The 112,615-nt window shown below is 35.3% G+C and overlaps 11 protein-coding genes, 1 long non-coding RNA gene, 1 other non-coding gene and 4 pseudogenes across 23 annotated transcripts; 6 read left to right on the top strand and 11 right to left on the bottom strand.

Moving 5' to 3' along the window:
• The first annotated feature begins 1,143 nt into the window (after positions 1 to 1,143).
• Positions 1,144 to 5,273, top strand: LOC140963587 (nicastrin-like). Of its 2 annotated transcripts, XM_073422966.1 has the most exons (7): positions 1,144 to 1,516; positions 1,661 to 2,188; positions 2,234 to 2,348; positions 3,063 to 3,145; positions 3,225 to 3,301; positions 3,749 to 4,027; positions 4,807 to 5,273. In XM_073422966.1, the coding sequence occupies exons 2-6, from the start codon at positions 2,119 to 2,121 to the stop codon at positions 3,803 to 3,805; spliced, it is 402 nt and encodes a 133-aa protein (XP_073279067.1). In that variant the 5' UTR covers positions 1,144 to 1,516; positions 1,661 to 2,118; the 3' UTR covers positions 3,806 to 4,027; positions 4,807 to 5,273. The 2 variants fall into 2 exon arrangements, with proteins under 2 accessions (XP_073279067.1, XP_073279068.1); XM_073422967.1 differs by lacking the exons at positions 3,749 to 4,027; positions 4,807 to 5,273 and adding an exon at positions 3,565 to 3,742 and having other exon boundaries at positions 1,148 to 1,516; positions 2,053 to 2,188.
• A 989-nt stretch (positions 5,274 to 6,262) lies between these two features.
• LOC140963403 (uncharacterized) lies at positions 6,263 to 18,608 on the bottom strand. 3 transcript variants are annotated; one of them, XM_073422712.1, is made up of 17 exons: positions 18,351 to 18,606; positions 17,574 to 17,669; positions 13,456 to 13,646; positions 13,240 to 13,344; positions 12,709 to 12,809; positions 12,109 to 12,187; positions 11,650 to 11,715; positions 10,629 to 10,697; positions 10,485 to 10,541; positions 9,649 to 9,726; positions 9,151 to 9,248; positions 9,023 to 9,071; positions 8,565 to 8,692; positions 7,906 to 8,014; positions 7,667 to 7,729; positions 6,940 to 6,999; positions 6,263 to 6,723 (listed from the first exon to the last, which is right to left on the bottom strand). In XM_073422712.1, exons 1-17 carry the CDS (start codon positions 18,442 to 18,444, stop codon positions 6,553 to 6,555), a joined length of 1,614 nt encoding a protein of 537 aa, XP_073278813.1. In that variant the 5' UTR covers positions 18,445 to 18,606; the 3' UTR covers positions 6,263 to 6,552. The 3 variants fall into 3 exon arrangements, with proteins under 3 accessions (XP_073278813.1, XP_073278814.1, XP_073278815.1); XM_073422713.1 differs by having other exon boundaries at positions 9,023 to 9,068; positions 18,351 to 18,586; XM_073422714.1 differs by lacking the exons at positions 10,485 to 10,541; positions 10,629 to 10,697 and having other exon boundaries at positions 18,351 to 18,608.
• Positions 18,609 to 19,489: 881 nt separating this feature from the next.
• On the bottom strand, positions 19,490 to 22,564 carry LOC140963405 (ADP-ribosylation factor-like protein 8c). Of its 3 annotated transcripts, none has more exons than XM_073422715.1 (6): positions 22,368 to 22,564; positions 20,821 to 20,902; positions 20,643 to 20,675; positions 20,420 to 20,541; positions 19,888 to 20,049; positions 19,490 to 19,813 (listed from the first exon to the last, which is right to left on the bottom strand). In XM_073422715.1, the coding sequence occupies exons 1-6, from the start codon at positions 22,403 to 22,405 to the stop codon at positions 19,696 to 19,698; spliced, it is 555 nt and encodes a 184-aa protein (XP_073278816.1). In that variant the 5' UTR covers positions 22,406 to 22,564; the 3' UTR covers positions 19,490 to 19,695. The 3 variants fall into 3 exon arrangements, with proteins under 3 accessions (XP_073278816.1, XP_073278817.1, XP_073278818.1); XM_073422716.1 differs by having other exon boundaries at positions 20,821 to 20,886; positions 22,368 to 22,547; XM_073422717.1 differs by lacking the exon at positions 22,368 to 22,564 and having other exon boundaries at positions 20,643 to 20,671.
• A 2,177-nt stretch (positions 22,565 to 24,741) lies between these two features.
• LOC140963132 (THO complex subunit 4C-like) lies at positions 24,742 to 28,406 on the bottom strand. 3 transcript variants are annotated; one of them, XM_073422378.1, is made up of 7 exons: positions 28,237 to 28,403; positions 27,423 to 27,766; positions 26,429 to 26,572; positions 26,277 to 26,345; positions 25,785 to 25,969; positions 25,201 to 25,260; positions 24,742 to 25,109 (listed from the first exon to the last, which is right to left on the bottom strand). In XM_073422378.1, exons 2-7 carry the CDS (start codon positions 27,627 to 27,629, stop codon positions 24,941 to 24,943), a joined length of 834 nt encoding a protein of 277 aa, XP_073278479.1. In that variant the 5' UTR covers positions 27,630 to 27,766; positions 28,237 to 28,403; the 3' UTR covers positions 24,742 to 24,940. The 3 variants fall into 3 exon arrangements, with proteins under 3 accessions (XP_073278479.1, XP_073278480.1, XP_073278478.1); XM_073422377.1 differs by having other exon boundaries at positions 24,744 to 25,109; positions 27,423 to 27,651; positions 28,237 to 28,406; XM_073422379.1 differs by lacking the exon at positions 25,201 to 25,260 and having other exon boundaries at positions 27,423 to 27,651; positions 28,237 to 28,406.
• A 1,885-nt stretch (positions 28,407 to 30,291) lies between these two features.
• Positions 30,292 to 34,766, bottom strand: LOC140962570 (AP2-like ethylene-responsive transcription factor AIL7). Of its 2 annotated transcripts, none has more exons than XM_073421523.1 (11): positions 34,617 to 34,766; positions 34,364 to 34,425; positions 33,995 to 34,212; positions 33,135 to 33,630; positions 32,926 to 33,008; positions 31,863 to 31,871; positions 31,675 to 31,763; positions 31,514 to 31,587; positions 31,389 to 31,439; positions 31,226 to 31,302; positions 30,292 to 30,983 (listed from the first exon to the last, which is right to left on the bottom strand). In XM_073421523.1, exons 3-11 carry the CDS (start codon positions 34,116 to 34,118, stop codon positions 30,547 to 30,549), a joined length of 1,440 nt encoding a protein of 479 aa, XP_073277624.1. In that variant the 5' UTR covers positions 34,119 to 34,212; positions 34,364 to 34,425; positions 34,617 to 34,766; the 3' UTR covers positions 30,292 to 30,546. The 2 variants fall into 2 exon arrangements, with proteins under 2 accessions (XP_073277624.1, XP_073277625.1); XM_073421524.1 differs by having other exon boundaries at positions 33,135 to 33,624.
• A 7,204-nt stretch (positions 34,767 to 41,970) lies between these two features.
• On the bottom strand, positions 41,971 to 45,628 carry LOC140962509 (kinase-interacting protein 1-like). Its single transcript, XM_073421456.1, has 2 exons — positions 45,283 to 45,628; positions 41,971 to 44,730 (listed from the first exon to the last, which is right to left on the bottom strand). Exons 1-2 carry the CDS (start codon positions 45,374 to 45,376, stop codon positions 42,104 to 42,106), a joined length of 2,721 nt encoding a protein of 906 aa, XP_073277557.1. The 5' UTR covers positions 45,377 to 45,628; the 3' UTR covers positions 41,971 to 42,103.
• Positions 45,629 to 46,951: 1,323 nt separating this feature from the next.
• LOC140962989 (uncharacterized) lies at positions 46,952 to 49,819 on the bottom strand. 2 transcript variants are annotated; one of them, XM_073422161.1, is made up of 3 exons: positions 49,334 to 49,819; positions 48,480 to 48,994; positions 46,952 to 47,551 (listed from the first exon to the last, which is right to left on the bottom strand). In XM_073422161.1, exons 2-3 carry the CDS (start codon positions 48,982 to 48,984, stop codon positions 47,496 to 47,498), a joined length of 561 nt encoding a protein of 186 aa, XP_073278262.1. In that variant the 5' UTR covers positions 48,985 to 48,994; positions 49,334 to 49,819; the 3' UTR covers positions 46,952 to 47,495. The 2 variants fall into 2 exon arrangements, with proteins under 2 accessions (XP_073278262.1, XP_073278261.1); XM_073422160.1 differs by having other exon boundaries at positions 48,480 to 49,818.
• A 2,543-nt stretch (positions 49,820 to 52,362) lies between these two features.
• On the bottom strand, positions 52,363 to 64,881 carry LOC140963209 (uncharacterized; annotated as a pseudogene).
• Positions 64,882 to 66,144: 1,263 nt separating this feature from the next.
• Positions 66,145 to 68,951, bottom strand: LOC140963669 (uncharacterized). Its single transcript, XM_073423073.1, has 5 exons — positions 68,716 to 68,951; positions 67,977 to 68,311; positions 66,639 to 66,743; positions 66,496 to 66,567; positions 66,145 to 66,399 (listed from the first exon to the last, which is right to left on the bottom strand). Exons 1-5 carry the CDS (start codon positions 68,855 to 68,857, stop codon positions 66,340 to 66,342), a joined length of 714 nt encoding a protein of 237 aa, XP_073279174.1. The 5' UTR covers positions 68,858 to 68,951; the 3' UTR covers positions 66,145 to 66,339.
• Positions 67,332 to 67,424, bottom strand: LOC140963701 (small nucleolar RNA snoR128). The gene has a single exon (XR_012172746.1). It is a non-coding gene; the product is annotated as a small nucleolar RNA snoR128 (small nucleolar RNA).
• Positions 68,952 to 69,816: 865 nt separating the features above from the next.
• LOC140963247 (uncharacterized) lies at positions 69,817 to 73,457 on the bottom strand. 2 transcript variants are annotated; one of them, XM_073422536.1, is made up of 7 exons: positions 73,208 to 73,457; positions 72,938 to 73,024; positions 72,683 to 72,822; positions 72,193 to 72,273; positions 71,731 to 71,795; positions 71,178 to 71,361; positions 69,817 to 70,255 (listed from the first exon to the last, which is right to left on the bottom strand). In XM_073422536.1, the coding sequence occupies exons 1-6, from the start codon at positions 73,208 to 73,210 to the stop codon at positions 71,180 to 71,182; spliced, it is 558 nt and encodes a 185-aa protein (XP_073278637.1). In that variant the 5' UTR covers positions 73,211 to 73,457; the 3' UTR covers positions 69,817 to 70,255; positions 71,178 to 71,179. The 2 variants fall into 2 exon arrangements, with proteins under 2 accessions (XP_073278637.1, XP_073278636.1); XM_073422535.1 differs by having other exon boundaries at positions 72,938 to 73,457.
• Positions 73,458 to 78,159: 4,702 nt separating this feature from the next.
• LOC140962253 (small ribosomal subunit protein eS6) lies at positions 78,160 to 80,946 on the top strand. Its single transcript, XM_073421101.1, has 6 exons — positions 78,160 to 78,321; positions 78,419 to 78,483; positions 79,739 to 79,796; positions 79,900 to 80,008; positions 80,090 to 80,362; positions 80,447 to 80,946. Exons 1-6 carry the CDS (start codon positions 78,316 to 78,318, stop codon positions 80,683 to 80,685), a joined length of 750 nt encoding a protein of 249 aa, XP_073277202.1. The 5' UTR covers positions 78,160 to 78,315; the 3' UTR covers positions 80,686 to 80,946.
• Positions 80,947 to 82,373: 1,427 nt separating this feature from the next.
• Positions 82,374 to 86,664, top strand: LOC140962477 (uncharacterized; annotated as a pseudogene).
• Positions 86,665 to 96,793: 10,129 nt separating this feature from the next.
• On the top strand, positions 96,794 to 99,937 carry LOC140962290 (serine/threonine-protein kinase SAPK1-like). The gene is given in 10 exon segments (XM_073421147.1): positions 96,794 to 97,158; positions 97,248 to 97,322; positions 97,830 to 97,931; positions 98,561 to 98,614; positions 98,702 to 98,794; positions 98,873 to 98,965; positions 99,055 to 99,159; positions 99,256 to 99,354; positions 99,524 to 99,604; positions 99,606 to 99,937. Coding segments are annotated over 10 exon segments (1,014 nt in total). The 5' UTR covers positions 96,794 to 97,038; the 3' UTR covers positions 99,798 to 99,937.
• Positions 99,938 to 102,990: 3,053 nt separating this feature from the next.
• On the top strand, positions 102,991 to 104,997 carry LOC140962373 (uncharacterized). Its single transcript, XR_012172532.1, has 3 exons — positions 102,991 to 103,081; positions 103,173 to 103,230; positions 104,805 to 104,997. It is a non-coding gene; the product is annotated as an uncharacterized lncRNA (long non-coding RNA).
• A 2-nt stretch (positions 104,998 to 104,999) lies between these two features.
• LOC140963208 (cyclin-dependent kinase C-1-like) lies at positions 105,000 to 105,602 on the top strand (annotated as a pseudogene).
• Positions 105,603 to 111,108: 5,506 nt separating this feature from the next.
• LOC140963437 (ras-related protein RABH1e-like) lies at positions 111,109 to 112,478 on the bottom strand (annotated as a pseudogene).
• Positions 112,479 to 112,615: the final 137 nt, after the last annotated feature.

Below are 112,615 nucleotides of genomic sequence, written 5' to 3'. Positions count from 1 at the left end.
TGTTTTTTTGATCATGTTAAGCCTTGAAAAGCTTCTCCATTTTTGTGCAGAGAGCACTTCGATCTTGCTGGGTATAAACCACTCCATAAATTTTTTCAGAACCCTCTTCCAGGTAAGAAGTGGCAATTTAATCAACCCTCTCAATTGAAAGAGCTTAGCTTCATGAATGAATATTCGAGTGCGCATACAAAAATAGGTAATTAAAACGGTCACCAAAGGGTGTCTGAAATCTCATTTCTTATAGAATAACAACTACAAAATATTTATATTATGTAGTGAAAAGAATGATAGGGAGTTCTTTAATATATCATATCGTTTGGTTCAAGCGATGAGATCGATGATTANTGACAACAATTCTCTACTTCCATTATTGAATAGTGGGGTCATTTTGGAGACTTGTCTAACTCTCAAATGGAGTATGAGCATTTCAAAGCTTGTCAACCAAGAAAAGTTGAAAAGCTAAATTAAAAGTCTCTATTTATTGAACATTTTCTGGTCTAAAGCTTGACAAATCTACTCATGAATATTAATCCACATTCAACTTCCCTTGTCAAAATTACTCTCATATCTTTCATCAAGCGAAAAGAATTATTTCTATAACTTTTTCCACTGGCCGTGGTGTGACATCTATCTACGTACGTACGTAAGGCATGGATAGAAAGGAAAAAAAACTTCGGATTTCTTCTATCCCCCTGTTAGGTTGTGTTATGGAAGCTATTTTGGTTATAATTTACGGAGGAAATGATGAAATTATGTTGGAGGACGATTATAATGCTCCAGCAGCTTGTAATGTGGCAGCTCAAAAGCATTTTAGGCAAAGTCGGCAGGTCTGGCGTGGTTGATAATTAATTTGTTTGTTTTCTTGTAAGTCAATAGCTCGGTGCATGCCAATAATTGAAAAATATGTGCTATCGCAAAATAAATTAGTCGAGCTGTGGGATGATTTTGTATTGAAACGATTATCGATAATATGTGTTATGAATTCGTAAGTGATCGTGGTGCCCGACAAAGAGGATAATCGACAGTTTGGTTTGCATGTTTTGAATTTATCCATCAAATATAATAACTACTGGTTCTCAAGATTTAAAAAAAAAATCTATTATTATAAAAACAATGATGATAGTAACTTTTCTAAAAAAATTGAGACGGAACTTGAAGGTTTGGAAAGAACGGAGAGAAGAACCAACCACGGGGGTTTGAAATTGGACCTTACTAAATATCTTTACTATAAACTTTTATCATCCCGGGTCACACAACCAACAGGTTAGAGCTTCAGTGAAGGGCCGATTGCGATTAAACTCAACCGAATAGTTTTGTAGTCTGAGAAGTAGCACAAATGATCAATTCGATACTTGTGAATCTTCAGTTTGGATTCCATGGCCTAGGGATTTCAAGTTTAAATCTCCCAGGCAATTTTCTTACCGTTGACTGAACACTACGCCATGGACTCGAAGCTCCCGTTGTTCCTCCCGTTCCTCGATCTTCTTCGTCGCTCATTTCCACCACTCTTTATCAGGTTAATTTTTTTTCTTTTTTTTTTTTTTTTGTTTTAACTCGACTTTAATTCCTAAATGAGAGGGCCGTTATCAAAATTTGATTTTTATTAAGGGTTTTGGTCATCCGTTGGCTCATTGTACGTTTTGACGGGAATTGTGTGCAGATTGAATGGTTGAGCTTCGATTGGGAAATTATAGAATAAAACTAAGGAGCTGTTATTATTATTATTTTTATCAGCAGCTGTGTGTGGAAGATTAATCTGTTTTCAAATAAGAAAATTTCAATATCACTCCATTTGTAAAACCATTATAATTTAGTTCAAGTAAAATGCTTAGAGCAGCTTCTACATCTGAGCTATATTGATTTTGGACAATTTTGGCATAGCCAACCTCATTCAAGTGGACAGCTTCAGAGAAATCAAATTCATTTGAGTTGTTTTCTGATAATGTAAATGCTCTGTTATTTGAAATCCCCTTCTCGGTTTTATCGCGTTTGCAATTTGTTTTGATTTAATATTAGTTTGATCTGGGTTTGAGCTTTATTGACTTTGAACAGCTTCAGGGAAGACAAATTCTTTTGAGTCAGTTCCTGATCTTCAAAAGTCTATGTACACACAAATTTATGTACACACAAATTGACGGATATCCATGTGTACGACTGCTCAACATTTCTGGGGAAATTGGTTCAGTTAGTCGGACGATGAGTATAATCAGCTAATTATTAATTTGGATTTTAGATCCTGGTCGAGGGAAAATTGTTACTCCAATTGCACAATTCAAGAATGCAGATGTGTTGGTCAGATCAACTGCAATATTGGTTTCTGCGGATGAATTTGAAAGCTTACTTTCAAGGCATGCAGTTTTTGGTTTCTAATATAGCTGCCAAAAATTAACAGTTTCATTCCTCATCGAGTTTTCTTCCTTGCACGTTTTACTATTTTGACAATTTTATTAGGTTTTTCTGATGCTTTATGTCCCATCAATGCATTCAAATTCCATTTCAGTTATTCAGCAATATGTGTCCAGTCGGGTCTTTGATTGTATTTAAGCCTTTATTTGCTTCTTCCCTTTCTTCGTGTCGTACTCCTACTGTACCAGTTTTCTCATGGTGGCCCAAAAATAATGCATTTCAAGAAGTTGGCACCAGTTCATCCCTCTCAGAAGAGTCAGAACCATGATTAATATTCACCAAAATTGAGTATGAACTATTTGAGCTGACACTAATAGCAGCAAACATTGAAGAAATAGTTTAGAACAAAATTTGAATTATAGTTATTCCTATGGTAAATGACTGAGCGCTTGGATGTATTTAATTTTTGAAAATGACAAAAAAGAAACTAGGCGTCATAATATATGTGGGTCCATATAATGTCAGCTTGTAGTTTTCATCACATTTATTATCCTCTATGCTTATTCAATATGGTATGTTCAAATTATTGATTTCTTTAAACATTTATCTTTTGAACTTGTTTTTTTAATTAATTTTGTTCTGTAACTACTGGGGTTTATGCTGTTAACTCCAATCAATTGAGGAATATTCTATTTTATTATTTGTGTGTATCTTAGAGTATCAAAAGATCCAATTTTTTCAAGGAATGTGGCTGGGGTTTTAGTTGAAGCAAGCACTCAGGTCCAAAATGGTTTAAAGGGTGAGTTATATAGTTAATTTTGTTTGTTGAATATTGAGAGAAGAAGAGTTCATTAGCTAACAGTTAGTGGTCATTGCAGGAAATTCCCCAGATGCAAAGTTTCCACAAGCTGAATTTGCTCCATATAAAAGCAACAACTTTGAGTGGAATGCATCGGTGTGTGGTGAAAAATGATTAGCATTTTAAAGCTGTACACTTTTGCTAGTTGCAGTTTCTTGAAACACATTTGGGCTAACCTTATTCATTAATTAAAAGAAATAAATACTTAGATAGCATTCAAGGAAATTGATGTTTTTGTAGTCATCTACGCCATTGAGTTTTTTTTCTTATGAGCCTGTTTTTTCTCCTTATCTTCCCGATGTGGATTATCTTCCTTTTTCAGTTATTCCACTGACTTTCTTATATACAATACTATCCAGGTTTTAATGATGTACCTTAGGGCTTAGAGACATCTAATGGAGACTAAATACATTTCTGGAATTGCATGTATATATCAAGTTCTTGCTGCATCTTTTGTGCATGTATATTCCTGCATCATACTCTCTTTGGAAATCCAGCATATTTCAATTTTTGTGAATATGATCTTGTTGTCAACACCTGCAGGGATCTGTAATTGTTTCCAGTCGTGACAATCAGAATATCTCTGGACATTATCTGTGAAGCTTTTGTTTCTATTCTTATTTTTATAGTTGAAATGAGATATTTGTGTTCATTTTTTAAATCTTGTGGAAAGATTTATTTTAATAAGTTTACCTGCTTAAGCTTGTGTTTGTGGTTCTCACTGGTGAAGCCTGGGGCCACCTTGGTAGCAGAAGATTTCTTCTGGAATCTGATCAGCACTCAGATGCCATTAAGGGCCTTGATATGGCAATGGTTGAAACGGTATTTTCCTTCCGGCCTTTTATATTAATCGATTACATGATATGTGTAGTGTCAAACTCAAATTAATTTTCAAGATTGATAATCCTGTACTCAATTGTGCGAAGCAGGAAGTGATGCGAGGACATAATTTGGTTTTTGTTATCTTGGAGTTGCTTCTCTTTCTTGATCCACTTTTGCAGCACTTTCTATGATTTTTTTGTTCTAAGTTTTGTGAATTTACTTTTAGATAGGTATTTTGCATCAATTTGGTTGCTGATGGCACTTTTGTGACAGGTTGGCACATTGCTATGGCAAATTTGATTTATGACGTCTTGATAGATTTATTATTATTATATGCACACATTTTCTCTGTCTCATCATTTGCCGTTCAATGTTCTGTAGATTAAGATCCGATTATATTAGTCGAAATTTTTTCAAATTTAAGATGTGCATTACTGCATAAGGATGGTGGCTATAGTCACATAATTTGCTTTTTCGGACCAAGAAATTTGGATTTTCATGTTAGAACAATATATATTTTACTTCATGTCTCTGCTTTTATATCAGCTCAAGTTTTTATGAGTTCTATGTGATAGCTTGAACGCTAGAGGGGGGAAATATCCTAGAGAATAAATATTAGATGTTAGGCATCTGTGATAATTTAAGCTTTTATACGAAAGCATATGATTGTACATAGGCCTAACTTTGCTTGGAAGCATATTCGAGAACTCTTATCACCCGTTGCTAGAATGTTAAAGTTTTTTGAAGTTCCATGTTCTAAAGCTTCGTGGTCATCCCAGGTATGTCCCTGCATATTCAACCCGATTGAAATACGAATCAGGTGGCTGGACATTGCTACCCTACAACTCTTCAGATATCATGAGCATGGAGGGGATCCAGTTTGGACTGAAAGTAATTTGGATACAATTGGTATCAGAGTGTATACGGTCCAAGACGCTACTTATGACCGTCTAATTTTGGTGTTGGGCATAGTTATAACTCTCTTGGCTTACCTTTTGATAGCGTTAGTCAGAACTCTAATCCGAAAGGCATTGAAGCAAGACTGAAACGCTGCTTTTTTGCATCATTTTTTGGACCTCTAGTTCAGTTATATTTGTCGCCAGGAAAAGCAACTGGACTTTTGCCGATGTGTGGCGACTGTTGTATGTATCGTTCTAAGTTTTACTTATAACAATTGATTATTCTAGAACGGTACACGACATGTTTAGTATGATTATTTGTTCTATCTTGAGCCTAATTTAAGACTCTAGTCAAATAAGTTACGCATTAATTCATTTCAGGGGTCACAAAAATTTACAAGGAACTCATAAATCTTAAAAGTTTTATCATAAAATAGAATATACTCAGCTCCCTTGGAAGCAACTTTCAATAGAGGGTTACGCTCTACTATTATTGCTTCTTTCTCTGTTTGTTGTTCACTTTGTTTTGAATGTATATTCAATGGATTTATGCTCTATAGCTGGTTTAATTTCCACATAATCACTCAATAAGTAATGTTTTTTTAATTGTTTTTGAATGTTGGAAGGGTTGCCCAGAATCATGATTGAACCGACCTTGTTTAAATTTATAAATAATAAAGAAATATATCTTTAGAACAGCCGTGATTTAAAAGAGCTTTAGGACAGTTTTGTGATTTAACAATAGTGCATATAAGAAAAATATTTCATTAACTTCTCGATTTTGATTTATTAAGATTTCTTTTAAAAAATAATTCCATGTGCAATTAAATTCGAAGGAAAAATTGTAACACTCGCATACAATATGCAAGAACCTGGAGACATAAACGTGTATTGGAATCTCCAGTAGTACTCCCGCAGAGTGTACACAAAATTCAATCTCTTCTTCAAAATTCAAAACTCTCCGCAACTAGTCAGTTTCCGACACAAGAAGAATAGTTTTGGTTGAGTGATGTTATCAACTGAAAACGAGAATTTAATATTTGACATTTCACTTACAGCAATGGCATTGACAAGTGGTGGTTCTCCCGGCATTTTGGAGACCTACAAGCGAAAGTTCCATTTCCTGTTTGAAGAACAAGCTGAAAGGGAATTTTAATAAAATCCTAAGCCTGTAAGGTATGATTCTCGATTTGTCGTCAAGATTTTTCAACTAAATTCTTCGTACAAAAGTTCAAGAGCATAATTTTTCTGAAAATAACTTCAATACATGGGAGCACATATACCTATAGCAACACATGGCAAAAAAACGAACTTCTGTCGGTAAAAAGCCAGTAAATAAATTGCTGTCAAACATATGAAGGTAATATTTTTTGGCTTACATTAAAAATCTGCTCATGGATGCAGATTTTCTATCATCCGAATTCATACTTGCTTTACTGTGAACTGGTTTTATTGCTAGGCATAGCTAAGATTTATGCTGACATTTTTTGGAGCTAAAAGATTAAAAAAATCAGAATATGTCTCAAACATTGGGTAGAATACTTCGTTGACACAAATATTGAGTTCAGAAATAACTCCTAAACAGCTAAGTAATTCATACTAGACATAAAAGGTTCTCGTACTCGATCAACTTCTACAGATTTCATCTTGAACACGCTGAATCTCATTTTCTATTTCTTTCCCCATTGCAATCTCACTTGCCTTGCTTTTGCTGATTAAATCGTTTAGACACTGTAAACAGGAGAGATACTCGGCTTTTACTTCAGAAGAGTCCAACAATGACTTCTCATTGCCAAACTGCACGAAATTAAGAAAGGAAGCATTTGAACAAAAATAACTACGCATAAATAACATAATACACATTTACATCCACTAACTCATCAAATAATATATGCCTATTGCCTATACGAGAAGTTCAGTGTAGAACAAAAATAATAAAACAATTGAACGTCACATTACATACTACCAAACCATGTAGAATACAGAAAAAATTCGAACTAAATTAGCATGTACCTCCTTCAAAATAGACATGCATTGAAGAAGTGAAGCATCAGCCTCAGAGGGAATGCACTCCTGTTTTATCAAGGAAACAATGATTATCTTCTAGTATAGAAAGGTAGACTCACAATGACAGATGGTGAAATTAGACAAGATGAATGCGACACAAGCTACTGGGATAGAAATAAAATCGATGCTTCATAGACTGTCACTAAAAGTCATGAAGTTAAAAAAAGGAAAAAAATCTTGGCAAGCCACTCTAAAGGTAAAGATTGAAACAGATATACTTCACTCTGCATTTTCTCACAAATTTCTCTAAAAGTCATGTTTATCATAGAACTCATTAGGGAGAAGAAACAGAGGAAAATAATGCTGCTCTGAATTTTCCAAATGCAACAACACATCAGCTAAAAGGCATACAAAATTATGGATATGTATAATCAGCAAGCAACAATATGTTTGGAACACGATAATTTCATCATGTAAAACAACTTATGGATGCAAACAAAAGGGTTGCAAAAATATTTCAGTCCACGGGGAATAAATTACTCAGATTTTGAAAATTATTGTGATACATTTCTGAATCATGCAATTTCAAATGGTATGATCCCAGTTCTATCATATATTGTAGACAGAATCAAGGATAGTAGAAGAAAATCCACCTAAAAACATTTCAAGATCAATCATAATTTGACAGAACAAATTCCATACAATTATCTCTATCAGGTTAATGCATACTGACCCTTGAATCCTGAAATTGCAGTTTTCTTATCTCCAATGAACCGAGAGCATTGAGTGATTGTAGCTACCAGAAAATTTACACAAAATGAGCTATCTTGCAACACATAAAGTGGTATCCACAGATAAAATATGAGCGAGTTTGAAAATGCAAATTACATAATCAAGTGAAATACATAATAGGTGAATGTTATATAGTTGGTCCGTTGTGCACTAGATTGCAAATTAACATAGAAAACAAACCAATATCAACATCATGGGATGCCCATCTTTTCCGGTTTTTGGGTACACCACAATGGGCTCTTTGTTCCCTTTCTCTTTCACAAATTGGAGAAGAATCTGTCGAGCTATTCTGTTGAAGATAGCCATTAAAAAATGTAAAACACAATTTACTTCAACAAAGCCAAATTTTGTTCATTTAAATATAAAAAACCAGAAAGAGCATGTTCCAATTGGAAAAACAAAGCCAACAGATAATGGTTAAGAATATCTTCGACTATCCGAGTAGGTAATACCTCCTAAAATTACTGATATAGTAACTCTCGACATTTTAATTGCTAGGGCCTGATCAATGCTGATATAAGAAAACACGAAAAATACTTTTAACTTTTTTCCCGAAATGTGTACCATTTGAAATGAAAATTAACATTTTTTTTTATAAGAAACTAGATATTATTAATAAATAAAGTTTTATAATACTAGCGGATGAGTAATCCGCATGGGGAAAAGTATCACAACTTAGAAAGTACTAGCCTACTAACTTCATGCCCATAAATATTTCCAATCTCTAATCAAATCAGAAATAGACAGGTGTTATTTTAGAATTTTTAAAAAATCAGGAAGCTCAATTGAAACTATCACAGGCAATACGACATTGTCAGTAAATATTCAGCCGCAGTAACCTTATCGATCCCCTTAGTAGTTTTTTGGCCTTATCAAGCTCAGTAATTGCTTGAGAACTATTTCTCTTCATTAGATCGTCGGAGATGAGCATTTTCACTCTAGCAATGTACAGCATGTTGGCCGCATTCTGTTCACCAAGACATATGGTACTAAGTGTGTCACCTTAACGAAGGGACGCGATAAGGGGAAAAACGTCACACAGAAAAAGAGAGCATCAAAGTTTAAATTGTAAGTATCTGAGTAGTGCTTGAAACTTGGCTGCTATCATTTAATCACATTAGCTGATTATAGTGGGACCCAAATGATAGGAAAAGATTTTGTGAAAGAGAAACCAAGAGAAGGGAGCAAGTTATTGTAGTTTCAGTTGACGCATTTTAAACAATAGATCCACATGAGATGGAAAATAAGATGAGGCATAGAATCAATAAGGAGTCTGAAAACAGCAAAAATATTAAACCTGAATATGTTCTGCAGGAAGTAAGTGCGTCTGAGCTTCAAGACATCTGCTACAGAAGAACATCATGTCATTCTCGAGCAGAAACATCTGTGGTTTTGAATTCATGGGGTAGTTAAGTATGAAAGTACCTCTCCAGTAGCTCTTCAGCTTCACTAAGCTGCCCCAATGATTGGAGGGTTAAAGCAAGGCGTTCAGCTGCGACAACAGTGCCCAACGATTTCCACCCCTTTGACATGAAATAAGTATCTCATTTACGCTTACAAATGAAACCATGGAAAATCCAGAAAGATTGAAGGGTAATTAACAAATTAAGTAGGATCTCAAATTCACATTAGTTACAATGTTTTAGGGCCTATAGCAGAGTGTTCAATGGGAGGGTAATTCATAACCAACTAATGAAAACATGTTCATTTGCCTTGATAAGATCAGAGTGGTGGAGCTGGCAACATTAAAGGAAACAATACATGCCTCAGTTACTATTTCAATGCATGGTATATCTGAGGAACGATATCTGATGAATATAATAGCTTTCCTGAGAGAGATGCATTAACAATAATATGAATGACACTTGATAAAAGTAAACGACTCATAAAACAGACAAGAAACAGAAAACAAAGATGATAAACCTTTGATAATTCCAACATATGCAAAATCTTTCTCAATAAGATCTCAGCTTCAGCAAATTGATTGGACTTGACGTACATCTATAGTAATGGCACAGAAAAAATCACGACACTATGATTAGTTTATAAGAATAATTCAAAACAGAAGACATACAAGCCAAAACATGCTCCAAGAAAAATATCACCCAGATAGCGTATATGATGGCTAAAGGACAATATTCATGTGATTAGGTGTACTGATCATGTTCATAATTCTTAAAGTAAATATCCAGCCAACTACAGTTTCTCTCAAGTGATCTGTTCGAGTAAAAATCCATTTTGACCAAAGTTTTTGAAAGCATGGTATGAATTGAACCATTCATGGAAACTAGAAGTTGTGAACAAGAGGGGATATTACGATTTCATTGCACTTATTTTTTCTTCTTCTTTTCCTCCTTGGAGGTGGGACAGCAGAGGGTACCAATCAATGGAAATGGTCAACCACAAACCATCTGAGATAAGGGAGACACAACAAAAAACTTTCATTTGGCAAATGCATTATCTAACAACACCAAGCTTCATGAGATGAGATATGTACAATGTTTTTGAATCCGTAATATGTGTGTGGATAACAGTAGAAACATAGGTAAGAGGCTGCCCATAAGGGGAGATTTGAAGGTCGTCAAAATGTTTTTGCTGTGACATTCTTTTTGGGGAATTTTTTCACTATTAAGGGCATAAAATATTTTATTCAGGTTTTTGTGGGGTGTGTGTGCATAACATTGGAGTGTATGAGAGTGTGTTGGGACTTATTTTATCACATACTGTGGCAGTCTCAAAGTTAGATAAGGAATTACAACCTGAGCAAGATATTGCAATCTCCTAATACATATGATTGTCTCCCCTTGCCCACTTTCCTACAAGGTTAACAGGAAACAGTCGGGAGAAAAACTTTTTATTTCATATAGAAAATCGGCACTCATCATGAAAGAATATTGGCAGACCTCCAGGATTCTAATCGAATTCAAAATTAAGTCTTCAGAATCCTTTACTTTCCCTTCGAGATACAAAACCTGTTCATTGATAATTTTTTTAGAAAAAGGCTCATAATTGATAATACATCTTCATGCCTTCACTGACGATTCCATAGGATCATTTTGTAGCAACCAGTTTAGTAATGACAGCAGAATAAGTAAAGGCAACAAACATCGAGGCATATTTACTTGAAGGTGAAATGGATTTCAATTCAATCCTTACAAGATATATGACATAATTTTCCGTGCACAAAAAACCATTGAAACACAACCACCTTGGCCATAGGCTTACCATGACAACCGGTCACATCAAGTCATAACACTACCACGAAGCACGAGAAGGCTATAGGCACGAGTAGTGAGGAGGGGATAAATAAACAGGGGAATTAGTTATATTTCAAGTTTTTACTGGGAATCTAGAAAGGGAAGAGGGAGAGTTTGCATGTGTGGGGGGAAGGGGATAAAAAACAGGGGAGTTAGTTTTTTTGGTAGAGAATATTTTCTGATTGAATGTTGCTAGGGTGGGAGAGGATTGTATTCTGCTAAGAGCACTATTCCTCTTAAGGACCATATCTATTGGAAATAGTGATTATTATCTTGTAAAAAAACTTACCTGTTCAATGAATTTTTTCTATTGTTATTGAGTTCCAATCCTATCTATATTCTCCCATAAATAGTTGGTTGAATTAGTGGTTGCAACAACTTTCATATATCTTCAACCCCTTCGAAAAAATGAGTTAAACTTGACAGACTTGATTCTCACTTCTAATGTTTTTTTAGGGACACACATAAAGACTAGAGTGACAAATATACCAACATGCAGCTCCTTGCCCATAAAGTGCAATTGTCATGAACATATATTTCAAATGTGTTCCATCAGATAAAAAGCAAAAGGAATTTCAAGGGTTAAAACCACAAAAAAAAAACAAAGAATAATTGATTAGTTTTTCAAATTCCATGTCTGTAAAAATAGACAAAGAGGTGAGCTTACAGTCCCAAGATGATACATGGTATCAGCATAGTCTGTGTTTGTTTCTCCCAGAACACGTCGCTTTTTCTGATCAATAATAAAATGGTAACGAAAGTACATAATATTTAGCTGAGAAAGAAAAAGGTTGGATGCACTGCTTGATATGTACCTTCAAAGCATGCTGCCAAAATTGTAAAAAAAAAAAATTAGAAAACGTTAGAAACAAAGAAAATTATGGCGAGAGTGAAGAATGATACAGCCATATCACATGCAAAAACTCAGTATAGACGAGCAATATTACACCTCTATCAAACATTATCAGCAGTTAATGCTTCACGGAAATTGATGAAAAAATAGTATGGTACTTTTACACATCATCCAACACAAATTACAACTTTCAAAATGCCAAAAAAAAATTAAAAAAATGTTAAAAAAAAAGAATTATTACAACAAATTGACATCTATAGTGTGAACTTTTACCTCATAGCAACCACGAGCCTTTTCCAATTCTCTCTGCACAAGGAAGAATTGGCCTAGATTATGAAAAGCAGCCCCAACTCTACAATATACAATAGGTAAAGGCTATATAAGATGTATTAAGGTGATTTTAAGCAATCAAGCTCCATTATAGATTCCAGAAAAGATGTGAGAAAAAGTAACAATGTCAAAATTTTCTAAGATGTGCCATATCTACAACTGATCATTCATTGTCTAAAACAGTCGTCGATGTCGTTGAGGCCATTAGCCACATGCTTATGATTAAGATGGTAGGGCTAGCCAACCCCCATCTTCTGACGGCACTTTAACAAAAATTTCAAGCCTTCTTGCATACGAAAAAGATTATAACATAAGCAGCACATGTTGATGTACAGTTTTTTATACATTGAAATACATTAAAACATGCAGCTTTTGTACAAATACAGCAAACATGAAGAAAATGTGGCTTTTATAAAGTCATTTTATTTGTTACACTGAGACTCAACTCGAAGAAATTTTACACGAAGCAAAAGAAAACATTCAAAAAGTTGTGATACAAGTACATAAAAGTTAATTGAAAAGGTTCAAATTATACATGCCTACCTTACGTCATCGGGTCCAAAAGATTCTTCCAGTATATGTATGGCCTTCATGTACAATGGTTCTGCTTTGTCGAAGTCCTTTTTGATCCTATAGAGCTCTGCCTGCATATAACATTACTGTTTCATCGACTTCAAAAGAATATCTTGTTGGCAGGAATTTTAGGTACGACAAGTATCTCAAACAGGAAGAAGTTTCCACAATGGGCGTTCCTTAATAAGAGGTTTATGGTGTTCCAAGGAGATATGCCTGATGCTCTGACCCAAAATAAAAACCAGAATGAAAGTAGAAAATGAATCTAGCTCATGCCCTGATTAGAAACCAATTTCTCATTTACCATTTGTGTTACTCCAGATGGGGATTCATCCATCATCGTGTATAGTTTATTTTGTGTTAAGAAACCGGCAGAGGCTCATAGAAGAAATGAGACATAACAAATTTCAATTAAAAAAACTCTAGAGCACAAGTTCATCGTGATACAACCATATTAGGCACAATAATAATTATCTTTACTGTGTTTTAAAGAGGACCCACCAGATTGTTACAAGCAGAGGCAACATGTGGATCACTTTCTCCAAAACCTTCAATAGCTTCTTGTAATGCTGATACAAAAAATTTCTCAGCTTGTTCAAACTTTCCCTAGATGATATTAAATGACAATCAGATGACTTGCTAAATTATGAAGAGAAACTCAAAGATAATAATAGCTTATTTTGGAAAGCCCAAAGAAATGTGATCAAGAACGTTCACCTGCATAAAAAAATCTCTACCACTATCAGTAAAAACTCTCCATTTGGATGTATGCTCGTTCGATATCACAGAGCCATCTTCAACTTTACTCAAGCCAGAAACATCAGCCAAACTTGTACCCTTTTTGGAAGTTGATTCAATAGAAATATCATCCGCCCTTGAAGGCATGGAATTCATCCCCAACATTAATACTAAAGAGAAAATATTGAACAGTTGTCATTTTTGAGACTCGGTTTCACAAAAAAAAAGTAATTGTTGGGAATGCAACCAAAGTCCTACATTGAAAGATCGAGAAGAAGATCATAGGTTAATAAAATAAAATGATATCTCCATTGTTATGATGTCTTTGGGTAAAGTCCAAAAAAAAACCATGAGGGTTGATGTAAGGTCTAGAAAATTCGAGCTACGTAACATGACTGCATGCAATCTATTATTTTACTAAAATATGTGTTTAATTATTTTAATGCATTAAATGCATGGTTATCGCATGAATATGTGTTTTATTTCATTGTTTATTAAGGTTTCATGCATTAAGGCTTTTAGTAGTATTACGCGCTCGAACGAGGAACGGAGACCGGAGATAATGAGGAAAAATATTTTTTTTAGATAATTATTTTTAATTATTTAATATATGGTGTAATTAAAGGTGATTTTCGAAAATGAGCCTTGGTTGGGTATTTTTGCTCGCCGGGTCATATTTTAAACCGGTATGCAAAATTTAGCGAGTCGGGAGACTTTCTGAGGATACAAGCAATATTTTCAAAAACGTACCTAAACGAAATATTTTTCGGGAGTGTTTTTGGGTTTAATGGGGTTATTTTATGCATAATGGCCCAAAACTCTACTTAACCTCATTATTTTTAATTAAGAGCTCATTAGCACTAAATATTATAATTAAGCCCTACACTCAAACCCTAAACTTATTCCTAAACAACTCGGCCGCCCCCTTCTCCCATTCAGCAGCCATTTTCGAAAAAAAAATACAGCAGCAACCTTCGAAATCCTCTCAAGCTTTGCAAAGAACTCCTTCCTCGTCTCTCCGATGAAATTTCTACGCTTATATCTCAAAGGTTTCGAGTGTATATACGCAAAAGCACGCCTATATCCCGTTTTTCTCATCATTCACATCAATATATGTTGGTTTGTATGTTTTTACATGAGAAATCTTAGATGAATCATGTTCTGTAATTTTTATACGATTTTTGACATGAAGTATGCATTTTCTTTGCATGAAACTCACGTCCTTGTTGTGCCTGTGTAAGGGGCGGCTGATTTACGTTTTTTTAAGGGCTGTACATGTTGAGACCGAAGGCGTCTAGGTGCTGGATTTGGGTTTGGAACGTGTCATGGTAGAGGACAGATCGGATTTCTTGGATGTTGGCTCGGTATGGACTAGATCGGGCTTTGGGAAGGGGACCGGCTGTAGGGGAGTCGAACCAAGCCACGGTGCAGACCCTAAGGGGTCTGAGTCTTGGTACAGGATGGCTCAACCACGGCTGGTCACGGCCTAGGAGTAGATCGAGGCGCAAGAGTCGAGTAGGGTAGGGTTTGGGACTGTTTTCGGGTGATTCACCTATGGTTGGGTGCACGGGCAGTAGGCGTGAGTAGGGCTGGTCCAGGAGGGGTTCCACGGCCTGGTCTTGGTCCTAATAAGTGTTGGTTCGGGGCTGGTCCATGTTGGTTAGGCGTAGAGTCGAAGATTTGGCTCGGCGGTGCAACTAGGGTTAGGGTTATACGTACAGAATTTTTCCAGCAGGTTGCAGCCGAGATTAGGAGGTCAAAATAGCCGGAATATGGTTGGTTAGGGGCTGGTAGGGTGTGATTAAGTTGTGGTTTAAGTTGGAAAAAGTTTGGTTGAGTTTCGGGTTGATTCGGGTTAAAACCGAGACCCCGATCCAAGTTTTAAAACGAATTGTAAAAGTTATGGAATGGACTTGAAGTTACGTCTAGGAAATGATTATAAATATGTTTTGAGGTGTTTTAAGTAGTTTGGTTGGCTTTGGGTCGAAATTTTGAGATCCAGGGGTAAAATAGTCAATTAGGGTTTCCAGGAGCAAAATGATCATTTTGAACCCGGGTCGAGGTAGCAGTCCTGGCAGCGCCCTGATCACAAATTGGCGTGTTTTAAATGTACATGTATCACGAACATTACTTTTTATGGAAATACGAAAAATACGTTGCATGCTTGATTTTAAGGAAATTTACGTATATGCATGATTTTTATAAGTGGTGAACATGATAATATGTTTTGAAGGATGGAAGTTAGTTGTGACTAATACGAACACGAACATGAACATGTAAGGCAAAGACTCAGTGGATGTGTAATACTGTCGCTTATGTCACCGCCATCGGGTACCGCGGTTATACGTAGATGGATCCATCGACTAAAGCTGATACGAAAGTCACAACTAATGATCTGAATTCAAATAAAGAAAATAGACACGTATATGTTGATATGATGAGTTATGTGATGGACACGTTATGCTTTGACATGCTATGTTTAAGTTCATGCTTTTAAGATTATGAAATGTATGTTAATTACAGTACTTTTCACTGTTGCATGTTATGTATATGTACTTGTTATAACGATTCAGGTGTGTTGAGTCTTTAGACTCACTAGGTGTGAATGATGCAGGTGAGCATGATGATGTGGAGACTGGAGGCGCTGAAGACTGAGTAGGCGGAGCTGGGTGCGTGCACGTTGACCCGAAAACCTTGCAAATTTCCGCACTTTATGTTTGTGACTCATGGTTGATACATTATGTTTTACGTTTCGCATCGTTTTCATGTGGAGGATTTGACAAGATTTCGAATATTGCATTGAAGTTCTTTTAAAACAGTAGTCTAGGGATTTGTTGATATTTAGATTTTTATTTAACTGCAGTATTTTATTCAGTAGTTGAATGATTCTTTTTAAAAGTGTGTGTTTTAGTAATTTTCAAAAATAGCTTACAAAAAAAAATAGCAGTATTTTAGTAGTAGACGTTTCAGTTGATGCTCAAAGTGGACAATATCATACCAATGTGGAGATATTTGAGTTTCATGGCACTACAAGCCAAAATGTTAGCCGTAGGCCAGGGACTAAACTGTGGTAACATACAAGGAACGATTAACAACATCCACATGAAAGCATTTTACTGATTAAAAATATAACATCTGTACCTGAATATAATCAATTCTTTAGAAGAAAGAAATATAAGTGTAAAAGAGCAATATAAATACGAAAGACTTAAGCTGTGATGAAACACCTAACCGACTCAAGTGTTGTAATCATACGAATACATATATGCTCATTACTTATTATTGCCTTAGAGAGAAACAGTTCCATTCAATCAAGCTCAATGGACACCAACCAGATAAGCCACATAATCTCCTGACACACCTTGAATCCTTGTGAAGAGCTCGAGTTATGAGCCATTATAATATTTGTATGCTTTATTACCTTGCCTGTTTGGCAGTGATCTTTCATACCTTGATTTTCTATTTCTAGCAGAGACGGAGCCAAAAAGGGGATGAGTATGACCGCCTCCCCTCAATTCCTCCCATCCTCTTCCTCTTACTCCTATTTCATTAAGAAACATTAATTTTTCTAAAATAATTTTAGCACTCTTGCCCCCCTTAAATTTAGTCAATACCATTCATAGTCCTACTAATTCTTAAATACAGGTTTCCAAACACAAAATTGTTCAATAAAAATTCTTTTACTATTAATATTTATTTTAATAGTGTTTTGAGAAATAACAATAATGAAATTTCACCCCCCTAATGAAATTTTCTGGCTCCGTCGTTTTCTAGGTTTGATAGGTCATTGAACCACTAACACTATTGTTCACGTTGAGAATCGACATCGGGGAAGCGAAAACATAGGAAGAGGCTATCCTCAATCAGTACTGATAAAATGGTTTATGTTGACATTATAAGATGTATTTACCGCAGCATACACTGAATACAGACAAATGAGTAAATGATAGCCAGAGAGGACCATCGTGAATGAGTTGTATGTGTGGGGCCCTATAGCCTGACGTGGATACTTCCCAGATCTTATCAATTGTTACTACATTGAGATGTAATCAAAACATATATATTTTTGAGATGGTAACCCAAGACATCATGCATACCAGCTGACCCAGGCAAAAAAACCCATCGAAGTGCTTCCGTGTGGTGCCTCCAATGACAATAGCCAAAACCATGTTCCAAAGAAGTTTTCAGCTCTCCTGAAAATGACAACAAAAGTTGCTGATGAATACCAACATGAGATGAAAGGCACAATGAACAATATATAATTCCTGATGACTAAATTAAACATGGCAGTCTAGTCATAAACGAAAAAGCTAGGAGCATTTGTTATTAGTTTAGTTCAACATCAATTTTATTTTCTGAAAAAGGAAAGTAGCTTATCAAAATTGCTTTGGTGCTCCAGACTTCAAATACTCATTTAAAGTTAAAAAAGAAATAGCATCAAACAGCAAATAACTCACAGTCTGACAGAGAATGATGCTGGTATTGTCCAGAAACTTCTTTACCAAATAGAGGAATGCTAAAAGTAATGCCAAGTTAGCGGATAGTATGATGGAAACTATGGTGTATATGTCAGGATTAGATTAAAGCCGTGCAGGGTGGATATTGGTGTCATACATTGCCGTATTGGATAACAAAGCAACCATTCAATCCAATATAATGTGTGTGTCATACATAGGCAGTCAAAGAAGAACGAATAGATAACAGTGATATGTATTTTTACCGAATGAATAATAAATGGCTCCAGTCATATTCATATGTACTACATGCCACTTAACTCCCAACTAATTTATTTACAAAAATCCAGAATAATTTTGCTAGCTGAATTCGAGTTTTGCTAATACAGCCATAAATCTATTTTCTTGGTAAGAAGTTACCTGTATTTTGCAGATAATTAAAGGGTTTTGCCGGTAATGAATGAGAAGACCGGATCCTACCACATAATTTAGCCACCGCATGCCGATAATACATTTCTTCGTGCCTTCAAATTTTAAAACTCCCGAAAATCACCAGCGGAATCGTTCTCCTTTCGACTCAACAAACCGACTTGGATGCCTAGCGGGCCGAATTGGTCGTACGAAAATCACGGGTAAAATAACCCGATCAAGTTGGCAGCTTAATTAGATTGGACCGGATGTGGGAGGGAATTCATTCCTACAACTTGTTAAACAAGTACTCCAATAATTTTGAAAAATAAAATAAGATATTTTAAAAAAAAAATTTATATTATTTTGTTCATAAAGAATAAATAAATAATTTTTAAAACATCAAAACTTTTGTCATTTATTAGTTTAATTTTAACGATCAAAGAATTACGTGAAATTCAAATCCAGCAATACCACTTTTTAAATTTATATAAATAGTAACAAATGATGAATTCGAAAATAGATTGAGGATGCTTTTCATTTCAAATTATTTTTTTAAATCAAACCTCAAAGTGATATAATCTATTTCGAATTAAATTTTTAAATAGTAATTGAAAATATCGATTCTACTTACATCCCATTTATATCGAGGAGATCGGTGCGGGTTTCGAGTCTAATTATGACGCCACACACAATATCGAACGAAACATCACCAAGTAATCTCTGATTATCCGTGGGTAGAATCAGACATACATTTCGGTTATAAATAAAAAAAGATCATACAAAACGTGACATATGTGTCATCTCCATCGAGCATTGTCGTATTTTTCAATTACATATTCAACGGGTTCTCAAATAGTTCAAAGTTTATTTTCCACGTTAATTTTTTATTTATTTATTTCTCAAGCCATAAAAATAATTAAAAGGATTCTTGGATTTTCTTAATAGGCTGATGTTTGTTCGAAAACAATAAAATCAAACAATTAATAGTTAATTTACTAACTTGAATTTATTAAACGCCTTCAATGAATTCTAACACTAGCTAGTCCAAATTCATAAATGCACGAACCATCATAAAGATTAGAGAGCGCCTTGCGCATTATTCTATTTTTTCTATATATATATCAAATATGGTTTTCTATAATAGAGAGCGTAATTTTCTCAACTGATAAAATTTCAACTGCGTGCGAAATCATGGAGGAGTGGATATGAATCTAACGACAAACTGTCAAACAACTTATTACACAGAAAAAAGATAGCTAGGCTGGGAGAGCAGCAAATAAAATGGAAGCCAGCACAACCCATTACCACAGATTTACTTACCACATCATCATTTTCAATATTAAAATCCCATCAATCATTTTGCTGTTCTTGAGTGTTTTATGAGCCAATCGATCACGACGTCTATGTTCACCGACTCCTTGCAAGAGATCATGTAGCAGCAAACTTCCCTATCTGAAATCGAACTCAGACCCCTGTAAACATAACCAACGAGAATGAATATCGAATAGACATTTGGAAAATTCGAGTTTATGGGAGTAACACTTACAACTGATCAACGAGTGCTTGCTTTGATAGAGCTTCAGACTTGTCAATTTTGTTTCCAAGGACAAGCAAAGGAATCCCCCCTAATGAAGGTTTCTTCAAGAGCTCGTCTAATTCACTCCGAGTGATAGGGATGCTGTCTCGATCTGCAGCATCAACCACGTATCTGCCTCAAGAACACAATAATTATTTAGGACAGACAAACGTGGGAGTGAACAACCATTTACCAGACTCAGCAGGGAAGGGAGTAGAATTATAGTCCCTCAAATTAATATTCATTAATTTTCACGGGTAATATTTCTAAAATGGCCAATTTTGCCCCTCCTCAACACACTAAATTAATTTCAGTTTATTGAATTTTCCAAGTCCGTCAGGTACACTACATGAAAAGAGTCAACCAACTCTCTTCGTTTTTTTTCCTTTTCCCCGCTGAACTAGTCAGCCAACTTCCATTTCAGTTATATAACAGAATACACTCACAATTCTTTTCACAACAGAATTAAATTAGCTTTAAGGATTTGAAGCTTGCGAATTACAGGATAGCTGAGACACCACGGCAGTAACGCTCCCACATGGAACGAAATCTCCGTTGTCCCCCCAAGTCCCACAATTTTATGGTCACATTTCCTTTCGTAACTTTACGCATATTAAATCCAACCTGTTTTCAAACACAAGAAGAATAGTTTTGATTGAGTAACGTTATCAATTGAAAACGAGAAGTTGGGGCAATTTGCATTAACAAAAAAACAAAATACGTACGGTTGGAATCATGTCTTCACTATAGCCTCCTGTCTGAAGAAAAACATTATCGATAACGATTATAATATGAGAAATTTCACAGGAATGGAGGTGAAGTTTGTGTTTCAGCATATAAAATGTGCTTTGTATGTGAGCGAGAGAAAGAAAGAAATCTGCAAAAATTTGACATTTCGCTTACAGCAATGGCATTAACAAGTGATGTTTTTCCGGCATTTTGGAGACCTACAAGTGAAAGTTCCATTTCCTGTTTGAAGAACAAGCTGAAAAGGAATATAGTCGGAAACAAAGTAATTTTAGATGTAGATATCAAATATATTCTCATGGTAATATCTCACAAATTTTAATAAAATAAGTCCGTAAGGTACGATACAGGTGATCCTCGATTTGTTATCAAGACTTTTCAACTAAACTCTTCATACAAAAGTTGAATCATGCTAGTTCAAGAGCATCTCAAGACATCATTAATTGGAACAATGATTGTTTCACATTCAATGTTTTTTTTTTGACGATAACTTCAACATATGGGAACACATATACCTATTGCAACATAAGGACCCTGGCAAAAAACTAACTTATATCGATAAAAATCCAGTAAATAAGTTGCTATCAAACAAATGGATGTAATATTTTTTGGTTTACATTAAAAATCTGATCATGGCAAGTATGAATTCGGATGATAGAAAATCTGCTCATGGATGCAGATTTTCTATCATCCGAATTCATACTTGATTTGCTGTGAACTATTTTTATTGCTAGGCATAGCTAAGATTTATGCTGACATTTTTTGGGGATAAAAGATTAAAAAAAAATCAGAATATGAATCAAACATTGGGTAGAATACTTCGTGGACACAAATATTGAGTTCTGAATTGACTCCTAAACAGAAATACAACCTAAGGGGCCAATTTTCCCAAATGATAGTCGTGCAATGGGTAATTGTGGATCATGGACTCAACCGAGAAAACCATAGACGTAAAGTCCATAAAGAGTTTTTGATATAAGATGAAAAGAACTTAATTTTATTTATTTCATTCATTTTCATGATATTCAACACCATTAAAAATTACTCCTTATTTCCTTGAAGGAAAATTAATTGAAAATCTGTTCCATACATTGATTTCGTTGTTTTTTTTTCCATTTCATCAAAATCCTGAATATTATGAGGGTTTCCTCAATTCAGAATCAATGCCAGAATACACAGCTACAGCCTCAGCATTCAATTTCTAAAACCAGGACACGGGTTTCTAACTCATTTATAAACAAAATGTGATCAGATTTGGTCGTGAATCTATTTCCATTAGCACAGCTGGGGCAGGCAGCTAAGTGGAATTACAAACATGGATTTTGCAGGATTGGCAGTGTATTCAAATTTCAATGAAATAACAACACAAAATCCGTATACGTCACATTTAAGTTTCTCATTACTCTCAACGCTAGTAGGCATAAAATGTAATTAACAACAACCTCATACCAATTCCCTCCTTCTTAGTTACATAATAAAAACATTTTAAACAAATATTACGGCCAATCCATACTTTACCTGAACGGAACCAAACTCATAAACCAATATGCAAGATGAAGAATTTTAGAATCTAAACAATAGCAAAAATCAAAACTTCATGCACAATATCTTGATCGAAACATCGAAGCAATCGATAAGGCAAAAAGCCAATAGAAAATATGTGCTGTAAATCCATTTCAAACAAAGAGTTGCATAAAGTTCACCTCCGGAGCCAGTTGAGAAAAGAATCCCACAAGCCCATAGGCACGACTCAAAAGATTATAAAATGAGACTTTTTGGATGAAATCAGTAAAAAGAGAGGTTGTAAAATGAACCCTTGGGATATTTGAGTTCTTGAATTATCCGGGGGGAGCACAAAGGTCACAAAAGAGAGGAAGGAGGTGGGTGGGACAGACAAATGGGAAACTTCACCGACTGAAACAAGAATCCCTTCTTACTAGTAATTTTTTTATAATCAAAATCGCATTTCCACGACATATCATCATTTTCCTTTTCCATGTATTTTAAATACATATTTTTATTATAAACTTTAAAATTAGATCATCATTACAAAATTATGTGAGATTAAAGTTAAATAATTCGTGGGAAAAAAAAAAAAGATAATCCAGAACCAACTATGGGAAATTTATTAAATTTATTATTATTATAGGTTTTGTCATGTTTTTAATTTCTACTTAAAAAAACCAAATTTCATTATTTAAATAATGTTTCATTAAATTGCAGTTCATCTAACACAAAATTTGAAACTATATTTTGAATCTCAATTATATCGATATTCTCATCCCAACTCAAAATAATAATAATAATAATAATAATAATAATAATGAAGACAACAAACTATTAGTATGATGGTAAATATTATCGTTACAAAAATTAAGTTTTCTTTGTCCTCGTTTTTTTTAATTCGATGCATTTTAGGGTTTGAAATAAAATCAAGTAGATTTTTGGAGATTGTATTGGGCTCTCAATAATACGCCACAACATCAGGCTTGTACATCGAGGAATGCTTCTCGCTCTTGGTATCCGAGTTGCTCTTTATTTTGGTTGCAATAGCATCATATCTATTTTTATTTTTTTTAAAAAAAAATATTTTTAACAAATGATTTTTATATATATCTCGCTCCCAACTTTATGACTAATTATTTTGTGGTGTTTAATTATTAATCGTAACCAAGCCAGCTCTCAGTTTGTCGTCTCATTTACATATTAATTAATGCTATTATTTTAATTTTGTCTCTCATCCTAAACCCTAATCTCCTTGGTATAAATAAGGGCAGCATTGAAACTTAAACGGCGACAGTCCCAACTACTGCTTACATTTTTAGTCTCCTTTCATGATACTGCAGCAATCGGTTTGCGTATTCGATTATCTCGTCTGTGTGGAAAAAAATCACAGAGAATAGAAGCGATTGCCATAACAACATATATTTTATGCACTCATGGACACGCAGACTCCTGTTTTTCTCCATAGATTACTGCGTTTTCTCGTGAGTTCTACACTCTTCTTTGTAACTTTGTTTCAGATTTTTACTGCAAAAATGCTCGATGATGATGGATTTGCTTTAACCACACCGAAGAGAAGCTGATGGATCTGGAATCTCGATTAGATTTTACGCCAAAGGAAGATTTCGCCGTCTCGCTTCGGATCTGCTTGATGGTGGTTTTGTGAATCTTTTCTCCACCGAGTTAAGATGAGAACTCTGTTAAGCTCTTTCGAATGGGAATGGTGAATTTCTTCTTTTGCCCTAAATCTTTGAGGGATTTGATCGATGTCAGTTTTCTGATGTGGAAGAATTTGGCCTTTTTTTTATCTGAGAGCTCAAAAATAATTGTTCACCAACTGATTTAAAATTTGCTTGGCGCCGGTGCTGAAATCTCGATATTCAAGTAATTAAGATTAGTTGGAATCTACCGAACTCTATGATCTTGGAAATTATGTTGTATCGATGAATAAATTTCAAATGACGAGCAATATTTTTCTACATTAAACTCCTACTAAGATTTACATTTCTTTTGAATTCATTTAGGTATCTTCTATTTTTTGTATTTCTATTAACACATATAATTTGTGAAATAAAATACCCGGGATTGCACTACATATAATTTGTGAAATAATAATACAGGAGCGGATTTGCAGGGACAACGAAAGATTCCAAATAAAATCCCCTCCTTATTATATTCTATATTTTCTGGTATATAAATTAATAAATACATGCAACGTATGATTATCGTATACATTTGCATAACTTAAGAATAAGACTATAGCCTAAAAAATATTCATTTACTTTTCTGTTTTTCTCACTCAAGTCAGCTGCAAACTTCTAAAATGAAAATGAAAAAAACACTCATCAGTCCCGATGTAAACCAGAGTTCAGTAAAATGCATATTTCATGATTTTTGTGTAATATATATATATATATATATATATATATATTATTTTATTAAAATATGATGTTTATAAATCAGTTATTATATAAAATTTACTACGATAGTTTAATTTTTAGATAAATTAAAAACAATTTGAAGAAAAATACAAATTGTATAAAATTTATTAATAAACTCAAACCAAGATAGAAGAATATAGTTAGCTAACAATTAGTATAAAAAAAAAGATACAAAAAAACAGTTAAGAAGACGATAAATTCCGAACAAGCATCATCATCAATAGAGCCAAAACCAAATCTAGCAGAACGTTAAACCTCGATTTTGTACAGCTAAAGATCTATCGAATATATAGTTTTCATGTCTAAGTTCAGAAAAAGGTTGAAGTAAACCATCAACTCTGCATAGCTTCAGCGTGATAGTGGTAAAGCTCCTTGTCAAGTTCATCTGCAGATTTCTCCCCAATCTTTCTCCCATGAGCTACACCACTGCCTCGGCCGCGCCCACGGCCTGTTCCACCACCACGTCCACCTCCACGACCAAAATTTGAACCACCAAGACCCCTATGAATGTCAACATAATGAAGATAAGCTCCAGCTCCTGTAAAACAAAAAATTAAGAAAGTCCAAAAAATTGGGTTCAGGGGCAACTTACATGGGACCCCGGTTATTTTTATCCACCCTGGAGCCACCCCCGAAACGACCAGTTCCAGGTCTGTGTATAAGTGAAGATGTGGTTGAAATGATTAATCAATCACAAAATATTATGAAAACAACCTTTCCTAAAATTATAGCTACTCACACATCTATAAAACACAACGAAGCAACAAGCCAAGAAGCCCTTCAAAGAAGGATCCAGGTGTAATAAGGCTACTAAATCAATATGCACATACAGCAAGGGAAGATGCTAACATCTGATGTTAACAAGGATCCAACCAGATCTCCCTTAGACAGATCAGTATTATCAGTTTCAGAAAACAGATCAAATGGAGTGGATCATCGATCAGTAAACTGTATATAATCAATCCAACTAAAAAATCTTTGTATTTTCCAGGCTAATCTTGATATTAACTTGGAAAAATTTATAGACAAGTAGAACTTGCATAAAACCAATCAACACGAGAAGGCGAAAAAATACACTTCGATATGTTATTAACCTCAAATGACCATACACTGTAGCAGACAACACCCAAGTAAAGAAAAATACACAATAAAAAGTTTAAAATTAAAGCCACATACCCCATTACAACAGTTCTTTTTCCATTAGCTTTTCCAAAAATGTTCAAACGAGCAGAAACAGGGATCTCAGCATCATCACCAATTATCTCGACCTTCATGGGCTTCCCATCCAATTGGACATTGTTATATTGCTTAAGCGCTTGAAATGCATCACTCCTCCGGACAAAAATCACTTCAGCCGAACCCTGTTTAATAAGTGAAGAAATTATTAAAAGATGAAAACTAAAATAAAGCAATCAAGTATGGCAAGTAGAAAATAACAGAGCATTCTTTTAGTTACATTCCTTCCCGTTCAATCAAAGTAAAAACTATCAAAATCAAAAGCACAAATCTGCAAGCTAGTCAGAATATACAGAGCAATCCTCCTACACAGGGCAACAACATATATAAACAAAAATAATAATACATTTTCCATTTTTTATTTTTACGACCAGCAGCCAATATGTTGAAGAGGATAAAAAATTTAACTCATCATATAACGCTCCAACTTACACTTGGGCATCCATTTTTGTCATAGTGAACTGCATAACGCATGAGCTCTCCAATCTCAGAAAATAGATCCTGTCCCCACGCCCATCTTCAGAAAATATAGAAAAGTTTACCAAAGTCGTAAAATAGCAAAAGACACGGCTCAAAACTGGTACCCTTATATCTTCAATAGTGACTCCAATGTCCAAGTTGGAAACGTACAACTTTGTACCATTTACTAATCCAGATAACCCAGCAGCTTTTAGACTATCCTCGAGAAGACCATTCCGCCACAGCAAATTCTTGGTTCTGCGGAAGGTCTGATGCAAGCAAACCAATTATCGAGATTGCGAAAAGCGTCAGAATTAGGCCACAAAAAAATAATTGAGATTCTTTTATTGAAACATCAGGATATTTCCGGGATAAAGTCACATTGAAACGCTCTAAAAGAGATCCATGGAAAAGAAGGGAATGTAATTAAGTCTACATGGTTGATGGTAGTTGAGATACAATCCACAGCATGCAAACTAGTGCCATGCCAGACGTGGAGCTCCAGTTCTGAAGTTCAGCGAAGGAAGCCACCTTTGCAAAACGCCATGAACTGAGATATGACAGAAAGTCTCACTCCCCAAGTAACTCCAGCATATACGGATGATATAGATCATAATATCATTTTTCATACATCAAACCAATCCATCATTAACTCCCAAATGACAACGGGTGACGACAAACAGAGAGCCAACGATTAATAATTATTATCGATAAATAAGGAAACTCAGTTTCATGCTTTCAGTTCTTAATGGATGTTAATGGCAAAAGCTCTTAGCATCAAGATAATGAAGCTCCTCTATATAGGGTGCAATGTGTCATTAAGGGGCTACGAAATCTTCCACTTTTGACATATAGCTCCATCGCAAGTTACTTGTCAGAAACCACCATTTACTGAAAAACCTCCTCAAGAACAGAAAAACTGTCAGAAAACTCAGGAACTTTTGCTACAACATAACATTTTTCCAGGCTCAAAACGGTGTCTTCCCCCAAATGACGAATAATGCCGCAAATCTTTCAGATTTCGATTTCTAAAGCAAAACAAGAAATCTTCATGTAACGTACTAAGGGCGTAGCAGATTTGTCTATGTAATGCATAAGACATCCACAATTTAATCTTGCCTTGGCAATCATTTGAGCTGACGGTCGAGTATTAAGTCCAAGTGGACCTCTGCGAGGAGGTCCATATGCTCTGCCGCCACCCCGGGATGAAGACCCTCCTGGCCCTCGTCCCCTTCGTGAGCCTCTCGAGCTGGCTTGTCCTCTGTTACGCTCGCTATTTTTGCGGCTTTTAATCATATCATCCAACGACATATCCAAGGAGGCCATTGACACCAAATACTGCAAATTCCTGCAGTAAGACCACCATTCACACTACTAATTCAGTGCCAGCGGCAGAAAAGCGGGAATTCAGTTGCAACTTGAGAGATTAGAGCAGACGGCAAAAATAGAGATTCACATCAAAGCTACAGCATGATCCGAAGGAGAATCAAATCAGTTATTTCTTTCAAAGTAGAAAATTCAAATCAATTCACCATACCTAAAGTATTTAACCGTCAGAGAAAAAAATTCCAAAAAAGGCCCATTATTAGAACATGGTATTTGCACATCTATCAAGAATAACGAAGATAAAAAAAGAAGTAGATAAATATCTAATTAACATCTACCAATCCATCGAACAAGATACGCAAAATCAGATTACAGAACAAAACGCGTCACAGGTCATCATTAAATTAAACGATTACAACGGATCTTGATTCTTGATATATTAAAACGACATCGCAAAAAATCCTACAAAGACAAACATTCGCACAATTATCACAAAAATATCACCAGAAAATTCATTCTACATAATCGCATCATCTTGTTCTTAGAAATAAATGAGAGAACTAACATAGACATCGAAATACGTGCAGATAATAAGAAAAACTCGTACCAGAATCAAATCCCGAACAGAGAAGACGGCGAACAACTGATTTCCGCGCGATCGAAATGAATTATCAGGTAAATACTGAAAAGACGGAGAAGATTCGAGAGATGCGGGAGGCTTGGGGAGAGTCACAATTGAAAAGGCTAGGGTTTCTTGACGTACAAGACTATGGGAGATGCGACGGCCCATATATAATATATTGGGTTTGGATCGAATTTACCCGACCCAACATATGCGTGGTGGATAACCCGAAAATTAATTTAAAATTTTGAAAACCAATTCAAGTTGTTTTTAACGAGAGACCGTGTCAGTTCAACCAGAAGCCATTGGACTGACAAAGTAATTTTTTCCATGTAAATAGCATCAAGTAAGTTTAATTTCTTGTGAATGTAAAATTGCAATAATCCATATTTCGAGTCCGATTCATTTCCGTAAATTTTATTACCAAATTTAAATTAGACTAAAGTAATTAAATGAGAAAACAAATACAAGATAATCCTGAAATGGGCTTACAAGGATTATGTATCTTGTGGTTTGATCTAAACCCTAAAACATGTCTTATGAAATTTATTTATATTTTAAAAAGATTTTTGTAATATCAAAATTTCTTTTAATTATGAAATAATTTTTTTTTTTAGCCTAGTTCAAATATTAAGCAAACCAAAGTTATTTTATCCAATTGGTACGTTCGGAATTTTAATCGAGATTTAGTGTATTGTAGAGGTGGGGATTTATAAGTAAATGACCAAGAAAACTTTCGGCCATTAATTTGTTGCTCTCAGCAATTTTGGAAAATATTCAATTGCATTTTACATGACTTTTGAAAATGGCAAAAATTGAAAATTTACATCAAGAATATTAATAGGGATGGGATTCGTATTGCTTGAAATTCTCTGGGTGCATGGTTCTTACACTATATNTATGCATGTAGGACTACATTCGCTTCAAAATTATCATTAGATCCCCTACACTATATATATTTTTCTTCCTTTCCAACTGTTCAAGAAGTATACAAAAGCGTATCTAGTAATTACGAATATTTAGAAGAGAAGAAAAGTAGAGAATTTCAAAGTTTTCAATGGCTGGAGGTAATTTTCGATTAAACGTCCGCATATTATATATCATGTTTATAAATACGTAGAAACATGATTTTGAAAATAATATCTAAGGAGGAATTAATAGATATTGTTGAGGTCAATGTACTACTTGTCGAATAATTAGCGTTGGTCTTGCTTGTTGCTTAAATAATTCTGGACCGTTATTATTTAAGGATATCTTAGATTAGCTAGCTAGTTTCCAGAACTATATATGTGTCAGAGGTGAGGTAACCAATATCTCAGAATTTAAGGAAGGCTGTAACACTGTATAGTCCACTCTATATATGTATGTAAGCCTGATTCTCAACCCACTTTAATTAATAATTAATTACTACCAATAAAATAAAATAAAAAATTGGAGTGGTTTGTTGCTTATGTGGGGTGAAGGAGAGATACATGTGTGACATGATTAAAGTACTAAGTGGGAGTGTGATATGCAAGAATTTCATGACTCTTCTTCACATCGCTTTTTTTGTTTGTTTGGTTTGCTTCATCTCACGCATTAGTTGGTCACATGCATTGAGCACTCGTCGTTACGTGTGATGAATGCAAAAAATACAAATTGTAGACGACGATGAACCCCATGACTTGGTTGGCTTAAGTTTTACAACTTCACGAAAATTATGATAATATATAAAATTTCCATGGTATTGAGATAATTCTTACATTTGCGGAAACGAGAAAAATGCGTGCATGACATCACTTCAATTTAGCGTTACATGCCCGAGAAGAAAATGCTCATTGTGGTAAAGATGTTGATGTAATTACTGAAAGGGACTCGGTAGCTCACTGAATGTATAACAGTAGAAGATCAAAGGCAGAAATTTAGAGACTGACAAATTCCTCCAGTATCTCGTGTGTAAATTATTAAAAGATTTTGTTCGCTCTTGGTCTTTGAAACTATGCCATAAACGTTGCTGTGATAAAAGTAATGAATTGATTTTCGTATAATGAGCCATGAAAAAGGTAAGAGCTGATTCAGTAATGGAAAACAGGTTGAAAATTAATCCATAACCAGAGTGCCCCTGCTCATCTTTCAGCTTTCATGTTATAGGCAAAGCTTAATGAAAATAAGCTTACTTTATAGCGTTCCAGCTTCTCCCTAAAGATCTAAAGCCTTCTATAGAGTGAAAACTTATCCTACTATTATTGGGTTAGATACCACAAATCCCACAAATAAAAACTACAGTTATTAAACATCAGTAGAAGATCAGTATTGTTAATAGGACTGGTGAGGCCAAATGAAGAACTCCGGTTGGGACGGCATCAGGGTAACCATGGATGAGACTGTGCTAGATGAGTCGGTCCCAACTGAATTGCTTGTTTGGAGGTGTTGAAAGAAGTGGTGGTGATAGAAGGGCACCGAAGTGTCGAATGGGATGCCACAAGGGATGCAGGAAACAGTTGGGGTTGAACCAAAACTGATGCTGCTGCCGTCGTGGCTGCATGATGGAGTTTGAAGGATGTTACTTATAGGTTGTGTTTCTTCGGATGCAAGAGAGAGTTTCAGCCTTTTTGCAGCTCCTCCAATGGGGAGAGAGCTCTTGGAGATGGCATCCACATCATATCGGTTCATCTCAAAATTAGTCACTGCATTTACTCCTCTGAACTTTATTGCAGCTATGTCATATGCCTCAGCTGCTTCCTCCTCAGTTGCTGCCATCATGATAATGAAAATTAGTAAATTATAAATAGTTGGAGCACAATTCCAATCTTCTCTGCAATATAGTCGAGAATGATGCATGAAATGTAGGTTGAATCTAATATTCATAATGGTTCAAGAATGCTCCTATTCTTTAATTCATATTGAAGCAAATATATGTGGTTTTTTCATGGACTCGATCAAAAGTGATCATTTGATTAGGAAGTACAGAAAAAAGTATTATGTCTATGCATACCGAATGTACCGAGGTATAGATCTTTATTCCCTGCAACTCGACCAATCCTTGCTTGCCATCGGCCTTGTTGATGATGCCTAAACAAATTCAACACACATTAATGATGAAGACGACTAAAAGACAACAGGAACACAGGCCTATACTGTACAATAAGACATCAAACCTTGTAACACCCCTATAGATGGATGCTCCTCTCGAGAACCCGCTGCTTTTCCTGTTAACATTCAATAAGTTTTTCATGAGAAATTTGATCAAAAAATTCAAGAACATTTATAAGAATATGCAAACCTTCGAAGAGAGGCAATGAATTCTTGTTTCGTCTCATTCTTCATATCCTCTATTTCTTTACTATAATCGGAGATCTAAAATGCGGATATTTCCATTACATTTAGTTTATGCCTCAAGTCCAAATGACTAATCATTAAAGTTAGAAGAGTACGTAAAGTTACAGGGAAGTTTGTAGTAGCAGTAGAACCCCAATATTTCAAAGCTGCCAAATCATACGCCCGTGCCGCTCTCTCTTCTTTGTCATAACCACCTGCATTCCCAGAGAGTCCATCGTAAATAATGGTGACACGTACAATTATATTGCACAACATATACAGAGCATAAAAAGCTTACAAACAAGGTATCTTACCCAAGTAAACTGCAGAATATAGTCCAGGATATAGCAGCGTCCAGTTTAAAATTCAATCCACGTCCATACAAAGAGTAAAGCTCGTTAAAACATCGCTCATGTAATGGCTTAAATTAGCCAAAAATCACACTTGCTACGGTAAATCATATGCAAACTACATTGCCATGTAAAATGAATCTGCACATGCTGAACTTCCGGCTCACACGTAAGTCCAAGCTAATGTATTAAACAAAATGTCAACGGAGAACAGGAGAAGCATTTGTTTAGGCCATATAGACTATACTTTTCCATATCAATTACAACAATTTTCTAATTAATGTAATAATAAATCAAACACTAATATCTAACAAACATAGCCAAAAGTATTCGTAAGATGAGGTTGTCATATTCGAGGTCAGTTCATTTATGTTTTCGTATTGGGGATGGAAACTTTGGTCAAAACCATCAACGGTCTTTGACAGAAGACAAAAAAAAGAAAAGGTGGAAAAGTAATCTGAAATTATTCAGAATTTCTTTCATTTTTGTTCAGAAAAATAAGTCTAGCTGTGATGTAGAGTTTAACAGTGTAGGCACCAAAAGAAAGGTGTGGGGACCACGAAATTGTTCCGTCTCGACTCAATTTCTTGGTGCTATTTTTCCAGGAACTTGGATTTCTAAGATAAATGATTAGTTTTAATACTGGCCTTTTTCATTCAAATAGTTTGACTAGACTAGATCAATCAAGACCGTGTTCCAAAATTTGGAAGCTAATTTGAGTTAATTCTTGATTCTATTTTTATATATAAACGCATGGACAAATTGAATCTCCACCTATAAACCTAAGGAAGAAACAAAATAACCAGAATGTAGAATGTATTTGTAAAAAGGACAGCCCAGAACATGAATAAAAATGGCGGCACGTCTGATCAAATCAGTGAAAGATTGAAGTACACTTTGTGGATGCATATTCCAGTCAATAAATCATCGAATAAAAAGTTTGATTGAAAGAACAAATTTTGCGACAAACACCCTAATTTTCTCCTCACTATTTCATTTGACACCCAAAATTTTGTAGAATACATACCTTGACGCCCTTTTCTTGCTTGGCCTTCCCTTCGACAGCTGTTATCCCATAGATGCGCTTCATATCTTCCTGTCCATCTATGTCTGCAAGAACCACCACCATAAAATTAAGTTAATCAACTTTTTCTGTTCAGAAAATGAAAAAAGAAGGGTTCTTAACATTAATATCAAGAAATGAAAAACAATGGTTTATCAACTATTATGAAAAACCTGGTAACGCCTCTGTAGATCGAAGTTCTTTGACCAAAAGTATCAGAAATTTTCTTGTAATTATCAGAGTCAACAGAAACAATGGTTTTGCAACTATTATTCTCGGTGCTCAAAGCATTCTTACTATTAACTCCAAAAGATAAAGCATTAGTTGTAGCAGTAAAAGGGAACTGAGAGTAGGCCGCTATTTCGTTTCCCGATTCGGCCGGCGATTGGATTTGCCCTCCGAACGACGTGTCTTCCCCTTCGGAGCCCGAGTTTTCGGAGAATGCCTGAAACCCAGTAATGTTATTGAGTTCTTGCTGCTCTCCATGGCTGAAGAAGTAGCCTGCGGCGGATGCGCCGTCTCCAGTGTTGTGGCTGTGGTCGTATAAGTGAGTCAAACTTGAATCTTGCGTTTCCGTTGAGTCGCCGCCGAAGAAATCTTCCAGCTTCGGCGGCGGTTGCACTTGCGATGAACCCATGTAGCTTACAAGTTGATGATTTTCAACTTCAGCTAGAAAGGGAAGAAGAAAACAGAAAAAAAAACGGAAAAATTAGAGTGATATGAGCTGCGAAGGACTCAAAAAAAAAACGATTTGCAATAAATATTGAGTCGAAAAATGACATATAACCGAACGAAAGCCCAAGATCGTAAAAAGCATGACGATTAGATTGGGAAAAAATGAACGGAAAATGAGATACACGGGTGCATTTTTGTTGTCCTTTCTGCTTTATTCAAACTTGGTCTGCTCAGCAAACAAACCGAAACATGGAGGTATGTGCAAGATTTCCATAATTTACTCAAACATACGTACATACACATTAATGCATATATATAATATAAAATAACATATGATGTAAATTTTATGTTCATTTACCATGGGCATAGAAATTATCAGAAAAGGAGTAGAAATGGTGAGAGTCTGCAGACTGCGAAGAAGGGTTGAGCATTTGATCCACTGATTGCAGAGAGAAAGACAGCCAATTGTTTTCTGGTGCCATTTTCTTGCTTCTACCAAAACCACCTTCAAATTTCTTAACTTCGCCTCAAAAATTGCAATCCGACTTGGGAACAGCACAAATTACTCCCAAAAGACTGCATAAAGCATAAGTACAAACAAAGTTAAAAATAAAGAAACAGTAATAATTTTGGGTACACACGCTTGTATATGTATATATATATGATATATATAATGTAAAGTTTAAGAGGAAGTGACCGTGAAAGGAGACGTGGCTAATTATCATACCTCGTTAATCAAGGATCAACCATCTGCCATAAAGAATCGAACTTTGAAGCCTTCATGAACATCTGAGAAAATGGAGACAGTTTTACATTCTTGGAGTAAAATAAACAAGAAGCATTCATATTTAAACTGAAAGAAAAGGGGTATAGATTAGATTCACTCAGCAAATTAAACTCTTTAAGCAAGAAATAAAAAGATTAAATTGAAGGGATCTAAACCGAGCACATGCAAAAGTTAAAAGATGCTAGAAAATTACTCAAGATACAGCTAGCTAGTTTCCCAGCAGGAGGCATACGCGAGTGAGAAAATGGTTTCCCGTGGCTTCACCCCCACTCACCACCAGGGGACATATACATACGATATGTGTGTGCGTAGTAACGAGACAAACGCGAGCCGATCGAGTGGTAAAAGTAAACGAGTGAAGATAGGCAGAGGGGACAGGTGGAGGAATATAATGGGGAGAAAGAGGCGGTACAATCTGCCATATTCGGCGCAAAACCAGAGGGAGCATTCATATTTTATTATATATATATAACTTATTTTTTTTCTAGTCTCTGTATTTATTATAATTATGTGGAGGAATTACAGGAGTGACTTTTGGAGGTGTTGGCTCTGCGAATGGGGAATTTGTCTGCTTTTTGCTAGCGAAAGATCCGGGGCGACTGCTCGTTTTCTTGGGGCATGATTTGAAATTTTGTTTACTGATGTGTTAGTGGTGTTTCATTGTTTTTGCCAACTGCTTTTGGATTCCTTCAACATTATTTATACCAAATATAAAAGTAAATGCATGCTTCCAAATTAATATATAATGATATTGGATTTTTTAAAAATATATATCGAAATAAGGCTCGTTTCTAATTTAACAAAATTATTTATTTTAAACAAACTGAAACTGTGAGTTGGAGTCGAAGATAAATTGTAATTTCTGTGTTAGTATAATCTGATTGAATTGGAATTACTAATGACATTGTCGTGTCTGTCTCGCTCGTCTCCATGTATATTGTATATATTACGAATGACATTGTCGTGTCTCGCTGGATTTAATTCAGTGATTTGTATGATGTGAAATATGGGTGACTGCTATGACTTTGCCATAAAACTTGGTACCTAATAATACATAATTCTGAATTAATAATTATATATGTAAAACTGTATGTTGCATGCGTCCAAAAGTTGCATTTTTCACTCCAATTAATTAAACACATCAAAACACGATGGTTAATTAATGTAACAAGTTAAATTTATGAAAAACTTTAATTTTAATATAATTTAATATGAAGATAATTGCAAGCGACACACGAGAGAATTCAAGATTTGGATTTGGATGCATGCAACCAACACGTAAACATTGTTGATTTATTACCATCATTTATTTTTTATGTCTATAAATAGAAATTTAAATATATATATATAAATAAATATTATTAGATTTATAGAAGAATATTCCAAATTAATAAGATAATAATTCAATTAATAATTATAATATATACTGCTTCCAATATACTATCTCGAATATTGTTATATGAAATCTTAAAAGAGTGAAGTGAAAATTAGAGAGATTTCAGATGCAACTCAAATTCCATTTTTTTAAATTATTATCAGATCATCGTTATATTCACATGCATGCCACGATTCATATTTGGTCAATACTATCATCATCCTTCTTATTCCCTGTTTTGACCTTTGACTGGGATTTCACGTGCGTGGCATCTTTTGACTCGATAATTACGGAGACACGCACGTGCGCTTTCTGTCTCAATCTGAGCATTATATTCTGGATTCTCCAGATTTCTGCCATGTCAGCCGAGTACTTGTGTTTATGCTAAAAATATTTGGTGTTGTACGTAGAATTTGGAAGTTAAAATAATCAAAAAACATCAGATGATACTGACGATGAATTTAGGAGAAAATCGGACTCATGTTGGGCAAAAAAATTTTGTGAGATGGTCGTATTTTGTGAGACGAGTCTCTTATTTGGGTCATGCATAAAAAAATATTACTTTTTATACTTAGGGGGCGTTTGGTTGATGGGATAAGGTGGGTTTATTTTTTTTAACTCACCTTATCCCTCGTTTGGTACGCGTGATTATTTAACCAAGTCAATCCCTCCTATGAATGATTAAGTTATATTAGGTAGGTTAAAATAATACCTCCTCACCCCCTAGGATTATTTATCCCACTATTAATTCATCCTATTTTTTCAATTTTACCCTTCTCCTAAATTCAAACTCACCACCACTTCCTTCCACCGACCGTCCACCGACAATCCCCGCCGCCGACCACCGCAGCCGCTTCCGGCCGACCACCGCCAGCCGCCGAAAACCTCCGGCCGACTCCGCCGCCGCCGCTGTCTCCGGCCGCCACCGCCGGAGTGGAAGAATAAAAAAAAGAAAGGGCAATTTTGTCATTTCATCAAAAAATTCAAAATTATCCCACACTTAAAAATCATACCAAACATAATACAATTTTACATTATATATTACATTTCTATCACAATCATTTCTTTTATCATTTACATACTAATCATTAGTTTATTTTATCCTTCCAACCAAAAGTAGTCTAAGAGTATTACTTTTTATTGTAAAAATAGGTAGGGTTAACCCGTCTTACAGATAAAAATTCGTGAGATCGTATCACAAGAGACCTACTCCTGATTTAGTTGCCAGTACTACTGTTTGAGGCCTTTGTATTATTACTAATACGGAGGCCCATACTTATGCTTTACTAAAGGATTTGATTTATATTGGAGCGACTATATTTTTTTCAAGTCTCAATTCTAAATTATCCATATATTTTATGAATAACTAGAAAAGTGCACGTGCGTTGCACGTGAGCAACTAAATTGCTGAAAATATAAGTACGAAATTTTGATAATATTTAAATGGATTAAAATATGGCTAATAGCATTTATTAATTGCAACAAACCAAACCACAAAATCAAAAATCATGACCATAGACGGTATATGAATCGGAGAAGTTATCTAATTCACATAACATACTTTTCAATATACTTCTTGGTTGATTTTGATAACTCTACAACTCTTTGTCGTAGTTTGTTATAATATACATATAGTCATTTTGATATACTCAGCAAGTATATGATCGTCTTAAGCATCTATTATGTTATTTAAAATCTTCATCTGGGATCTGACATGCTCGTAGTTTACTTCCCTATCAGGACGTTTTTTCGGTTTTCTACATTGTTTTTATTCAGTAATCTTATTTTCTAAATATTTATTTTATTGTTGAATGATTTTTCAGTTTTTTACAATCATCAACTATAACTCATAAGAATAAATGTTGTTTTTAGTCGTGATTGGTTTTTACTTGTGACTAAAAGTATGTATAACCTATATATTCTTCAACAACATAACCAATGAATGGTGCTGTAATTTCTTCAAACATCGGGATATTTGAAATATCATTTTTATATATTTAGTATAAATATTATCAATATATAGCTATAAGTTTAATAAATTTTTAATGATTATTTCTCAATCAGTGTGAGAAAAAAACTTGAAAATCTTTTCAAATGACTATATCTTAGAACTGTGTCATCGTTTAATTTGACACAATTCAAGAAAGTCATTTCTTTCGTCATTTTTTAGAAGATTTGGAACAATGATTGCGTGCATCATATCATGGAGATGATATAATTTCAATCTCATAAACAAAACAAATTTTATTCTATCGATTTTACATTTTGTTTTTTAATATTTTATATATTGTGGAACGACATACAAAATTAATTATTGTATTTTAAAAATCTTGAGAAGGACACGGATAACGTAATTAAGATATGTATATGAGATATCATTCAAATATATATATCAAAGTATTTGTCTTATTCAATATCTCATCTAATAATACAACTGTTTAGATTTCATGAGCATCTTATAATAGACAAAATTAATTTGATGAAATATTGTATAATTCAATTTGAATTTCACTATTCGGCTAACTAAATTTATTTGGCGAGTAGTTCTCTATGTTACCATCATATATCTCATGAATTAGTTTGTTAGCCACTTTAACTAAAAAAATAGACAAAAACAACCTCTTAGCCACCTCGAAATCTATCGATATAATATTGGAAGAAATAAAGTGCAACCGGCTCAATGTCTCAATTTATTAAAAATGCACAAAATTGATATATTGTGTCCACAAAGCTTTAGAATTGTTCTCAAACCATTAAAAATAGAATGAGAATTATACACAATTTTTTTTCATGTATTTCTTTTTCTGAATGAAGAATTTTTTCTTTTTGTTTATTCTTTGAGAAATATTGATATTTTATATGGCATCAATATGTTGCAAACCATGAAGTAGCAACATAATCACTATATAACCCTTAAAGGTTTACACATACAATTTTTCAATTTCTTCTTCATTGTGCTGCGTTGAAATTTAAATATGAATCATTCTTGATCTTAATATTTTGTTTTAAATACGCCTTCAAATATATATATGTATATGTTTTATGTCACTTAGTTAGACCTAATTTCAAATATCTAAAAAAATATGTTTGAATTATATCATATAGAAATAGGGACATAGTAATATGCAACATTATTTTTTTTAACATGTTTTTTCATCCACTATGTTTGTCATAAATTTTTTGTTCAAAATTTGATTCATTTCTTAACTACATGTCTGAAGAACCAATAAATTATATAATTAACAGAAATCATATATTACCTTCTTCGTAGAACATAAGACCCAAAATATGTGGCTTTGATTGGTGTACTCTCATACATATTTTCATATATACAACAAGACAAATAATAGAATATCAGAAAAATCAATTGCAGCCAACAATACTAAACAAAATGAATTTAAAAAATTCATGACACAAACAACCTCCATAAAAAAATGATAACTCAAAGTTCAAAAATAATTTATTTAGTACAATAACAAAGAAATTGAAGTATATACGAGCAACAAAAAGCATAAATCACTCTCAAATTAAATACTAACTCATATTATTCAAAATTTTTATAAATTTTTCAATATTTTTTTCAAATAAAGAGAAGGCGCCTTACTAACGTCATGGTTTCATAAATATTTTACTTTTTAAAAAAACAAACAAATGAAAAAATGGTGCCTCAAAATCATCATGAAAAATCATTTAATAAAACCTTAAGAAATAAAAATATAATACGAAGTCACATAATTTTCTTTAAATCAAAGAAAAATATTAGACCGTTGACAAAATATATCTGACAACGACAAAACATACGTTAACTTCTGATCAATTAAAATTTAGAATCATGCATAATCATTTAAGTAGAACAAAATCGTATACAAAAAATCTACTTGATATTATCTCTTTTAACAATTTATCCATGTTTGTCGTCCATCAGAGGACTCATAGATCCACTAATTTTTTTAGTCCATCTATTAATGTCACAATAAATAATACTACAAAAATAATATAATCAAGCACATAAAAACTCAAATTCAAATACTTTCAATCAATTTAAATAAAAAAAATTTTGAATAGAGAATATAATAATGCTGTAAAAATTTTGAATACTGATTTATAGACAGAAGTCTGGAAATACATTTGTCCCAATAAATAAAAAAATATTATCTCTTTATATTCTGAGATATAAGCTAAAAACGAATAAACATTTCATCATTTTTAATATTTTGTAAGTCGCTTCAAACTAAGTAATCTAAGCAAACTGAAAACATGCATTATGTGTTTAAGAATTAACAAAATATATCAAGGAAAAAAAATTAAAAACAATCATTTTTGTGGGATATATGATTTTGTTTTATATTTTCATTCGTGTGAACAAACAAATCACATAAGGAATCCAAACACAACATGATCAATACAAACGACATATAACACCAAAACATGTAATGATATGTTAAAATACTCATCTCATTGCAAGAACACAAAATGATCAAATGAAGCATATTATTTAGTAATATTTTTTTAGCAGCATATATAAAACATTGACTAAATAGTTTAAAAACAGTGTTTGAAATAACTTACATACAAACATTTCTCTCAATCATTTATCTCTATTGACACATAAAGAGTTTGAAAATATCTTTATTCTAAATGGGAGAAAGAAGTTTTATATACCTTAATATTTATTAATAATTTATTTTTATTCAACCTGACTCATCTCCTTTCATCTGTCCATTATTACCTATCATCAATATGGTAGATATTTTTCATGAATTTGACGAAAATATATAAATTTCGTAATTAAAATTAAATTTAAAAGTAAATTAAAATAATAATTAGTTTGATTGAGTTAAGTACACTATTAATGATCTTATTAAACTAATATAAAAAATGGCTTAAATAACATCATAAACATGACAAATTGTAAAAAAAAAAAAAAAAGTTAAAATGGCAATGTTACAAATGAAAATCATATATTTAATAGATAATATTTATTTAATATCATATATCGAAAATTGACGAAATAACTTATATGTTAATATTGAAATCACTTACATACAAATATTTTCTCTCAATCACATATATTCGTTGATACATAAGTAGTCTTAAAATACCTCTATTTTAAATGTAAAGAAGATGTTTTATATGACCTTAATATTTTTTAATTATTTAATTTTTTTCAATGTCACTCATCTCCATTCGTCTTCCTATTATTACTTTAATGTTCGTAATATTAATAATTTTTTTAATGTATAACATTATGAGAGTGATTTTCTATTAATTTGATGTCATTGTATAAATTAAATTATTTAAATTTTAATTTTAAAATAAAAGTAAAATTTAAATAATAAATAGCTTGATTGGGTTAAGTGCTCTATTAATAATCCTATTAAACTAACGTAGAAAATAACTTAAAGAACATCATGAACATTACACAAATTATAAAACCAAAAAAAAGTAAAATAGCAAGTTTACAAAGTAAAATAAAAATAATAATTAATTTGATTAAGTTAAATACACAATTAATTATCATATTAAACTAATATGAAAAATGACAATAAACAAAACGATAAAATATGAAGTTTACAAATAAAAGTCACATATTTATAATAGTAATAGAAATAAAATAAAATAGATGTTAGTAATAGTAGCAATTTTTTTAAATGTATAACATTAAGATAAATTTATAAGTAAATCAAAATAATAATTAATTTGATTGAGTTAAGTACACTATTAATTATCATATTAACTAACATGAAAAATTACTTAAAAACCCCATGAACATGAAAAATATAAAACAAATGAAAGGGTAAAAAAGAAAACTCATAAATGAAAGTTAAGTACACTATTAATTAACATATTAAATTAACATAAAAAATTAATTAAATAACCAAATGAAGATGACAAATTATAAAATAAATAAAAGGATAAAAAGGTAAGCTCACAATTCAAACTCATATATTTATAATAATAATAATAGAAATAGGTTGATAATAGATAATAGATAATAGATAAAATAAAATGAAAAACCCAAATTCCGTCTCTTCTATTATCAGGCATGCCTGATTCATTCAATCATATATAGTGAGAGTACTGGAATCAACCAGATATGATTGCTTCCTCTAACAGAAACCAAAGTTTAAACAGAAACAGGCTCAAGATTCCGCCCGTGGTCTGGCCTACTTTGAAATTTAGGAACGTAAAAATGTAATAACAAACATCTGAATTGTACAAGTATATACCAACTTCTTAAAAGAATTGAACAACAATCGAACGTCTCGCAAAAGGAAAGATATATCCAAGTGTTTCAAAGATCTTTAAGTATGTGTACTACCTCTCATGAGAGGGAATCTTCTATTTGGATGCATACAAGCTAAAATAGAATGCTTCTGCTTCTTCGGTTTCGTTCCAAAAATAAATGATCGTAAAGGGATTCGTGACCTGCTCATGGCCTGCTTCAGTTGCTGTTGATCACTGCAGATCCCAAACTCTTCATTCAACTTTCTTAGCCATTTTTCGATATCAAGTTGCAGCGTGCTAACATGATCAAGACCAGCTTGTAGTTCATCCCTTACCTTATTATTCTCTTGTTTCATGTTCAAGATTTCTCCTTGGAATTTTGCTGCTTGATGGCTGCTAAACCTGATTTCTTCTCCTTCAACACCTTCTTTCAGAGCTTTCGTAATCTCCTCTTGAATGCTGCATAATGATGCAAATCTTCGTTTCTGTTCATCTTTTAAAGACGCGCTTTGTTCCAACCAAACAGTTACCTCGGTTTGAATTTCCCTTAGGTGCTTGTAGATTGGCCGGACTTCTGATTTTTGCTCCGTTGTAACACTTCCCACTTGCATTTTCTTCTCTTGAAGTTTCAGTATTTCTTCCTGCAGATCTTGAACTTCAGTTTTGAATTTCTGAATCTGATGAAAAGCAGTGCTGAATCTTAACCAGAAATCCAAATTCTCGTCCAGTATTGCATCGATGTCCGTACGAAGCTTTTCTTCAACTGCTGAGATGGGTGAAGTTCTATCGATAAAAACTAATTTGATGTCGCCTTCCTTGTTTATTAACAGATTTTCTTCAAGATCATCACCTCCAGCCTCAGGTTTAACGCCACGTTCGTCTGGAACAGAATCTACCTTGATGTCCTTGTTTTCTGGAAGAAGGTTTAGTTTTTGGCGTAGATAATGAATTTCTTCGTCTCTTTTTGCTATAGCATCCTTCAGCTCTCTCATTTTCACTATGATATCAAATTGGCTATCCCTCTCTTGCTTCTCCATGTCACCGAGCTTCTTCTTGACATCCTTATAATTTCTTAAAATCGTGGTATACTCTTTCAGCAGAATTTTCTCTCTATCCTCCATTCCTGTCAAGAGCATCTGCTGCCAGTTTAGCTCTTCGTCTTTCTCCTTTTTTTCTTTTGCTTGAGCATTTATAAGATCATCTGAATGATCCACCAGGATTTGTTTCTTCTGTTTCTGATCCAAGAATGTGACGGTTTTTTTGGTTGAACATTTACCTGATGACTTTGTGCCTTCAACCGTCGTATCTATTTCTTTTACGTCCACCGACTCTTCTGTTTTCGAATTACTCAAGAATTTTTCACCGCCACCTGGATTTGGCAAAGCTGGCTCATCTTGAACTGAACTTGTCTCCTCTTGCTCTTCGTCTGGCTTGATACTACTTAATTTCTCAGACAGGTTATCAAGACTATTACGGGCTTCGGCGAAATTTGTTTGTAGATTTCTGTTTTGGTTTTCCAAATTCTTGTTCAGATCCTGAACCTTCCGCAACTTTTCCTCCATTTCTTTCAACCTGGTGGTCAAAATGTGCGTGCTATTAATCAGGGTCACCTTCTCATCTTCCAATCTCTGAATCTCTGAATGGAGATCGTCCGCTTCTGTTCTTAAGGTGCTAATAAGGACCGTTTGAGACGACACCACAGTTTCCAGGCTGATCACCTTGTTCACAAGTTTGTCGACCTTCTCTGCCATTTCTGTCACCGTAAGAGATTCCAATTCTTCTTGAAATTTTACAAATGATGCCTCGACACCCTCCATCTCTTGAATCACTTCAACCACATCTATAGTCGAGCTTTGTGATTCATCCTCACAGTTTGATATTTTATCATTGTCATTCATCTTTTCCTCAGTAGTTCCATCATTCAGAAACTCTTTCTTAAGGGACTCGAGTCTCTCGTGAGCAGCTTCGATCTTTAGCGACTCTTCTCTCGCCTCAATGGCAGACATTTCTTGTTTATCCTGCAACTGAATCAATGTTTCTTGACACGATTTAAGGGCTGCCTCAGCCATCAACGTCCTAGCGTCATCATCCTCAATAACCGTATCCACATTAAATTCATCCTGCAACCTGCAAATGTTTTGTTGCATTTCCATTATCTGGTTTTCAGTCCCCCAATACTTCGAAAGCCCACTTTCGTATGAACTCCTAGCAAACTCTTTAACAGTTTGTAATGCTAGAATATCTTTCTGAAGCTTATCAATCTCTTCAACAGCATCTTCCTTAGTTAAACCAGATTTTTGAACAACTTTTTTAGTTTTTGATAATTTCTTGGCTTGCAATTGCTTCGAAGCTGTGGTTATCAGGCCTTTTAGATCTTTAATGGGCGCCTTTGGAGCGTTTGGAGCATTTCCTATATCTGGTATTTGGGAATTTTTGGTCATTTTTGCCGAGACTGATTCATCATCTTCATCCATGGCAAGCTGAACCTGTTCTGGGAAAACAGTGGCAATTGTATGGTTGGCATTTTGAAGTTCTTTGGATAAGAGGTCGTAACGATCAGCCAATGCTCGGAAAGCCTTGTAAGCTTCTTCTACGGATGTTATAAGCTCTGGCCTCCTCTTGTAGTACATCTCAGCTCTCTTGGCAAAGGAATCTCCATCTTCTTCTATGAGCTTTAGCATATTTTGCACCTTTTCTTCCATATCTACAATGTGATAGAACATTTGAAAGCATGCAAAAAATATCTAAAGCATGTAACTGAGGCGGAACCAGCAGAAACCACAACCTCGAATGAAAGAAGTCAAAATTTTGTGCATTTTACGACTTCCTAGAGAAAAATTTGTTAAGCTTGCATTTGAAATCATCAATTTAGATATATTATTTTGATAGAAGACTAGTCTGGAAGGGGAATAGATTTCTCAGAATTCATGATCATAGCTTGAAAATGGAAGATTTCAAAAGCATCGCAAAATCCTTCAAGAAAAACATAATCTAAGTCGAGGGGGGAAAGAAGATGTCCTATAAATTCAAGAAATGAGACACATCCGATCAAGACGATTCAATCGCACATTTTCTATGATCATATTATTGATACATAATCATATCACATTAAAAATGATAATAGAAACGAGAAGAGAATACGTCACGATGGATCAAATTTCATATTTAATTTTTTTCTGAAAATATAAGCTTAATGTCTAGATCATAAAAGAAAAAGCAAACATCTTGGATGGATAATGAGGGAAGAGAATTTTACCCTGAAGGCTTTGATCCAGCCATTTCGATTGCTTGGTCCGAATGTGACTAGCCCACCACCATGAATACGCGTTGTTCGCGGCCCTCTGCAACATCTTTCGATATTCTGATCCTTAATTCTTCCTTGTAAATCTTAAATTATCATCTTTCGCCCAGGGAATAGGAGGAGTACTTTTTGAAGAAAGCGGAGAAATTAATTAAATTAAAGAACAAAATCCCAGATATTTTGGGACAAGAATGGTGACGATAGATCATGGAAATGTCATGGGATGCATGACTGGTGGAGAGATGGTTTCGCTGCATCAGCACTGATCGGCAGTCACAACATGAACGTGGCGTCCACTGCCCTTGAAAGGAAAACTGTCACCTTTTTGTTTATCCATCCTTCCACACCAAATTTTTACTATTAATTATATCCTATGTTTGGTTTTTGAGTTCCAAGAAAATACAATCCTATATAAACTTACATGACAAAGTGATCATATAATTTTATTTAGTTTGGTATTTATAGAACAATAATAAACACACAAGACCTAAATCAAACTATATTAATTCTAATCAATCCGACCCCAGGAGGATAATTATTTTTTCACTGTCAGATCCTACCCATCAGTAAATCAAACTTCAAAAAAGATTGGGCTTGAAATCTTGCTCGTCTTGTCCATACCCATAATCAATAGTGAGAATTGCAATATCTTTTACATCATATCGAGAACATATGAGATGATTTGAAGCTCACACACCATTGGCAGTCAAATGCTTGTTTGATCAATTACATGATCAGAAATGTGAAAGAAAACCTGCTTTCGGTGTTTAAAAATGTTTTTACAGCAACAAAAAAACTCATATATATGTATCTTTACAATCATGGGGGGTGGGGGGGTATAAATAGCTTCATTTCTCAGCAGCAGGAGGCTTCCCAAATGATTATTCGATCTCGTCCCCAGTACGAGCAGGTAAACTTATCGATCGATCATCACGGTCCACTCGGGTCGATTTGTGTAAGTCCCAACAAACTTTAAACCACAATATGAAATCACAAATTTCGATCTATCTCGGCGAGTGATATTATAAGTTTCTTCATGGCTGAATATGACTTACCCCAAGCCCGATCGATGTCATCGTGGAAGCAAGATGAGATGCCATGCATATTCTGATTTTATATCATAACGTTTGCAAATTTATGATTTCATTTGTTATTTAATTATACCAATTTTATACACACGCTTAAGTTCATCTGATTTATTTTGCTTAAAATTAACATAATATAGTAAAATATAAAACTAAATTCTTATAAATTTGACCAAGAAACTATTTTTTTTGATACTGAGTTTACATAAAACTATTTTATAAAGAGTTTAATTTATATATAATTATTTTTAAAATATATCGTTTTACTTAATGATTTATATTAAAATTAAGTTGATCTAAAAGACTAAAACCAAGTTGATGGACATTGTCTTTGCGAACAAAAATCAAGCATTTTATCATTTGGAATGTTTTTTAGATAGTGACAAGTAGTATAGCAAACTTCAAAATAAGTAAAAATTACAATGGTTTGGAAGTTTTATTTCTTCCCATAGGGATTTCTAGTATTTTCTACTACAATTACAGGGATGGAGATTAAATTAATTTGGGGAACAAAACTTAACATTAAATTCAATGTCATATAAAATTCAACAATATTTGCTTCATTCTCAGACAAGTCGGATATGAAATTTAGAACTTTCTGGTGTAAAAGAGAGACTTCACAAAAAATAAAGATATCAGATATGAAATTTAGAACTTTACAAGCCTCTATTGGATCAAATCCCAGTTATCCATCCTGACTTGCGCAAACAGAAACAAGAAATGAGACAGGTATTGATAGCTTTGTTCCATCATTCGGCATCTTCACAAATATATTTACACCATAAAGTTTAAGGTGTTAGCACTTGGTAAATTCACAATGGTTGTTTAATTACGATAACCAATCAGCAAGACATGGCAAAGTTTCAACCAGCCACAGTTGACATGAGAACCTATAGCCAAGATCCCGAAGAACATATTGGACCACCCAATCCTCTGAAAGTTGGGAGTGACGAATCAAGTTTACCCCACGATGCATCTCTCCGCAAGATCAGCCTTAAAACCGTCTCCTAATTAATTTCAACAAGACTAGAATGAATGACAAATGTGGTAGACGATCAAGTATGGTCAAAAGTTATGGAGGCTTCAAAAATTCTGAAGAGATGAAAGCCACTGCTCCATGTACTTCTTGCCTTCTGAAACTGAAAATAAAAAATCGGTTTCATATTATCAAAATGCAGGAAAAAAGTTGATAATATACGAGAAACAAATGTCTTTTGCCCCAACACCATGGTGGCAAAGTACCAAACACGATATGCTATAAAAATAGATTAGATGCATATGGCTTCAAAACAGATAACATATAAAGCATACACCGATGAACATAAATTATGGTTCCCAAAGAGTAAGAATAACAATATTTGAAACATTAAACAAGGGGCCACTTTAAACTAGTGTTAGATAGATTACAAGCTAGTTGTTCTTTTTTAAGGGTTCTCCCCTTCTGTTGGCTAAGAAAATGATGGCCAAAATCAGTCTTCAGTAGAGATTCAGAAGAACATGAGTTGTATCTCACTCGGAAGCCAGGCATACAAAGTTTGAAGGGAATAAAGCATGCAATCATGCAACCCATTCAACATTGTAATCCTAAAAACCAATTTAAAAAAGAGCACTCAACAGACCATATGACTAATTATTCTGCTCTATGGCTGGCTAATTGTATTCTAACAAGTTTTTTTCTTGGAGCTAACACGGTCAGTAATCTGCACGAAACCACGAGTTTTCTTAAAAAAACAAAAATGCAAATCCTAGTTAGATGGCAGGGAAAAAAATAAATTACTTAACCTTTGATTCTGTACTTTCTCAAAGTAACTATAGAGTATTCGATAAATCCAAAGGTACCCAACAACGATCACACATTGTACAGAAGATGAAATAAACAGGGGTATTTAGTTACTTCGGCACAGCAAGCATACAAATTTTTATTTCCCAAATCCAAACCAAGCCCAAATTGTAAATAGCAAAGGAAAGACAATTCATAAGAAGCAAAACAGGAGAAAAAATTCGAATAAGAGATACATGAAAGCAGCCAAAGATATCCAATTTCTTCATATAATCCCAAGCTCTTACCAGCAGAATAACCATTTGGAACGTTCTTAATGGCACTCAAGAATGGAACACTAGGCTCCTCACTATTCTCCTCTAAAGTCTTGCAATCATGCCTATAGCAAGGAACTAACACAGCAAAGCTATCATCAGCCTCATCATCACTCTGGAAACAAGGGGCGTGTGGCTCTAGCCACCCAATCGACCAATCCGAATCATCTGTCTCCGATCCCGATAAACCAACCCCATCAGACGGCACCAACACCACATCATATTCTTTATCAATGCTCCTGCTCCTCTCCTCCCTACTCTTCCATTTCTTCTTCACTTTCCTACTGGAACTCGAAGACGGCATTCTTTTATCGACCCCCCTCACAGAGTTAAACTTCAAGCTTTCTGGTTCTCCTCTCAATCCTAAACCCCAGTCACTTAATGAATTTAATGAACTAGCAAGTGACCCATTCGATACTTGCTCTTTTTCTTTACCACCCAACCATAGCCACGACAATCTAGTGAAAGAAACAGCCATATCTTGTCCTCTTTTGCTCAAAGAACACAAGAAAAATGATATTACGTGTATATACAAGTAGAATCAATGAAATAGGAAGCTTAAAGGAATCGAAAACTTTGAAGCTTCATACAAAAGAACAGAAGATAGAACTTCCAACCAATCAGATCTAAGCTCCAATATATGCAACGAACAACAATATAATATCTAGAGCAGGAAATAGCCCCAAGTCTTTGGTATGAATACCAGTTTCAAATATCGGGAACTAGTCCTTTTCAAATGCCCGAGTTACAAAATTTTGAAGGGTTGAAAAAGAATTTTCAGCAGTGATTAAATGTAATAATCATGTCGACAGGCATAACATCATTACCATATTTACATATACGATCAAACTCAAATGAGGTAAAATATCCAAAGATAGCCTCGATTGGAACACAGCGGACGTCGTCAACAGTTCAAAGAGTCATCCAACACCAAATAATCAAGGAAATCAAAATTCCAGAGGAAAAAGCAAGGAAATTATTGAAGATGATGGTACCGAAAGACCCTTTTGTCCACCCATAAAGGCCTCAGCTTTAAAAAATTTTGAATTAAAATCAAAAGCTGTGATCACCGGGGAAGCGGAAATAATTGAACAAAATCAAACAATAACATCACCGGAAACCCAACTTCCTGAGGAAAATTGGGATGTAAGTTAAAAGAGAGAAGCAGAAATTAATTTTGAAGCTATCTTTCAAAGAAATCCATTTTTTGACGACCCCTTCTCCGATTTTCTCTCCGTTATCCTTCCCCAAAGTGATCAGAAACAAGAAATCAAATAAAAGTCGTGTGGGGTGCGGCCATCATACACAAGCGATTGTTTTGTCTGTATTTGAGTAATGTCAAAAACCTGTGTGAAACGATTTCACGAATCGTATCTCACAGATTCGTGAAACCGTCTCACATGAATTGAATTTTTATTTATATAAAAACTTGAATAAAACTATGAATTGAATTTTTATTTTTATGTCTTTGATATTTTTTAATTTCCGACAATATCATTGATGATTGGTCTTTTGTCTTTCATTATTTCATATAATTTCAAACTAACACTCATGGTATTCTAGAGGTAAAGATATGTTCATCATTCTTCATAGTATTTATTGTTTGAATTTAATGTTATATTGTATTTTTAATTTGAATTAATGTTATCTTGTATTTATTGTGATGTGTATTTATTGTGATGTATATATCTTTTTTTAGTTATATAATATATATATGGTGTACTGATTATTTGGCAGTAGTCACACCGTGGTCTTCATTTTTGCTGGAAATGTTCATTATTGCTATTTTGTAGAGGCCTTATTGCCGTAAGGGCATATCCTTCGAGTGATGGGGCAGAGTTTGGAGTTTGAAATATGAACCATGCGGAAAACAGTTCAATATTTCTAATGATTATGAAAATATAAGACATGGGTTGCACCGTAAATATCACTGTATATCCATGGGTTGGACATAATTGGAGATCAAGCTGTCGAATTAACCATCGCAACAAAAGAATATACAATAACCAACTCAAAAGAATATTAATAATCTAATGTTCCTATGTCTCTAATGCTTTCTATGACTACATAAATATATTATCCTAAAGAGTCAACTTGACGGAGACCATGAGAGTTGGCCTGCATAACCGTTGTCCCTCCAAGATCAATCATACTCCAAAATCGACCTGTCCATCCAGTTTTTGGTCTCGCAGCATCGAGACCACATCTCTGGACTCGCTGATGCAACCCGAGTGAAATGGATGAGCTGGGTCAGGTGCTCCACCGGGTATACTATCAGAATATAAAAGGAAATATGAGTCGGACGTTAAGACTTAAAAAGAATTTCCGCCGATTAACAGGGAACCCAAGTAGAAAAATTCATACAATCGAATGACAACTGTCCAATGAAATATCAAGGGTAAGATGCATAATAAATGAGAGCATTCAATGTGTGAGTTAATATCTGAATGGAGAATAAATGCAAAGAAAACACTTGATATTTATAGTAGAAATGGCAATGATGACCTCGTTCCTGGTGCGGATCATTAATTATAATAGGGTGGCTGATTATACCCTATATTCTGACAAGTCAAATCGCATACTAGTCACATCCGGCCCACTTAATTTTGTCAACCATTTATGTTATTGTCAGAGGTAGGTCGGCTAGGCATGATCTATCAAGTCGGCGCCATTAAATGCTTTGCTTATATCGAGATGACCGAATAGAAGGCTTCTCGGGCAATTATAGAAGAGCTCGGACATTACACGTCTTGAGGAAACCATGTCCCCGAGTGGCCCAATGACTTGATGTACTGACTAATTGCTCATTTTATGATCTTTCTGAATTATGTTCTCCTCGTCTCGAGCAATCATATGACCCGGTTCATTAACCCGTCTTGCCATGCTATCGACCTGAGAACATCCCATCCTGATCTGGGCACTATTCATGGGTATGCTTTATGGCCCAAGAAATCCCGGGGCCTATTCATGACCCGGAACATCTCGGGGCATCACTCACCATAGCTTATCAGCATCTTTATTGCATCAGCAGGTCAAGCTTCCATCAAGGAGCGGCAGTAAAATGACTCAAGTTATTCAAAGCTCGAGTTGCATCAGTAGTTATATACATGGCATCGCATGAATTCTAATGGTAGTAGTTTTTATCTTTGTGGGTCACGACATCTTTGCAGAGCATCGATCGTACTTCAAGAATAGATCCAAGTCCTTCTCTTGCAGCAGGAACGTAGTCAAGATTTTAAAATAAGTCCAACGTAGTCAAGATTTTAAAATAAGATGGACTGGACATTGAAAATATAAATATTATTTAATTTATTTTTTTAATTTTTTTTGTTAAATTTTATATAATATGAACTAGATAACTTTTAAAAATCATCTTAAGAATTTAATATATCAAGATACATGATAAGTATCATTTATAATAATGAACTTTCAAAATAAATTCATAGTAAAGTAAAAAAATTTATTGTACATATAACAATATTTATTCAAATAATTTAATTATACAATTTTGTACTATAATAATTATCACTTAATTTGATTATTATTTAGTATTTATATATTTTTAGTATATTCAATATATTTATGTAAATACATATTTATAATCAGAACAACACAAATATATATATAAAGTGTAGAATTAAAATGAATAAATATATAAATTAAAATAACCACATAGATATAGAATAACCTCAAATGCTAGATTATTGACTAAAATTCCTCAAATACATAACTACATGTACACATTAATCTCGAGACTAAGGTAGCTTCCCTAATGAAGCTACGCCCCTGTCTTGCAGTGCATTGCCAAGCAATTGCTGCATTTGGGAAGCAAATGTATCGTCTAAAACCTGAAAATTATTACATACCATCTGTCGAATATCATAAAACATACATGAGGACTGATAGGAAAAGTCATCCCCTCTATACAAGCTTCTCTAAATATTTGTGCATAACTTACAATGCTCCCTGTCTCAAGTGAAATTTTCTGGCTTTTCAAATTTAACAATCCAAAAACCCAAATACACTATTTAGTTGGCCTCCCACAGGAATCATAGATAACCAAAAGTAGTTCATCGTTGTTTCCAATCGTGATAGATATTTAGTCAGACTTACAGTTGCAGCAACTCGAGAGGCTTTGTGCCAATATCGGTTTTCTTTCCTGTCTTCTAAAAACTTTAGCACATCCTATTTAGAAGAAAATCAATATGACAATGATAAGTATACGATATTTAAACAGAAAACATATGAGAAGGTGCAAAAACAGCTCACTACCTGGCCCATCCGGTCCCAGAATCCTCGGCAAACTATAACAAAAACTTGAGTTTCAAGTACGTTATGAAGTTGATTGATAGTAGTTGCTAGCATCCCCTTCAAAGACTGCATCTTATGCCGTAAATCGGATTCTATAACATTTCCTCCCTTGGAATTTTGAATAATCTTCTTCAGCTTTGTCACATTATGCAGTTTCGTCTGAATATAAAAAATGCATACAATTGTAATCAGAAATAACTCGTGTTTTGAAGGAAGGGGTCATTTTTAATAATGTTTGGGATGTTACTCGCTCTTTACCGTATGCACAATAACAAACCATCAATCGATAACAACTGATGTCAATTGTTTAGTGAAACTTGAGCTCACATTTCAAGAACTGGCGAAACTTGTAAAATACTTACATTTTTAATAAGTTTATTGCTCTAAATTTGGATCTAATCATCACAGTTACTTCGCTGAGACTTTCCCCAGCAACCATACTCACGTTTTCTTTCAATGGGGATAAAACTAATTGAACAAACAAAAAATTTACGCAATGAAACATATCAAACAATTCAGAACAGTTATGTGCCTTGAAAATACGAAATAAATTGAGGATTTATAAATTTGTTCATACATTTTCCAATGTAAAAGTATATTCTGGCCAGCGACTGATAATGACATCATAGTCTGTCAGCATCTCCTTTAGACGAATATAGATATCATCTACAAAAGTAGCTGTAAAATGCTGCACAGAGAAGCCAGCAGACTTTACCTGGAATTACATTGGCGCAATTAAGAAAGAATTCACATCTAGATTTTCAAGCATACTTCACCAAATTAGACCCACTTCTCCATATTCTTAATATAAACAGAAAAATGGCAGCACATAGCCTCAATTTAGGTGCCTAAATCTACAAATGGGATGTGTAATCCCCCACGAACTGGTCTACGAGTAAGTAAATATCATGGACTTTCCCAAGAAAACATATCGTATAAAACATCCCAAAATAACTGGCATCCAACCACAAGCTTAGTCGCATAAAACTCTTTCAACTGACAAAAGAAAAATGATTTCGAATTATCTATTTCATTACTTAAGGGACGGAGTTTTTTAAGTTACAGCTTCGGCAAATGAATGAGAAGCATACCAAAATACATATAATAATACCTTGTCAAACTTGAACAATTCAAGCAAAGCAAGACGCTTATCTTGGATCCAGAGGGTTATGTACACATGAGACAACTCTTTTGCACCGACCCCACCTTTGATGTAACTGCAAGAACCCCATTTGAGTGAATGTGGAACAATTGTAGCACTAAAAACGTGAAACAACTATTATATATCCACTACCTAATACTCCACAAAGTAAGATCTCTTTGAAAATCAGCAGCAGCAATAACAAGTTCGACCACTGGAGGAGTAGGTCCAGCTGGAGGGCATGCTACAAGGAATGCTCGTAATCTACTGTAGAGCTCTGCACTATATATGGATGATGAAAGGTTTCGAAGGTCTATAAAACTGCACGAAATCCACAAGAAAAGTGTGAGAACGAGAACTGATATCAGATTGATACAACAATTTTGAGGGAGCGACGTGGAGTAGAGTGTCCATAGGTTGGAGAAAAAAAGAATCAGAAAGGATTCCATTAACTCAATCTTTTTGACCTTTGGATACAAAGAATGGGGAATTAACAAGTATAGGTATATCGTCCACGGATAGTAAAAAAAAATTACCAAGGAAAGAGTTCGAACTAACGTTAAATGTGTTAACATGGATTATAGCTTTGTCATGTAGTGAGAAAGAGGTTCAGAATGACACAAAACTATATGGCACATGAAGGAAAAAATTTGCACAAGAACCTCAAGAAAAAGAAATAAAATAAATGGGTATAAAAAATGTAACAGGTCAGCAATATTATAATTAGATAGTCCAACGACAGAACAACGAACAAAAGCTAATTACTGCCAGGGTGCATAATGTCACTATATAAGTAACCAAATTACCTAGGAAGAAGATCCTGCTTATGGATTTCAATATCAGTCAAAATCTCATTCCGTATGTTCAAACAAAGTGATTTCATTTTCTTATATGCAGTCGAAAGAGCCACAGGATCCATCAATATATTTTCATTATTGTTTGGAGACAAACTCTTCTGATTCTGCCAAATGCATTTTTGACCTCTTCTTTGTAGCATTCTGCACAAGAGCTTCTGATATAAAGTATTGAAAGGATCACATAAAGATATCGGTTGAGATTGAAAACCATCCTCACCTGAAAATATCAGCACGATTTTGTCTGCAACTCAGGTGAAAGTATATCAATCAAAAGCTCGTATAGCTTCAAAAGTAGGAACAAGACCAGGCGCTGCCTCTCCTGTCGCAGGCCGGAATACGTCCATAATACCCGACAAAGATGATTCATCCAATGACTTGTAATTCTCAAAAACCAAAGTAAGAACTTGCTCAATTTGATCGGACACCTCTCCTAAGATACGGACCTGATAAAAAATGAGTTAAATTAATAAGAGTTACTAAAACCACAAGAATAAAGCTTCAGAAGTCTTCAGTCTCGAATTTCACTCACTTCTTGGTGACTCAATGTGCTCTTAGGTTTGCCTTTGATTACCACAGGTAGAAGCAAATCATGCACTAAATCAAGACAATCTGCAGTTGGCGTGGCAACATCCATAACATACGACAAATATCTGAAAATGTATGAATTAAAAAACAATAAATAACTACCCATGATAGAAAAGGCGATTGAAAATACTCATTCCTCCAATAAACTGAAGGAGGACAAATTACAATACCTTAATTTTGTGTATGCATCAGAAACTCCAAAATAAGATGCAAATTCGGCCAACCACCACCGCCATGAACCATGCAGTGACAAGTTTCTTTGCTGAAACTGTTGGATTTTCATTGCAATCTCCAAAACACAATCATATGCAATGGTTTCCGCAACAGATCCACACTGTCACATATATATATATACATATACACTGCATAAGCAAAGCAAATGGGGAAAACCAATGTTGTTGGTACTGAAAAGCAGCAAAGATACACATTAGAAAATTCAATATTCATATAAACATTAATTGACTTTTCAAGTAGGTTGTATTATAAAATGACAAGAAAAAATGGCAAACAAATATAATTTATTTTTGAAGAGATCATCATAAATGATTGTGTTTTTCAGAGTTTTATGGAACATATAAATAAGCTAGACCTTTACTGCAAGTTGTTTCACATGATCTTTCACTGACCTTTGATTACATCCATTCTTTTTGCAATAAAAATCTGCAGAGCCATAGGCTCTATATAATTTGCAGATCAACAAATCAAATTCTCAGCATTCTACCTATAACTCAAAGGGGACAAGACTACACAAAATGGCTGCTAAATGTAATTGATCTGTTTAAATCCAGCAAACATGATAGCACTCACTTTGTCCCGACTTAATCGGCCTCTTCAAATTTTTGGTATTTATATGAACCAAAATCTAATGTTTATAATTTCGAATGTTAGGAAAGAATTAACTTGATAGCATGGTTCCATGATGACACCATAAATGTCCAAGGTACTTAAAGCTTGAAATATAAATTTATCGACGCAAATTTTTTATCATAGTCTAGCAACTTAACATGAAAAACCAGACTGTTCGATCATGACAGTTTTAGAACCTCTTATAGTGAGCTTTGGACAGAATGTGAGAAATTACGCCAGTATTACTGTTTCACAATCGGCCTTTATGAAAAGAAAATTAGTGCATGCTTAAAGACTGTTTTCATCAAGAGTAGTTGAATAGTTTATGTATAACTGTATTTTTCCAACTTCTTCATGCACTGGTCCACGATATATGAAACAATGACGAATCTTCTCTCCCTGCATCACAATAATCATAAAAATCAACCAGTGTTATAACACACCAAGTTTCACAAAAAAGAGTTTTGAACACAATCTAGACATCATTACCGATTCATCGGCAATATCGGCCACCTGAAGCACCACATGGCCACAATATTTTCCCTTTGAATCCTGGACTTCAACTATCAAATCATCTCCAAGTTCATTTGGCAAGCTGCACAATCAAGAAAATTTACAACTCTGAGTCTACCAAGTCCAAGTTGAAGAACAAAGAGAAAAGAAAGTAAAAATTGAACGGACAATACTCCAGTTTGCATTTTGACTGCATCCTCTTCAGATGAACTTTTTGATCTCAACAAACAGGTATATGATTCTGCTATCAAAATAAATCTACATTGTAATAATCCAGATGAAAACAGAAAATTGATATTCCCCCAGTTTCTACAATGAAGTACTTTTTTGCTAAATAAACAATTTTCAAACAGTACTATAAGAAGCAAATGTAAGTTGTACCCATGCCATTGATGCCTGCAATTTGCCTGACCGACGTACCTTGTACCATTTGGTACGACGTTGTATTGCTGCGCCAAGCATTCAAACCAATTTTTAAGTGCTTGGGAACCTCTTTTACGTATCGACGTGTTCCAACAAGCACATAAGTCATGATTTGTTGTAATAAAGAGCCTTTAAGATTCATTACCGGGGCTACACATTTTGTCTTCAGTGCTCTCCGTTCAGAAGAGATTATTGATTTTACATTAATCAGCCGAAGCTGAAGAGATTCCAACTTTATGCTCGAGGATGACTTTAAAGACGAAAATGTGCATCCAGTGGGTGGGTCCATTCCCATTTTCACTTTCCGCACTGCAAAAGAATTGGTTTTATGAGAATTTAAAGCACCATGAACATGGGAATGGATGGAACTGATCAACTATAAGAAAAATGTGGAAGGACCTTGAACTTTGATTTTGCCAATGGTTTTCTTAGTCTTTACTGAAGCTCCTTCACTGAAAAGTTCTGAAGAATCCTTTTTCAGTAGCTCTTCTTCAGACTGTAACAATATGTGCTTTAACCTACAATTGGAGAACGGTTTACAGAACACGAATATGAAAGTAGGAAAAAAATCTAGAAATTGGAACTTAAGGGCATAATACTACATGACACGAAGAGGATATTTAGCACCTGATTTCAAGACTCCAGTCAAGGTTCAGATTTTTCATTTGAAATACAATTCGGCAATTGGAAGTTGGAACCATCATTTTTAAAGGATATATGAGGGCAAGAAGCAACAGAACTTAGTAACAAAACCCATTCATGCAATTGTGCAACAAAAAAAAGAGTAAGCAATCAAAAAAAAAGAACTACATAAAATATATTGGCAAATATCTGTGATTTTCTCACCTGAACGCATCCCTTCAGCAGTGCACATTCACTTTCCAAAAATGCAGGAGCTTCCATACACCCTCTGGCCCAGGAATGGAGACATAACCGAAGACATGCATCGTAGGAGAGAACAGAGTACCAATAACCCAGCCCACTGCATCCAATTTTTAATGATCAGCAATAAGATTTGATAAGATTAGAATGCATGAAGCCAAAATGGGGAGTAATAGGCATAAAACCTCGCATGAAATGTAGGAAATCGAGCAGCTGCAGTCCTGTGAATCGTAACAAACTACCTTTAATACCACGGACCTACATACAGGTGGTGAGATTGAAGAAAACTTGATACTGAAAAGATACATACTTTACAGACACTTCAGGATTATTAACTTCTGGTGCACCCAATTTAGTGTTCTTGGACATGTTGGACTCAACGTTGGTCGCAGCACTACCCAACGTTGCGGAGTTAGCATCAGCTCTAGAAGGTGGAAGTTTTTCCTGAACTACATTAACTTGCTGATATGAGCCCACCAATGGAGGTGCAGTAGGGATATCATCCTCACATGACTTGTTCTGCTGCTGTCTATCACGAAATTCCTGGAACCCCTGTTGAAGAGAGAAAGTCCAGTTAGCACATTACTATTTTCTCATTCAAGATCATCGTGAGTAGAAACAAGAAGCAGGTGCACAAGTAGCAGCTCAAACAAAATTTGTTTCGGGTAGAAAACAAAGAATTATTATATTATGATATTTTTTTGTTAAAAACTTATTTACTGACCGGGACCTGGACTTCAATACAAAATATGTTCCAAGGTCACCCATATTTTCTATGTTTACTCCCATCACCCACCCCTCCATCCTCAAACAATTTTATTAACCACGTGAAGTTTTACACTTTAACAGGCTTCACCCCTCTCATCATATTTTTAGCTCCACCCCTGGTGATCACGACTGATTTTTTTAAGCTAAAAACAGCATGATTGCTATTCATCAAACTTCAATTTCTTGCTACTCGCTAGTGAAACCAAGCATATAGGCTCCAATTCCCAAAAGACGCAATGCACATGGTTCTTAATGCTACACTGCAAAAGAAATCTCAGGTTCAAATTCTGACCTGTTCCACAGTCTCCTTATTTGGCTGCATACTGATGCCTGATGCATTAAGCCCTGACTGCGGTCTTTTCTCACCTGAAATCCCATTGTTGCTTTTCGGTGGTGTTGAATTCACTTCTGAGCTCGTGATTGATTCTGATGAATCATCGTAGATAATCCCATGGCGTCCTCCACGTCCATTCAGAAATCCGTAGTACTTTGTACTTCCATTAGGAACCCTGTCATCCTGCGGCGATGATTCAGGAGAATATTGGGCACCATAACATTCTCCTTCAGAATCAGAGCAAGTATCCATTTCAGATTCTGATAAGTTGAAGATGACGCTGGTAACGTTCAGCCCAGAGGGCATATGCCCACTCTGAAATCTGGACACGGAGGGCATCCTGATCTGAGGTCCCGATACATCAACCCAACCATTGCATCAGTATTTATTAGCTTTAACATACAGTTAATTATTAGTTAGCAGAATTTTCCTCTCCACTCTCGCTCAATATGCTATCAGAGCAGACGCTGCTCACTCGTTGATTGAAAATCTCCGATCAAATCAGAATGCTCGCCGCTCGCGTACTCCGACGATTTGGCGAAATTCACATTTATCAACTTCTTCGAGATAGGATCATAATCCGGTTGATTTCGTTGGGGTTCCTCCTGCAATGGCACAATCGATCGCTAATCTCGACGATTCCATGAGTCCTTATTATATACATCACTCAGATAGTCCAGGGCTTGTTCTTGTCTCTCAACTGTTGACCGAAGATAACTTTGCCTCTTGGTATCGAGCTATGGTTATAGCTCTTTCTGTGAAGAATAAGCTCGGGTTTGTGGATGGATCAATTTCAAAGCCTGATAATTCCGATTCAAATTTGTTGGTTTCATGGAAGCGAAACAACAATATTGTGATCTCATGGATACTAAATTCAGTTTCAAAAGAAATATCAGCGAGCATCATCTTTGCCGATTCTGCCGTGGACATTTGGCAAGATCTCAACGATCGATTTCAGCAGAGCAATGGTCCGAGAATATTTCAGCTCAGGCGTGAATTGATCAGCCATCGTCAAGGTCAGATGTCTGTGAGCGTATATTTCACAAAACTTAAAACCATTTGGGAAGAACTCAACAACTTCAGACCTCAATGTGTTTGTGGAAGTTGTTGTGAAGGAATCAAGAAACTTGAAGTGCATCATCAGATGGATTATGTGCTGGCCTTTTTGATGGGGCTCAATGAATCCTTCTCCCAAGTTAGGAGTCAAATTCTGTTAATTGATCCCCTGCCTCAGATCAACAAGGTATTCTTTATGGTCATACAAGAAGAAAGGCAACGACAAATTGGTGCACAAAATATGCCCACATATCCAACTGATGGCATGACATTCGCAATCAAAGGAGAACCAACCAGATTTCCAACTGATAACACGGGGTCTGCATCCAAAGGTAAACCTCGTTTCAACTTTAGAAATTATCCGAAAGAACGCCTTTTCTGTTCAGCTTGCAACATACATGGTCACACTCTGGACACATGTTACAAGATACATGGTTATCCACCGAGGTTTAAGCCAAAGCCTCGTAATCAATTTTCAACTCAAACTCATCTGGTCAATCAAGCTTCAAGCGAACAAAATTCCTCTGAAGCTGAAACTGACGCAAATAAAAATAACAGTGGGCAATTCTTCCAAAGTCTAAACAAGAACCAATATGGCCAACTCATGAGCATGTTTGCCAATCATCTATCTTCTACTGTGCCAAGGTCACATGATGCATCTGACACATCGCATTCTTCAGGTACATGCCTCTCCATATCTGTACCACACTCCTTAATGTCATCCTCCAGTTGGATAATGGATTCGGGAGCCACCCGACACATCTGTTCAAATCCTAAGGCCTTTATCTCCATGAGACCCATACAGAATTCAGTTGTCACACTACCGAACCATACACATGTTAGTGTTGAATCATGTGGTGATGTCAAGATAAATGATAATCTAATTCTTCAGGATGTTCTTTTTGTTCCGGATTTCAAATTCAATTTGTTTTCTGTGGGCTCATTCATTGCACATAATAAGATGGTTATAAGCTTTTTCCATGATCAGTTTGTGATCCAGGATCTCAACCTCAATAAGATGATTGGCAGGGGTAACCGAGTGGACAATCTATATGTTCTTGAAGCAGCTAGACCCGCTGAATTTACTGCAAACATAGTCTCTGTTCAAGCATGGCATAGTCGCCTAGGACACCCTTCTAACAAGATTTTGGAATGCCTGCAAAGTCGCCTTCACTGTAAAAAGGTTTCTTTGGACAATACTAATCCATGATATATTTGCCCTTTAGCTAAACATAAAAGGTTATCCTTTGTTTCGAATCATCATATGTCTCCATCTCCTTTTGACTTGATACATTGTAATATTTGGGGACCTTTTAATGTCTTTACCTTACATGATCAACGATATTTCCTCACTCTTGTGGATGATTGCACACGCTTTACTTGGGTGTTTCTTATTCAAAGCAAGTCTGATGCATCACATTTTTTCTCACGGTTCTATGCTATGGTAGAGACTCAGTTCAACAGTAAAATCAAGGCTATTAGAACTGATAATGCTCGAGAATTGGCGTTCACAGATCTCGTCCACACTAAAGGAATGATACATCAATTCTCTTGTGTGCAACGACCAGAACAAAAATCTGTTGTTGAAAGGAAACATCAGCATCTGTTGAATGTGGCGAGAGCCTTGTTTTTTCAGTCAAGGGTTCCTATCAAATTTTGGGGAGAGTGTGTTTTAACAGCAACCTTTTTAATAAATAGAACTCCTTCCCCCTGGCTTAAATACAAGACTCCTTATGAGCTCTTGTACAAAAACACGTTTGATTACTCAATCCTCAAGGTTTTTGGATGTTTGGGTTTTGCCTCCACACTCCCTGCTTCTCGACACAAGTTTCAACCACGAGCATGGACGTGTGTTTTCCTGGGTTATCCACCTGGAATGAAGGGTTATAAGATGTATGACATTCAAAATCCAGAGATCTTTGTATCACGAGACGTGGTATTCTATGAAGATATCTTTCCCTTCCACTCGAATGATACATCAGAACCTTCAATCGACATTTTTCCCGACTTGGTGTTACCCAAACCAACGCTTGAAGACTTTCCTTCAAATGTTTCGAGTATGAGTATACCCGAGGGTCCACTATCCTCTACTCTTGAGGAACTATCCATCCAATCTGATCCTCAATCCACACAACTTACTGCACCAGTTCGAACTTCTTCTAGAGTTTCTCAGCCACCGTCATACCTTCGGGACTACCATTGCAATCTGTTAAAGCAAAATCCACAATCAGACTCTTCAGTTCAATATCCATTAAGCAATCATCTATCTTATGATCTCTTATCGCAACACCGTAAATCCTTTGCTCTCAATGTTTCTGCCCAGTTCGAACCAAAATTCTATCATGAGGCTGTACAACATTCTCAATGGAGAAATGCTATGAATGATGAACTATCAGCCTTAGAAGACAATTGTACATGGTCTGTCGTGCCATTACCACAGAGCAAACATACCATTGGATGTTGTTGGGTTTTTAAAATCAAATATGCGCCCAATGGCTCTGTTGATCGATACAAAGCTCGTCTAGTGGCTAAGGGATACACTCAACAAAAGGGTGTTGATTTCTTTGAAACATTTTCCCCCGTTGCTAAACTTGCCACTGTCAAAAATCTCCTTGCTCTTGCTGCTGTCAATAATTGGTATTTAGTCCAGTTGGACGTTAACAATGCATTTCTCAATGGTGACTTATTCGAAGAAGTATATATGGATGTGCCACTCGGCTATGCAAAGGCATCATGTTCTTCAAAGTCCACTTCTAATCGATTGGTTTGTAAGCTAAATAGGTCCTTATACGGCCTCAAACAAGCCTCTCGGCAATGGTACTCAAAATTATCTCACTCACTTCTTAGCTTTGGATTCACTCAATCAAAATCAGATTACACTTTATTAACTAAGGGAGCAGATTCTTCCTTCATTGCGTTGCTGGTATATGTAGATGATATCATCATCGTTGGACCATCTCAGTCTATCATTGACTCTCTCAAAACCTTCCTCAAGACGCAATTCAAGTTGAAGGATCTATGGCCTTTGAAGTACTTTCTAGGGCTGGAAATTGCCCGTTCTAAGGATGTCATTTCTCTATGCCAACGACAGTACGCCTTGCAACTCTTGGAAGATACCGGATTTCTTGCTGGGAAGCCAACTAACACTCCCATGGATCCACCACTTCATCTATCTGCTGATCAAGGAAACTTACTTGCAGACGCCTCCATGTATAGACGTCTTATTGGCCGCCTTCTGTACCTCACAATCTCACGCCCTGATATCACATATGTTGTCCACAAGTTGAGTCAATTTGTTGCTCAACCTCGTTCCGCACATTTGACAGCCGTTCATCACCTACTCAGGTACCTTAAGTCAACACCTGGCAAAGGCATTTATTTTCCTGCTACATCATCACTACAGATTAAAGCATTCTCAGACACTGATTGGGCATCTTGTCCTGACACTCGCCGTTCTGTCACGGGTTTCTGCGTTGTTCTTGGGGAATCTCTTATATCTTGGAAAGCCAAGAAACAAACAACCACTTCTCGATCTTCCGCCGAAGCAGAATATCGAGCACTGACGGGAACCACCAGTGAATTGGTTTGGATCATGCAGCTGTTAAAAGACTTTCATATCACTTTGTCCTCCCCAGCCACCATTTTCTGTGACAATCGTGCCGCCATCCATATTGCAACTAACCCGATCTTTCATGAACGTACCAAACACATCGAGATCGACTGTCACTTTGTCCGAGAAAAGATCCTTGCTGGGATAATCAAACTCCTCCCTATACGTTCACAATTGCAACTCGCCGATATGTTCACCAAACCACTCTCATTTCCCTCCTTGTCAACACTCATGTCCAAGATGGCCATCAAAGACATATATCGTCCATCTTGAGGGGGCGTATTAGCTTTAACATACAGTTAATTATTAGTTAGCATAGCAGTTTACGGTTAATTGTTCTGTTAATTAGTTGGTTAACAAAGCGTAAATAGCTGATGTATATATATGTACAGAACTCTGGTTCACTTGTTTTTCGAGTAAGAAAGAAGAGAGAATTTTCCTCTCCACTCTCGCTCAATAGTATTCGACATTAGAAATCAAATTACTTCTCCTCCTGTACACAACACTACAAATGGAAAATCAGTAACCCAATCACAAATCACAAAATACTTGATAGCAATCCAAACCAAAAGCTCTATGCTTCACATTTGTATCCACACAAACACAAATTCTCACAGCTAGGAACCGAGATAAAGAGTTTAAAACCAGGGCAATGAAGAACTCTGCAAAGATTTCTAAAATTTTAACCTCTTGAAACGGTTAAGCTAACACAAAACACAAGAAAACAAACACTCTTTACGCATATAAAACAGCGCGAATCGACATCAAAGATATAAATTTTTTAGGATCACTAAGATGAAACAACACAAAAACGTACCAAAACTGAAGGGAAAAGGGGGAAAGAAGAGAAGAATTTGATTTGTGATGAGATTGAAGAACCCAGTTCTTATTTTTCTTGTATTTACCAGTGTTTTAGAGCAGCAAATCATCAGAGAACAACATATCACGAAACCCACTCACAATCTTTGCATGTGAAGTTGAATCTTAAAAAAGTTAACAAATTTTGAGACACTGTAGCAAAAAAATCATCATAAATACCCAAAACACAAAAAACCCACAACATAAAACAAGGAGAAGTGGTGAAAAATTCCTAATCAAAATATTTTTTTGGGTTCACTCTCTGCCCACAAAATTGTGGTACTATGTCATACAAATTGTGGTACACTTCATGTGGAAATGTGGTACAATTCATATGGAAATGTGGTACTAAAAAAGTACCCAAGGACTTAACACAAAAAAAACGACGGCTGGAGACTGAAGGCCAATTTTTCGATAAAACAACCCACAAAATAAACTACAACCACACAAGTTAAGTTACCGAGTGTAAATAGTGTGATACACACTTCACTTACTACGTGAACAGAAATTCGAAGAGTCCGACTGCTCTTTGTAATTTGAAAATTTTAATAATATTCTTTGGCTTTTTCCCAAGTTTCAAGAACCCATTTTTCTGTCTTATTTTTTACAAAATTCAAATTCTTAAAATTTAATTAAAATAAAAAATCCATATATGTACTAGTAGCAACTCTTTTTGTTCCATTCATCAAACTAAAAATAAAAAAAATCAGGAAAGAAGAAACGTTGTTTATGAGTGGGAGCCTGCTGTCATAGACTTGTTTATTTTCATGAATTATTATTTATCACTATTAATTAAGTTAAAAATACATCACATGAATTCAAATAATACATTTTTTATGGTCCAATAAAAAAAATTAGATGTATAAAACTATATCCATTGACATTAATTATTGATGAACATTGAATAAGTGAACGTTGAGATCGGACTTGTAATTCAGCAAGTCTCACGCACCGTTATTTTTTGCACAAAAAAAAAACCTTGATGTGGTTATTAATAAATTGGAAAATTTGTTTCATGTACATATACTTATTAAACAACTAAAAGTGTGGGGGTAAATGTGTGAAAACTTCTGAAATTAAACTATTTGTGCATCTATTGAGATTTCTACAACAACCGCAGATGAAATGAAACGGTGGGAGTCAAAGTCACACGAGAAGTAATTATTAATTAATAATTAAATTTAAGACAATTTACTGTGTACAATTATTTTTGGTCGGTGAATTAATCTTCATTATGAATTATGTATGAGAGCCATCAGATAAAAATTAATATAATCCATAAATCAAACACTTATGTTTAAGGAATTCGAGGAAATATCATGCTATATTTTGAAATTTACATACTAATATTGTACAAGGTTTGTTCGGTTGGAGTGTTTTGAAAATACAGCAGGCAGATATATATTTATTAGTAAGGATACAAAAATAATTATTGAGAAGAGAAAATAACGAAATAACCCCGATTAAACCTTCTCTCCTATTCAAAAAAAAAACTAAAGAAAAGGAAAATAATACTCATCCACAACTTCTTCCTTTTTACACGATATATTAAACTTGCCTGCCTACCGCAAATTAAAATATTTAACAAGACTTTATATTTGAAAACTAAAATTTGCAACGCCTAACCAAGTTCGACTAAAATCATTCATTTAACCGATAACCTCCTCCTTGAGCTGCTTAACTCTAGCAACAAACTCCTCCCTATTTTGCTGGAAAATAGAGAATCAATAGTCAGTGGAAGAGAAAAGGATCTAAATGGACAGAGGGAACATGGATTGAACAATATCTAATTGTTGAATCCTAACCTCGAAAATGAGATATCTAGTGGTGAACCAAATCGTGTAGCCCAGACCCACAAGTTCCAACACTTTTGGGAGCTAAAATTTAAACCATCTTACAAGTTAGTAAAAAGGTATAGTCCAAGGGAATAGAATCGATGCGCACTCACCAAGGGAATAGAATCGATGGCACCTATGACAGCAACTGATATCCTAAGGGCAATTAAGCCGCCAACGCCAAATGCAACGATTGAATATTTATCTTCATAGTCGAACTGATGGGAAAAAAAACAATCAGATATAGAAAATAAATCAATCAGATATGGATACCCCTTTGCAGAGACCAAAAAAATAAACCATATGTATGCCAACACCCTAAATGGGTTCGATGCAAAACCCCACACTCTAATTGTACTAAAAATAAATAAACCATCTGCATTACTCCTTTGCTATTTTTAAAGGATGCATATTCACTGTGGCAACCCTGGGATTTTCATGTACAGTAAGGGTACACGTAAGTGCCTTTTGGAGGAGCCGAAACTCACAATTTCTAAAGACTACAAAAAAGACTTGAGGTATTTCAACAATTGCAAATTATAAGTGATATCAAAATTCAAACATCTTTCAGTCGGTAACATACACTCAAGTTCCAAGTACTGAGCACTTCTTTATGCGATAATATTAAAAAGTCAATACACCAAAAGGCATTAAAGTTTATTAGAGAACCGCCAAATCTAAAGAGAAATTATACAAAGAAAAAATGTAATATTCAGAGCATAACAATAATAGATGAGGGCTATACTGGGAAATTATTCGAATCAGTGAAAGAATATTGAAACAACAAAATAAGTATAGCATAAAGGTTGCTCAGGTAACCGCTCAGAGTCGACATCATAGTCGATGTTTCATTAAGCGTTCAAAAGCTTCCATCATATTGAAAATGCTCCTCACAGCAACCCAGTTCATATTATCAACCAGCCACTTTCCAGTGAGAAAATGTTAAAAAGCAAAACAGGTAGAATCAGAAGGTACATGCAAGTGTGTTGGAGTGGGCACGCCAACAGCAACTTGCGTTGTACACTGAAAATTTGAAACAATATGATTTCAAAACACAGCCAAAGAACAAGGAATAAAATAGAGTGCGGTCTTCAAGCTAGGAGACAACTACTAGACTCAATAATGATGGGAGATTTGGAAAAATTCGCTCTTGTGAAATGAAAGTTACGATTAGAATGTCAGTTTTTCTCTTATGCATTCTCTTTTTGTGGAATTTATAGGACTATATAGGGAAAAAAAATGAAAAATGCCATAGACAACAATCAAACTGAACAGACAAGTAGAAGTTTCAGCCAAGGAAAGAGTGTGTGGATGGTTAAAACAACGAAATGTTTGAGACATAAGAATGCAGAAACAACGACACGCTGACCAAAAGAACAAATATTATGGAAAGCACAACCATTAGGACATACTATACACATGGACAACAAAATAAAAAACATGCGAAAAACCTTTATATTAAGGTCCTCCAAGAACTTAAGTAGTTGCAATGAATCATCTTCTTGGGGTACCACATCAGGCTGATTAATGTAATCTTCCTTCTTTTCAACAGGTTGAGACTCTACCACTTCGACTGTTATCACACTGTCAGATTCTGGCTCATCTTTGATATCAGAGGTTGCTTCAGTCACGGCTATCACAGGCACGGTTTCCTCGGGAGCAGATGCCTCAGACAATGTATCCTCAGTCGAGGTTGTCACAGTTGTCGTATCATCGGGCGAGGCTGCCTCATAAGTGGTTGCCTCAGTCGTGGAGCTGAGACATGACATAATTGTGTATCGTTGCCCTGTTCAAATGATTACAGGACATAAGTATCTTCATTGTCTAAGTTAACGAAAATGGATCGCACCACCAGCAATAGAAAAAATCATCATAATAAAAGACCATTTAAATTAAATACAGAAAGATAAGTCCGAATCCCGTCACTCACTTAAAGTTACTATAGCACGTTTCAAGCAAACAAAATATTTAAAACATCAACTGCAGAAATATTGCTCCCGAGTCATCATTTCTCACCAGTGTCCAAATAAAGTCTTATAACATCTCAACAACTAAGCAAAGCTTCGAAGATCTATAGCAAAAACTACAAAAATGAGAAAACAAAACAAAAAAAATAGCAGGCCAGCCAATTTTTTTTCTAATATCCGACATATAAGTGGAAAAAGAAACCTAATTGAGGCTAAACATTACCAGAAGTAGAGCGGGTTTGCTTCAGATGGCCAGGAAAAGGAGCTCTGCATTGGATTAGGCATCCAAAATGGTTAGGAACAATGTGGGGAGGCGGCTTGTGAAAAAGGAGATTGGATATGCCTCGAGCTGTGCACAGCTCCATGTTTTTTGAATGGACGGTATTATAGGAAAGAGATGATCAATGCTAGGGTTTTTATTTGGGGAGAGAGGAGATCGGATTGGGTTTCGATGCTGTGTTTGGTTTAACAAGGTAACACGTGGAAAAACAAAGCGATTTTTATTCCACCAAACCAAAATAATATATTTTTATAAAAGAATAAGTCAAAATTAGCTTAAATGATTAACAGCCAGCCGCTGCGTACTTTATTATTTGTATGTCAAGAAAACAGCGAAAAATGACTGACATGCAGAAAAAGGTCCCCTAAAAACCCATTCTTGGCGAGATTGCGATAACTTCCATTAGCAACAAAAGCACATTCATCGAGGGGCCAGTTCCCAATGGCCGATTGCAACAGCTTTGACTGTTCAGAGCCACACTTGCTCTGTGACGAAGAAAATAGTGGCTTTTGCTCTAAAGGTGACGATGATTATGATTATCTTTTTAATGAAAAAATTGGGTCAAATGGCGGATCAGAATCAGGGCCGTTGATTCCTTTGCCACGCCCGAGTGCAGAACACATTGGTTGGATGGTTGAAAGAGAGAGGGAATTCCTGCTCGGAGATGCGTATCTTTAAAGATTGAGGAGTGGGGAGCTTGTTTTGGGTTTCAGGAAAGAAGCTTTGGATTGGATGTATTAGGTCAATTAACTTTTTATTTCAAAATATATAGTTTGAAGGTAATATTGAGTGGTCTTGATGATGATATTCGTGAATTAAAAATGTGATATTTAAATTAATATAAATAATACCTCTTTTGAGTCATGAAATAATTGATTGTACCTTTTAAATACTCAAATTTGATTATTTGATAATGTTCAAAAAATATAGTTTGGAGTTAATATTTTCTATGGTGTTATTCGTGAAGTAAAAATGTGATACTTGAATTGGTATAAGGATAACCTAATTCAAATTACAAATAGTTGATTTTACTGAGATCAAGGAAAATAATGCAAAACAAAACATATCTAGCATGCAAAAAAGACAAATAAAATGAAGCAGCAACAGTTACTTCACAGAAAAATGCTAACTCAGAATAAAGGGTCATAAGGTACAATCTAGATGGGTAAAAATAAAACAAATGCTTACACAATGAAAACACGTGTTAGGGAGCATAGCAGAAGCTAAAGACTAAGACCTACAAAGGAGAATCATAATCCGACAGGAAAATCAGATAGCCATAATTATCACAAAGCACCTCTTAAGGAACAATCTCTGATGAGTCTAATTTCATCAATTTTTCCCACACTGGCTACTTCTCGCAAAATCCTTGGTTATTACTTCTCTACGGACAGCTTTGCAAGAAAAGGTGTTCCACATGTAGTCCCACATCACATACACCATGTGTCTATGGCTCTTTACAAGAATTTTTTTCACATCTTTTCTTTTTCCACTTTGGGTCGAGCCAGCGTCATTCATTCCATAGAAAGATAAAAATTGATCATCAAATGAACTGTCTGATGCTAGCACAATATAGAAAGGGTAAATGCAGAAATTAAAATGACAAATATTTTTCAAATCATAAAATTTAAGGCACTGTCAAAATGGTATCCAGATGTTCATAATCTGTATTCAGCAGAGACCAAGAAAACTTTGCAAAATGAAAAGTTCCAAAATTTCAACAAATACTGTTAAGAGACTCTTTACTGAGATCACAACCCAATTGTCAAGATAACTTTGTTAAAGATGTCATGATCCATACAGCCATACCTGCACCCATAGTTGTCAAGGGCGCAAGGTGCACCGAGGCGCACAAGGGCGCTGGAGCCTGAGGCGCAAGGCGAGGCGCGCGCCTTACCGAAGAAAGGCGCACATTTTTAATTTTTAAAAAAAATATATTTATCTTAGAATAATATATTAAAATATGAAATAATTAAGTCACAATGTTACACAAAACAACAAATAATTAATAAGTTCATAATAATAAGTAACACGATTAAAATTCTTCAATCATCTAAATCAAGTTCACCTTCTTCCACCAAATTATCAGAGTCCCTAGAACTTTCTGTTGCAGTTTGCACACTTCTGCTCTTGTCGCCTTCTGTAATTCTGTTATTTAATTTGTGAACTGGGCTGCTAGTGTTTGGGTTTGGGGTTTGGGGTTGGGCTAGGCCTTTTACATTTTAAGTTACTATTAAAAAAAACAGAGAAGTTGCATTTTTAAAATGTAATTTCTCTGTTACTGAATTTTTTTTAAAAAAAACAATCTCAGGCGCGCCCGAGAGCCTTTCCAAGGCGAGCCCAGGTTGCGCCTGGGGCCGCCCCAGGCGCAACGCCCACGCCTGGTTGCGCCTCTCGCCTTTGACAACTATGCCTGCACCAGGACCTCTTCATTTCGTACGGATTTTATGAGGACCGAAAATAAAGATAAATCAACTCCATTAGTCAACATAGTGGCCTCAGCCAGGAGTATAGCAGCTGACATGCAACCAAGAATAATAGCAAAAACCTTTTTCAGATGCTTCCGCAAGATACACCGCCATACAAACTCTGAGGAGAAAGACAAAGACAATCATCAACTATGTGGAGCCTATGATTAGGCTGGATAATGCTGGTAGACAAGAGGATTCGATGTTCTTTAAATATATTCGATATGTTCTGAACAATAAATTAGCAAAAAAAATCCAAGAAAAGGAATTATATGTTTACAAGTTCACCAAGTACATTAAAATTGAAGTTTAAATAAAGTACAGTTTAATGCTTTCCCTCATATTCAGATTAAATCTTAGAGTCAGTGTGAGGTCAAAACTTGCTGACTATGAACCATAGATTTTTTTTTCTGGCCAAATGGATGAAGCATTTTAAAATCATCAGTATTCTTATTCAAATATATGTGGTATATCGGAGCAATGTATATACCTGTCATATCGAAGAAAGAGCCTAATTTACCACTTCTTTCAGATCTAAAGCTTGAAACAAATTTCCTGTATCATAAATAAGAGCTCAGATTTTCCTCTTAAGTCACCAATAGTGCCTTAAAATGTGATTATCTGGCCAATATTATAGACTGAATATGAGCTTTAAATACAATCAAGTCAGATATAATGACTGGTAAGCATGAAATACAATTAAATTATGTATATTATCAAATCAAGCACTCCATCTTTATGACACTTAGTTACTATTTTCTACCTTTCACGAATTATTATAAAATTAGATAGTTTAGACTCTTCTTTGAAATATCACTAGCAAAATTGGAAACCTTAAACTTCAGGTACAAATAAAGGAAAATTCATATACACTGTATTGTAATTCAAACGCAAATTGTGGTTGATGAGTTGAATTCTGGTAGATCTAAGAGTAGAAAGGTAAGGTGCAAACCATCCAGTAATGTTGCACCGTTCATAATTCTTAATTGTATCCTCTAAGTCAAGCGCCTCCACGACATACGTCAGGTACTCACTACAAAACAAGAAAGTAAAAAAACCCTAGATAAGTTAGCAAGTTATTAGTTAAATGCTAAAGCCTCAAGGAATATAATCCAAATTACAATTATGAAAGAGTCACCGTATGCATCACAATGACCCATGAGGCATTGATGCAGGTGAAAGGAAAGCCATGTAGAAAGCTAAGGTATGCAGACAAGATCAACAAAGTTAAGAGGACTACAAACCAGTAAAAACCGAGCCAAAGGTTTTGAAATATTAACACCACTACAAGAAATGGTACGTAGATATCATAATGGCAATTAAAGGGGATTTGAGCGTACGAAAACAGACAGATGATATGACACTAGCAGAGAAACATAGAATTATAGGATGCAATGAATTCACTGAAGACCTTCAAATATTTTTTCACACAATAAATATACCTTTTGCATCGATAATACTCCTCTCGAGCTCCCCGCAGGTGACGCCTTAGAGTTGCCATTGATTTCTCATCAGTGTCATAATCCATATCATTTTCTCCCAAATGACCACTTTGTGGCTTAAAGGAAGGATCTTCTTTGAACTGGGACATAGATAAAAAAAATTGAAACTTCATGGAATATATAAATTATAATCAACTTCATACAATATACAAATTATAATCATGTGGAATAATTACACCGCAAGAAACAAAGTACCATTTTCACTAACATGTCGTCAATGACATCCATATGAGGTCTCAATGGATCACGCTTAGACATTTGTTTTGATGTTGCCTGAGCGGCCTGCGAAAATCCAATAGAGAAGGAATTTAAGAAAGACTGAAAAGTTAATAAAATTAGCAAAAAAAATACAAAATGAGCTAAATGCATAGGGAAATGTCTTTAACTTTCTTTATACATAGTCGAAACAAGGAGTATATTTTAAAAGATAAAGAGATCAAATAACATAATTTTGAGATAACCGACCATACGCTATTTAACATGTAAGATAACAGCCACGCGAGGGCGACAGTACAAACTCTCAGATACACTTTATTTGACCAAACTGATCACGAGGCAAATATTTGGGTAAACATATCATGTTCCTTAATTCAAGCAAACAATGAACTGTTTACATCAAGCATAAGCATTCTAGATAATGAAATTTTGAATTATGTTGGTCGCAAGAAAAAATTATCTCAACTTCCACGAAACAGTTTTTTAACTTCCAACACAACAAAAAGGTGATTCATGGCTGTGGGAGGGTAAACTGGCTATCAAGTAAATATTATCCCTATGATTCATAAACATTAATCATTCTTCGGTTAGTTGTCTATGATTCATAAGAATTAACTAGGGATGGCAAAAAACCCGAAAATCCCGCCCCAACTTGAATCCTGCCCCATTCCCGTTCCGAAAATTCCCGATCCGCTTTTTCCCGACCCGATTGTTTGGGATTTTTCCCGTCCCGATTAATTTCGGGATAAGGGTCGGGCATATGATCTCCTCCCGACAGGATTCCCATCCCGACCCGAAATAATATTATTAAAATGTTATATTATTATTAATATTATAAATATATAATTGACATTTTCAATTTCTAACTGTTTTTTTGAAATATTTTGGCCCTACATACAGAAGATGTCTCTTGATAAGGCGTGATCACGTCTTATAAGAAAACATCTTCTAATTGCGTTTAATTTTATTTTAAAAAAATTATTTTTTTAAAAACAAATTTACGTTTCTTTTATCTAACTCTATTTGTTTCCCCTTACCTTCACATCTCTTCTCTGCCGCCTCCATCCTCAACAAACACATTCAATCTTCTCGGCATCACCATCTCCCCCCCGTCTAACTTCCTGCACAACCAGTCACGTCCACGCCACCACAGTGCACGGAACGCCGACCTCCATCTCTCCAACCTCTGTTCTGCGAACCTGTCCACGGTGCCATCAAGGTATAAAAAGAATAAAAGAAAGGATAGAGAGAACGGGGTTCTGACCATAAGCCCATGATGCTAAGTAATAATTAATGAGCACAAAATCCTAAACAACATCATACCATGTGAGCAAAAATGTACTCCAGTATGACCAACTCCAAAAGAAAGAGATGCCGCCATTTTGATGACCAATTATTGTCTGCATAGCAAGAAAGACATTAAGTTTATTCAAACTCACAGATTTATATTGCAAAAAATTTCCAGCAGACTATAAATCGGAGGAACCATAAATTAGGTATAATATTTAACAGAAAAGACTATGAAGTGAGCATGAGCAAAAATATGCAATGAGGAAATATGGGGCACATATGTATCAAAGCTTTGTCATAGGGCTAGAAGCATGGAGAACTTATGTGAGGACTTGAGCTCACCCTTCACTTGACTCTCGCACCGATTCTAGTAGCTTCTGGATATTTAGATTCTGGTGTGACCGATCATATGACCAGTTCTTCATGATTTTTCTCAACATATTCTCAATGTGAAGGCCGATCATGACCGGTACTCAGTTTGGTTTGTATCTTGCAGTTCTTCATGTATCAAAGCTTTGATAAACATCACCGTGTTGTCTTCCCATCCCGACCTTACAAACCGTCCCAACCCTTCACTTTAATTCATAGCGATTTCTGGGGTCCTACGAGAGCACCCGCTATCTCTAACAAACGGTGGTTCATCTCATTTATCGATGACCATACTTGTCTTACTTGGGTATTTTTGTTAAAAGATAAAATTTATGTTGCCACTATTTTCACCAACATTTATAGAATGATTCAAAATAAATTTCACATGTCCATTAAAATTTTTCTCAGCGACAATGGGAAATAATACTTCAATAATGTGTCAGAGAATTTTTTTGCTGACAAATAGATTATTCACCGAAGTTCTTGCACTCACACTCCTCAGCAAAATGGAGTGACTTATAGGAAAAAACAAACATCTTCTTGATTTTGTTCGAACTTTATTATTTACTACTAAAGTCCATAACTATCTTTGGGGAGATGCACTTCTGACTTTCACTTTTTTAATTAATTGGATTCCCACTCGCATTTTGAATTTTCAGACACCTCTCAAGTTTTCACAGTGTACTTTCCCAAGTCCAGACTCATGATGGATATTCCTTTTAAAGTCTTTGGGAGTGTGACCTTTGTTCATGATACCGATCGTTACGTTCCAAATTGGAACCCCGTGCACGGAAATGTATCTCTGTGGGGTACCCCAACAATCAGAAAGAGTACAAATGCTTCGACCCTCTCTCCAAAAAAAATTTTGTGTCCATGTTAACTTTTTTGAAGGATCCTCCTATTATACGGATTCCCATCTTCAGGGGGAACACCTTGATCAAGATGGAAACCATCCACACAGCTCTGATTTTTAAATTGAACTTTATGTTGTGCCAACCCCGCAGATCACGAATGAAACAGAAATAGCTGCAAAAAAGTTTACAGTACTTGTCCACTCAAAGCAGCATCTGACAAAAACACAAGAAGACCCTGTCCAAAAGCATGACCAAACATCTACTCAGAGGTTGAATCAAGAAATTCAAGATGAGACATCCAATGATCCAACTTCACCAGGTAATCTTGATATCTCTGAGTCAAAACCAGTTGATGATCTTGATCTTCTTATTGCCATCTTTTCCACTTCTCATACTGATTGTGTCTTTTTCTTCTCTTTAAAAGGAGACTTACGTTGCATTCAATAGATAGAATAATGAAATAGAGAACAAATTTTCTCTCGTTTTCATTACTTACAAGGCTAAAACCAAGTAACCAACCGGAGATAAAAATAAAATTGATTTTTTTCAAAAACCAATGATGTTACTAAGTACAATCCATGAACAAAACAAAAATGTAGATTGAATTACTGCAGTGAAAATTTTCAACAAATGTAAAAGGTCAGTATGTTTTGTTGTTTTGGATATGTACACACACAGGTTCTTGACCATTTGAGAAATACTTCAAGAAACTAATATTGAAAGAAGAAAAGAAAAAGGAGAATAGGGATGACTTCAAAAAACGATCAAACGGTGAAGTTAGCTGATCACAAATCAGATCGTCCGTAGCAAATCCAAAACATAAAAAAACAGAACCTTGTGCAAATGCAACAATCTAAAATTCAAACAATTCAGCTACAAAACATTGAAAGCAAAGAAATAAATTACAAATTACCGTCCAAATGTCAGCAGGTACGAGGATAATGATCGAAATCGAGCAAAACCAGGTGTAACCCACAGTGAGATAAACATATCGCCGCACGTCTGGACCGGCGAAGTATTTTAAAGTCAAAACGACCATTCCTAGGGTTAGTGGCAGCAACATCATATAGAACACCCACATTTTGTGATACAAATTTTCCAGAAGGATTGAAACTGCGAATCGAGCGGATAATTGGAAATAACGAGTGTCGTTGAAGAAATTGAAACGATGCTCCAAGTCGGTACGGTCGTCAGCTAGCAATGTCGGGGACGCCTAATCGTATCCTCTCTTTAAACAACATTTGTAGTTTCCCGTTGTATTATCATTTTTACGATTTTAGGATTACATTTTTCTTTCCAAATGTATAATAATATCATTTCTTTGTATATCATTTGATGCCTAGCGTATTTTTGTATCATCACAATTTTATTAATTGACTTCTAATAAATTCTTCCAATCACATTCAAAACGTATGATATTAATATAATTTTACTCAGTTTGGTTGATGTTATTAAATAAAGATAGATGAATAATCACATACTTATATAATGTTTGGTTAGAATTTTAAGATATATTAATAATCATTTTGACTCAGTTTAAGACATGATTTTATGATTAATTATTTGATTCTTAATCTAACAAATTATGTGGGATAAGTTATCAACACACCACAAATTACATTTTTATCTTCTTATCTCTTATTAAAATAAATATTTATTAAATTCTAATTTATTGTGTTTAAAGATTACCGTAATATTTTCAAATATATTTCCAATATTTTCAAATACATTTCCAATAAATATATTTAAATTAATTTTAATAAAAATAAATTATAATTATAAATATTCAATTATCTATCAAATTATTTTAAGAATATTTATAATTATTTTAAGAAAAAACAATAATATTGTAATTATTACTAAAACTTTATTTAATATTAACATTCAAAATATTATTGTTATTAAAGTAAATGCATATTTACAAATTTATTTCTAATAAATATATTTAAATTAATTTTAATAAATATAAATTTTAATTATAAATATTTAATTATCTATCCTATTATTTTAAGAATATATATTTAATTAGCAATTAGGGCATTTTGGTCATTTTAATAAAATTTACAAAATTAATCCATCATTTTAAAATCATATCGAACACCATGTTATTTATCCCAACATACTATTAATCCATATATCTTATTTTTTAATCACTCTAATTATTAATCATTTACTTATCCTATCACACGTATCAAACGGAGCCCTAATGTTTAAGATAGGTCCTTTGCTCCAATTCAGAGAAATAACTAACTAGTCAAATTTGAGTATTTTTCCTTTCAATTATAAATTTTAGATATTTTGGTCTTATTTTTACTTAAGTGTCCAATGTTAGTCGAAAATTCCTTATTATGTTGTAAAGTCCGATCATATGACAACAAATTTGGGGATTTTGTCCTATTTTTTTGAGTACGTCGTCCTGTTTTTTGAGTTTGCACTTTTTTACAAGTATAATTTATAATTTCGGTGAAATTTTAGATAACATTCTACTATGATTATCTCTTACCAAATTGAAAATCCCAAATTTGTTGTCGGATTTTTGAATCTAGTCAGCAATTTAAAATCAAAATTAGACGCTTCAATAAAAATCAGAGTAAAATAGCCAAAATATAAAATTTAGAGGACCAACGCTAGTGTGACTGGAACATGTAAACGATTTAACTTTCCCAAAAACTAGGTTATTCAATTGGTCTTCGGCCCACGGAATTAAAACATTTGGGCCAAGATACCCTGTAAGCCCATTTTTGCGCTCCTTAATGCGTCTAGGTCATCCTAAAATCCTAGCTACGGCTGAGCATTTGAAAACTCTGTAGACATCCTCGCCGCTTTTTCTCCGTTCCGTCGAAGATGAAGGTTTCAGTATCTCCCTCGTACACCATATAGATGTGATCGTGATCGGGCACGTTTATTCAAATGGAGTTTCGTATAACGTTTGGTTTGTATCTTGCAGTTCAACATCGCAAATCCGACCACAGGATGCCAGAAGAAGCTGGAGATCGACGATGACACGAAGCTGTATGTCCTAAATTTTCGAATCAATTGATAATCTTGACAGTTATTACTGATGCTTCGATAACTCATTTATTGGGTTTGGATCTCTGGAAGCTCCTATGCCAATTTTTTAAAAATTGCACTTCCCCTTTCTTGGTTTTTGTTCGAAATTTATTACACTGGGGCATGACACGGTGTTTAATGATCGAAGTACATTAAATTATTTTATTTTCTTCGGTTTTTCTTTTTATTGTTTATTCCTTGAAGGATTTAGTTGTACATAGCTTCAAAGTTTATGTCTTTGAGTAATTGAGTTGCATGGTGGTGCTGTAATATTTGATTTATTAAGCTTTGGTTTGTATGTTAGTGCTATTTTCTTTTTCTTTTTGTTGCACGTATCTTGTATTGAAAAAAGTAATATATTTAACGACTATGTAGCACGGATACCTTAAAAATTTTTTTTTTGAAGTATCGGATACCGATACGACACGGATACGGATACGACACGCGGATACGCGTGTCGGATACTTCAAAATCCGTGTCGTTGACTTTGTTTAGAGTTGACCAGTCATATACGTTTTGGACACGGCCAGGACACGCCATAGATACGGCTTGGATACGTTTTTCGGATACGTTTGGGCAAAATTACAAATATTTAAAAGTTTTAGGGGTTAATTTAAAATTAAAATTTCTAAGGACTAAAAGAAATAATTTAAAATAAATTAGGCTGAGCTTTTAAATCCCTAAATACATTTGCCAGTCTCTTTCATTCTATTTATGCTCAAAATATTACATCTGTTTCTATAATCTTTACATCTATCTCTATAATTTTTACTTTTCAATACTAAATTTATATAAATATAAATATATATAATATTTATATATATTTTAATGATTGTCGTATCCTAGCCGTATCGTGTCTTATATTTTCAAAATTTGACGTGCCGCCGTATCCGTATCGTATTCGATACGATACTCGTACCCGTATCCATGCAACATAGTTTAACGGCAATGGTCTTCTACAAGAAAAGTAATTATTGAGTTCTGGCTATTTGAGATATTCGCCTGCATCCAGCAATGCATTTCCCTTGAGCTTCATATTGTTTTTGTTAGGTATACTTTTACTTTAGTCTTTGTGTCACTCATTTTCCTTTTATTATTGGTTTTTGCTTCAACTTTGATGGGCACTTATTGATATGCCTATATAGGAAGTAATTTTTTTTCTTTTGATTCATTCCTTAATCTTGAGTAAAATTGAGCCTGTGTATATAAATTGCAGTCGGGTGTTCTGGGACAAGAGGATCTCTCAGGAGGTCAGCGGCGATGCCCTTGGTGAGGTATGATATTTATTTTAAGTTAAAATTTATATTTCTGTCATGATTATGCATTTTTCAAGTGATGATGGTTGTTTGACATGTCTATTGACAATTGATGTTTCAGGAGTTCAAGGGGTATGTATTTAAGATTATGGGGGGTTGTGACAAGCAAGGTTTCCCAATGAAGCAGGGTGTGTTGACACCAGGTCGTGTGCGACTCTTGCTGCATAGAGGTGATAATTTTCTTCTGACCCCTTTTCTAATTAGAGTTAAAAAAAAATTTATATCTAAAAATTGGATATGTGACTGAACAGGTACCCCATGTTTCCGAGGTTATGGTAGGAGAGATGGAGAGCGCAGAAGGAAGTCTGTGCGTGGGTGCATTGTCAGCCCTGATCTCTCTGTTCTGAACTTGGTGATTGTAAAAAAGGGTGATAATGATCTTCCTGGATTGACAGATGTTGAGAAGCCTAGGATGAGAGGTCCGAAGAGGGCTTCAAAGATCCGCAAACTCTTTAATCTCTCCAAGGAAGACGATGTTAGAAAGTATGTGAACACCTATCGCCGTACATTCACCAACAAAGCTGGTGAGTATCTCCACTAAAAATTTTTAGGGATGGTGAATCTTGATTCTGAAAAAACGGTTGATATGAAGTTCGATCTGACCACAGGTAAGAAAGTGAGCAAAGCTCCCAAGATTCAGAGGCTGGTTACTCCCTTAACATTGCAGAGGAAGAGGGCTAGAATTGCTGACAAGAAGAAGAGAATCGCTAAGGCCAAGTCGGAGGCGGCTGAATACCAGAAGCTTCTTGCTACTCGATTGAAGGAACAGAGGGAAAGGCGCAGCGAGAGCTTGGCAAAGAAGAGGTCTAGACTTTCTGCAGCTTCAAAGCCGTCGATTGTATCTTAAGTACGACCAATTGCAAGAATGCACTCTCTGCTGGTTGTAAGGGGTGTGTTCTTTAAGACGTGGTGATTTTGGTGTTTTGGTTCATTAAAATGCCTATGCACTCTGCAATTGGTATTTTGTTTTGTTGATGTCGAATCCCTTAACATATCTATAGCCTTCTGTCAGAATTTTTTAATTTTGTGGTCATTTCAACTGGGTTCATTTGATGAGTTTTGTTACGTAGGATATTTCAAACTATTTATGAATTTAGGTTTTTTGAAATTGAGATTTCGAACTTATTTTATTTGTGCATACGGGCAAATGCCATGAGAAAACGTAGGGAGGACAATCATCAATTTGTTCCCCATGTAAATCCGGAAGCAATCATTTCCTACAAGGGTATTTGAACTTGTGTATGTGAAACTATCTACTCTTCCTAGTCTCACTTCTGACTTCCTAATCTGGTTATCCACTCTGGTTGAAATTCGAAAAAGAGATTATAATAGCAGATAAAAATTCTATTCGTATTTCTTCAACCAGTTTTTCGAATTTCCGCTATATAGCATTTATTTGTTATGCGATAAAACAAATGTGTAACAAACAAAAAAAAAAAGAAGCAAGTTCGACGCATGAAATTCTTTGAAATAAAATGCAAAATTATAATACTACACATAAAAACAAGAGAGTTGCTAGGGGTTCGATGATTTATTATGTTATGGAATGGAATAACTTTAATAAAATTTTTAAATTTTAAAATATCTTCACATAATTGTTATGCACTAATACCAAGCATTAAATTCATTGTAGAGATGTATGTATGTATGCAGGAAATATCAGGTGGATCATCTGAAGATGTATTTGAAATATACATTGCTATTATTTTAACATATTACTGATTATTATAATTATAATTTGAAATTAACGTATCTCTCAATTGGGCTTAACTCACCCAAAATGCTTAGGATAGGACTTAGAAATGGGCTTCTGTTCATGAGAATTTGGCCCATAAATCTTAAAAACAAAATCTGAAAACCTCCCCTGCCGAAGCAGTAGCACGCGGCAGCCATAAAAGAAGCAGAAAAAAAAATAAAAAAAAATAAAAGCAAAATTCATAAATGGGAGGAAAGGGGAGGTCGCGCTACCCAGAGAAAGCACTTCCACCAGAGCAGAGAAAATGTTTGGGAGCGCCAGCCCCAAGTTCGATGGTTCTACTACTGGCACATTAGATGATGCCGAAAGAGATAATCGTTGGGAGCCTTTTGCCTCACACAACCTATGTTTCGATGAGTATTACAAGGTAAGAAAGAAAAAAGGGTTTGAAAAAACGAATCTTGTATCGAAATTTATTGGATTGTTTATTAAGTGCGAATTGTGGTAGGATATGAATATAGGAAAATAGGTAGAGAAAACAGATTACTCATGGAACAAAGGGCTTGTGTCTAAGAGTTTGAATTTTTGGTTTAATATGGCTAGTTTTGAATATGGTAAAAGACATGATTTTGCGTAGAACTGTAACCGATTCATTTCGCGGAGAATTAATTTTTTGTCTGTTACGTATATGAGCGAGAAATTGTGCCGAATGAAGAATGGGATGTTTTCATTGAGTATCTTAGGAAACCACTACCTGCTGCTTTCAGAATAAATTCCATGTTCTTTAATCTTACCTGAAATTTGTTCGCGTTTGCCCCACTTTTGATGTGATCTTATGCAGCTCAATTGGACCAACTATTGAAACTTTTGACAATTAAAATGTATGAACCACTCTTTTGCTTTCTGAACTAATTGCTTCATTTTATGATTCAAGTTCCTCCATTGTTTCTTGACGTACTTCCACGACATTTTGTTCTTGACAGTAAGCTACACCTTTGACTTTAAATGCAATCCACATCATGTTTTCACCGAGGGTGCTGCTATTATTGTGTTGTACTGTGCGTTCCCACTGAGTGAATGTGGTCCAAACTCTGTTAATTTCTTGTGCTTAATGCAGTGTGCGCAGCTCCAGGTTCAAAAACTATTCAGTTACTTGAGATGATACACAAGTTGACTGAACCAGGAAAGTTGCCTCGTGGAATGGTATAATTTCTTCTAGTGTTCTTTTCCTCAACTTTAGTTAGATGCTGACGAGACTTTTTTTCTGAGTTTCTTCTAACCATGTCGCCCGTGTTCTTATTCTGATGTTCCTTTGCCTGAACAGCTATATTAAGAATGTGCCTTTGATACAGATCTTAGCAAATGATCTGGATGTTCAAATATGCAATCTTCTTATTCATCAAACGAAAAGAATGTGCACCGCCAACTTGATAGGTACTAACCATTCATGAAGCGCGACACTTTCCAAGTTGTCATTTTAGAAGAAACCATTCAGTTGATTTGATTCTGAGGTGGAAATTGTGAAGGAAATCGGTATCAGTCAGCTTCAATTTGACCCTGTCTTGCGTGAAGTCCTTGTAGTGGTGATGGAACTTTACGTAAGGCTCCGGACATATATAGGAAATGGTAATTAGTTTAATGTTTTCGCTTTCAATCTTATTCTAATCCATCCCCCCCAGTTTTGGGCATTATCTTATCTTCTGGCCTTGTATCAGTTGCCCTTACTCATCGCAGGAATGCAGGAATGGGCAATGGTCTCCATGGCCTACAAGTACAGATTGTGATACGAGGTGCCCCCTTTTCTTCTTTTTTAATTTGATGTTTCTGTTTCATAGTTATGAGGTTTGGCGGTGTATGTTGCCATAATTTGTTTTAGCCTTAACAACTTGTGTGATCTTGGCTTTTCTTAGAGATGGAGCTTTTACTATTTTTTATTTCCAGCATGCATTTATTGGGATGTTCGTAGTTGATCACTAAATTACAAGTGTACCAGAGATTCAATATGAATTGGGGTTGATTGAAACTTTCTCTCATCTGTAATATTTCAGCATTCATAAGAAAATGGTTGAAATACTAGTTGTGAACTCATGTTTTTTTTTTGGTTTCATCAAGCTATAAATAAGTGTGTAGTTCGTGTTAGAACATTTCAGCATCGTCTTACATTTTCATGCCATCTAAGCGAGAGGTTGTGTACTTGTGTTGATGTAAGAATAAAAAATTCGGCATGTGTGAGTTGCAGGCTGCAGCTATTGTTTTTGTCCTGTCTAGCAGATAATTTCTTTTGATTTCTCATGTATTTTGGTTTATCTTAAGAAAAGCACCTAAAAATGTTGGTTTTCAACACTATGCATTGCAGGTGTAGCTTTGCTTAAAGTTGGTTGTAGAATGGTATATTCAAGTTGCTCAATGAATCGGGTAGAGAATGAGGCTGTCATTCCAGAGGTAATTTACAAAGTTTTAATATTATGAAATCTAAATGAAAAACATTTTATATTTGTTCTAATACTGTTTTTAAGCTTGTAACATTTTCATATGATCAGGAGATTAATGTGTATTTTGTGTGGAACCTTTTTCAATAAATTATCTTTTCACTTTTGGGAGGAGAAAATGGTGAAATAAATAGGATCTTATCTATGCATAATGTTGGTCAAGCATGTAAATACACTAAGCTTATTCAAATCTTCTTGGTGGGCATGTTCGTATTACGGGTCTTGCATGGCTTGTTGGGGTGGGCGTCAGGTTAGGTAGTCATTTTGAATACCCAAACCTGGCCCAAAGTAGTTTTTTTTGGAGGGTGAGTTCACGCAATCTTCCTTCACAAAACTCAACCTTTGACACTGACTGACATCATCTGTGTTTGCTTACTTGTGCATTATGTTATCTTCTGGCCGTAGGATTGTACCCGATTTAAAATGTCAACCCCTAATGGCTTGATATCCTTGCATTTTCTTGATGTCTTATTTCTCTAAGGTTTTACGGAGATGTGGAGGATTTATTGAGCTCGTGGATGTCTCCAATGAGCTGCCTGAGCTCATTCGTAGGCCAGGTCTTAAGAAATGGAAGGTTTGTTGTCGTCCTCAAGGCTTCTGTTTTCACCGTCACAGCATGAGTAGCGAGGGAGAGTGTGCTAAAAGAAGATGTTCAATAATTCTTGAGCAGCAGTTTCTTATACTTGCATAATTTTGATCAGGTTCAGGTTCACGATAAAGGGCTATGGCTGCCATCATATAAAGATGTCCCGAGGACCGTAGGTCTGCAGTAACTCCAGGCATGTTTCCTTCAGGAAACACTCTCATGGAGACATCTGAATATGATGATGAAACAGCAAGTAAACCGTTGAGCAAGAACAGTGACGAGAATTCTGTAAACGGTTATTACTCGATAGATGATTCTGTAGCTCCAACAAACAATTTAGAGGCTGAAGTCTCGACTCTGCCTTTAGAACATTGAATGCTGATAGTGCCTCATTATCAGAATTCCGGGGCCTTTTTTGTTGCTGTTTTTCATTAACTTTCTTCCCTGCCTTGTAATTCCATCTGAGGGGAAATCCAAATATTCAGTGGAGTCAATTATTAAAAATTGCAAACTGAAATTATTTGCTTCTCTGATTGCATTTTAATCGAAAATGTTATACTCATGCTGTGATGATTCTGCAGCCGTACAGAAGCAATATGAGAATTGTCCTAGAAAGGCACATTCATGTAGTGTTGAGGCTGAAAATTTGATAAATGAGGTGAAAGGCGATTCAAACTGGGAGGATACTGATTTAATTAGTGGCACAGCCGATCAAATTTCGGAAGCAACTCTTGATCGTGACTTTTGAGCACTGACCATAGTAAAATATGCTTGGAAAATCAAAAAGCGGAAACCAATCCTTCTCCCGATGCAGAAACTGGTGTAAAAACTACTGTGGGTAAGAGGAAGCTACAGATCCAAGGGAGATGGAGAGGACTTGACCCTGTTATCTTCTTCTACAGGGACGATTCTACTGTGGGCAGTATAATGGAATTTTAAGGAATTTTAGAATCATTCCATTTAAAGGTTGAATTATCAGGGGAAACAATGACAGCAAGCATGTGAAAAGAATTTATTACATTTCGAATTCTGTCAAAGAAATTCTTGAGTTGAACTTTCTAGCTGGCCAGCAGCTTAAGATTGCTTCTGTTGGAATAAAGATGGACGCAAGTTATTGTAATTTCTCTCTCTCTCGATGAGCCGTCTATCTTGCTTTCTTGTTAACGTTTCTTGTTCTTCTTAAGATATTAAATTTAATTTCAGGAACAGCAGACGTCAAAAGATGGAACTGCTGCACCCTGTCTATTCCGAATATATTCGGAGGGATTGCCTTTGATTTTTCCATACGTGACCAAACAAATCTTATGCGCATCTGCAGTAGATTTTAAGCATCTACTAGAGTACAAAAGCATCAAATTTTCAGATTTTGTTGATCCCAAATTCGGAAAGAAGGCATCAAACCTACTGCTTGGTTGTTGTGTGGTGGTTCTGAATAAAGGTTCGAATTGTTTGACTCATGATAAGTCGTTTTTCATTTACTTTCCATTCTTGACATTGACGTATTTGCCAGATGGCCACATTGCATCAAATGGTTGCGAGGAAAAAAAATCTGGTGGCTATCAGTTGTCGGAAAGGTAGAACGAGTGTGACCGTAATGGGGACAGCACTTGATTGCCAAGAATCGCTGGAAAGAATGTCAATTCTCTTCTTAACTGATGAGGACATGTCCGGGGCTGAGTCAGTCCCGAGGCTAATTCCTCTACTTCAGAGGCCGGTGTAGAAGCCAACGTTAATGGTTCCGATGCTAAAGGAGACATTGGAACGCTGAGACCAACTGAGAGTTGATTGAACAAGCCGTGTGGGAGTCTGTTTATAGGATGTATTGCAAGTGTTGGATCATGTTTATGGGAGTTGTTTTTCTTGAATATGAACCATGCATTTTAGTTTTATGAGTTGGGGTGTTGAAGCCATTGTTGTAATCATAATAAGTTTGTAGAGAAGCAACGGATTTTTAGCATGTTTCACGCACGTTTGGATTGTTGATCCATGATGAGGAGTTTTGAATGAGAATTGTCTGCTTGAACGAAGAGACTTCTGAGATGATAACTCACTACTTCCCTTTTTGATAACATTTCACGCTTTTGAATTCACATGATCATTCATTCATTCAAACCATTAATTTGTTATTAAATTCCAAACGTATTATTTATTCCTTGATAAAAATATCAAGTCTAGCTCTCTTTTCACTTCAACGTAACTAAATGAGATTTAATGTATCCATTGATGGTTGCATAGGTCAACGTTTTGCAAAATATTATCCACAATGGTTATACGTCATTGTTCTAGCATGAAACACAGGCAAGCAATTAAACACATTAATTAGGATTTTTTGAATAATAAGAAAAAAATGAATATGAGAATATTAAAACGATATCAATATTGTGATTATTTAAAATTAAGTAAATACGGCGTTATTGTTTTTTTTATTTATTTAAAAAAGATGTAAATAGCTCATTGTTAAACTTTACAATATCTTTATTTTTTTCCAAAAAAAAAAAAGAAAAAGAAAAAACTGACACGTATTATCAGTTTTTTAGATTGAATTAAAAAAATGTACGCAAGTTAGTTGCATGAATGTGACATGACTTTAGTTGTTATAATCAACTTTCAAATTTTTTTATAATACAAACAAAACTTTTATGTAGTGATTATTCAACAAGAAAACAGATGCTTCCGATGGCAGTGTCCGGCTTGTAGTTTGTGCATTTTTCCTCGTGTATTTGTGTGGACATTGATAAATTATACGTTCCAAGTATGGTTACATTCTCCACATTATTTTTTTCTACAATATAAATTTTGTAGTTATTGGAAATATGTATTAGATTTATGTTATTCAAATAAATGTTCAATTCATCGTAGTATGCATGTCAATTTTTTTTTGGAGGAACCAATAAACATCTCAACAACCTTTTCGAACAATGCTACTCTAGCTATTTCATTTTCTTCTCGGACCAACATTATTATCCGGTATCTGAAAAATAAATTGTGAGAAAGTATACACAATAATTAAATATTTTTAATCATGTAAAGTTAATTATAGTTGCAATACCTTGGGACGATCTCGATATTCAGCTTCACACAATTGGTGCAATGAAACCCATTGATAGTTTTGGTAACAAATTTGAAGTAGTTACAACATGCCTCGTACCACGTGGTTGATTTATTTTCAATCTTCTTAATGTTTTCTTTGATGTAGTAATACTTGTTCTATATGTAATATTATAAGAATGAACAAATATAATTTCGGTTTTATCATCTCATGTCATCTCAAAGTCATAAAGGAATATACAATATAGTTATCTTTAATGATAGATGCTTTGTTTCAAAACAACAATTCATGAAAAGTAACATCACTATTACCTCTTCCAAAGTTTTTTATTCAGCTATCAACTATCATATGTTGAGTTGCTTTTATTATTTTATCATTTTTTCTATCCACATTCCATTCAAAGTTTTCCGATATTCATTTCTCTTCAACCTGTAAAAGTTGGTAATATATAGAAGAATAAGTTAATCAAAAAAAATAGTATAACTCTAAGAGATGATACAAAAAACATAGAATAAAAATACATAGAAGATTACACAAATTTCACATTCAAATAAGAAAACTTGGCAACACTTTTTGGGAAAATAAACTCGAAACAACAAATAAGAAGTATTATTCAATTAGGAGACATAACAAAACCATAAAGAAGAGTTATACAATGTGGGTGATGACACTCAATTTCATCTCATCTATGAATTTTCACAATCTCCAACCTGTGACAGATATCTGTGTGAAATATATATTTTCAAAATGAGATGTTTATGAGTTTTCTAATCTCAACTGCTGAATCAAAGAATTACTTTCATCATTTTCAGCTATCAGTTTATCAATCTCCTATTTGATATTTAGGCTTTCAGCTGATTTTAAACTATCAGCTATGTCATTTGAAGGATCATTTTGCTTAGCCTTAGATTCTTCAAAGAAGATAGCTAGCTTACGGTAATCATTAACTATATCGTGCAGTGTGGAAATGAGTTATTCTCATGCGAAATCAGTAGAACCAAAGTAACGACCTTATCGATGCTGGACTCCAGCTCTGCATCATCATCCATGAGGCATTTCACCTCCTCTTCATTGCTAGAGCTGCTTGAACTCTCAGTTTTCGATGCTTCGCTGTAAGTTTCAGCCCATTTTGACTTATTCTCTTCAGCTACCAATGCTCCATGCTTTCTTCTGGATGAATTCTTTTCATCCTTGAATCTTCTTCTGTGCTCGAAGGGTTTTTTTTAACCTATTTAACTGATCTCTTGCTCTCCTTTTTTGGTTTTGGACAATCAACAATGAAGTGACCAGTCTTTCCGCAGTTGAAGCACGTTTTTGGTTCCTCTTTTGATTCATTTCTGTGATAGTTTTTCTGGAAAGAACCCTGATTCTTTCTCAAGAATTTACCGAATTTCTTTACAAACAATGACATTGATTCATTGCTCAGTTGTTCCGTTGACTTCTCAACTGAAACTACTAGTTCCAATTTCAGTGCACTTATAGCAGTTGTATCTGATGTAACTATTGGCTCATTTTATCTGGTTTGCATTTCGAACTCGTAGGATTTTAAATCTACAAATAAATTATGTAGCTCCACCTTGTTCAGGTCTTTCGATTCTCTCATGACCATAGTTTTGACATCTCATTCTTTGGGAAGGCCACACATCACTTTTAAGGCAATCTCTTTGTTTTAGTGCGCTCTTCCTACTGCATTCAGTTCGTTTACGATGAAGCTTACTCTTTCATCGAATTCACTCATTGATTCTCCAGCTTTAATCTTGATATTGTCGAAGTTCTAAACAGTAATTGAAAGTTTGTTTTCCTTAGTATGCTCATTTGCTTCATGCAGTTGAATCAGCTTCTCCCAAATTTCCTTTGCTGATTTACATATTTTGATTTTGCTGAATGTGTTTTTATCCAGCGTCTTGTACAGAATATCCTTGGCAACATTGTCCAAGTTTGTCTTTCTTTTATCTTCTGAGGTCCACTCATCACGTAGTTTTTCTATATGATATGGTGCTCCGTCAGTAAGAGCAACAACTGTGTTTTCTACCATAATCTCCATGGATCCGTTCAGTTATGACGTACCACATATCATCGTCTTAAGCAACTAAATAAGCCTGCATTCTAATTTTTCAATAGTAAAACTCCTCTCTGGAAAACATGAGGATTTTGTTGAATGAAGACATGATTATTAGTTTGAGCGTATGAAAGTATTCAAGAAAAGTTCAAACGCTCTGATACTACTTGATAGGATCTGTTAATGCAGTTGGATTGTTTAAAAAGGGGGTTGAATAAACACTCCGACTTTTTGCAATCTTTTGATATGAATAAGTTCTTCACTACAACAAAAACGCTGAACGTTGTAATTGACACTATTGTTAAAAGTGCGCTCAAAGACAGCGGTTTAAAACTGTTGTCTTTCACCGCACTTTTAACAACAATGTCAATTACAACAGTTTTAAATGGCCTACGACAACATATTTTATCTGTTGTTTTTTTCAAATAAAAAACAAAAAAATTATTTTAATATATAATTTCCCAATATTTCATGCAGATCAATGACAACAAAAAATTAACCAAAACTACCAGCTCCAACTTCTTCCTCCAACAATAATAAGGTTCAGAATCAGACAACATAAATCTCAATCCAAGGTAAGCCCAACAACATGCTTACATCAAATCCATTGTGTGTACGAATTAATGTTACATATGTAAAACCCAAGATTTTGTGATCGTGATAATACTTTTTGTAATTTAAGTGTGCTAGGATTATTCAATATTTGGGTATCTATCTCATTATTTTATTTGAGATGTAAGATTTGCAGTTTATCTAAAGTTGAGTGGATAATTATATCGTGTACAATATTTTTGGAGCTCAAGATTTAAGAAAATATTGTGCATATATTTTGAACTTGAGATAAATAAATAGACCATGATCTAAGAAATTAAATAAGAAATTTTTGGATATAAGTAGGTAAACTTTTTAGATATAAATTCAAAGTTGAAAAGGTTATACCAGATAGAGATCTAAGATTTGAGATGATATATATTTTTACCAGATAAATATCTAAGATTTGATATACCTGGATAAATATTATGACAGATAGAGTTGTCAGATTTGAGATGATATGGATATTTGGATAATGATAATGTGATAGATAAGATATGATAATTATCTTAGATTCAAGTTTGATTCGAAATTCAAAACGCGAAGATAATACACTATCAGGATAGCAGTCACCTCCCTATAAATAGGAGAAACTTTCATTCAGAATTTACACATCAAATTTTCGAGTTTTCCTCCCTAATTTTCGAAATTCCTCTCCGAAAATTCTGCACGAGTCAGCAAAATTATGTCCAAGTTCAGAAATTCGTTTCTCTCTCTCGGATAATTAGAATCCGATCTCCACCGTTCAGAATGTTCTTCCATATGTCGAATAACATATCCAACTTTCGGCCAAATCCAACGATTAGTTTTTTGTTTATAGCCTTCGCAAGAAAACTGCTCAGATTCTAGGCGGGAAACAGCATACCTACGGTTTTTCATCCATAAGCAGGTTAAAACAACTTCCAAACCCGATCTCAACCGTTCATAATATATTTGACAAATGTTTGAACGTGCTGTGAAATTTTGAGTCCGATCCAACGGTTCAATAAGGCGCAAGAATTTTTCAAGACGGTTGATTTTTCGGGCGATGGTGCTGCTGCGTTTTCAAAGTGTCAGTTGCATGATTCTTCTATGATTTTCGAATTCTTCATGTTTTTCTTCAAGGATTAAGGTAAGTGGGCTTGTTTTAAAGATTAAAATTCGTTATGCATGTTTTTTCGTTTTTATGAAAATACAGTCGAGTACACCTTCTTCTTCTACTCCATTCTTGTGTTGGTTGTCATGTGGTTTTGGACACTGTGAGGATTCGACTGTATATGGGAGGGAATCCCAACCATGATATGACCCTCATATGGTGGGGATATAACCGATTCGGCCTCGACTCCTTAGAGGAGTAAAAATTAGGGACTGATATCAGTAAACCATAGAAAGTTGAGGAATCTCAGTGTCTGGTGAAAGTTATGCATGTGATACGAATGATGTTATGCAAGTCATGTGTTTTCGAAATTTATGCATGTTGTTATATTGTGCTCGAATGGCCCCCACTTGCTGAGTATTTCCCAAAATACTCACCCCTTACTCTACCTTCCCAGATAAATCAGAAGAAGAAATAGAGAAAGAAAAATCAGACATCAGTTTTTGGGCTGATAGTGGACGCATGAAAAATTTTAATTAAGAATATGTTCTTGTGAGTTCTTAATTCAAGTTGTGAACGCTTCCGCAGATTTTTATCGTTTTCAGAGTTATTATTGTAAAGACGATTCTATTTTTATGGTATATTTATGATATAAACTGGTTTTGGTTTATACTGTACTACGAGGCTTGTTGTTTAGCAATTATGTGATTGTTGAATAACGCCGGTGTCGACTAACCCCGGTCTCGGGGCGTGACAACATATACGAATAATTACTTTTTTTTAAAAAAAAAACACTAACCAATCTCTCTCTAAAAAAACATCAATAAAAAGATATTGAAAAGCAGAGCCCTAAGAAAGTAGGAACCTTAATCAAAATAGTATCCCCACGAAAAATCTGGAGCTTTTCCATGGTGGCGGGGTGGAGGCTACCACTTAGTTGTCTTCATTGACCGCCTCCTCAACGATCAGCCGATTCACTGCCTTTTTCCTCTCCAAATCGCCGTTGAGAATTCCTTCTTCCCACATTTTCTGTCCAAAAACAAGCGAAAAACAAAATCAACTAAAGAAAAACTCAGATTTCCGCAAAAATTCCAACCCAAAAAAATTAGATTCCTCAAAGTAAAGGAACAAAGATGATGAGGAGTCAACGAATACTCGCGAATCAGATGACTCGGGTTGATTACTCATCTTGGAATTTAGAATTGCAGTGTACAAAGAATTTTATGAATCAGTTGAAATAATATACCAATAAAAACGAAGTATCAATGCCGAAGACTCGCCAGAATCAAGCCAAACGTAGTAGCCCTAAGCTGAAAAACAAGCTGGAACAAAGGGAAAATTAGAGGCTTCAAAAAATATAACAAACAACCATTAGTCGCTAACTGTCCTGAGGTGGTGTGGCTCGCCAGAGAGTACCAGATCTCACCAAAAATTGCTAAAAGAAGCTAGAAAACGCAGCTGAAATGGGATGGACGAAACAAAGCTCGTTCCGAACAGATCTAATTTTCAAACCAAAGCTAAATAAAAATGAGAAGACCGGAAATCAGTTGGAATCGAAGAGCATTCGCTCGCACAGAAACAAGTCTTGAACATCAGCTCCTAACACGCAATCCAGTCGATTTATACGATTCAAAGCTTAAATGAAATCTACAAGTCATGCTCTAGACGAGAGGTGTTTGGCTGACATTTCCGGTGGTGTAAGGCGGCGGCGGCACAACTTGAAGAGAAAGGGAGAAGGGGCGACCGGTTTGGGGTTTGGGATGTATGTGTATGTGTTGTGTGTATAACTATAATTTTTTTAATATAATTTTTTTAAAAAAATTCAAAGAAAGCGGTTTCGTAAAATCGTTGTCTTAAACCTAAAAAAATTCGCTCAAAGACAACAGTTTAAAAAATCGTTGTCTTAGACAACAATTTTAAATCGTTTTCGTAGTAACAAAAAACCCGTTCATAGACAACAGTTTTTAAAAAAACTGTTGTCTTATACTCAAAGAAAACCTGCTCAAAGACAACAGTTTAAAAAAACGTTGTCGTAGTCTCAAAATACCAGCTAATAGACAACGAGTTTAACAAAAATCGTTGTATTTTGAGTGTTGTTAAATCTATTTTCTTTTAGTGCTTTGATTAAACTGATCCAGAAATTTTGTTTTTCAATATAAATCAGTCAACTAATGATAGTGCGGAATTAGACTGAAATATAGATTGAATACTAAAGGTGATGTGCTGTAAAAACTAAATAAATAACATGATAGAGCACACGAATTTTTGTGGATGTTCGGAGTCTTCTAATGCTCATACGTCACAACTTCTATCTCAAAGATATGTTTTTCACTAAAAGACTTTGATGTATTACAACAGATTGTAATAATCAATTTTAGTTGGACTTTTACACTGGATAACTGAATAGCTCTAAAGAGTAAATTGAATGCTATGAATAAATACAATAAACTAAGAGTTATAAGGTGCGATATGTAAACTGAAAAATGCTTGAGAATGTATCGCAACTGATTGATGATTGTAGATAATTCGTTCATTGTTTTTTACCAACATTCTTAAACTGAATCGATCAGCTATATATAGTCTTCGCTTCCAACGGTCACATTGAATGCATTTAATGATTAATATCGGTGAAATTGTTGTTTAGTCCATGTAGATGACTTTATTTAACAGTAGTACGAAGTATCAGACTGTTCTGTTATGTCTCATCTGTTTTGCTTTGGTATAAACTGTCAGTCTGTCGGATGATACTGCAACTGATGACGTGACTAACTGATCTGGAGTCAAACTGGTCGACAGATTAGTTTAGCTCGACAACATCAATTTTAACTAATGTCTACTCAGTTTAGAACACTTGAGTTGATAAAGGTCTTTTCAGTCCGGTTATACTAAGTTTTCAGTTCTAATTACCAATTCGTTTACTGAACTTCGTGTCATTGATTTTAAGACTTATTTATTTTTATAAGAACTTCAGTTCTTAATCCATTTAATTTCGATAAGTTTTCTTTCAGTTGCTATCTATTGATTACGTCCGATCAGTTTGGTTCTTCATTTTTCATGCGGATTTATTTATCAAACTCTGAAACTCATAAATTCCAACATTTGATGAATATTCGATTTTTTAATTAAAATAGTCGTTCAAAATTTTTAACTTTTTATTAAAAATAAATTCAACCGTTGAAATTTTTTCCATTAAATTTATTTTGTTTTTGAAAAAAATTATATTATAACATTTGAATTAATTTTTTAAAAAAAACTAATTTTTTTTTTTTGAAAAAATAAAGATGCATGTAGGGTGGGCCAAAGCTGTTGCCCACCACTCACGCTCTTGATGGCACGTCTGGTGCGTGCATGCACATTTTAAAGAAATATATTTTTTAAAAAAAATAATAATTCTCAGCCTAGGCGTTCAATTGTTTGAACGTCCAGCTGATGCAACCAAGTGAATGAGTGATTAACGCCCATTCACATTGATTTAAACACTACATTGATGTTTAAACATATGGTTAAGAATATCAATGTGAGTGTTCTANGATAGATTTAAATCATGTCATGTATACATACAGCTGTTCGCTCACATACATCATGTTTCTACATATCCAATTTCGTTGGTATTTGGGCATTATATATTTTAATTCTCTCAAAGGAAAATATCAATCTCATCACCACTACAATGCACGATTAGTTCAGGCTTATGTAACTCAAGAGTCAAGACGACGACTTGATAACCACCTTAACAGTGCAAGAAGCGGTATTCTACTCCGTAGAGCTACAGCTCCCCGAGTCTATGTCCAAATCCTTTAATCCAGGTCCCTCATCATCACGTGCATGATGCATGCTAGTTGAGAGCCTAATGATAGTTGTGACCAGCATCGTTCATGAATTCCTAATGGGGATCATAACGGGTGGGTGTGATGATATTGAACGGAGGCTTTGATCTCCCAAAGCCTTTCTGGAAGTATCCCATGCACCGCATTTCTTTCCACAATTATGCTAATAAAGGATTCTTCAAGAACGAGTTTGTTGTATTGAGATTTACGAACTGGCATTTTGGGGGGACAACCAATAGTACCATTAGTGGCGAAGAGGCTCTGACCAGTGTTTAGCATGTGGATACAAGTCATTCTAAATGGGAATCGTGGTAGGAATGTTGATCCTCTACCGGCTTATGTTTCTAGGCTAGGCAAACAAGAGTTTCCAATTAATCTGTTCTTTGATTTGCCGTCAATCGTACGTGGTCCTGTGATAGTAACTAACTACAAGAAACTCATTAAACATCTACTTTGGTGTTGTTTGTAACATTATATACATCTCAAAGTTTATATTATGAATGCTAGCTGAATCAATAAATTAATATTCATCAATCAATACCGGGCCGATCGAGGCATTGTTTAGCTTATTTAATTTCCTTGTGCTTTAATTAGCAGCATCATTTATATACAGATGGAACAAAGGGTTTCTCATACAATTTTTTCCAACTGTTTTAACAAAACATGAGACTAAATTGTTTGGTTTCATTTTCAAAAATATATTTCTTGAAAATATATTTTAGACGTACATTATGACTGAAATTCTAATTCACGATTGATTTTATTATCATTTCAAATTTATGATCAAACAAATATTCTAAATATAATGAGAAAATGTAATCAATAGCTCTGAAATTATTCCACCAAATTATATTAGGTTTCAAAACGTAGTTGGTTATCTCTAGTATATTCGTCTTTTCCGTTCGAGTTATTTCTTGACGATATGTATTGTGCTTAATCCATCAGTGCTCTATTTTGTTGTAATCTTATGATTCAAACCGATGTCTCTCGATTGATCGATTATAGAAGTGACTTTTGTGTTAATAAATTAAACATACGCTTTCTAAACAAAAAAACTACTGAAAGGTGGTTATTGAATATTTTAACGAGGGAAAAAATATTTTAAACACTTTTATATGAATCTTAAAAAAAATTATTTATCGAATGGTTTCTTCCATCCGTACACTCAATATCAAAAACAAGAACGAGAGTGAATTTGTAGCTCATTTGGTCATATCTACTAATCATGACGTGATAATATTCTTAAAAAACGATTTGTATCCAGGATTTTATACAATTTGTTTTAAAATTATTTGTAAACATACATCTTTTAAACTCATAATTGATATGTGTGTATGTATAGATATATTGGTCCTACTGAATGGATCTTACAGTTGTAATTCAAAAATATTCTAAATATATATTTTTTGAGAGATTATCTAGTGTAATTTGGTGGAGTAATTTCCCTTGTTTTGATACATCACAAGACTTCGCCAGTTTGGACAGAAAAAAGAAATCAATCGTCATCAATGACATGGCCAGATAGCTCAAAAAAAACCATTTTCCAACCACTACTACTACGCCACGTATACCAGAACAATTCTTTTGTCGTCGTAAATCCTGACTAAGAAGCTTAAGAATTTTCCAGCTTGCCAGACTTGGGCATATCACTGTTTGACAGCTCCCACGCAAACATTTTTTTTGATACACAAGAAGAAGCTGACCTTTCTCAATTCTCTTACACATAGTAATATAGCCAAAAAAAAAAAAAAAATTAAAAAGTGGAGCTGAGGTAGTATAAAATATAAATTCGATTCAAGGCTTTACTGTAATATCACTCAGTGGAAAAATGGAAAGATATGAGGTAGTGAAAGATTTAGGATCTGGGAATTTTGGTGTGGCCAAGCTTGTGAAAGATAAAAGGAATGGTGAGCTCAACGCTGTCAAGTACATCGAAAGGGGCAAAAAGGTTGCATTTTTATGTCCTCTTTCAATTCCTGTACGGCTAACCTTTATCCCGTTTTTGAAAATTTGTTTTATCCATTGATCTATTTGCAGATTGATGAGCATGTACAGAGGGAAATTATGAATCATAGGTCTTTGAAGCACCCAAACATTATTACATTCAAGGAGGTAAATGTCTACACCTTGATTTTAAGAATATAGATATTATGCCTGCTATATAGAGAAGATAGAAAGGATATATGAATGTTGAAATTTTCTGGGCATGATTGTGATTTTTTGTTTTGATCTTTGACTCGACCTGAGATAGGTCCAATAATTTGGTTGAGGGGGTACTTCGTTCTTTGATTTTTAAAATGTTATGGATAAATTTTAGATTTTTTTTTTTAAAAAATTCGAAACCACTCTCAACTCACCCAGTAAAGCCTGACTACTTTTTTTAAGTACCACTTATTTACCCGTAACATGCTATGGTAAAAGCCTAAAAGGGCATCAAAGATTTTTGGATTCTCCTTCATCAATGTTTTCTTTTCCGGGTTAAATTTTCGAGTATAAATGACTCATCCTAACCATGTGTTTGAAACTTGAGTATTCCTAAAAAGGTGAAATTTTTTCCAGTTTGTATCTTATATTGTTCTTAAAATAACTAGTCCAGAAGTGGCGTTTTGCATTTTTCAGGTCTTGCTTACACCTACCCATCTAGCCATAGTAATGGAATATGCTGCTGGAGGCGAGCTTTTCGAACGAATATGCAATGCAGGAAGATTCAGTGAAGATGAGGTACATTTTGTTCAAGAACGGGGCCAGCAATTTGATTTAAGGATCAAGAAACATTCATATTTGTATGTACAAGGTAAAACAACAAACAGGGGAAGGACGGTGGAAAATCTCTGGGAAAATTAAATTAATTGCAAGTTGTGGCATGCATTATGCGATTAAGGGCTCTTTAACCTAATAGCTAGAATTTTTGAATGCTCCAGCGTATGACCTAATACCAGTGCTCGTTTACAATGTATTCAGTGGAAGTGGTGACTTGGAAAGGACCATCATTGGGTTAGTGTTGATAAAAAGGAGCATGCTTACGTCATAGGTCAAAACTAAGCCACATATTCTAAATACTGATATGTGTTTAATGCCGCTTAAGTTGGGTTATCATGGACATCAATTTCCTCAGCGAATGGGCAATCTTACATGCCCCTCATTGTCACCATAACAAGTGATGGAGTGGTTGATGAACTTGAAAGATCTCCCGTGTAGCCTAATAAACTATTATTTTGGGTTTGAATTATGATCTCGAATTTATGGCATACCAACAATCTTGAAACTTAAAATATGGATGTCTTTATTGTTTTCATATAGATCAATATTTAAGCTTAAATTTGAACCTCATTTGTTTTCATCTATTTCAGGCTAGGTTTTTTTTTCAACAGCTGATATCTGGTGTCAGTTATTGTCATTCCATGGTAATTAGAACCCAACTTAACCAATCAAATTCGTTCTTCTTTATTCACACAAGAGAAAATGTGAAAGCCATAAATTTTCAAATGCAGCAAATTTTCCACAGAGACCTAAAGCTCGAAAACACATTGTTGGATGGGAGTTCAACCCCGCGTCTCAAGATATGTGACTTCGGATACTCTAAGGTTGTTTCTCTATCATTTTTTGAATAGGGCTAGTATGTACATGCAGACTTGGTTCTTAATTTGGGGTTCAAATTTCAGTCAGCTGTGCTGCATTCTCAACCAAAATCAACGGTGGGGACGCCTGCTTATATTGCTCCAGAAGTCTTATCAAGAAAAGAGTATGATGGGAAGGTAAATTTTAAAAATTGCTTCAGCTCTCCTTTTTTATGGGTGTCGCGAATAGTCTTAATTTGTATTGATACTATTATTGATTTTTAAAGATTGCGGATGTTTGGTCATGCGGGGTAACGTTATATGTGATGTTAGTTGGTGCTTATCCATTTGAAGATGCGGATGATCCAAGAAATTTCAAGAAAACAATAAATGTGAGTTGGTTTACCAAGTTAAAACATTAATTTGTTGACTTCATAATGTGCGTTTAATTTGATTAAACAAAAATTAATGTACTTCTCTTTTGCCAGAGAATACTTAGTGTACACTATTCAATTCCTGACTATGTCAGAATATCGAAGGAATGCAAGCATCTCTTATCTCGAATTTTCGTGGCCGACCCTGAAAAGGTCTAGTTTTTAATTTTTCTCAAATATTCAACAAGCCCCTCTTTGAGAAACTTAAACCGAAAAGGAATATGCTTTTAGTTTTCTAATGATTAACTTGAGGTTTTGAGCTGCATGTTCCTGCGGTGTGAGATTTTGAATGTTATGAATTATGATCAAATGGTTGTTGCAGAGAATAACAATCGGGGAGATAAAAAAACACCCATGGTCTATAAAGAACCTACCCATAGAATTGATGGAAGAAGACGAAAGTAGCTTGCAATGGAGACGATTGTTGTACTCAGAGTATTGAAGAAGCTTTGGCAATAATACAAGTGGCTAGGGAAGCAGGAGAAGTTCCCAAAAGTGGTGGAATTTTGTTGGGAGGAAGCACGGATCTTGATGAAATTGATGATGTTGATGTAGATGATGTAGAGACAAGTGGGGATTTTGTATGTGCTGTGTGAAATGGCTGTGTTTTGTGTTGTCTGTCTGTATATTTGGATCTCCTTTCTATCTAAACACGTGAAATATTACAATGTTATTTTTGTATGTTTTGAGCGTGAAGATAGGTGGGTGCCTTAATAAACGTGTGTTTGCGATGTTATCTTTGTCCCATTTCAAATTAATACTTGTGGGTATAGTATTGATACTAGACTATATATGCCCAACATCAACACATGACAATGTATTCTATCACTATAATAAATAGATTATAGCTTAGTTACTATTACTTAACAAATAGTTATTTAATAATTGAACGGAACTTTTTAAGCAAGATATATATAATACGCTTTAGTACATGATAAAGAAGTTCGTCCCGTTTCATACTTCCATGTATATGCAATCTATTTGAATGATATATTGGCAAGTGCCACTCAAAATTGAAAAACGCATTTTAACTTTGAAATCGTTAATGAATCAATAAAGTTTTAACTCAATTTACCACGGCTCAAAACTCCTCAACCCAGAACACTAAGAGTTTGTCTGCAATTACAGCGCAATCAAGCTTCCGATCACAAACAACAATTTGATCAATCCAGAATTTAGTGTAGAAAAGTAAAGAGAGACAAGATATACGTGGTTCGGCTTTTAATAACCTACATCTACGGGAGAGACCGATCTTTATATGTCACCAAAGAATCCACAGACTCCAATCAATTTCCAACACAAAAGAAAATCGAAAGAGATACTATTAGAGCTTATCTTTTCCTCTAATCTCTTCTTCATCGTTGATCCTTTCTTCAGCTGCTGCTTTCCGGCTGTTCTTGGTATGCTCTTCTAGCTGCTAGTCTTGTCAAAGATTGAGAGCGTCAATATGAATCACCAGAAAAACTGATGTTGTAAACCTTACCCCAATCGGTTATAAGCTCCAACGGATAGTATAGTCGGTGGGCTTGTACCCTCAACGAGCCTCGTTTTAAGTCTTGGCCAGAGACTTAAAATTCAAGTATAGGAAGCAATTTATATTGTCAAGCCCGCATCATATTAATTCCCAAGTTTTGATAGACACTTGCGACAAATCTCCACCTTATCTGATAAAGTTTTGGTCACCCGCTGTCCTTTAAGCTAGCTTCTTTCCACCACCCCAACTAAGTTTAAACAATGCTTATACTTGGTTTGAGGTAATGCTTTCGTTAATCACATCGGCTGGGCTATCCTCAGTGCTGATTTTTTCTAATTTCACCACCTTTTTTGCAACTACACCTTTTACGAAATGGAGCTTAACATTGATATGCTTATATCTTTCATGGAAGATTTTATGTTTTGACAAGTGGATAACAATTTGATTGTCACAATGGAGTATCACTTGTTCTTGCTTGATACCAAGCTCAGAAACTAATCGTTTCAACCAAATTGCTTCCTTTACTCCCTCTGTAATGGCTATGAATTCTGCCTCGATTGTTGAAAGTGCCACATGTTGGTAATCGGTTTTCTCGTGTCCAAAACGCAACGAAAGTTTTTTTAAAAATTTATTTGACACTCAAATAACATCTTTGGATACTCGTATAGTTTGAACAAATTAAACATTCATAGGACGATTATGAATATACCTTTATTGAATAAATCACTCGGAACCAACTATTCCGAGATTAGCGGAGACAACTCTTGCAGTATTACCTACGAACGATCTTCTTGAAATCTTCTTTCTTCAATCTCCAATCAAGTCCACGACTTGAATAATTGTTTCCCCTCTAAATTGCACTAGAAAACTTAGAAAAAATTTAACGTTGAGATCAAAAGAAGGTTGACGTCTCAAACCCTAAAATTCTTTAAGGTGGCCGAAAATTTGGAGATTTGAGATTTTCGAAAATCACCTTTGTGTGGAGGCTAGGGTTTGTTGCCTTTTAAACATGAGTGCTTAACCTAATTTTCTTAATTATAGGTTTAGGGTTTCATGATTAAATGAAACACTGATGAGCTTAGTTAATTAATTTTGATTAGTCCAACTAATTTAATTAATTAAAATATCCCAAAGTCCATTAAAAACTTTAATAAATTAGTATGTTAGACTTGTACTCCTATAAACCCAGTATGCATAATCTTTCATAAACTCAACATTTGAGTTTAATATCTTAAACTCTCAATTTTCAATAAATTCAATTCCTTGAATTTATTTTCTCCAAATTTTAATTTTTATTATCTCATAATTTAATATAAATTCAACTCTTTAAATTTATTGTCTCAACGAAACAAATGATCCAGTACTTGTGTGACCGTCAATGGTTCATGGATACAACTACTTGTGGGTTCACAACTCTTTGTGATTCAGGTAAGAGCGTCTAGCAGCATCGCCACATGATTCCCTAGGTATCACCGATAGTGTCTGTAAGAATCAATCGATTATGATTAACGTACAGTACGGTCTCATCATATCATATATCCCGATTGAACCTACAACAATTGGTTCATCGAGTGTTGCATATTAGATTCGATAGCTATGTGATACATTCATGAAATATTCATAGTGTCATCATATGTACAATTAGAGAACTCTTGTCCCTAATGTACATCTTAAACTCTGGTCAAAGATTTCACGCACTACTATTTCGTTAGATCACATAGGATATCCATACTCATAGGTGAGCGGAGAATTCCCGACTACAATGCACTAACTCCTACACATATCACAATAACACCCGACCTCGCCACCTTGTGACCCTCGCGGAGTCGGTAAACAAGTCAAAGCACAATCCTAGTATGTAAAGGCTCAGTATTGTCCCGGGTCCTAAAGACTAATGATGTACAATCATAACCATGAATTTTTCCTCTCGATGAATAATAATCACTTGGAAAGTCCGAGAGAGGGTTGTTCGGTATAATCATCATATGATTATACATTTGCATGATTAGACATCTCTATGTCTTTACTATGAAACATGGTACACAACATCACATATGCTAGTCTCAAGCTCAAGCGGCCTTCATCCTTGTTTTTAGACGGCTGAATCGACTAGGAACAAATTTAAAAAATATATAGTGTTTATGAATGAGTTTCAAGATCGAAGTACGATTCATTTATATTAAAGTATAATCAAGATCTTTATTTATGTTGATTACATTTGTATACAAATAAAGTAAAACGAAATCATGAAATAGATTATTATATTAAAATAAAGATTGTTTAAATAATTAAATAAAATTATTAAAATATCATATGTATTTGGCCTGGTGTTTCCAAGATCCCCTGGTATAACAAGTTCAAGCCTGCACGTCAAATGAAAAGACGAACTCGAGAGTTTTTTAGACAGTTAAGCATATTCTCTAATGTTGTGGAATGCTCGATTAAGGACAGCTTTTTTTATGCATAATATTATGTGTTCTGTTGATCATCTCTTCAGTTTTGACCGTCATGCTCTGGAGTTATTGGAGAACATGCTGGTTCTAGATCCGGCTAAGGTATTTACTTGTCTATGAACTTGGTCAAAATCCTCGAATATAATTGCATGCATTTGTGTCTCATTTCGTGGGATTGTTCACCTCACAAACTAAAAAAGTCTTTAATTTTGCTTTGTTCAAAACCAAGGATTGAAACACAAAATTGTATAAAATAGCGGGGAACATGATTGGGAGATGCTACCTGCAGCTGGAGATAATTTATAGAGATATAGTTTGGGTGATTGATAGATGCAATACGGTCATTGTTGTGATTACAATGTTTTAACAGCAAATTCATGGAATCGAACAATATAAGAAATTGGAACTGAATGATTGAGGTTTAGATTAAGAAATTGGAAATTAATATGAGAATCCTTAAACAGACAAGGATTTGCCATTAAAGCAATGGCTGTTGACAAGGGAGAAAACTCTAAAGGGCCTGCAGTTGAACCTTAAGTCTGCCCTACCCCCACATTTCTTTTCAAACCCTAAAATGCTTGAACTCTAGATCGTATTGGCTAGCTACCTTTGGCGCACTATATCTCTGGATTAAAATTGCTACACAAGCCTAGCTATACGAGGAATTGTTTTCTTGATCCATCAAAACCAATGAACGGTTGGTCCTGTCATACTATGTCAAAATATTGTTTGGTCTTTTCCGAACCATTTAAGGTTGGCATTTCCATCCAGCTTAAAGCTTGTTTAAGTTATTCAAACCCCTCTTTTATACTATAGTTCCATGTGTTTGCATTGACTACTATTTACATCTCTGCATGGTGCTTCAGATCCTTTCCCTTGCCAGTGGCTCCTTAGGAACTCCCTGTCCAAAGTTTTTCCTTCATCCTTTTCCAATCTTCCAGTGCTCCTGAGGATTTGTGGATACCATCTAGTTGTTCTTGACTACTTTTCTCTTATTCATCCAACCTAGTCACCATTTTCCCAATACCTCAGTTTTTTCTCTGCTTTTGTGGTGATCATCATCGTCAAGGAGAATCCGAATGACTGGTCAGATTTTTTGCTGGAGTTTCAGTCTCAGCAAAAGCATCCTCCTATCTAGGAAGTTGAGGACAATAAGTAAAACAGTGAACCCCAAAGGAGAGTCCAACCTGACCCCCAGAACAAGAATCGGCTAAGCAAATTGACCATGCTTCACTCCATGTCAATTTGACGTCAGCTCCTTTGCTTACCGACCCTTGCACCTTAAGAAGAATACCAGTTTTTAACCTGGCCGAAGAAGCAACTAGAATTGACTTCTTTCTTGGACCAAGGGATCGTTCAGGACCAGTACGGAGCAATATCCTCTTAAACTTTTCCAAAGACCAATATACCTCAATGACTGAGAGCAGGGAGATGCACCTTACTGTTGCCTGTGTGATAGAAAGTGATACATGCTGAAATTCTGTTGATTTGGTTGAGCTAGTAGGAAATGAAATCAGACACGGGATAGTTTTTTCCTGAAAGAGTATGGCTTAAATTTTCTAGCGCGCCTTCTTGAACTAATTACATGGATATCCATTTTACTTTCCATTTCCATAGGTATTTTACTGGTCGTTTTTGAAGATCTAAATTGTTCACTTCTGGTTTTTTTTTTTTAGACTGCAGTTGACCCCCAAAAGGAAGGAGTATCAAGCATATTGTTAATTTCAGAGCTTTATCATTTTATTTAACAATTATGTTAATCAGTTGTCAAATTCAAACACGTCGCACTATGTCCAAGCTCTTGGTATCTACTTTAGAACATTTATATGCTTCATGATTTCATGTCTTCCATCTTAAACCTGAATTTTTACAGCTTGCCAAAATATGATTCCTCGCATGAATTCCAGACAAAGAAAAAAAGGCAGCAGCAGCGACAAAACGAAGAAATTGCCAAAAGACAGAAGTCACAGCATCCACAATAGCACGCTCGCCTGCCTCCCATCCAACAGACGGGGCAACCTCATGCTCAACACAGGGCTGGACCTGGTCATCCAATGAACAATTCTCAGCCTCCTCTGCCTGCTGTTCCTAGTCATAATCAGTATGGAAAATCTCGTGGGCCACCTGGTGGACCTAATAGATACCCCCAAAGTGGGGTCACTGGTTCGTATTACCAAGATCGTGGAGGTCAGAGTGGAGCATAAATTAGTGGGCCATATCCCACGCAGGGACGAGGGGTCCCATATGCTGGAAATAGTGCTCCGCCTAATGGCCCTCAAGGAGCTTCAGGCGGATACGGAGCTCCCCCCAATTATCCACAGAGTGGTCAATATGGAGTTTCAGGTGGCAGAGGCCCAAATCCGATGGGGGGAAACAGAAACCAGCAGTTCGGCTGGCAACAACAGTAGAATAGGCAAGTAATCGGTGCACATGAGATGGTGAAGGATCGAAGCAGTTTGCATTTGATGCAGCTACATCTTGTTGGTCCCACGTGAGGAATTTGAGATAATAAAATCCGAAAATAAAGAATAAACTAGACACCGAGATTTACGTGGAAAACCCCTAAAAATTATTAGGGTAAAAACCACGGGCAAGATGAAAAGAATTTCCACTATAATATTTTGTGGTGTACAACTCACTCACTGTGTTTCCAAAGAGAACACACACTCTCTTAATACAGGAGAACAAACACCTCACAAATATTATAGAATATTATAAGATGAGAGAAAACTCGAAGAAGGGATTAAGAATGAGATACACCAACTGATGAAGGAATGCATCTATTTATAGATGCAATTCCTCATCTGAACGTAACCTTCCGTTTCAAAATTTGATTAGGCCAATTTGACAGTTGTTTTGCCAACCTCCACGTTTTCCATAACATGCAAAATGTGTTGTCCCCGCCTCATTTAATTTTTGCCGACATTTCTCCCACTTGGAGATTTGATTGAGAATCAAACACATCTCCACACATCCTTTCAATCTTGTCATTCCCCTGCTGCTTACGTTTCTGCTAGACCACTTGAGGATCTACACCATTCAAACTTATCAGTGTTCACTGGCTTGGTCAGAAAATCAGCTATGTTATCCTTTGTATGGATATTATGCATATCCACGCTTCCTTCTTCTACTACTTCCCGTACAAAGTGAAATTGTACTCCAATATGTTTCGTCCTGGAATGAAAGGCTGGATTCTTTGCAATGTGCAAGGCACTCTGACTGTCACAAAACAAAGGAACATTATCTTGTTTGTGTCCGATCTCCTCCAATAACTTTTTAATCCATATTGCCTCCTTGCAACCTTGAGGAGCTGCCATGTATTCTGCCTCTGTTGTAGATAACGCCACAACTGTATGCAGTTTTGAAACCCAGCTTACTGCTCTCCCTACAAGTGTAAACACATAACCAGTAGTAGATTTCCTCTTATCAGGATCACCTGCATAATCTGAATCGACATAGCCCCTGAGTGTAAAATCTGATCCTCCATAACATAATGCAGGATTTGAGGTACCCTTAATGTATCTAAGGATCCTCTTGCTTGAGCAATGTCTGGTCTTGTACAGATCATAGCGAACATCAAACTTCCCATTGCTGATGCATATGGTACTCGAGACATCTCCATCCTCTATGATTCACTGCTAGGACACATCTCGGAGCATAACTTGAAGTTAACAGGAAGAGGGGTCGATATTGGCTTGCTATCTTGCATGTTGAAGCGTTGCAAGACTTTCTTCAAATAATTTTTCTGGGAAAGCCAAATCTTTCTGTTACTTCTATCTCGGTGAACTTGCATCCCTAGAATCTTGTTTGCTGGTCCCAAATCCTTCATATCAAATTCCCTAGCCAACTGTGCCTTCAATCCTTGGACCTGATCTTTGTTGGGGCCTGCTACCAACATATCGTCCACATACAACAGCAAAATGATATAATCATCACCAGACTTCTTGAAATACGTACAAGGGTCTGCACTCAGTCTGTTGTATCCAAGGCTCATGATATAGGAATCAAATCTCTTGTACCAACACCTTGGCGCCTGTTTGAGACCGTACAGAGATTTGTTCAACCTGCAAACCAAGTTCTCTTTGCCTTTTTCCGCAAAACCTTCTGGCTGGAGCATATAGATTTCTTCTTCAAGATCTCCATGAAGAAACTCCGTTTTCACATCTAGCTGTTCTAGATGTAGGTCAAACACCGCACACAATGACAACACTACTCTGACTGTTGTAAGCCGAATCACAGGAGAAAATATCTCATTGAAGTCAATGCCTTCTTTCTGAGCATACCATTTTACCACCAATCTAGCACGATACCGCTCCACTTGATTATTGCCATCACGCTTGATCTTATAGACCCATCTGTTTCCAATGGCTTTCCTTTCTCGTGGTAGTGTAACAAGATCCCAAGTTTTATTCTTGTCTAATGCCTCCAACTCTTCTTGCATTGCTATCATCCACAAGGATACATCCGAGCTTTGAGTAGCCTCGTGGAAACTCGATGGCTCACCATCCTCTGATAATAGACAATATGCAATATTGCTTTCAGTGACATAATCTGAAAGCCAACCTGGCGGTCTTCTGTCTCGAGTTGACTGCCTCACATTGGAAACTTTAGACTCAATATGTTCTTGTTCTTCATGCTCTGGTACTGCTTCACAAGAAACTTGACCTTCGTCCGTCTTATTTTACACCTGAAATATAGTAGTTTCTGAATTCAGTGTGCCTTTGTCTCCCTTTACTTTATCTTCCTCGAAGATAACGTCCCTGCTGATGACAAGCTTGTGAACAATAGGATCCCACAAGCGAAACCCCTTTACTCCATCAGCATAACCCAAGAAGATACATTTTCTGGATTTCGAATCCAACTTCGATCTTTCTTGCTCATTGTGCAGAACGTACACCGGACTTCCAAATGTATGCAAATGAGAATAATCCGTCGGCTTCCCAGTCCACATCTCCATCGGAGTCTTCAGATCAATCGCCACTGAAGGAGAACGATTGATAATATAACAAGCGGTTTTGACTGCTTCTGCCCAAAATGACTTGTCTAGACCCGCAGTCCTCAACATAGCTCTTGTTCTGTCCAACAAGGTCTTGTTCATCCGCTCCGCCACTCCATTCTGTTTAGGTGTGTAAGCCGTTGTGAACTGTCTTTTGATGCCTTCATGTTGACAATATGCATCAAACTCGTCACTGGTATATTCTCCTCCATTGTCAGTCCTTAGACACTTGATTTTCTTTTCTGAATCAAGTTCAACCCGCGCTTTGAAATCTTTGAAGATCTGGAAAACATCTGATTTCTTCTTGATTGGATACACCCAACATCTCCTAGAGAAATCATCAATGAACGAGACAAAGTATCTCGCTCCTCCTAGGGATACAACCGGTGCTTGCCAAACATCCGAATGAATCAGCTCCAATATGCTTTTGCTCCTGGCAGTAGAAGTGCCAAACTTTAATCTGTGTTGTTTACTGGTAACACAATGCTCACAAAAGGGTAGTGACACTTTTGTAAGTCCCGGCAGCAGCTTCCGTTCTGAGAGAATTTTCAACCCCCGTTCTGACATATGCCCGAGCTTTCTATGCCATAACACTGTTAATTCTTCTCCTGAACCATTTGATGCAACAGCTAGTTCTGCCTCTTTGTGTGTTTCTCCCAAAAGTACATACAGATTTGCAGCAACCTTTTCCGCCTTCATAACCACAAGCGCGCCTTTCACAATTTTCATGATCCCGTTCTCGATACGAGTTTTGCACCCGATGTCATCCAATTGCCCCAAGGACAAAAGATTTTTCGTCAGTCCTTTCACATGTCGTACCTCCAGTATGATGCGAATGGTGCCATCAAACATTTTAATTTTGATAGTACCGACCCCAGCGATTTCCAAGGCATGATCATTTCCCATGAATACAGATCCTCCTGAGACTGGTTCATAATGATCAAACCATTCTCTCCGAGACGTCATGTGCCACGTCGCTCCTGAATCCATAATCCATGTGTCACAAAATTTGTGTCTGCCTTCTGCAACTGTTGCTGCTTCGCTGAATAATATTTCACCACTGCCTGAAGTACTGGCTACACATTTCCTTGAGAACTCTTGTCAATACTCGTACACTCTTTCTTGAAGTGCCCTTACCGCCACATTTAAAGCAGTAAATATTTTTCTTCTTACTTCTTGACTTTGATCTACCTCGTCTTTGGCTCCCACTGGAGTCACGGTCCATGAATCTTTCTCTTATCATCGGTAAAGCCTCTGTCTGCTTCGATGTTACCAACCTATCTTCCGTATTCTTGCGTCGGCTTTCTTCTTCGAGAACCACAGTTAAGACATCGTCGAATCTTAGAAAGCTCATAAGAATATTGTTGGTAATGTTGATGATAAGTTGATCATATGAATCTGGAAGACTTTGAAGTAGAAGCTCCGCACGTTCATTTTCCCCTATTTTATGCCCCATGGAAGTGAGTTGAGCAAATAGAGTATTTAGTGTGTTGATATGGTCGGTCATCGATAAGGATTCCGCCATCCGAAAAGTATAAAGTCTTCTCTTTAGGAAAATCATGTTGTGTAGGGACTTGACCTCGTACATCTTTGTCAGAGTATCCCAGATAACTTTTGCTGTTTTTATCTCAGAGATACTTGACAGTACTTCGTCTGCTATAGCCAAGTGTAAATTGACAACAGCATTATCATTCATCTCATTCCACTTTCCATCATCCGTAATCTCCACCGGTCTATCTCCAATAGCCGCCAAGCAATTCTCTTTTCTTAAAACTGCTTGTATCTTTATTTTCCACAGCATAAAATTGCTTCCATTGAACTTTGCTATCTCGTACATGCCCGCCATTATGTCTACAACAATTTTAGTAGACTAGACAAAATAATCCCGCCTTAAATAAAAAATCTCAAAAAATCTTTTCTGATGTGGAAGATCAGTCTAGGCTGCAACCACAGAGCATACTCAGAATTTTAAGAAATTTTAAACCAAGGCTCTGATACCACTTGTTGGTCCCACGTGCGGAATTTGAGATAATAAAACCCGAAAATAAAGAATAAACTGGACACCGAGATTTANCATCTGAACGTAACCTTCCGTTTCAAAATTTGATTAGGTCAATTTGACAATTGTTTTGCCAACCTCCACGTTTTCCATAACATGCAAAATGTGTTGTCCCCGCCTCATTTAATTTTTGACGACACAGCTTTGGTAATGATGGGTTTGGAATTTTTTACCAGATATGTATAGTCGTTTGTGGGGCTCTATGTTTTATGAATCTGCTCGTTGAATTGGATCTGTGTCCGGGAGACCGCTGAACATTGTTTGGAGAATATGCATCGGTAATAAGTACTTTCCAACCTTGACACGAGTGGTGACAGTTTTTTATTACCCTCCTGTTTTGACTTAATATGTTGGCGATGAATGAAATTTTTGTGTGCTGCATAAAATTGAGAAGCTCTATTAACATAGCCTTGGTACTAAATATGTGTGTGTGTGTGTGTATCTAGTTCTATTTTATATCAAGATTTCAAGGTTCTATTGGTTTCAGACTAGGTTGTAGATGGGTAGGATGTGAGATCATGGTACGCGTTAACTTGTTTTTTGCATTTTAAATTCTATGTTATTCTTAGTATTTTTTTTTATCAACTGTTTGTTTTACATCAATAATAGTAACTAATTATATAGTGATTATATGAGGCTGGCGAGTGGTGACCAGCCCAGATAAGTGACGGATGGTTTTCGCTAGAATTTATGTGCATTGGCTATCCAAAGTTGTCAACAAGCATATCAAGATACGAAATCTAGAACTTCTGTTTCCTACGATGTCACTTCGATATGGCATGATTGGTGCAAATAACTCGCGTAACGTACTCTGAAGGCAACGACAAATATCCTTTAGACCAGCCAAACTGTTAGTTTCTTAGGCACAGGTTCAGGTGTGTAAAGGTGGATATTTAAACATAATGACAAATGCGATCCGGCAACCTCAACGCAAATGAGTATGTGCCACCTTGAAGGAGGGAAATTATGGAATCAGTCTTAACCCTGCTATAAAAAAAAGTTAAAAAAGAGAGAGCTACAGATGGAGCTAGTGAACCATCCCATCCTCAATGATAGTTAGCTTCATACTGTGTTAGCAAAAGATTTTTCCCTCTTAAGTCTGCCACAATCTTTGTCTACCCATTATTAATATCCATGCACTTGATATGACTCGAACTGAGCATATTTTCTAGCATGCACAGCCGCCCTCCTTGTTCTGCATGTGATGTGTGAGTGGTGGGCTTCAAATTCACATCAACCATGTCCTCCTGTTTTGTTGAGGAAAGAGTTTCCATTCCCGGCAATGCTGCGGCTATTTTCCTGAACAGAGGCTGCAATACAACTTGAACCAATAAGCATACGCCAAAAGAATCACAACTTGCATCAAGAAACTGACTTCAAACCAAAAAAGAAAAAAGAAAAATTGTGATGACAGAATAAGTATTAGTGTATGATCAAGGATAGCGCTTTCTGGGTAACTGCCCCTGCGTAAAAATAGTTACAATTTTCTCGAACCTTTTAATTTACTTCGTCATATGTATGAAAACCTTGCCCTCCACCCCAAAAAGTTTTGGAATTTCGAGAATCACAACAATGTATGAAATTAAACTGCTCAAGCAGTATTATACCTTTATGTTGAAACCAGCTTTAGCACTAGTTTCTATAAACATGATGCCAACTTCACGAGCCTTTCCATCTCCTTCTTCAATTGACACTTACCTTTTATTCACAATAAGAAGCATAATCAAACCAACAATAAGTAGTGCATCATAAGTAAGTTACATTTACTTCCTCACCTTTTGTCAACAAGATCAGTTTTATTCCCCACGAGAACAATAATGACGTCACTACCACGTTCTGTCCGCACTTCCTCGATCCACTTTGATGTATTCAGAAATGACTGTCGGTCTGCAAAAATCGATATTGGATTAAAATCAATAACACTAACACCTTGCTTCTAAGTGTTGGGGAAAAAAATTTTAATTTGCATGATGGAAAGTGGAAACTCTTGCAGGAGGACTTTCAATGTTCGTGGTGAACAGTGTGGTTATGGATGGAACAGGAAGGATGAGTATGTCACCAGGCATAGCAACTAAAATAACTTACTAGCTACATCGTAGACAATCACTGCAACCGAAGAATCTCTGATGTAGCTTGGAATCAGACTCCTGAATCTCTCTTGACCAGCAGTATCCCTGTTAGCATCAAGTAATAATTTGTAAATGCTGTAAAACTGAAGTAAGCATCCAGAACTTAAACAATGATAATATGTGAAATGTGAAATATGAAAATCTCTTCTTGGATAGCCCATGCTTAATAACATGAAATGAAATGAGTGGTACAATGTCGATGGCTACAAGACCTTAAAAGATATTTTTAAAACGACTCAAAAGACATAATTTTGATGCATGTGTTAGAGTAGATGCCCTGCAAGTCAACTGTTGACTAGGGAT

Source organism: Primulina huaijiensis, chromosome 17 (assembly GCF_012295235.1).
Source record: "Primulina huaijiensis isolate GDHJ02 chromosome 17, ASM1229523v2, whole genome shotgun sequence".
In the NCBI taxonomy this organism is placed as follows: domain Eukaryota; kingdom Viridiplantae; phylum Streptophyta; class Magnoliopsida; order Lamiales; family Gesneriaceae; genus Primulina; species Primulina huaijiensis.
This window is presented reverse-complemented; position numbering and strand designations above follow the sequence as displayed.

What these genes read in the sequence shown, in the direction of transcription:
- LOC140963587 (XM_073422966.1), top strand. Translation starts at nt 2,119, where the DNA reads ATGTACACACAAATTGACGGATATCCATGTGTACGACTGCTCAACATT. An exon ending in TTTGAAAGCTTACTTTCAAG is followed by an intron (nt 2,349 to 3,062) that starts GCATGCAGTTTT and finishes TGTGTATCTTAG; the next exon opens with AGTATCAAAAGATCCAATTT. An exon ending in GGTCCAAAATGGTTTAAAGG is followed by an intron (nt 3,146 to 3,224) that starts GTGAGTTATATA and finishes TGGTCATTGCAG; the next exon opens with GAAATTCCCCAGATGCAAAG.
- LOC140962570 (XM_073421523.1), bottom strand. Translation starts at nt 34,118, where the DNA reads ATGGCACCAGAAAACAATTGGCTGTCTTTCTCTCTGCAATCAGTGGAT. An exon ending in TGATAATTTCTATGCCCATG is followed by an intron (nt 33,631 to 33,994) that starts GTAAATGAACAT and finishes TTCCCTTTCTAG; the next exon opens with CTGAAGTTGAAAATCATCAA. An exon ending in CTGCTACTACAAACTTCCCT is followed by an intron (nt 31,588 to 31,674) that starts GTAACTTTACGT and finishes TCCGCATTTTAG; the next exon opens with ATCTCCGATTATAGTAAAGA.
- LOC140963132 (XM_073422377.1), bottom strand. Translation starts at nt 27,629, where the DNA reads ATGGCCTCCTTGGATATGTCGTTGGATGATATGATTAAAAGCCGCAAA. An exon ending in CAGCTCAAATGATTGCCAAG is followed by an intron (nt 26,573 to 27,422) that starts GCAAGATTAAAT and finishes TGCTTGCATCAG; the next exon opens with ACCTTCCGCAGAACCAAGAA. An exon ending in AAAAGAACTGTTGTAATGGG is followed by an intron (nt 25,261 to 25,784) that starts GTATGTGGCTTT and finishes ACTTATACACAG; the next exon opens with ACCTGGAACTGGTCGTTTCG.
- LOC140962253 (XM_073421101.1), top strand. An exon ending in GCGGCGATGCCCTTGGTGAG is followed by an intron (nt 79,797 to 79,899) that starts GTATGATATTTA and finishes TTGATGTTTCAG; the next exon opens with GAGTTCAAGGGGTATGTATT. An exon ending in TACATTCACCAACAAAGCTG is followed by an intron (nt 80,363 to 80,446) that starts GTGAGTATCTCC and finishes ATCTGACCACAG; the next exon opens with GTAAGAAAGTGAGCAAAGCT.
- LOC140963405 (XM_073422715.1), bottom strand. Translation starts at nt 22,405, where the DNA reads ATGGGCTTGTGGGATTCTTTTCTCAACTGGCTCCGGAG. An exon ending in TTTCTCAACTGGCTCCGGAG is followed by an intron (nt 20,903 to 22,367) that starts GTGAACTTTATG and finishes ATTCCTTTTCAG; the next exon opens with CTTGTTCTTCAAACAGGAAA. An exon ending in CGTGGTGTCTCAGCTATCCT is followed by an intron (nt 20,050 to 20,419) that starts GTAATTCGCAAG and finishes TTCTTGAGGCAG; the next exon opens with ATACGTGGTTGATGCTGCAG.
- LOC140962509 (XM_073421456.1), bottom strand. Translation starts at nt 45,376, where the DNA reads ATGTTGCAGAGGGCCGCGAACAACGCGTATTCATGGTGGTGGGCTAGT. An exon ending in GCTGGATCAAAGCCTTCAGG is followed by an intron (nt 44,731 to 45,282) that starts GTAAAATTCTCT and finishes ATCACATTGTAG; the next exon opens with ATATGGAAGAAAAGGTGCAA.
- LOC140963403 (XM_073422712.1), bottom strand. Translation starts at nt 18,444, where the DNA reads ATGTATTATCGGCATGCGGTGGCTAAATTATGTGGTAGGATCCGGTCT. An exon ending in GTAGAGATTTTTTTATGCAG is followed by an intron (nt 13,345 to 13,455) that starts GTGAACGTTCTT and finishes AATATCATCTAG; the next exon opens with GGAAAGTTTGAACAAGCTGA. An exon ending in GCATGTCTATTTTGAAGGAG is followed by an intron (nt 6,724 to 6,939) that starts GTACATGCTAAT and finishes AATTTCGTGCAG; the next exon opens with TTTGGCAATGAGAAGTCATT.
- LOC140963247 (XM_073422535.1), bottom strand. Translation starts at nt 73,111, where the DNA reads ATGCATTTAGCTCATTTTGTATTTTTTTTGCTAATTTTATTAACTTTT. An exon ending in CGGTGCAACATTACTGGATG is followed by an intron (nt 71,796 to 72,192) that starts GTTTGCACCTTA and finishes TTTATGATACAG; the next exon opens with GAAATTTGTTTCAAGCTTTA. An exon ending in CTCTTTCTTCGATATGACAG is followed by an intron (nt 71,362 to 71,730) that starts GTATATACATTG and finishes CTTTCTCCTCAG; the next exon opens with AGTTTGTATGGCGGTGTATC.
- LOC140963669 (XM_073423073.1), bottom strand. Translation starts at nt 68,857, where the DNA reads ATGGAGCTGTGCACAGCTCGAGGCATATCCAATCTCCTTTTTCACAAG. An exon ending in TGGAGGACCTTAATATAAAG is followed by an intron (nt 66,744 to 67,976) that starts GTTTTTCGCATG and finishes TTTTCCCATCAG; the next exon opens with TTCGACTATGAAGATAAATA. An exon ending in CCATCGATTCTATTCCCTTG is followed by an intron (nt 66,568 to 66,638) that starts GTGAGTGCGCAT and finishes TTTAAATTTTAG; the next exon opens with CTCCCAAAAGTGTTGGAACT.
- LOC140962989 (XM_073422161.1), bottom strand. Translation starts at nt 48,984, where the DNA reads ATGGCTGTTTCTTTCACTAGATTGTCGTGGCTATGGTTGGGTGGTAAA. An exon ending in TCCAAATGGTTATTCTGCTG is followed by an intron (nt 47,552 to 48,479) that starts GTAAGAGCTTGG and finishes TTTTATTTTCAG; the next exon opens with TTTCAGAAGGCAAGAAGTAC.